The sequence below is a fragment of the Microcaecilia unicolor genome, chromosome 12 (assembly GCF_901765095.1).
Source record: "Microcaecilia unicolor chromosome 12, aMicUni1.1, whole genome shotgun sequence".
Classification (NCBI taxonomy): Eukaryota; Metazoa; Chordata; class Amphibia; order Gymnophiona; family Siphonopidae; genus Microcaecilia; species Microcaecilia unicolor.
In genome coordinates this window covers 114290-254742 of record NC_044042.1, presented here as the reverse complement: position 1 = coordinate 254742, position 140453 = coordinate 114290, and the positions used below count along the sequence as shown (strand labels likewise).

Here is a 140453-nt window from a genome sequence, read left to right as displayed (position 1 = left end):
GTCAACGTAGAGAAAGAACTCCCACAAAGAGGGAGGTAAGCATCACAGATCTGGAATCCTAAGACCATAGGGAGCAAAATGCAGCCATAAGGCAGTGAGGAAGAAACAACTCTAGCCAGGCCAGGAACAAAGAGGAAGCTGGCCACTAACACCAAACTGAGGAAAAACCAGCTAAGGGAGAGTCAAACTCCAGACCTAGAACAGAACCACTTCCCTGCAGAAAAGTAGAGAAAAGCGCAGAGCTAAGAGGCTGTAATCCAGCAATAGATCTGCTCAGCAGGAAAGAACTGCGCCCCTTACAGAAAAAGGAGTGTGCCAAGTGTGCCAGGAGAGAGACGCCTGAAACTAGAAAAGGCAAAATCCGCCTGTGCCAGGCTAAAACTCCCGCCCGAAAGCAAGGAAGAGCTGTGGCAAACTAGTCCTAAAAAGGCACATTCTCGTAAAGAGACACTGAACTGAGTCCAAGAAAAAAAACTGGCAAGAATGGCGCTCCCGAGGGTATTCAGAAAAGGGATATGAGCTAGCAGTTGCACATCAAGGGCAACTTGGACCCCCGCCAAAAGGAAAGTACCCTGCAGACAAACCAGAGCAGACAGGAGGGATCAATGGGGACGAGAGAACCAGAACCTTCCTAAGGAAGGGAGGAAAAACTACTGCCAAAACAAGAATCAAATAGCAGGGGCGTCTCAAGCAAGATGCCTGAAGCAGAAGAGACCGGACGTTCTGTAGTTTCATGATCTAGACACGAGCTGTGCCCCCAAAGCAACTGGTACCAGCTCGGAAGGGTCCAAGATCAGAATCAGACGCCAGCGAAATTCAAAGAAACTTCGCAAGCGGCCCCCTAGAATAAATTGCTAAAGGTGGGAAAATAAATCAGGTAACAGGCAAGAGAAAGAAGGAAAAACAAAGTTTCTTCTTTTCTTTTTAAACAACCTTCTTCACTAGTGACAGGTTTACCTCAGAGGCAGAAAAAGAAGGAAAAACAAAGTTATTTCTTCTTTTTTTTTTTTTTTTTAAATCCACCTTCTTCACTAGTGACAGGAATTAATAAAGGTTTACCTCAGAGGCAGAAATTCAGATATACCTACCACCAGACGCACGCAGATTCATTTTTCACTGCACCTGCAAAAAAAGACCTTTTTTACTTTTTTGGGGCCGGAAATGGACATGTGGCAAAATGAAAATTGGTGGGCGTCCATTTTGGGCCAGAAACCTTAACACCACCCATTGACTTAGCGGTAAGGTCTCACGCGTTAACTGGGCGGTAGTCATCAGCACGTATTCAATGCCACATGCTGGAAATTTTCCAGCACGTGTAGTAGGCGCACATACAAAATGAAATTACCGCCTGGGCCACATGGTAGCCGGACGGTAGTTCCAAATTGGCGCATGTTGGGTGTGCGTAGGAGCCTACATGGCTTAGTAAAAGGGTCCCTTTGTGAGGATGTTGTCCAAAACCATTGTCCAACCCCATGCTCGCTGATGGGTTTTAACTATGGCCACTCCATTCAGGTTACCTCGGTGTTTCTCAATCATCCTGGGTAGATAAGCATTGAAGATCCCATACTTAATCCCACTCAGCCCCCACCCTCCCAAACTTGGTAACAATCTAAACAGCTATTAAAGCTAAGTAAGAGTGAACTGTTGCTCAAGTAAGTTTTATGTTAAGTTATACCTGCTGTATACAGCCTTGGGTGAATCTACTACTACTACTACTTAACATTTCTAGAGCGCTACTAGGGTTACGCAGCACTGTACAAATTAACAATTAAGGACGGTCCCTGCTCGGAAGAGCTTACAATCTAAAGGACGAAATGTCAAGTTGGGGTAGATAAGTTTTCTGAGAAGAGGTGTAGTGATTAGGAGCCGAAGGCGACATTGAAGAGGTGGGCTTTGAGCATTGATTTGAAGATGGGTAGGGAGGGGGCACGGCGTTTGGGGGCTCAGGGAGTTTGTTCCAGGCATGGGGTGAGGCGAGATAGAAGGGACGGAGCCTGGAGTTGGAGGTGGTGGAGAAGGGTACTGAAAGGAGGGATTTGTCTTGAGAGCGGAGGTTACGGGTAGGGACGTAAGGGGAGATGAGGGTAGAGAGGTACGGAGGGGCCGCAGATCGAGTGCATTTGTAGGTGAGTAAGAGAAGCTTGAACTGTATGCGGTATCTGATTGGGAGCCAGTGAAGTGACTTGAGGAGAGGGGTGATATGAGTATATCGGTTAAGGCGGAAGATAAGACGTGCGGCAGAGTTCTGGATGGACTGAAGGGGGAGTAGATGGCTACGTGGGAGGCTGGTCAGGAGTAGGTTGCAGTAGTCAAGGCGAGAGGTAATGTGAGAGTGGATGATAGTTCGGGTGGTGTGCTCGGAGAGGAAGGGGCGAATTTTGCTGATGTTATAGAGGAAGAAGCGACAGGTCTTGGCTATCTGCTGGATGTGCGCAGAAAAGGAGAGGGAGGAGTCGAAGATGACACCGAGGTTGCGGGCAGATGAGACGGGGACGATGAGGGTGTTCTCAACTGAGATAGAGAGTGAAGGGAGAGGGGAAGTGGGTTTGGGTGGGAAGACAATAAGTTCAGTCTTAGACATATTCAGTTTCAGGTGGCGGTTGGACATCCAGGCAGCAATGTCGGATAAGCAGGCCGAGACTTTGGCCTGGGTATCCGCAGTGATTTCTGGTGTGGAGAGATAAAGCTGGGTGTCGTCGGCATAAAGATGATAGTGGAAACCATGAGAAGAAATCAGGGAGCCTAAGGAAGAGGTGTAGATTGAAAAAAGAAGGGGCCCAAGGACAGATCCCTGAGGAACTCCAACAGAGAGCGGGATAGGGGAGGAGGACGAACCATGAGAGTGTACTCTGAAGGTACGATGGGAGAGATAAGAGGAGAACCAGGAGAGGACAGAGCCCTGGAACCCAAGGGAGGACAGTGTGTCAAGAAGTAGGTTGTGATTGACAGTGTCAAAAGCGGCGGAGAGGTCGAGGAGGATGAGGATGGAGTACTGACCTTTGGATTTGGCGAGGAATAGGTCATTGCAGACTTTAGATAGTGCCGTTTCTGTTGAGTGTAGGGGGCAAAAGCCAGATTGGAGCGGATCGAGGATGGCATGAGAGGAGAGAAAATCAATACAGCGGCTGTGAACGGCGCGTTCAAGTATCTTGGAGAGGAAGGGTAGGAGGGAAATGGGGCGGTAGTTGGAGGGACAGGTAGGGTCAAGTGATGGTTTTTTGAGGAGTGGAGTGACCACAGCATGCTTGAAGGTGTTCGGGACAGATGCAGTGGAGAGAGAGAGGTTAAGTATATGACAGATGGTGGGGGTGATGGTAGGAGTGATGGTGTTGAGTAGGTTAGTGGGGATGGGGTCAGAGGAACAAGTGGTGGCTTTCGAGGAGGAGAGGAGATGGGTGATTTCCTCTTCGGTGATAGCAGGAAAGGAGGAGAAGGAGGCCTGGGTAGGTTGGATGAGAGAGTGAGATATAGGCTGAAGAGGAGGAGAGGGAGTAGTGGTGAATTCGAGGTTGATCTTCTGGACCTTGTCACGGAAGTAGTGGGCCAGAGATTGAGGAGAGAGTGAAGGGGGGGGTGGGAGCAGAGGACACTTTGAGGAGGGAGTTGAGGGTGGCGAACAGACGACGAGGGTTAGAGCTAAGGGAATTGGTCAATTGGATATAATAGTCCTGCTTAGCGAGGAATAGGGAGGATTGGAAGGAGGATAGCATGAATTTGAAGTGAATGAAGTCAGTAAGGGTGCGAGATTTCCTCCAGAGGCGTTCAGCCGAACGGGCGCAGGAGCGAAGGTATCGGGTGCAAGGGGTCAGCCAGGGCTGGGGATTGGTACGTCTTGTGGGCCGGGAGGTGGACGGTGCAAGGGTGTCTAGAGCAGAGGAAAGAGTGGCATTGTAAGTGGAGACAGCTTTGTCAACGGATGTGGAGGACAAGATGGAAGGGAGGAGATCAGAGATAGTAGAGGATAAGGTGGAGGGGTCAACAGCCTGGAGATTTCTGGACGTAGTAGTTAGTGTTGGGCGAGAATGAAGGGGAGGGTGCTGAAGTGTGAATGTGATAAGGTGGTGCTCGGAGAGAGGAAGAGGTGAAACGCAGAAAGTGGAGGGTGAGCAAGTAGAAGAGAGGACGAGATCAAGACAGTGGCCAGATTTGTGAGTAGGAGTGGTGGGGCTCAGTTGGAGGTTGAAGGAGGAGGTAAGAGTGAGGAACTGAGCAACATATGAATCGGAAGGGTTATCAGTGTGGATGTTGAAGTCACCGAGAATGAGGGATGGGGATGAGGGCTCAAGAAAGACGGAGAGCCAGGCATCAAAGTCGGTAAGGAAGGATGGGAGGGATTTATCAGGGGGGCGGTAAATGACTGCAACTCTGAGTGGCAGTGGGTGGAATAGACGGATGGAGTGAACTTCAAAGGATGAGAAGCTGTGAGACTGAGGTAGGTGGAGAGGTTGGAAGCTGCAGGCGGGCGAAAGTAGTAGTCCGACGACGCCACCGCGGCCGACTGGGCGGGGCGAATGGGAGAAAAGATAACCTCCGTGGCATAGGGCTGCGATTGAGGCAGAGTTGCCGGGGTGAGCCAGGTTTCAGTTAGGGCGAGCAGATGAAGGGAATGGGAGATGAAGAGATCGTGGGTGAAGGGAAGTTTGTTGCAGATTGAGTGGGCGTTCCACAGGGCACACGAGAAGGGGAGGGAGGAGGGGGGGAGGAGGGGAATAGGGATGAGATTGGAGATATCGCGGGATCGTTTGCATAGATGAGATGAGGACGAGGACAGGTGTGGGGGACCTGGGTTGCGGTTGATGTCACCCGCGGATAGCAGGAGGAGGAGCAAGAGAGTGCGGAGAAGGGTGGGTGAGGAGGGGCGACGAAGGCAACGAAGACGGGATGCGCTTAGGAGGAAAGGGGAAGGGTTCATGGCAGGAAGGAGGTGTTGAAGGTTGAGAGCTAGGAAGGAGGAGGAAGACAGTAGGGATGGAGAGGTGGTGGGGGACAGGGGTAGGTAGGGGAGGGCGGAAGAGGACAGGGATGGGTAGTGAGATCGTGTGGAAGACAGCGGTGAGAGGGGGAAAAGATTAGGGAGGGACAGGGCAAGGAATAGGATGTGAATGGGGGCCATGGGTAGTGACTGAGGTGTTCAAAGGGAAGGTAGGTGGGCTGGGAGACAGGCAGGTGATGGTAAGCAGTCGGGCAGGAGAGTGAAGAGCTGGTAGGAGGATGGGCTGGGAGGCAGGCGGGTTTCAGGGTGGGTGGTAGACAGTCAGGTGATTGGTGGTAAGTCAATGATTGGCTAGTAGTCAGGTTGAGTGGCAGGCTGGAGTGGTTTGAAGCAGGAGCTGGCGGACTAGGACAAGCTGATGCAGACAGACTGGAACAGGCTGGGACAAGCTGAGGCAGACGGACTGGAACAGGCTGTATCAGGCAGACTGGAGTAAGCTGGCTGGAGGAGAGGGCCTGGAGTAAGGGAGTAGCTGGAGCAGGCAGGCTGTAACACGCTGGATCAAGTGGACTGGAACAGGTTGAGGCAGATGGACTGGAGCAAGCAGGGAGAGCAGGATCGGGCGGAATCTCTTCAGTTAGTAAATCCAAATAAATAAATAAATGTCAGGCCTCTTATCTCCCTGTAGACTTACAGTACCCAGCCATCACCATCCTGGCAGTACTCACTTGGTTGGCTTCTGGGGATCTGTAGCCTGTGGTACTAACCCAGATACTCCATGGTCTGCAGTATTTCTAGGTTGTTATGTACTGTTACACTTCGCTTCTATTCTGTAACTACCTATAAAGTTCTGTTCGGATTACAAAATATCAAGACGTTGAACACAGATCCAAGAATTACAATTTAGATAATCAATATCCTACACGACTAAGACAGATACTTATTAAACAACCAAGTTTTTAGGCAATTATGAAACATCAGATAATCATTAATAATCTGAATTCATACTGGCAGCGAATTCTATATCATAGCAGTTTGGTAATAAAGTGAGGAATTAAACATCGTTCGAAATTTAAATCCCTTTAGAATCAGAAAAAGTAAAAGCATCTGACTTCGAGTTTTACCTGTAGAACTATTACAAAGAAGAATGGCCCAGTTACATATCTAAGAAGGGGCCAATTGTGCATTATTAAAATAATAATACACAATTTGAACTGAACTCAATTCAGCAGCCAGTGCAGCTCAATCAAACAGTGGGGTTATCAGCTTAAAAAATCTAGCCGCTACATGCTGAATCCTAAGACTTTAACATTTTTCAGCCAAAATGAAACAAAACAAAACCATCCAGGACAAAAACTAAGACATTTTGAGCTTGACCTGTTTTTAGAACAAATAAGGCAGAAGAAGGTGCCCTAAATGGACCAGATGGGAATCAGGGATGACCTCCCCTTACTCCCCCAATAGTCACTGACACCCTCCTACTCCCCAAAAATGGGATTAAAAACATTACATACCAGTCTCTAATGTTATACTTGGGGCCATTAGAGCAGCAAGCAGGTGGGTGAAGTGCACTGTAGACAGGTGGACCAAGGCTCATACATCCCCCTACCTGTTACACTTGTGGTGGAAACTGTGAGCCCTCCAGAACTCACCGGAAACCCACTGTACCCACATATAGGTGCCCCTTTCACCCATAAGGGCTATTAAAGTGGTGTACAGTTTGCAGGTAGTGGGTTTTGGGGCACTCACCAGACAAGGGATCAATGGTGAGATGTGTACCTGGGAGCATTTATTTGAAGTCCACTGTAGTGCCTCCTGGGATGTCTGGGGGACCAGTCTCCTAAAAATGCAGGCCCTTCCTACATCCCAGTGGCTTGATTTTCTACATTTTTCACTTGGACCATTTTTTTTAACATGGTCAAAAAGAAAAACTTGCAAAGCACAAAACCTTGTTTGAAATGGCATTTTTGAAAAACAAGGTAGACATTTTCCTTTTTTCGAAAGTGACCTTCTTTCCTATTAGGATTTTGGGCTGATCATGTGATGATGATGTTTTTACTATTTTGTTTTTTTAGTACATAGTACATAAGTATTGCTATACTGGGACAGACCAAAGGTCCATCAAGCCCTGCATCCTGTTTCCAACAGTGGACAATCCAGGTCACAAATACCTGGCAAGATCCCCAAAAAAGTACAATACATTTTAATGCTGCTTATCCCAGAAATAAGCAGTGGATTTCCCCATCCATTTTAATAATGGTCTATGGACTTTTTCTTTAAGAAGCCGTCCAAACCTTTTTAAAACCCCGCTAAGCTAACCGCCTTTACCACAGTATCTGGCAACGAATTCCAGAGTTTAATTACACATTGAGTGAAGAAACATTTTCTCCGATTTGTTTTAAATTTCCTACTTTGGAGCTTCATCGCATGCCCCCTAGTCCTAGTATTTTTGAAAAGAGTAAACAGATGATTCACGTCTACCCATTTCACTCCACTTATTATTTTATAGACCTCTATCATATCTCCCCTCAACCGTCTTTTCTCCAAGCTGAAGAGCCTAGATGCTTCAGCCTTTCCTCACAGGGAAGTCGTCCCATCCCCTTTATCATTTTCATCGCCCTTCTTTGCCCCTTTTCTAATTCCACTATTGGGCTCATTTTCAAAAGAGAAAAACATCCAAAAAGTGGCATAAATCTGCATTTGGACGTTTTTCTCAAAAAAATGTCCAAATAGGCATTTTCAAAACCTATTTTTAGACGTTTTTCTATGAAGTCCTTCAGAAGTGCATTCAAATCACAGTGGGGGGCGTGTCAGGGGTGTGTTAAGGTTGGGATTTGGGTGTTCCTAATATTTAGACGTTTTTCAGCCATAATGGAACAGAACAAAACCATTCAAGACTAACTTTTGAGCTAGACTTGTTTTTATAACGAATAAGGCACAAAAAGGTGCCCTAAATGACCAGATGACCACTGGAGGGAATCAAAGGTGACTTCCCCTTACTCCCCCAGTGATCACTAACTCCCCTCCACCCCTCAAAAAATGTGATTAAAAACATTACTTGCCAGCCTCTATGCCAACCTGATTTTATTCTCAAGTCGATTAGAACAGCATGCAGGTCCTTGGAATAGTCTAATGGTAGGTGCAGAGCATTGCAGACAGGTGGACCCAGGCCCATACCTCTCCTTACCTGTTACACTTGTGAAGGAAACTGTGAGCCCTCCAAAACTCACCAGAAACCCACTGTACCCACATATAGGTGTCCCCTTTACCCATAAGGGCTGTGGTAGTGGTATACAGTTGAGGGTAGTGAGTTTTGGGGGCCTCAGCAGACAAGATAAGGGAGCAATGGTGAGATGTGTACCTGGGTGCATTTTATGAAGTCCACTGCAGTGCCCCTAGGGTGCCCTATTGCTTTCCTGGGATGTCTGGGGGAGCAGTCTACTAAAAATGCTGGCTCCTCCTACATCCCAATGGCTTGATTTTGTGCATTTTGCACTTGGATGTTTTTTGTTTGAAAATGGACCAAAAAACAAAAGTCCAAATCACAAAACCTTGCATTTCTGAAAACAAAAGATAGATGTTTTTCTTTTTTGAAAATGACCTTCTTTCCTATTCAGATTTTAGACATTTTTTGTAAAACGTCCAAAGTCGGACTTAGACGTCATATTGAAAATGCCCCTTCACATCTTTTTTTGAGATGTGGTGACCAGAATTGAACACAATATTCAAGGTGCGGTCGCACCATGGAGTGATTAAAAGACATTATAACATCCTCATTTTCGTTTTTCATTCCTTTCTTAATAATATCTAACATTCTATTTGCTTTCTTAGCCGCCGCAGCACACTGAGCAGAAGGTTTCAATGTATCATCAACGACAACGCCTAGATCCTTTTCTTGGTTGGTGACTCCTAATGTGGAACCTTGCATTATGTAGCTATAATTCAGGTTCCTCTTTTCCACATGCATCACTTTGCTGCCAAATTTATAAACGTAGGCTGTATAATTCAATATATGGCCAAAATTTATCTGTATTTTTTAGAAGGCACCACAGGTGTTCTAGAAAGGAGCCTATATTTATCTGTATTCCTCCGGATTCTATACAGGTCACCCAAAGTTGGGCATACAAATTTGGGCACAGATCACAAATCCACATGTAAACTAATTAGTTAATGAGGTGTTAATCAATGGTTGGTGTTGATTGGCAATCTTTTGGTGTTATGCACAGATCTACCCTACACCCCATTCTATAAGATGCATGCCTAAATTTGACAGTGTGCAACACAAGGGGGTGTGGCCACAGGAGGGGAACGGGAGGTCAGGGATGTTCCCAGAAATTAGGCACAATGTTTGCATGCCTTTCTGCCATCAGTTGGGTGTGAACATTTGGGTCAGCTTTTGGCAGGCATAAATGGTCACGCCCAATGTAAGGCATAGGAAGTACCGCAGACTACTATTCTGTAAAGGGCACTTGGCTCAGAGAGCCCCACAGAATACTATCTTAGTGTGGATCATAACGGTGCTTAACTATGGGCATCATTTATTGAATTTGGCTTATAGTGGCAACATTCAACTGGTATCAAAGAAAAACACCAGGATCCTTCAAAATTGCGACACAATTTATTCGTACACCTTGTATTTAGGGCACTCCCTTCTTGCCTCTAAAAGGGAGCTGAACAGAAGAGACTACAAAAAAAAGCAAACCCTTCTAGCAAAGGAAAAACACTTTAGAGTTCAGTTTTTCCTTTTTATAATAATGCTAAAATTTATTAGAATAAATAAATGGTTACAATAAAAATTATTTTATCTCAGTTTTACAGAAAATTGAATTACTATTTATATCAGTCCAAATCCTATAATATAATTCTCACCTCCAACGTTCTGTGCCTGGGACCGTGGATCCATGGTCTGCGAGGCACCATCAGTGACGTCCCACCTCATGCCCCTCCCTCACTCTGCGACGTTCCCCCTCACGCCCCTCCCACACTCCGCCCCCCTCCGCGTAACCTAACCGCCCTCACGCCCCTCTCACCCAGTTCAACACTTGACTCCACCCTCAAAAAAACACTGCCGCCCTCCCTCCCCAAGATTCGGCTGTCGGAGACGGAGAGGACGAAGAGGGAGGGCGGCGAGACGTCGACCAAACGGATGCGGTGACAGGCGAATCGGAATATAGGGGGGAGGGAAAGAGCAGTGGGTCTGACCATCGGAAACGACGAAGAGGGAGGGCGGCAAGATGGCGAGGTAAGCAAGGAAGCACATTGGTTGATCTCTGTTTCCACTCCCCTATGCAGCTGTCTTTCCTATACACTAAAAAACAACCAAAACTAGGAGCTGCTGCTTCACACTGTCGTTTTTACATTGAGGGAGGGAGGGAGGGGGGACAGATGGGGGGAGGGGGGAAGGGGGGACCCTGCAACTGGGAAAAAGGGAGGGAGGGGAGGTAAGCAAGGAAGCACATTGGTTAATCTCTGTTTCCACTCCCCTACGTAGCCGTCATTTGTATACAGTAAAAAAACAAGCAAAACTAGGAGCTGCTGTTTCACACTGTCATTTTTAAATTGAGGGAGGGAGGGAGGGGGGGATGGATGCAGGGAGGGGAGGAGGGGGGACCCTGCAACTGGGAAAAAGGGAGGGAAGGGGACCCCCCTGCAACTGGGACAGAGGGGGGGGGCCCTGTAACTGGGAGACAGACTGGGGGGGTGGCCACCCTGGAACTGGAAGGGAGGGGGGACCCTGGCACATACTCTCATTCTCACACACACACTCGCACCCAGTCTCACTCTCTCTCTGTCACACACACACACTCGCACATTCACTCTCTCTCACACAGTCACTCTCACACACACTCTCTCAAACATACACACTCCGAGGAAAACCTTGCTAGCACCCGTTTCCTTTAAAACAGAAAAGGCCTTTTTTACTAGTTTCAGTATAAAGAAAATAAAAGCTCTCTCTGTGTTTTTCCTTCGGAAGCTTAACAAAACCTGACTGCCACAAGTTGTGTTTGTCAGATTACTGAAGCCTAATTTTGTCCAATCACTTAATGCCTTATATTTTCTCTCTTACTTATCTTGTATTCTTCAACTCTGACCTCTAAGATCACCTTAACATAATTCTGTTTCTTTGGTATTTTTCTCAAATATTCATCATTTTCCCTTTGTAACCTCTGTCCCTTGAATACCTATCACTCATTCTGGTCCTTCACTGAAAATGGCTCTGTGTTAATTCAGAGTCTGTTTGAAACAAACAAACAGACACTTGTTAAAGTTTATGGCCCATTACTAGGGCAAAGCAAGCCTGCCTATGGTCTGTGAGAAAACCAAGACACAAGCTAGCTAATTGCCCTACTAGATTAAAAAAAAAAGGAATCTCTATATATAAAAGGCACCACCAACGTTCTAAATGAAGCCTCCAGCCGGAAGTGTGAAGGGGGAGAGATATCCGGTTTCCCCATGAGTGTCTGCCCTGCCCTCGCTCTCTCTGTAACACAAACAATGAAGGAAAACACAGCAAAGTACGAAATCAAATCGCTCTCTCTGTACATAAGTACATAAGTAATGCCATACTGGGAAAAGACCAAGGGTCCATCGAGCCCAGCATCCTGTCCACGACAGCGGCCAATCCAGGCCAAGGGCACCTGGCAAGCTTCCCAAACGTACAAACATTCTATACATGTTATTCCTGGAATTTTGGATTTTTCCAAGTCCGTTTAGTAGTGGTTTATGGACTTGTCCTTTAGGAAACCGTCCAACCCCTTTTTAAACTCTGCTAAGCTAACCGCCTTCACCACTTTCTCCGGCAACGAATTCCAGAGTTTAATTACACGTTGGGTGAAGAAAAATTTTCTCCGATTTGTTTTAAATTTACTACAGTGAAGGACTCAGAGGGGGGAGTGGAGAGAGGGCAGAAGCCCTCACTATCTCTGTAACACAAACACAGCACAGCAAGAAACTTAACACTGAAGGACTCAACTCCGAGGGGGGAGGGGACAGACAGCACAGGGGAAGGGAGAGAGGGCAGAGGGCAGGGACACACACACTCCCACATGCACACAGAAGAAAACCTTGCTAGCCCCCGTTTCATTTGCATCAGAAATGGGGCTTTTTTTACTAGTGTTATATAAAGCTGACTGATCTGAAAAACCAAACAGCTCTATACAACCTTAATCATCAGTTTCTTCCTAAATTACTCATTCAACTGGTATTCACATGTTTATCCATAAAAATGGATAACACAAATAGCAGCCTTGACTTTATAAGGATAACTTACTCAACTTATAAAGATAAGTTGGTTGAGTACAGATTAGAGATCTGTCAATCTTGATGTGGAGTACCCTTTGCTGAATATTCTCCCCATAGTAAATGACAGTGATGGATAATTGGCCTATCCAGTTAGCCCAGAGATTCATCTTCTCTGGTTTTCTACCAGTTTGGGTAGATAAGCATATTTAAATTGTCATATACAAACCAACACCAACTCTCCCCATCCTGATTGTTTTAAGTTGTAGGCCTTCTCGTACCAACCCAGTTTTCCCATGGCATATGGAATCACAAGGTTACCTGTCCAAAGGAGATGGTGTAGACGGTGGGATAATTGTTCATAAAACAGATTTTTAAAAAAAGTTAAAATTTCTAGTAAGAAAGATGCAAAGTCAATGCAAAACATCAAAACTCATCCATATAATTGTTTGGCAGGAATGAGTGATATAGAATATTTACGTGACAACAAGCTATTAAGTTTAAAGCACTCAAGTTATGTAGCAACTAATGATTTACCTCAAAAAAAAGAGTCACTTTTGTTGATCTTTATTAGTCCAAGGAAAAAAACATATTTATTTGAATTTATTATTAAATTGATAAGCAAGAGGGTATGTGACCCTTACCTGTACTGTGCACTTTAAAGTTTTATTGGCAGAGACATTAATGAAATTGTTAACCACTTGGAGCTGACCTCTGCCTTACAGTGTCACCCTGGGGTGTGCCTTTAAGTCAAATGCAAGGCTGAGACATCATGCTAAAGGGGCTGGTCCTTTTGCAGTATATGCCTCTTCATATGGTCTTTACTTGATAAGTCAATGCTATTGTATCAGATATTATTTATCAGCATTGAGAATATTGCAACAATTAAGTTTTCTGAAATTTTAAGTCCACTGTCCCTATTCTGGTCAATTTTCAGCCGGCGGCAGTGAACATTTTATAAATGCTGTGGCCGGCTAAGTTAGACCTGGATATTCAATGCTGAGTCATGTCCGGGCACCGGCATTGAATAAGCATATTCAGGCATGCGCTGGCCACCAGCACTTATCTGGGTCCAGGCTGAATATCATCTAGGACCTGGATAAGGGGTGTTACCTAAGGTACCTTAAGCAGCTCGTCTGACCACTCCAAATCTAATTCCCCTCCTCTGAAACTCCTTCCAATCCCCCCTCCCAATTTGACCCCCTGAATCCAAAGTTTACCCTACCTCTCTAGAACCCAACCCTCTCCTCAGCCCTCCAGACCCTCTGGGACTTACCCAAAGGTGATCCTGGGTGGTCTAATTGACTGATGTGGGAGTGGTCCCCTTTGTTCCCACTCCATGTGGCTCTGAGTTCAAAAATAGCAGTGCTGACCTCTAGTGGTAGTCTACCTTATATGGAAGGTTGACTCCTAGTGATAATACCACACATATGAAATTGATGTAGATGCCAGAGTAATTATTAGGCTGTAATTTGACACATTATGTATTATATATTCATGGCTGTATTTACCCTGTTTAAGAACCCTAACAAAGGCATGTTTTGCATAAGGGGGCTATGTGGAAGTCATTGTGATTGACTACACCTTTGGATATCTTAATAAAGCATTCATAATTACCTTGTGACTTTTTTGAGTCTTTGTTCTCCTACACAGGGTTGTCCTGGTTTTTGCTATGGCTTTTCCTATCTGCAGAGACTAGTTTTTCTACCTTCTCATTTGTAGAACATAATTGTCATACTGGGTCAGACCAAAGGTTCATCCACCCCAGTAGCCTGTTTCCTGCAATGGCCAATCCAGGCTACAAATACTTGACAGGATCCTCAAATATAGCAAGATTCTATGCTACTTACCCCCAAAGGTATGTAGTGTCTTTCCTCAGGTCTACCTTAATAACAATTCATAAATTTTTCTTCCAGGAATTTGTCCAAGCCTTTTTTGAACCCAGCTATGGTAACTGCTTTTACCACATCATCCAGCAACATTAACATTGATTGCCAGTAAGATTTTGTGTACAATATAAAACTTTGACTTTGGTCCATCAATGTATATATGGTAAGATTCCGCAATATTTTGTGGATTCTTTGCTCATGTATGAACCACAATAAGATTTATGTTATTTGCACCCCCAGGTGATGAAGATCAAGGAGGTTAGAAGGAGGATGCGCTTTGGAGGAGGGGGAGGTTCTCCCACTGCTCAACCTGAACGCTGATTTCTAAGTCACGTGAACACAACATAAGACGGCTTCCTGAGACCCAGAAGTCTCACTATTTAAACAAGCTGCTAGTGGCGGATCGCGCTGAATTTATTATCTCTGCTATTATCTAAAAAAACAATACAATATCTGGCTAACTTCCCAACTTAGCATCCACTCAACACTTCCTCAATCAGGAACCATCTGAGGAAGCTAGACATCTTCTAGGGTCACCACCCAGGTTAAACTTCCAAGAAAGTAAGCGGGAACCATACTATCCCACCAGACAAACCACAGACTGAAGAATGGAGGAAAGTGATTTCTGACCTTATCACCTCTCACGACCTCAGACACCTGCATTCATAACCCGGGCCTCACCAACAAGCTACACGAACTGAACCTGCTTATAGGAAGAAAAGGGTCAGTCTAAAACCGAATAGCTAAGCACAAAAAATAAATACAACAGATGATCCCTTCACACATAAGAAACTAATAACCAGACTACTCATAATCATAATATCAATACTTAACCTGTCTACACCCACCTATGTGAATGACCACAAGATACCTGTAATCACACACGATTACCACATACCTCACAAAGCGTTAACCCCACATACCGATCAACTTAGCTATGGTCTGTCAAGTATGGTACCAACTTCTGTCCAACCCACAAACCAAAACCAAACACCACAACACCAAGAAGCGAATCCATTGTCAACTGAAAAGAATTATACCTACAACCACAAATGATAACAATTACCAACCCATCCCCACTGAATATAGAGATCTGTAATTAACAAAACAGAGACACTAAAAAACTGGATCAAAGAAGAAAACCTAGGACTAGTATTTATCAGTGAAACCTGGTTTCACTCAAAAGATGACCCAATCATTAACACGCTATGCCCACCAGGCTACAAGATTATGAATTGGACCAGAGAAAAGAAGAAAGGAGGCAGAATAGCATTAATATACAGGTCCTTCCAGGTAGTAGCCACATCAGAATCAATAACTCCCCATCTGGAAATAACTGCACTCAGACTCCATGATGACAAACCACTTCATTGCATCCTCTTTTACCGACCACTGGGCAAATGGACGGATACCCAGGCTGAATTTATGGACTTCATCTCACCCCATTGCATCACCCATAACAATGTTCTACTGATTGGAGACATCAAACTTCACTTGGAAAAAAGAGAAGACAACCACATCAAGGACTTAGAGGAATTCCTCAAGCTCTGGGACCTCCAATCATTACCACCTACCATAACCCATACAAAAGGCCACACCCTAGACCTAGAAGCATCCAGATTCTCCCCAAACCAAGATTTCAATTTAGGAGATCAGAATTGGGTAGAATCCATCTGGTCTGACCACTACAAATTACATTTAACCCTCTATTGGAAAGATGGTAAAGAATTTAAAAAATACCTTTCGAGAAACATGAGGACAGATAAACCAAGAAATATTCGGGGGTGGGGGGGTGGGGAATGTACAACCAATGGAATGGAATACCGGATTCCACCACTTTTTTTCTAGAATGGGATGATAGATGTAGAACGATACTAGATGAAATAGCCCCACTGAAGATGAGGAGAAGTCCCAAACAAAAATCATCTCCCTGGTTCAACAGTGATCTAAGCAAATTAAAAAGCAAATGTAGAAGGAAAGAAAGACAATGGAACAAAAACAAAACAGACACAATAAGGAGGAATGGAAAAAAATCAATAAAACTTTACAAACAAAAAATAAGACAAAATAAATAGAAATACTATAAAGAACAACTAAGCCCTGGCCAACCCAATATCAAAAAATTATACAACCTGGTCAATAGTATGGTTAAGCACATGCTCTGTCGCAAAAACAAATGACTCTGACCCTACGGCAACAGAACTGGCCAAACACTTTTAAAACAAAATAGTTCAATACTGGCTCCACACTAGAGATTTTCATGGATGATCTCAAACACAAAAGAACACATCACAGCAGACAGAGTATGGACAACATTTCAATCTCCAACACTCGACACAGTAAACAAAGCTGTCAAAAACTCCACCACTACACACTGTACGCTAGACACTTGCCCAAGCTACCTACTGAAAGCCGCTCCAGCGTTATTCATTGAACAAATCACACACCACCTAAATTTATGCTAGCACATGGTTTATTTCTCCTGGGCAAAGGCAACATAATGCTTACACCCATACCCACAATTTAAAAACTAAATGCAAGCACAATCACAAACTGCAGTCCCATAGCCTCCATACCCCTCATAACCAAAATCATGGAGAGCATTGTTGCCAAAAAACTAATGGACTACCTAGATGAGTTCTTAATCCTCCATGAATCCCAATCAGGATTCAGACCAAGTTACAGTACAGAAACAGTACTCATTACACTAATGGCTCACTTCAGACAAGAAATCAGCAAAGGCAAAAAAATCCTCCTACTTCAATTTGACATATTGAGTTCTTTTGACATGGTTGACCACACAATACTATTTCAACTACTAGACAAATTCAGTCTTGGAGGTATTGTGCTAAACTGGATAAAAGGCTTCCTGACAACTCGATCCTACCAGGTAAAAATGGGCCCCAAAACATCCCCTCCATGGAAAGCTAAATGAAGAGTCCTTCAAGGATCCCCCCATCCCCATTGCTTTTCAACCTCATAATGATTCCCTTAGCCAACACACACAGAATGGATACAACCATTTATATATGCAGATGATGTTGCCATCTATATCCCATTTGACAAGGACTTATCAGAAATTAAATTCAATCAGGAATTTGAAGGCGATAGCCTTCAAAGCTCAACAAAGATAAAATCCAGTGTATGGTATTAAAATTGCAACACTATAAAGACATCATATCGTCTGTACACCTAGACGGAACAAAGCTACCCATTGCAATCACCTGAAAATCCTTGGAGTCATCTTAGACCACAAAATGAGTCTTGAAAAGCAGGCCACGAAAGTAATGACAAGCATGTTTGGCACAATGTGGAAACGGAAATGAATATTGTTGTAGAGTCACATCCAGGATAGTTGGGTTAAGGCAGTTTCAGTCTGAAATACAAGTCCCAGAAGGCATTGCAGACAAGGAGCCAGGGGGTGAGATGAAGAACCCAGACTGGACTCCTAGCTGCAATAGGGGAAGACATGGGTGTAAGCTGGCAGGACGTGTAGATTGGCTGCCACTAGGGGGAAAGAGAGATAGGAAACCCTGTGTGCAGGAGCTCATCATTAGTCTAATGCTTAACTCAGCTGGTATGGGTGTGGGGGAAGCTAATGAAAGGAGAATGATTGGTTGTGAGAGCAGAAGCCAGGGATTGATTAGGCAGGTGGGAAGGAGTCCCAGAGGAGAGAGAAGCAGAAGGAGAGAAGAGGGTAGAGTGAAGCAGATGCAGGGTGAAATCCCTTGGGTGTGAGAAAGTCCCAAAAGTATTTGCAGGCTGAAAATCCTTGGGTAATAGAGGTCCCTAAAGTATTGAATCTAGCAGTGAAGCCGTTGTAAAGGGGAATCCCTTGGGGTATGAGAAATCCCTAAAATATGGAACCCCTCCTGAAGGTAAAGAGAGTAGAAGGTAGAAATGCTGCTTTGTGATTTAACTGTGATGATGAACTGAATGAACTGCTTTTATTTGGAAATGAACTACTGTTTATTGGGCACTGGATAAAGAGCCCAGACTGGAGCTGACTGTGAGCCTGTATTGAATCCTGGTATGTGCTGATAGCCTACTGCTTAAAGGGGACTATTTGCCACACACTTTTAGGTGGCTTATATGTGCTTAAGGTTGAAGGTGAATGCTGCTGTTGAAACTGTGTATCAGGTCTACTAGAAACCTGCATGGAATAAAGTCCTTAAGATTGAAGTTGTTGGTGGACATTTATTTCTTGACTGTACCGGGAGCCTGTGGCTGGAGGAGATTGTTCTATCCTTGGCTGCAACTAGAGGTACCTGGTTACAATATGAAACCTTTTCCACACAAACATCTTCTGATGCTAGTCCAGACCATGGTGTTGGCCTTCATGGATTATTGCAATGGACTCAACCCTCACAAAACTACAAACAGCCCAGAACACCGCCGGAAGACTCATAAACGGAAATATCCAAATTTCACAGCTTCCCCACTGCTAAAAGACCTTCACTGGCTCCTAAAGAACAAATATCCTTTAAACTATGCACCTTAGTTTATAAAATAATCTGTGGACTAGCACCAGGATAAATGACAACCTTGGTCAACCTACCATCACTACACTCAACACCAGACACCCGTAATTATCTGACACTCCACTTCCCACAATGCAAAGGCATCAAATATAAAACCACGCATGCAGCAAACTTTACCTACTTGGGCACACAACTCTGGAACTCAATACCAAAAGATATAAGTAGCATAACAAACTATGTGAAATTCAGGAAACAGCTAAAAGCCTTCTTCAAAGAACAATTCCTCAAAGAAACCACATAAACGATCCAACGTATCATACAACTCTTAAGCAAATAACCAATGCCATGCCCAATGGGCACTCACTCCCCACCTATAAACTGAAAAAATTACCTCTACTAGTGTTCCCAAAGGAACAGTCTCTCAAATGCCAATCCACTCAACCTTCCTCTACTACAAATTATCACATACAATTCACTCGTAGAATAAATCACTCAATCTGGAATTCTGACATAACTGCTCGCAACATCACACCCCAATTGTACACCACATTGAAACAATCCATTATTGTATAATGTAGTTGTGAGGAACCCCTGAGGGTCAGGGAAGAAGGAATCTGGGAGAGGAGCAAGATGGGTAGGTTTCATACCCAGGATTCCAACTACAAGTTCCAGGATCCTAGAGGCTGGGAAGCCACGCCCCCATAGAGGCATAAGTTTCCCAAGAGCCGGAGAAGGGAGGAGGACTTCAGTTCCCAAGAACTCCTACAAAGCCCTGGGGGCAAGCAAAGGGAGCAGCAAGGGAACTACAAGTCCCAGGATCCCAAGGGAGAGGAGGGGGATTGACTGAGGAGGAATAATCAGGAGAGAGAGGACCAGCTGGGGACCATAAAGGGAGAGGAGCCCATGGAATGGGAGGTGGAGAAAGAGGTCGGAAAGGAGATCCAAGCCCAAGATGACTGGGGAAGTGAGCCCATGGAGATTGCTGCTCTAGCTCAGGTACAAGGGAAGAAGTTGAAACGCTTCATAACAAACCTTTTTCAAGGCTGGGGAAAGCTTGGAGGAAACGTTAAGCAGCTGTTTCACTCAAGGGGGAGAGAGGTGCTGTGCTGTAAAGCAGTGAATGATTTCAGCTCTGGCCAGAAGTCAGACCCGGCTGGAAAACAGGTAGTGACTTGAACTGTGTCCAGAAGTCATGCCATGCGAGGAAGCAGTGAGTAATTCAAACTGTGTCCCGAAGTGGTGCCATGCTGGGGAAACAGTGAGTGGCTTGAACTGTGTTCAGAACACTGCCATGCTGCTGAAACAGTGAGTGATTTAAAACTGTGTCCAGGAATCAGGCCATGCTGGGGAAGCAGTGAATGCTTTAAACTGTATCCAGAAACTGTGGCCAGTGGGAGGAAGGAACAAGGGGTGATATGTTCTATAACCAAGGACTGTGTCTGAAAGAGGAAATGTCTTGGCCTTGCTGATGGAATAAAGCGATTTTAAGCATATTTTTGGAGTCTGTTTCTGGGAGTGCTATGTCCAGGGAAGGGCCCTTCCAGGGTCAGCCAAGTTCATACCTGCAGGAAGGCCTGAAGGTGGTGGCTTGCTGACAGTAGTATATAAGTGTCTCAATAAATAAATACATTGAAGACTTTGTACAGATTATCAACAATTTAAGAAATTGTTGAAAACTTTATTTTGTAAAAGCGTTTATTGATGGATGAAGATTTGTCTGTCTTGGCAACTCTTTCTAGTATGTTTACAGCGCTTAAGATTTATGAGTTTATATGTCTGTTAATGTCTGATGAATATTTTTATTGTAACCCACTTTGATTTTAAAGTGGGATATAAATCCATGAAATAAATAAATAACAAACAAACTTCCAGAGCTTAACTATGCACTGAATGGACAAATATTTTTTCCAATTTGTTTAAACGTACTACTCAGTAACTTCATGGCACGTCCCTAAGTCTTTGAAAAAGTAAGAAATCTTTTCATGTTTAACTGTTCCACTCCACTCAGGATTTTATAGACTTCTACCATATCTCCCCTCATCCATCTCTAGAACTCCAGTCTTCTCAGACTTTCCTTATATAAGAGTTGTTCCATTCCCTTAATCATTTTCCTTTATCTTTTTTGAGATGTGGTGACCTGAACTGCACACAATACTCAAGGTGCGCTCGCACCATGTAGTGATACAAAGGCATAATAATTCCTAACATTCAGTTTTCTTTTTTTGGTGGCCACTGTGTACTGCACAGAAGATTTCAATGTGTTGTTCATGGTGACACAGATTTTTGTTCCTGGGTGGTAACCAGTGATGTGCTGGTAAACTTTTAACAACAAATTTATTTACATTAAATCTGACAGATGATTTACTGTCAGACTATTTCTCACCCCTATATACTAATGTACCCACTATTGGGAAACTGGAACAAGCTGGATGGTTACACATTCCTACATGGACACTACATGCTGTCACGACTGTGGCCATGCCCCTGTGTCCAGTCTCACCTTTTTTCCAGTGATCTGGCTCTGTAGCTTCTCCAGACTGCTTTGTCCCTGCATTGATGCATCTGCTGTCTGGTGTTCCTGCCTTCCAAGCCTCGCTCTGGTGTTCCTGCTTTCCATGCCTCATTTCAGTCATTCAAGCCTCATTCCAAGTTGTGACATCATCAGCAAAGTCCTTTATAAAGCTCCTTGGAACTTTCATACTTTGCCTTTGCAAGAGGTCTCTTAACCTTGTCTTTGTGTTCCCTGTTTGGATCCTATTCCTGCTTGGCTTTGTTCCTGTGAGTCTTGTACCTAAATGTCCTGTTTCTGAACCATGTTCCTGAAGCTTTACTCCTGTGTAGTCTTGTCCCTGCCTACCTGTGTTTTGATGAGTCTTGTACCCGAAAGCCTGGCTTCTGTAAACCTTGTTCTGAAGCTTTACTCTTGTTCCTGCTTTCTGCTAAAGCCAAATCTCTGTTCCTGCTTTTTGCTAAAGCCAAAGCTCTGTTCCTGCTTTCTACTAGTCTGTTCCTGAATCCTGTTCCTGTTGCCAAGCCAAGTCCGTTTCTGAATCCTGTTCCTGCTAAGCCAAATGTGTGCCAAGTCGTCTGTTCCTGAAACCTGTTCTAGTTGCCAAGTCGTCTGTTCCTGAACCCTGTTCCAGTTGCCAAGCCAGGTCTGTTCCTGAATCCTGTTCCTGCTGCTAAGCCAAGTCTGTTCCTGGTTCCTGATCCTGCCAAGTCAAATTTCCTCGTCTATAGTCTTGCTTCTGTTTGTTCCTGTTGCCTATCTCCTGTCCTGTTTTGTCTGCCGAGTCTGTGTCTGGATCCAGTTCTTTAGTCTGCCTTGCCATGTCTGAACCCAGTTCTAGCCTTGTTCCTATGTCTTGCCATGTTCCTGTGTGGGTTCAGTTCTAGCCCATTGCCTTGCTATCTTGCCTTGTCTGGATCCACCTTCTGTTTTGCCTGTCTGCCTTGTCTCGTCCAGTCCTGACTGGATCCAGTCCTTGCCTTGTCTTGCCCTTTTCTGGACCCAGTTTTAATCTAGTTCTGTGTCTTGCCTTGTTCTGCCATTCCTTGTATTGCCTGGGTCCCAGTCTCAGTTTTAATTCAGTTCTGAGTCTGCTTGTCCTGTCTGGGTTCCAGTTCTGCCCCTTTGCCTTGCTTACCTTGCCTGGATCTGGTCCTTGTCTTGTCTGTTGTGCCTTGTTACTTCTGTCCTGCCTTGTCGAGTCTTCTGGTTTATTCTAGTCCAGTTTGTTCTGATTCCTGCCTATGCCAGCCCAGGTGACTTGTCTGCCAAAGCTCTGGCTTTGGTCCAAGGGCTCACCATACCTGAATCCGTGACACATGCCAGCAAAATCCTTCACCTCAGTCACACATGCAGAACATAGACCCTCAACTAATAAAATAGATGGCCACAAGAAACATGCATACAAAAACTGGAGACCCCCCAAGAAAGCCAGATTCTATATGCAGTGAAAATATTGGTAAAAGTAACAGAAATGCATTTTCTTCCATACTCCGCTAAATACAAAATTAGAAAAGATCTATTTCCAAAAAAATAAATATCCATGAGCAGCATATCCCCCTTTCCTTTCCCTCCCATCCACGACCAGCCTGCATGTCCCTCTCTCCATCCCTTTCTATATACTGCATATCTCCCTCTCTTCTCCCTTAAGTTCTCTCCCTCTCATCCATGTGCAAATAGTCCTCTTCTTTTCCTCTCATTCACACAGTTTGTCTCCTTTCCTCCCTCTCATCCATGCAGCTTGTCCCCTTCCCTCCCTCTCATCCATGCAGCTTGTCCCCTTCCCTCCCTCTCATCCCACAGCTTGTCCCCTTTCATCGTGCAGCATGTTCTCAAACCTGCTCCCACCTTACACAGCCCTCCGCTCCTACCTTACACAGCCCTGGTAGTCCAGTGGTCAGCTGGGGCAGGAATGATCTTCTGTCCATGTAGTCTCCACTCTCCTCTGTAGTCTGTACTACTGAAAATGGCTGCCATGAGTTCCTGCAGCAATTTCACGAGACTGCCACTGAAACTTATAGCAGTAACGTTCAGTAGGAGGAGAGTGGAAACTGCATGGGCAGGAGAGTATGAGGATTGCTCCTGCCCCAGCTGATTAGAGCAACAAATGGCTCCCAAAATTGGACAAAAATCAACAACCGGCACAAGCACACTACTGGTGGTGACTTCTAATGCGGAACTTAGCATCATGTAGCTATAATCTGTGTTCTTCTTCCCAGTGTGCATCACTTTGCACTTGTCCACATCAGGGGCATAGCCAGCATTGGAGTTCGGGGGGGGGGGGGCAAGGGGGCAACATATTTCTTCTTCTCCCTCCTCTGTAGCTACAACTGCATTTCTTAACCTTTGCTGGTGGAGATGGCCAATCCCTGCTAGCCGATGAGATCTGTGGGGAAGAAGTTGGCAGCCTCCCTTCCTGCTGTCATTGGCACTCATTGTGCATGCTCAGTCCATGCGTGAACTGGTCAGGTGCAAGGCATGCCGATGTTGGCGGCAGGAAGGGAGATGATCAACTTCTTCCATGAAGAGACAACGCTGGGGCAGTTATTGCTACAAATCTTATTGGCTGGTAGGGATCACATCTATCTCACATCCTTCATCCAGTTCTTTGGTCATCCAGTCGAAGAAGTCAATCAGATTTGTTTGGCAGGATTTTCCTTTGGTAAAGCCATGTTGCTTCAGATCCTGTAACCCATTGGCTTCTAGAAAGTCAACTATCCTTTCCTTCAGCAGCGGTTCCATTATTTTTCCTACTACCGATGTGAGGCTTACTGGCCTGTAGTTTTCCACTTATCTCCTGTCTTCTTTTGTGAACAGGGACCATATCAGCTCGTCTCAAATCCTGCGGAACCTCTCTCATCTCTAAAGATCTATTAAATAAATCCTTAAGAGGTCCTGCCAGGACTTCTCAGTGCTCCCTCAGTATCCTGGGATGTATCCCATCTGGCCCCATAGCTTTATCCACGTTCAGGTTTTCAAGCCATTTATAAATGTTTTCTTCCATGAACGGCGCTATATCCACCACATTCACATATAAATCCTCGGCAGCCGACCAGGGTCCTTCTCCAGGATTTTCTTCTGTGAACACCAAAGTGAAGTATTTGTTTTGTATCCTCATTGCTCTCCACATAGCTATTCTCAGTATCTTTTAGTCTTGCAATTCCATTCCTATTATTCTCCTTCCCCCAATATATCTAAAAAAGGTTTGCCACCTCTCTTTACATCTTTAGCCATTTTTTCTTCCGCCTGTGCTTTCGCTAGCCGTATTTCCCTTTTTGTGTCTTTGAGTATAATCTGGTAATCTTTTCGTGACTTTTTTCAGCCACTTGTTTGGAGAACCATATAGGCTTCCTGTTTCTCTTGTTTTTGTTTACTTTCCTTGCGTAAAGATCAGTTACCATATTTTGAGCTTAGACTACTGCGCTTCCTCTTCTCCAATTCCTACCCCTGCCGTCAGCTTCTTTTTCAAGTATTCCCCCATTTTATCAAAATCAGTACATTTGTAATCCAGTACTTTGAGTTTTGTGCATCCACACTCTGCTTTTGTTCTTACATCAAACCATATTGTGTGATGATCACTATTACCCAGGTGGGCACCCACACAAACACTGGAAACACTTCCTCCATTTATGAGCACTAGATCCAACTCTGACCCTTGGATGAATGGAATATGAAAAGCCACTGGTAACCAATAAGAATTATAAAGTAATGGAGTAATCCTATCAAATAATTTAGCACCAACCAACAGTTCAGATAGGCATCCCCCTCCACTCCAAATAACAAGCTGGGAAAACAGAGAGCATTTTACATAGAATAGTTAAGCTCTGGAACTCTTTGCTGGAGGACGTGGTAACAGCATTAACATATCTGGGTTTAAAAAAAGGTTTGGACAAGTTCTTGGAGGAAAAGCCCATAGTTTGCTATTGAGACAGACATGGGGAAGCAACTGCTTGCCTCAGGACTGGTAGCATGGAATGTTGCTACTAACTGGGTTTCTGCCAGGTACTTGTGACCTGGCTTGGCCACTGTTTGGAAACAGGAGACTTGGTTAGATGGACTACTGGTATGACCCAGTTTGGTTACTCTTATGTTCTAATTCTTTCCACCCATTCTGCATGTGAATGCTTGTATATGCACATGCATGTGTGTGTGTGTATGTGCGTGCAACTCTGTGTCTGACCTGGAGCAAAAAAGGGAGAGGTGGTTTGACTGGAGCAGTTCCCAAACATTGCATTAGAATGCAGATTAGAATAAAAACTCTTGTTTGTGCCTGGGGCAAGTAGGGATCACTCTTTGATTTGTAGACTAATTAAGAGAATAGGAGGAATTTCTTTTTCATAAGGGTTAACTAAGAATTTTTGGAGTCCTTTTACTAAGCTGCAGTAAGCACTAACACATGTTTTCCAGAGCTTAAAGTGGCTCATTGCAGGGCATCCTGTAGTAAGTTTTGAATCGGTGCACGCTGACTATAACACTTGGGTCCCAGGTTCAGCGCTCTCAGCTTATTCATGAGTCTTTCTGTGAGGGACCGTATCATAGGCTTTGCTGAAATCCAACTACATTACATCTAGCGCATGTCTTTCATCCAATTCTTTGGTCACCCAAAGAAGTCAATCAGATTTGTTTAGCAGGATTTTCCTTTGGTAAAGCCATGGTGCCTCAGATCCTGTAACCAGTTGGCTTCCAGAAAGTTAACTATCCTATCCTTCAGCAGTAACTCCATTATTTTTCCTAGCACTGATGTGAGGCTTACTGTCCTGTAGCTTCACAGTTCTTCCCTGTCCCCACTTTTGTGAAGAGGGACCAGATCAGCTCATCTCCTGAGGAACTTCTTGTCTCTAAAGATCTATTAAATACATCCTTGAGACGACCTGCCAGAATTTCTCTGAGCTTCCTCAGTATCCTGGGATGTATCCTTTCCCGCTCCATAGCTTTGTTCTCTAACAGATTTGCAAATTGCTTATAAATGCTTTCTTCCATGAACGGCGTAATATCCACTTCATTCCCAGATATACCCTCAGCAGCCAACCGCGGTCCTTCTCCAGGATATTCTTCCATGAACATAGAAGAGAAGTATTTGTTTAGCACATTCGCTCTACCTTCACCACTTTTCAGCATCTTTCAGTATTACAATTCCATTCCTATCTTTTCTCCTTTCCCCAATATATCTGAAAAAGGTCTCATTATCTCTCATTACATCTTTAGCTTTTTTTTTTTCTGCCCGTGCTTTCACTTGCTGTATTTCCCTCTTGGCTTCTTTGAGCTTAACCTGGTAATCTCTTCCATGATCCTCCTGTTGCATTCTTCTGTATTTCTTGAATGAAGTCTCTATTGCCCTTTTTTTTCTGCCACCTGCTTGGAGAACCATGTGGAGGGGCATAATCAAACAGGGCGCCCTAGGTTTTCAACATTTAGGTCGACCTTAGAGATGGTCGTTCCCAGTTTTCGGCGATAATGGAAACCGAGGACGCCCATCTCAAAAACGACCAAATCCAAGCCATTTGGTCGTGGGAGGAGTCAGCATTCGTAGTGTACTGGTCCCCCTCACATGCCAGGACACCAACCAGGCACCCTAGGGGGCATTGCAGTGGACTTCAGAAATTGCTCCCAGGTGCATAGCTCCCTTACCTTGTGTGTTGAGCACCCCCAAAAACCCACTCACCACAACTGTACAACACTACCATAGCCCTAAGAGGTGAAGGGGGCACCTAGATGTGGATACAATGGGTTTGTGGTGGGTTTTGAAGGGCTCACATTTACCATGACAAGTGTAACAGGTGGGGGGGGGGGGGGGGGGGATGGGCCTGGGTCCGCCTGCCTGAAGTGCACTGCAGTACCCACTAAAACTGCTCCAGGGACCTGCATACTGCTGTCAAGGAGCTGGGTATGACATTTGAGGCTGGCAAAAAATATTTTTAAAGTTTTTTATTTTAGGGTGGGAGGGGGTTAGTGACCACTGGGGGAGTAAGGGGAGGTCATCCCCGATTCCCTCCGGTGGTCATCTGGTCACCTTTCTGAGGCTTGGTCGCAAGAAAAAATGGACCAAGTAAAGTCGGCCAAGTGTTCATCAGGGACGCCCTTCTTTTTTCCATTATCGGCCGAGGACGCCCATGTGTTAAGCACGCCCCAGTCCCACTTTCGCTACGCTTCCGACACGCCCCCGGGAACTTTGGTAGTCCCCGCGATGGAAAGCAGTTGGGGACACCCAAAATCGGCTTTCGATTATGCCGATTTGGGTGATCCTGGAAGGACACCCATCTTCCAATTTGTGTCGAAAGATGGGTGCCCTTCTCTTTCGAAAATAAGCCTGATAGGCTCCCTGTTTCTCTTTTGTTTACTTGTTTGTGCAAAGATCAGTTGCTATACTTATAGCAGCTTTTAGCTTGGACCACTGCGCCTCCTCTTCACCTGTGCCTACCCATGCCATCAGTTCCATCTTCAGGTATTCCCCCATTTTACCAAAATCAGCACATCTGAAATCCCGTACTTTGAGTTTTGTGCAGCTGCACTCTGCTTTCACTCTGATATCAAACCATATTGTGTTATGATCACTTTTGCCTAGGAGAGCACCCACCCAAACATTGGAAACACTGCCATTTGTGAGCACTGGATCCAGCGTTGACCTTCCCTCGTGGGTTCCATCACCATTTGTCTGAGCAAGGCACTTTGACAGGCATCAACAATCTCTCTACTTCTTTCCAATTCTGCTGACAGGACATTCCAATCCACATTAGGCAAGTTGAAATCTCCCAGCAACAATGCCTCCCCTTCCTTACCAAGCTTATGGATACCTTTAATCAGATGCTTGTCTAGCTTCTCCATTTGTACTGGAGGTTTGTAGATAACACCCGTGGGGATATAGGTTCCATCTTCTCTTTCCAGAGCAATCCATATAGCTTCTTCCTTTCCCTAGGTCCCCTGCATTTCTTCAGAATGGTCCTTTAGATCAGCTGGACTTAAAATCTCTTTTAAATTTCATCCTCTTTATTACAAGAAAAAGGGCAAGTGCTGATACAACTGAGGAAGAAGACAAGAAGACTGTTTAAACTTTATGCTTAAAACTGGATTCTTCCCAAAAAATTATGGAAACATACTCCTTACCCCCATTCCCAAAGATAATAAGAAAAAATTAAGTGACATTACTAACTACCGTCCAATAGCCTCCATACCATTGATAATAAAATTAATGGAGAGCATGGTAACTAAACAACTTGTAGAGTACTTGGACAAATTTTCCATCTTACATGATTCACAATCCGGTTTTCGATCCTCATATAGTACTGAAACGGTATTGGTTACCCTTTTATCCAAGTTTAAACAACTAACTGCTGCTGGCAAGAGCATACTCCTTATGCAATTTGATATGTCCAGCGCATTCGACATGATTGACCACAACATCCTGTTACACCTCTTGGATCATTTCAGAATTGGTGGAACTGTACTAGAATGGATTAAGGGTTTTCTTTCATATAGATCCTATCGAGTGAAAATGAACTCAACCTTATCTTTTTCATGGAACGCAGTTTGTGGAGTCCCTCAGGGATCACCACTATCCCCCATATTGTTTAACATAATGATGGCCCCGTTAGCTAATGCTCTATTCAGGTTAGATTTAAATTCTTTTATTTACGCAGACGATGTAACAATATATATATATATACCATTTAATAAGAACCTGGATGAAATTACCAATCAAGTCACTCTTGGACTGTCCACAATGGACAATTGGGCTAACTCTTTCCACCTGAAATTAAATGCTGAAAAGACCCATTGTTTAATTCTGTCATCACAGTATAACAAATATAATCCCACCACTTTAAATACTCCCAACCTTTCTTTACCAATCTCAGATAGTTTGAAACTTCTAGGGATCACAATTGATCGACATTTAACATTGGAGACTCAAGTAACCAACTCCATAAAGAAAATGTTTTATTCAATGTGGAGACTCAAACGAATAAAACCATTCTTTCCTCGTGATGTCTTCTGCAATCTGATACAATCTATGGTCTTAAGTCAGATGGACTACTGCAACGCTATATATGCAGGATGCAAGGAACAACTACTAAATAAACTACAAACAGCTCAGAATACGGCGGCTAGACTGATCTTTGGAAAACCCAAATTTGAATCTGCAAAACCACTTCGAGAAATTCTGCACTGGCTCCCCATTAGAGAACGAGTAGCCTTTAAAATATGCACACTAATTCACAGGATAATCTTTGGTAAAGTCCCAGAATATATGCTCGAATTGACTTACCACCCAGAAACAGATTCAGTACCTCAAGATCATATCTGAACTTACACTACCCAGACTGTAATGGCCTTAAGTACAAATCAATTTACGCCACCAACTTTACATATATAGACACTCAATTATGGAATGCTCTACCCAAACAAGTAAAATCTACCCAGAACTACCAAACTTCCGAAAATTATTGAAATCAGTATTATTTAAGACGGCTTATTCCCCAGGTTTAACCTAACTTGAATTAACTATTACTATAAACTCAGATCCAAGGACAATAATTACCTGTCATTATCACTTGCCTTTTGATGTTTAATTGTCATTTTATCTTATTCTCAATTTGTATAATTGTTTTTCTTGGACTGTAGCTTGCACTACAGACTTTGTAAGCCACTTTGAGCCTGCGATCAGTTGGGAAAATGTGGGATATAAATGTAATAATAAATAAATGGAAACGTTTGTGTTAAAATATACTAAGGGAGGGGAAATGGTGGGCAATATCATCAAGAGGAATTGGGACATTGTAAAAACCCATCCATTATTTCATCACAGTAACTTACTTATAGCATTCTCGAGAGGACGAAATTTAAAAGAGATGTTAAGTCCAGCTAATCTAAAGGACTATTCTGAAGAAATTGTCCAAGGGCATTCAAAACGTGGCAGATGTAGCACTTGCACAATAACATTTGAATGTAAGGAATTCATAAATCCCATTTACCAACAGAAGTATCACATTAAATCTAACACAGATTGTACTTCAAGTTTTGTCATGTATATTTTGCAGTGCCCCTGCAACAAGATTTATGTTAGAAAAACCACTAGAAAGTTACGAGGTTATTGGAACATAAATCATGTATAAAAACATCTGAAATAGGGTCTCCATTAGTAGCGCATTGCAATCTAATTCATACACTTCTGATGTTTTGTTATCAACCAAGTACATCAACACATAAAAGGAGGGGACCGAGCAAGATGTCTTCTCCAACTGGAGCAGCATTGGATCTTCAAGTTACAATCTTTGGAGCCAAAAGGTGATTCAGTGGGCAGCATTCCTTTAAATTTCAAAAAGGGCAAATGACGTCACTGAATTAATGAGCACCTACTTTAAAAGACAGGCGCCATTTTGGTTTGTTGTAACAGTGGACTGAGAAAGAAGAATATCACGCAAGTAAGCACATCTAATGGGTTAAGCTCTGCAGCACAATAATAGATTGAATTTAAATTGAATTGACGTTAATTACTGTGTACAGATTGATGTTGTGGAATTGATGAGAATTCTTGATTTTATAGATAACAATGGAAGTATAGCTTGAACAATATAAAATTGGATGACTGAGAGCTACAACAGAAAGATTTCCCTGATGAAGCCCGAGTAAACAGAAGGGCGAAACCATTGACAGATAAAGATGTAAGATAAGTTGATAGCTTATGTTTGGTTGAAACCGTTGAGAAATTCTGAAATAAGTGCACTGCTTAGGTTGTATGCAGAAGCTCATAGAATTTATCATCTCAGTTATACCCAGCTATACTCACTGTTAAAAATATGTAAAGAGAAAGAGATATAAGAAAATAGAGGGTTTTTTTGCCAATGAAGAGTGTCTGTTCAGCGAATCTGTTAAGACAAAAAGTTCAGACTGCTGACTAACAGAGGCATTTTCCCTCTTTCAAATCTCATCTCTCAGCATAAATATATATAAAAATTTGGTTTTGAATAATATAAAAATAGCCTTAAACAGCTAAAAAAATAAAAAATAAATAAATAAGTATTTAATAGGTAGAGTCACACAGTATTATTAAGTAACCACTATCGATTGGGATTATTCATTAATAAAACAGGTCTACACCAAAATGTCAAACTTACAGCCCTGGATGTTTTGTTTTGTTCCATTATGGCAGAAAAACATCCAAGTGTTAGGAACACCCAGATCCCACCCTTAACACACCCCCTTATGGTTTGAATGCACTTCTGATGGACTTCATAGAAACATGTCTAAAAATGCTGATGAACGGAGGTTATACAAGAGACCTTCAGGGATACAGTAGAGCACTCCTACCTCTACTCTGGCAATCTTTGTGCAGTCATGGAAAAGACAGGTTATTTGGAAGGAGAGCATCACCTTGGTTTGGCAGAAAGGGATCCTATAAGGCAGGACTTTCCCTTCAGGTGCTGCTGTATCCTCTCATACCAAGGATGCCTCTAGGGGCATATGCCCAGGAGTGCAGAGTTAGGAGGGCCTTCTAATTAGCAATTTGATAATTAGGAATGTAGACAGCTGGGTGGCTGGTAGGCATGAGGATTACTTGGTAACTTGCCTGCATGGTGCAAAGCTGGCAGATCTTGCATGTCACCAAGATGGGATTTTAGACTGAGGAAAAGCTAGTTGTCTTGGTCTGTGTGAGTACAAAGAAATTGGAAAGTGTGGGAAGGAGATATGTAGGATTTTAGGTAGGAATTGTCCACACTGTATTCAGAAATACTCTCTATTCCACAAGAAGGACCCGTGAGGCAGGCAGAGCACCAGAAGATCAATGTATGGATGAGATAATGGTGCAGTGAAGAGGGATCTACATTTAACCGGAGCTGAGTAACATTCTGAGGAAAAGTGAGCCCATTCCAAAAGGATAGGCACCACCATAATCAAGGTGGAACCAGGCAGCTGATGTAGCCTTTAAAAAGAAGAAAGAGCTATTGTTTTTAAACTAGACCTTGGAAGAAAATTGACAATTGCTTAGGCGACCTTCAGGGGGAGGAATGCTGGCTTCGGCCTAACCCCTGGTAAGCCTTTCCTCAGCTGAGAGGTGCCCAGCTCTATCACCGGCTGCCTTTCAGGTGCTGTGGAGGACTTGCAGCTCATCTGCATATCCTGCCTTCACCAGGGTGACTCCCAGGTCCACTCCGATCCACTCAGGGCCTCCGCTCTAGGTGCCCAGCGCTCCCACCAGGTGCTGTGGAGGACTTGCAGCCCTTCTGCATTTCCTCACAGCTGTATCCGGGGTGACTCCCAGGTCCACCCCGATCTTCCCAGGGCCCTCGCTCCAAGTGCCCAGGGTTTCCAGGTGCTTTTTGGCTAGGATCAGGCGGCCCTCAGGGGGAGGAATGCTGGCTTCGGCCTAACCCCTGGTAAGCCTTTCCTCTGCTGAGAGGTGCCCAGCTCTACCACCGTCTGCCTTTCAGGTGCTGTGGAGGCCTTGCAGCTCATCTGCATATCCTGCCTTCTCCGGGGTGACTCCCAGGTCCACTCCGATCCACTCAGGGCCTCCGCTCTAGGTGCCCAGCGCTCCCACCAGGTGCTGTGGAGGACTTGCCGCCCTTCTGCTGATTCCCAGGTCCACCCTGATCTTCCCCAGGCCCACGCTCCAGGTGCCCAGGGTTTCCAGGTGCTTTTTGGCTAAGGTCAGGTGACCCTCTAGGGGAAGGAATGCTGGTTTCGGCCTAACCCCTGGTAAGCCTTTCCTTGGCTGAGAGATGTCCAGCTCTCTCACTGGCTGCCTTTCAAGTGCTGTGGAGGACTTGCAGCTCATCTGCATATTCTCATAGCCTTCTCCAGGGTGACTCCCAGGTTCACTCCAATCCACTCAGGGCATTTTCTCTTTACATTTATATTTTCTCCCAGTCACTACTTATGGCTCCATTACACTTTTTCTTCTTGGTACTGTCCCTTCCTAATTTGTTTCTCCATCTTAAACCACTGTACACTGCAGGAACACATTGTCCACCCTCTGTATTCATCATCTCACCATCTCTTTTTTCCTCTTCCTTTTTCTCAGCTCTCAAACTTGAACATTTCCTTCCTTCCATTCATCCATCTCCTTTCTATCTGAGTACATCTTGCCTTCGTCGCTGTTGTCGTACCTCTCCTACTCTTCTCCGTACTCTCTTACTCCTTCTCCTGCTCTCCGCTGGGGACATTAATCCCAATCCTGGTCCTCCACATCAGCTCTCATCCTATTTGTGCATGTCACACCGTGATATCTCCAATCTAATTTCTGTTCTTCTCCTCCCCCATCCTTCCCTGCCTTTCTCTTGTGCTCTGTGGAATGCCCACTCTGTCTGTAACAAACTTTCCTACATCAATGACCTCTTTATCTCTCGTACTCTCCATTTGCTTGCCCTAACTGAAACTTGGCTTTGCCATGAAGACTCTGCTTCAGTTGTGGCCCTATGCCATGGAGCTTATCTTTTCTCCCATACTCCTCGTCCAGTTGGCCGCGGAGGTGGTGTCGGGCTACTACTTTCACCCTCTTGTAGATTTCAACCTCCTCTTCTACCTCAGTCTCACTGTTTTTCTTCCTTCGAAGTCCACTCCATCCGTCTATTTGCTCCTCTGCCTCTCCGAGTAGCAGTCATTTATTGACCCCCTGATAAGTCCCTTTCTTCCTTTCTCACTGACTTTGATGCTTGGCTTTCCTTCTTTCTTGAACCTTCATCTCCTTCCCTCATTCTTGGGGATTTTAACATTCATGCTAATGATCCCTCTGACTCGTATGCTTCTCAGTTTCTTGCCTTAACATCCTCTTTCAATCTTCAACTTTGCTCCACTGCCCCCACTCACCAGAATGGCCACTGTCTTAATCTTATCCTCTCCTCAAACTGCTCACTCTCCAGTTTGTGTGCCTCAACTCTTCCCCTCTCTGACCATCATCTGGTAACTTTCACACTTAAACACGCTCCTCCCCAGTCCCGTCCAATCTTAACCAATACATTTAGGAATCTTCAGGCTGTTGAGCCTTCTACTCCAATGTTTCTAATCTCTTCTCTACCACTATGTTATCCAAGTCTGTCAATGAGGCTGTCTCTTCCTATAATACTATTCTCTCCTCTGCTCTGGATACTCTCGCTCCTCACATTCCCCGTTCTGTAAAACGTACCAAACCCCACAGAAAAGTAAAGACTGCAAAAGTTTGAAAAAGGAGAGAACCGCAAAAGCGGGAGACTGTTGTCCACTACGTATATACGTATACAGACTTGTACGGTCTGTGCTAGAGCCGGTGGTTGGGAGGCAGGGGTGGTGGTTGGGAGGCGAGGATAGTGCTGGGCAGACTTATACGATCTGTGCCCTGAAGAGCACAGGTACAAATCAAGGTAGGGTATACACAAAAAGTAGCAAATATGAGTTATCTTGTTGGGCAGACTGGATGGACCGTGCAGGTCTTTTTCTGCCGTCATCTACTATGTATAAAAAGTGCATGTAAAAGAGTAGTGAGACCAGCAAGGCACCTCTAATAACAACAGGAAAACGGAGATACATAGAAAAATATTTATTTATAACACCTGACACGGCAGCTTAGGGGTCTACAAAAAATAATAAAAAAGGGCAGATTACCTCCCCCCAAGTGTGACCTCCCTGGAAGTTGATCCCTGGAAGGAGTGCAAAACAGAAGGCTGTACTAGGTGTTATCACCTGCCTAGCTCCCTTAACAAAGGAGGCTGCCTTATTATTATTCCCTTGTTCATTCAATAACATTCTATGGCTTTTTCCTCCAGGAAGCCGTCTAACCCTTTTTTGAAGTCCGCTAAGTTAACTGCCTTAACCACCTGTTCCGGCAAAGAATTCCAGAGTTTAACTACGCGTTGAGTGAAGAAAACTTTCCTCCGATTCGTTTTAAATAGCACTGTGCGTATTTGAATTAGTTTTTTTGTACAAGTTTTGCTTGATTTGTCTTTATTTGAAATAAAAAAAAATGTTTAAAATGCATCATGTCAACAAGGGGTGGGGCCTCTGCACAGGGTCCTGCAATTGCTAAAACCGGCCCTGCCTGAGGCAATGCAGGATGAGGTAACTTGGCCAAGGGCAGAAAGAGGTGCAGTGAGGATTTGAACTGGGCTTCTCGGCGCTGCTCTAGCCACTAAGCTACTCCTCCAGTCCACTGAGGACACTGGGAAACCAAGAATGCTGCTGGTAATACAGTTCTTAGACTGGATGTATGCAAGCAGAAAATTAGCATAGCTAAGGTTAAAATGGGTTTAGACAGCTTCATGGAGAACCCGTTTTTATTTTTGGCAGGCAGACTTGGGGAAAAGGCCATTCACGCATCTCTTGCATTAAAAACAAAAGACTACCAAAGGTGCTCCAACTCCTACAACAGCCAAGGAGAACTGAGTAGTGCAGTCAGTCAGTGCATTATGTCTACTCCATTCACTGTACAAAGCAGGGAGGGGGAGGGGAGGGAGGGCGTGGAAAAAGCCAACCCTGAGTCTTGGCAAGTTCTGAGGCGCCATTAACCAACTGTAACACTTTAACATCATTGGCTAAAAACGAATCCAAAATGTCCTGAACAAAGCCCTTTAAATGTTTTCATTGGTCCCCAAAATCTAAGTCCCTCCTCCTCCATGCTTCTAGCTCGCATCACAGAAGACTGACAGCTGCTTCTTTCATTCACATACATCACCGATCTGCCGGGTCACAAGTACTTTCGGGGTCTCTGAGTATCTTTTCCCGGCTACTTTCGGCTCAGCCAACCCCTCGCACTCCTCAATCTAACCTGAGTCCTTGGGGGGGAGGGGATTAGACGCAGCAGAACGTCTGTGCCCCCCCCCTCAGCGTGACGTAATTACGGCCAAACATAACGTTCGGTTGACAGACAAGCAGCAGCTTCAGCCAATCGGAGATCCAGATCGTCGCTATCCCGCTAATCAGTGTGGTGATGGGCGGGGCCAATTGGCGGGTTAAGGAGAAAATGGCGTCCGGTCAGTGTGTGTGACTGGAGCTGTTACACTCTGATATTGACTGTTATACTGGAGTAGCTGCCATGAAGGGAAAAGAGCGATCTCCAGCCAAGGCGAAGCGTTCCCGGACAGCGGAGGACTCGGTGCGGGAGCGCACCAATAAGAAGCTGAGCTCATCTGGCGGCAGCAATGGCAGCAGCTCGGCCGGAAAGCAGCTTGAGAGCGGCGGCCGACGCAGCCTGCATTCGGACAAGGGCCGTGCCGGTAGCAGGGAGTACGAGGCACCGGCATCTGGCAGAACCAGCGGGCCGCACAGCTACATTTCACCAGGCAGCACCAAGAACACCGAGTCCCGGGGAGCAGCAGCCGGCCGTGGCGGGGAGGCCCGAAGCACGGCTGCGGCCTCAAGTGCAGGGCTGACGGCCGAGAGTGAGTACAAAACGTTGAAGATCAGTGAACTGGGCTCCCAGCTGAGCGATGAAGCCGTAGAGGACGGCCTGTTCCATGAGTTTAAGAAGTTCGGTGACGTAAGTGTGAAAATCAACCGTACCGGCGAGGAGCGCGTGGCCTTTGTCAACTTCCGGAGGCCTGAGGATGCACGTGCGGCCAAACACGCCAGGGGGCGTCTGGTCTTGTATGACAGGCCTTTAAAAATTGAAGCTGTCTATGTCAATCGCCGCCGCAGCCGGTCCCCGTTGGATAAAGACACATACCCTGTAGCAGGGGCAGCAGCTGCATCTGTAGCAACTGTGCCTGGGCATCGCCACCCACATGGACAAAGAGCACTGTCCCCTGCTGGTCTTGGCTACAGAGATTACCGCCTGCAGCAGCTTGCTTTGGGACGCTTACCTCCCCCGCCTCCCCCGCCTCTTCCTCGAGAGTTGGAAAGGGAGAGAGATTATACTTTCTACGGCAACCGGGTGCGACCAGCATATGCTTTGGAGCAGCGAGTCGGCTTTCGAGAGGAAGAGATCTCCCCAGAGGATGACCAAAGGGCCAATCGGACGCTGTTCCTGGGTAATCTTGATATCACAGTGAGTGAGAGCGACCTCCGCAGGGCGTTTGACCGTTTTGGAGTGATCACAGAAGTGGACATCAAGCGCCCAGGCAGAGGGCAACCTAGTACCTATGGTTTCCTCAAGTTTGAGAACCTGGACATGGCACACCGTGCAAAGATGGCTATGTCTGGTAAAGTTGTTGTTCGCAATGCTATCAAGATTGGCTATGGCAAAGCAACACCTACCACTCGCCTCTGGGTTGGAGGTCTGGGCCCCTGGGTCCCCCTGGCAGCCCTGGCTCGTGAATTTGACCGATTTGGTACTATCAGGACTATAGATTATCGTAAAGGAGATAGTTGGGCCTACATACAGTATGAAAGCCTGGATGCAGCTCAAGCTGCTTGCTCCCACATGCGTGGCTTCCCCTTGGGTGGTCAAGATCGTCGACTTCGGGTGGACTTTGCAGATACAGAACATCTTTATCAGCAACAATACCTGCAGCCGTTGCCACTACCTCATTACGATCTGGTAGGGGAATCTTTTGGCCATCGGGCTGCTGATCCACTGAGGACCAGAGACCGCACTCCTCCACTGTTGTATAGAGACCGAGAACGTGATTTATATTCAGAGACTGAGTGGATACCACCACCCATGAGAGACAGAAACCGGGGTGTATATGAGCCTCTAGATACTCTTGAACGCAGGCGAGATGGCTGGTCCTTAGAGCGTGAAAGGGATCTACCTAATCGAGACCAGCCCAGGAAACGGAGACTTCCTGATGAAGGACGCCATTTGGACCGTTCCCCTGAAAGTGACCGATCCAGAAAGCGTCACTGTGCTTCTTCTGAACGTAGCCCTGAGGGCAGCAGTGGGCGCGACGGCCGCTATAGTGACACTGAACGTGCAGTCTCACGCATTGATCGACCCTCTCCTTCTAGAGATCGCAGAAACAGTTTAGAGCGGGGCCAAGGCGATAAACGTGACAGGAAAAGCTCCAACTCTGTAGAAAGGGAAAAGAAGCATCGGGCAGCTGAGAGTAAAAGTCCTTTGAAAAAAGACGAGAGGCCTGAAAATATTAGTGCCCGAGTGAAATCTCCTCAGAAACCAGATGGTACTCATAAACTATGTCTAGCCTGGCAGGGCATGCTGCTTCTCAAAAACAGCAACTTCCCATCCAGTATGCATCTTCTGCAAGGTGACCTCAATGTGGCAAGTAGCCTGTTGGCTGAGGGATCTACTGGAGGAAAAGTAGCCCAGCTCAAGATCACTCAACGTTTACGACTTGATCAACCCAAATTGGATGAAGTGACTCGACGCATCAAAGTTGCAGGGCCCAATGGATATGCTGTTCTACTTGCTGTGCCTGGAGCCTCAGCTTCTGCTGGGGAGCAAGTCACTTCTACCCAGAGGCCTTTGCGGAACTTGGTGTCCTACTTAAAACAAAAGCAGGCAGCTGGGGTCATCAGTCTCCCTGTGGGGGGGAATAAGGACAAGGAGAATACCGGTGTTCTTCATGCTTTTCCACCTTGTGATTTCTCACAGCAGTTTTTGGATTCAACTGCAAAGGCTTTAGCAAAATCAGAAGATGACTACCTTGTTATGATCATTGTACGTGGGGCATCGTAATTCATTGTGTAATTGTATCTTGCTACTTGCTTTATAATTGTATTATGGGATACAGTATAATCTGTTCTATTTAAGTGTTCGAGTTTGTGTGGTACAATTTTTATAATTTCTAATACAGCACATAGCAAGATAAGTTTCACAGTTAAGGTAACATTTAGCAATTACTTTTTAAGTGGAGCAGGAAGGCAAACCTATCATTATTAGTCTAGGGGCTTTCTTTGTAACTTGCATTTTCTTGTCTTGTTTACTATCTTCTCTTTTAAAAAGGTTCCAGAGTAACTTGCATGATATTCTGAGCTGCCTGGATATCTGTATGATGTGTATACACATCAGTGACTTGACATTACATTGTTTAAATGTGATCTGGAATCTTCTAAATATATTCCCTTTCATGCTGGAAATTGATTTTCCTGACAGAAGAACCCACCTTAGTGTTTCAGTTTGACATACATTGGCATAGATCTAATTTCTTTTATGTCAAGAGGCAGTTCTTGATTGGGTATTCTTTAGAGGATTTCACTTGTCCTACATCTTGTGTGTTTGTTTTAGGTTCGTACGCCTGAAAATAAGCCATCTGAACCATGTATTCCTGTATCTCACTATTTGAATCAACAGCACTGTATCCCATAATACATCTTGAGTTTGTAGCAATAAGACCTGGTTTAAATACGAGTCAGCATTGTTACCAGCCATGAATGTTTCGTACTTACACTAGTATGCAAGTAATGAAGAGGTGCTTTAAGAAGTATTTGGTGATCTAGATTTTTTTTTCTCCCTTTTTCAATAAGGCAGTTGGATTCCACAGTCCTTTTTAAAGCTAGCACAGTCCTTCAGGGCAGGAAATTTGATTGAATTCAGTCACACTTCATAAATGATCTAAGCATTTCAGTCCAGTCTTACCAAGAAGAGAAACTTCGATATAGTATGTTAAGTGCAGGTTTTAATGCATTTTCATTTTAATGGATATTTGGGGGTGGGCTGTAGGATCCTCAAATGGAATCTACTAAATAGCAAATGCTTTAACAGGAAAGATATTTTTAAAGGCAGTAATGTGTCTGCTTGACTAGAGAAACATATTTTCATGGAATAGAAAGTGTACAAAACAATGTTTCTATTTCCAGCAGCTAAAACGGTATAAAATAGATTTTATATAGTCACATTTTGCTTTGCAGAGTTCTTGGACCCCATTCATATTTTTCCCTATTGAAATTATTGTACTTTTTTGTGGGAGGGAGGTTGGGGTGGGTGGCTGGTTAAAGACAATTTTGCGCTGTGCACTTAAATAAGGGTCATTTCTTTAACTAGACTGTTCTGCTATGGGTTAGTGACTTCTGGTATGTGATACCACATAGTGTCATACCAGCCCTTCCTGAATGCTGCGCCATGCATGGTTTCAGACTGGAAGACCTGCTGGACTGGGTTTGAAATAAACCCTATTAGCACAGTTGACCCACATGTTTAGAAACTGCTCATAGAGCTAGCTTGCCAGAGGAAGAGGGGGTGACTGGTCCTCCCTGAGGAACTCCTTCCCCACTAGTTCTTAGTAGAGGGGGGGGGGGGGGTTCCCATGTTTAGCTATGCTGCATTTTTTACTACAAAAGTTGCCTATCCACAATATGTTCACTGAATTTTTACCAAGAATACGTGGTCCCAACTGCACAGGAGCTCTAACTTTGTTTCCAGTAGTAGTAGTAGATATAGAACATGTAAATACCTTTTTTTAAATATTTTTTCATGTTTAAACTTTATTCATTTCAAATTTTACATATATTCTGGCTGCCCCCTGTCATTGTTCCTTTTCTTCAGCTTTTACCACTTACAAAACAGAATTCCATTTAATCTAATTTTTCCTTTTCTGCAGAATTTACAGGTTTTAGCCTGTATGTGTTCAGGGGTTGCATCAGGATGTAAAATGTGACAATACTGTTAATATTGTCTGCATGCTAGTTCATTCTGCCAAGCTGTAAGAATAATGATATCGTAAAATGTTCTCGGTAATTGTGGTAAATGCCTACGTGAGAAGCAGAGTCAGGTGATCATCCTTTTAGTCACTAAATCCATCTCACCTAATGGTGGTTGCCATTGTCCTTTTGCATATATAACTTCATATCTGTTTGTGTATATACATCTATATAGTTTATTTTCTAATTGATAAAATTGAAAGGCACATGTTTAGGGGCAAATCTGTGACTTAAGATAAGCCTGATTTATTTTTCATCACTTATGAGGTAGATAAATCACATGCTGAATCTTAATTCTGAAGGAACATCCAGAATATTTCTAAAGTACTTTATCTAGCAGCTTATATTTGGGCATAAAATTGTGGTGCCCTTATTGTCTCACTTATACCTTCAGAGGTAAATGATTTGCTATGTAGTTTAAATTTCAGAATATATTTAATTCTGTTTGAGCTAAGACTTCAAAATCTTTGACCTATCCAGTGGGCTGATTCATTAAGATACCTGTCCTATTCTGTCTACATGGGGCATAAAAAGCTTGGTAAACTAGGCTTTAAAATTTCATCTTAAGCCCGAATACTTAGAAATTGTCAATTTGTTTTTTAAGTGTAACTTAAGAGGTTTTGTTAAGATAACTATTCACTTGTACAGCATGTTGGATTTCTCTTGGGTAGTAAGAGTATCTACATTCTAAGACATTTTCCTTATCTGCATTTAATGTTCCTAAATGTTAATTAAGATACAAAACCTCTGCAGAATGGGATCCTTGAATACCGAGATGATTTGAGGCTTTAATGAATGTTATATGTGACTTTTTCAGTGTTTGTAATTAAAACTTTGGTTTCTCATGAATTGGCACAAATAATATCCTAAATAACAAAGTAAGCTTTATCACTGGGCTTTCCCATCCTGCACACCATAGACCTTTCTGCGGAACATTTCAGCATCTGTAGATATGTGTAATGCTTATGTGGATGTTTGTGAGTGGTATTGTACTTTTGCTGCCTTACTACAACACTCTCATGTGCATTGAAATGGAAAGCCTTTCAATCTGATGGTAGATTCACGATGGGGTACTTACAAGTGGAAGCTAAATTTTGTAGAAGAAAATAGAGCAATTTAAGTACTGTAATTTTCTTTAAAATGCAGCTAGATGAGCAGATTCTTTCTTACAGCACTAAAAGTAACTTTTGTTTGTTTTTAATAAACTCTTGGGTATGCAGCAGACACCTGAGTTCCATTCACAGCCATAAATTATATAAGGACAGTGAATTGGTGGTAGGGGTGGGAGTTTGGCTTAGAAGACTATCAGAAATAGTAAACTTGTCTTGGTTTAACAGACCTAGCAGTTTCTGTTTTCAAGGCCAGTGTTTTGAACTGCATATTTGCTGGTATTTACATGGAAACTTTGGTGTAGTTTTGTTAAATCTAATATTTTGTTGTGATTGTTGCTGAAGGTGTTTTGAAGAGGAGTTTTTAAAAAATCTGATGGTGTAATACAATGACAGCACTACATTTTCATTTTCACAGCACTTAAACTACAGCAAAACAATTGTAGGCTGTTCACCAAACACCCAGTTTAATAGCTTTCCTTTACAGAAAGAACAATCTTTATAAATGATAGTGTGTACTTTGTCTTTACATGTGGGTACTGTCCATTTATCTCATCAGAATTGAAATTGAGTGAATCATTCCAGTGCAGTTCATCTTTGCAGATATTTTACAGCTAATGTGAGCTTTACCTATTGCACATGCTGTACACTTTCTATTAATCACAAATTTTGTTCAGTTGTTAAAATATTTAGAAATTATATATATCCCCTACTCAGAGCAGCACCCCCCCCCCCCCTACGGTTCAGAAATAAATTAACATGGGAGCAAAGTGTTCTTGCATTACTCTCCCTTTGAATCCAGAAGAGGAGTGCAGCACTGATTTATAGAACCAAGTTCAAGGTGTAAGAGGTTTAACAAATTAACTAGTAAAATATATATTATCATATAGTGTTCTTATATCTGGAAAGATGGTGATTAGAAACTGGACTTACAAAGTTCCATAGGTTACTGTGAGGCATATTTTCAAAGCACTTAGACTTACAAAGTTCCAGAGTAACCTACGGAACTTTGTAAGTCTAAGTGCTTTGAAAATATACCTGTACATGTGGTATTGAATGCACCTTGGGGAGTATAGAAGAGAAATTTTCTACTATTGCTAGCTGAAAATAATTTGCTGTTTAGACACAAACTTACATAATTTTTTATATTACAGACTTAAGGATCTTTCTGGAAAATAATCTGCTTAGGGATATTTGTATGACTTGGTTTGTGCTGATTCAGATGGTGTTCTCGCACTGTTAAACTGGTCTACTTTTATTGGTTAAACAGACTTAATGGTCCCAACTGGATAGGATGTAGATTTTAACACAACTTGTATAGAAGGTCAGATATTGAAAGTTTACAATTTTCAATGTATTAGAACAATTTTAAGAGTTCATGCTTGGAATAGGAGTTTGTTAGTCAGTCTTGGGCTTTGATATGAATAGCCATTCAACAGCATTCACTCATCTAAACATATCTGATCGTTATGCTTTATTTTGTCCACAGAAAGGTTGAAAGTTTGGCGTCTGGGTATTATTGGTGCCAATTTAAGTGTTGGATGTGATAGCTGTAAAAAAAAAATATATATTTCCGGCACTCCATTTTGTTCATATGAATAATGCAGAAAATGTTCTTGTGTACCTGTACTTATACTTTTTATTTTCTCCTACAAGATAATCTGCTGGACTTGTGACAAAGAAAACAGGATTCTAAAATCTAAGGGACAGTTCAGAAGTGGAGAAGTGGCTTGTGTGGAATTGACATGGGCCTGGATTGGAAGAAAATGTCTGTTTTAGTATTAGTGCATATTACTAAAATGACAGCTTTAAAAGTTGTGTATCTGGTATTGTGATGCCAATTCCCGTGTTTAAGTGGAAAAGTGACTTCTTTGCTTTGTGCTGTGTACACAAGAGTTCTGGAAAGTAAGGAATACCTTTTTTATGGCTCACACAGCTGAAAAGTAGCTGTCACAAACCGTACACAGAGTTGAGCTGATTTTGTTTCATTCTAAATAAATTGTTTCTTTTGAGGAAAATGTTTTTCTGCCTGGAAGTGAATTGACAACAAAACTTTGAGCCCTTGGTTTGCAGTTAAGAGTACTTGCTGCTGCTGAAGGCTTGACCTGTAGCAGAAAAACTGCTGTGAGTCATAAGCAAGAAGGAGGGAGAACATCCCTTATTTCCTGACCGGCCTCCCTTTGCCAAACCTGGAGAATCTAGTGCATTTGTTGCTGTGCTCCCATTGTATGCAGTGAAGGGGATTATTTGCTGTTATCTCCTATGTTTTAGATGCATCGATACTGTCACTGGCATACAACTGGGAAACCTGCTAAAGTCTCCAAACAGTGACCAAGGCAGAGGCATCGCTGGCTTCAAGAGCCTAAGTTTCTGAATTAAGTTTCCAATTTATTATGTTCACACAGCACACGGGCTTTAGTTTGAAATTTATTTTGAAGAAAAATGAGATTTCCTTGTTCTGCACTCTTGCAGCAAATTGCCAAAAGAGAGAGAGAGAGAGGCTACGAATTTCAGTACAAAATGTAAATTGTAATAATAAAACCTTTGACCAGTTTTGCTGCAATGGGGTTTTAGTTCTGAATGGAAGAAACATTCCTGAGGGCTCAGATTTGTAATTTATCCTTTCCACTGGTCTTAGTGCGTTCCTGTGTCTGGCCACTTATGAAGGGGACCCTCTTTTCTACGGATATGCATGTACCCTGAGCTTGTAACTAGGTGCAAAAAAAACACAATCCTTAGGTACCTCGGTTTATAATACAGATTGTGAAAAAAATGGAGGCACCTTTTTAATATAATGTTTCTCTGCTGCAATTTCAGCATTATTTTGTGCTGCTATATTCTCCTGCGATTTGAAAGGCTGTTCACAGTACAGGAGTACAGTGCAGTGTTTTCAGCAGGGGATCGCTTGGCACAATGACAGCATTTGAGCTCAAGATGTTAGGATCACTGCACCATTTATCTTCAGAAACCTTTTCTTGATCTGAATTAAATAGTGGCCTGACTGACAGTCCAAATGAAGACATTTTCAAGATGAACATTTTTATTCCTTTTGCCTGATAACTTTTCAGTGGATGAAGAGTCCCTACGACCTCCATCTTGAGACAGGATTGCAGCTAGTAGGCAGCAGGTGATTCTCGGCTAAGGATGCCACGACTGATTGCTGCAAGTTTTGTGTTCCCTTGGTGTAAATTCCTTAGACACAGGTAAGAGGGTTTTAACAGGGTGAATTACATTGCTTAAAGGGCATATCCAATACTGCTTAAATTTTGCAACTTTATTTTTTTTTTACAAGGAGTATTTGGATTTAAGAAGCAATTCATAATCCATGCATGAGTTATCATTAGGGGTATCCAGATTTCATTTGGAGACTGTTTTCCGGATGAAAATAGAGTAATGTAATTACAATATTGTGCACGCAAAGGAATGTTTTTTTTTTTTTTCTTTTTTTTTTTTTTTAATTTAGCAGACAAGGGAGGTTAGATTACCAAGGTATCCTTTGGTACCCTGTTGTGATTTGCCACTATTTTTAAAATGAGTATAGTACTAAATTGAGCTCCTTATCAATCACTCTCCTGTTGACCTGGAAGCTATTGTTTATTCCCATAGGGATGACAGGAGCATAATAAACAAATGGATAGCGCTGCAGTGATGCAATAGTTTATTGACCTGGATGTGCTTTTGATCTATGCCAGTAAGCACCTGCAAATGACCAGAATTAGGAAACATGAAAATTTTGGTGAAAGTCTTCAGATATTTAAAACCATAATTGATTTGTGTGTGTCTTTTGGCACTACCCTTCCCTAAGTCCAGAACACACTTGAGAAAGCAAGACCTCTGCCTTGTCCATCTGCTTATTTTCTCTTAGTGAAATCCTCGCACTCTGCTGCTTTAAAAGTTCTGGTGAAACTACAGTTTCAGAGGAGGAGAAATAGCAAGAGTGATTACATTCTAAGAGAGGAATATTTGGTATAGAACAAATTAGAAAATTATAACCGGAAAAACTATTTGTATGGAAAGTCAGTTCTGGAGTTTGTGTGCCCTGAAAAAAAATGTATGTTCTTGCTAAATGTCAGTTGCTTGAAAAAAAAAAAAAAAAAAAAAAAAAAATATATATATATATATATATATATATATATATATAAAATTTCTATTTAAGGATTAGATTGTTGTGTGTTGCTTTGTGGGGATGTCTTTTTAAAATTGATTACTACTTTTTCCACCTAGTTACAGAGAAAGTATTAAAACAGTCAGTTGTGCACCAAAGACTCAGAATAAGGTATCAGATTTCATTTCAAGTAATTTTTGGTAAAAAAGCAAACTTCGGTGAAAGGCACTATATTAAGTCAATAATGTAGAGGCAGCACAAATCTTATATAAAATATTTCTGGGAAATAAACTTTATAACAAAGATATACAGTTTTTGACTTAATAGAAACACATGCAGATCCAATATCTGTTTTCTACTGAGAATCTTAATAGCCTTTCAGGTCAACAACAGAACTTGCATCTAATCATGTCTTTTAATTTACATTTTTATAGAACTCTTTTCCCATGGATTTCAAGTTACTTTCTACATAATTAAATATTTTATAATCTTGCATTGACTGTTCTCTCTGATCCCAGAGAAACATGTCCTCAAAATAATGACTGATCGGTAATGGTAAGTTATCTCTCCACAGGACTCGTCAATGTATCTGGGCTGGCTACAGACGGACATCGTATCTGTCTGGTAAATATAAAAGTTAAATGCACTGAAAAGCTTATTTAGGGAAGCTGCATTTACTCAGAGCAATGGTTGTGGTGGCTCTTTCATTATGGAAATGACGGGTGGGTTGGAAGGGTTCAAGGTATACTAGCTTTAATTGCCATTTAAAAGGTAAGGGTAAAATACAAAACATTGATAAAGCACAGTGTTCTTTCTCTGGAACATAACTAGGACAGTAAAGGAAAGAACTGTGAGATTTAATTGGGAGATGACTATGTTGGCGGTTTCAACCAAGGACTGCAACAGATTCAGTCTTAACAAGCTAGGTAATCTGGGGAAAAATAAAATAGAAACTTAGAATATGATGACAGATAAAGGCCATAATGCCTAACTAGTCCGCCTATCTTGCCTTTTTAATTTTCAAGGGGATTCACCACAATAGACCAAGTTTCGTTGATGTTATATGTTGGAGGATGGATAGAAGTTGAGGAAGTTATTATAAGGATCAGTTTTTAACTGTACTATTGAGTCTAGAATAATTTGCCAAATGAAGTTGTAGAAACAGACTTATGCAATCTGATTCATTATCCCGTTGCACTCCATAGTCCTTATGGACCATTATAGCCAGTGGTGGGACCATTCTTCTTGCTCAAGGTCGTTTCTTGAGCCATGTGTATTACATTTTGGGTGTCCAGTCTGGTACATAAGTACATAAGTACATAAGTACATAAGTAGTGCCATACTGGGAAAGACCAAAGGTCCATCTAGCCCAGCATCCTGTCACCGACAGTGGCCAATCCAGGTCAAGGGCACCTGGCACGCTCCCCAAACGTAAAAACATTCCAGACAAGTTATACCTAAAAATGCGGAATTTTTCCAAGTCCATTTAATAGCGGTCTATGGACTTGTCCTTTAGGAATCTATCTAACCCCTTTTTAAACTCCGTCAAGCTAACCGCCCGTACCACGTTCTCCGGCAATGAATTCCAGAGTCTAATTACACGTTGGGTGAAGAAAAATTTTCTCCGATTCGTTTTAAATTTACCACACTGTAGCTTCAACTCATGCCCTCTAGTCCTAGTATTTTTGGATAGCGTGAACAGTCGCTTCACATCCACCCGATCCATTCCACTCATTATTTTATACACTTCTATCATATCTCCCCTCAGCCGTCTCTTCTCCAAGCTGAAAAGCCCTAGCCTTCTCAGCCTCTCTTCATAGGAAAGTCGTCCCATCCCCACTATCATTTTCGTCGCCCTTCGCTGTACCTTTTCCAATTCTACTATATCTTTTTTGAGATACGGAGACCAGTACTGAACACAACACTCCAGGTGCGGTCGCACCATGGAGCGATACAACGGCATTATAACATCCGCACACCTGGACTCCATACCCTTCCTAATAACACCCAACATTCTATTCGCTTTCCTAGCCGCAGCAGCACACTGAGCAGAAGGTTTCAGCGTATCATCGACGACGACACCCAGATCCCTTTCTTGATCCGTAACTCCTAACGCGGAACCTTGCAAGACGTAGCTATAATTCGGGTTCCTCTTACCCACATGCATCACTTTGCACTTGTCAACATTGAACTTCATCTGCCACTTGCACGCCCATTCTCCCAGTCTCGCAAGGTCCTCCTGTAATCGTTCACATTCCTCCTGCGACTTGACGACCCTGAATAATTTTGTGTCATCGGCGAATTTAATTACCTCACTAGTTATTCCCATCTCTAGGTCATTTATAAATACATTAAAAAGCAACGGACCCAGCACAGACCCCTGCGGGACCCCACTAACTACCCTCCTCCACTGAGAATACTGGCCACGCAATCCTACTCTCTGCTTCCTATCTTTCAACCAGTTCTTAATCCATAATAATACCCTACCTCCGATTCCATGACTCTGCAATTTCTTCAGGAGTCTTTCGTGCGGCACTTTGTCAAACGCCTTCTGAAAATCCAGATATACAATATCAACCGGCTCCCCATTGTCCACATGTTTGCTTACCCCCTCAAAAAAATGCATTAGATTGGTGAGGCAAGACTTCCCTTCACTAAATCCGTGCTGACTTTGTCTCATCAGTCCATGTTTTTGTATATGCTCTGCAATTTTATTCTTAATAATAGCCTCCACCATCTTGCCCGGCACCGACGTCAGACTCACCGGTCTATAATTTCCCGGATATCATCCAACCATGTCTTTTTTTTTTTTTTTCCAGTCTTCTCTTCTTCCAAGTGTCACTGTTCTTATCAATCTCATCATTCACCCTACAAATGTGTCTAAACATTGCCAATTTACGTGTCTACAATCATTACTTTCCTGTTCAAATCCTCTTGGATCTCTCTGGTTCTCACCATATCCCTCCAGCTTATTCTTGTTTTTCAATAACACTTGATTTGAAACACATTCAACTTTAGTGTCTTCATTTTGAGTACGTGGCTCGCATGCATATAGCAGTGCAGACATCGTACATGTATCCAGTATTCATAGTTTGGTTATTGTGTTCTTGCTGTTCCATGTTGTGGTTAGGCTTGCAAAAGCCCTACTCGCTTTTCAGATCGCATTTCCTTTTCTACAGTCATTATTTTTGGTTATCACACTTACTACTACTACTACTACTTAACATTTCTAGAGTGCTACTAGGGTTACACAGCGCTGTACAAATTAACAAAGAAGGATGGTCCCTGCTCAAAGGAGCTTACAAACTACACTTCTCGGGTAAACAAATTGGTCTACACGTTCCAGCATCTCATCTTCATCTGTGAAGAACTGTGCCCTAAACCTATCGTGTTTGTTTTCTCTGTGAAGTCCAAAGTTTTTGCCAGCCTGATATATTTTTGTCAATTCCGTTTGCAATTGGTCTTTACCTTCCACCAACAGATCTGGGTTGTCTGCAAGTTACAAATCTTTAGTATGCCTTTCCTGTATCACCATTTTTTGCTTGCTTTTGCATGCCCATTTTTTTCCATGACCGTCTCTAGATTGGATCAGAGAGGTAGTGTTTGATGGCAGGAAGACCACATTGACGTTAGACAGCCTGACATCATCGCTGTGTGCAGCACAATTATCACAAATCAACAAAATCTGACACTTTTGTGCCCGCATTCTAGTGTCTAACTTCTTTAGCCACTGCTTCCAAATTTCCCCAGTCATCCATGAATTTGTGTTAGCCTTGTATGACACAGGAAGTTGCTTAACATTGTTGAAGCAACGGGGCAGTTTGTTCTTTCCAATGACGAGTGGTTCCAACTTCTCACTCCCATCCATATTGCAGCAAAGGAGGATCGTCAGTCGGTCCTTCGATGTTTTACTTCCTGTAGTTTCGGCTTGTTTGAATGCAAGTGTTCCATCAAGAATTGCTCGCCAATAGAGACTGTTTTCGTCAGCATTGAAAATGTCACGAGGTGCAAAGTCGTTCAAGATGGTAGGAAGAACTGAACCCAATTTTCAGCACCAAAGTCATCAGCGTCTTGTTTTTCACCATGCTGTTTCTTGAATTTTATGTTGTTCCTCTCCTTCCATCTTTCCAACCATCCAACAGTGGCTTTGAATTCAGTTAGTCCAAGACTTTCAGCTAGCTGATTAGCTTTCTCCATAAGCAGTGGACCACTGACAGGAAACTGTCTGCTCCTGACTTGAAAAAACCACCGAAGAAGAGCATCTTCTACATCCTCAGCTTTTCCCGCCCATTTATGTTTCCTATGTGGATTTGTATTGTTTAGCCAGTCTTCCAGAAGATGATCTTTCTGCTTCAAGATACGTGAAATTTGACTGGGTTTGACACCATATTCTTTAGCAATAGATGCTTGACTTTGTTTTCTAATTTAAGAACTTCTATTCGTTCAGCCAGTGTTGAAAAGTCTTACAGTTGCGCAATGACGACTCCAGTGTACACTCTAACAACTTTCTTTCGCTTATTCTGCCTGTGGCAGTTAACCAATGAAATGTCAAATTTATTGCCCCTTTGTCACGTGCCAATCGGCTTCCATATTCCGTGCATGTGCTTATGCGGAGTCTTTCCTGCAGAGGAGCGGTCTTAAACCATGCGTATAAGCGAATCTTGCACTTAGTGGTGCGGTGAACCGAAGTTTGTCCCCATAGAAATTGATGGTGCCAAAAACGGGACCGAAGTACTGCATGCAGTTAAACAGAACATGCACTTATCCGATGTGTACTTAAATGGAGTGCACTGTACTTACCAGGGATCCTCAGTCTTTCTTGCCATACCAAATTGAACACCTTTTTGAAGTCCGTAGTAGAGATTCTTTGACTTGATTCATACCCATTTGAAATCCATTTCCATGATTTAGACTGTTTGAATTAATCTTTGGTAGACAGAGATGCTCTCTCAAAGTTCTAAGATACATTTTCTCAAAATGCCTCAGAAAAATTTGAATCGCTGCCATACGTGATTTTCTTTTCATTCTATAGACCAGAGGTATAAAACCGAATCCTCAGGGCACACCCAGCCAGTTGGTTTTCAGGGGATATGCTGCTGTTTTGGGAACTGCAGAATTTTTTTGTGAGATGTTGCCAGTGCCTGAATTGAACTGTCTTGCCAAGGTGGTGAAGTGTTATTTGAACACAACTTAGCCCCTGACACAGCTGCTTGGTTTTTATTTTAGTAATAAAGATTTTGCAGTCCCATATTTCTTATCTGATCCGTCTTTGTTCAGGTCATGCCAGATTTTCTTTTCATTCTTTAGACCTGAGGTTTTCAACCCAATCCTCGGTGCATACCCAGCCAGTCAGGGTTTCCAGGGGATATCCTGAAAACCCCAAACTGGGTTGAAAATCCCTGCTTTGGACTCTGTTTTTATAGGATTGCCTAAATTGGGATTTCCTGAGCTCCCTTGCTTGGTATATTGATTCTTAAATGGGTTCTGCATATTGAGTGAATTCTATTTCTAAGTCATAAAAAAAGAATCTGACCTATATGGGTGGGATGAGTTGGATTTTTATCTGATCACTTTTTCATTTGATTTGCGAGCTTAAACAGATCACCATGTATAATCAAATATTTAAGTATAACCCTTCAAGATATGGCTTCAGACTGGGTTTGAACGCCAAAGCTGGCTACTATACATTTAGTAGTAAAGAAAGTGACTCCCACCATCCTATCTACAAAAGCATGTGGCATGTGCAGTTTGTCCTTAATTGTGCATTGTGACAGTAGGTGATGTGTAGTAGATCAGAAGTTTATTCTACTGTTACTATCTTTATTGTAAAAAAATAAAAATCCCCATCATTGAGAAATGATGTACTCAAACTTCCCTGCCACCTACATTAACACAAATTCTATAGCTTTCAGTGATATCACTTATATTGATGCTTAATACCCTCCCCCTTTTTGGCCTTGCTATCTCTCTGGTTTGGCTTCCAACACCGTTGGTACAAGTCTCTACTGAGCTACGGCATCTTGAACCTTCATTTGCAGCTATTTGAGGTTTTTCACCTCATTTAATGACTGCCTCTCAAGTCAGGTTAGCCATTTCAGTGTCGGAAAGTCAGGACCACAGCTGACTTAACATAGATCTACTAGAAGTGTAGTTACTCAGGGCTTCTTTTACAAAACCAATCTAGCAATTCCTGCGTGGCAAATGAGAGGAAGCCCATTCAATTCTTATGGGCTTCCTCTCATTTGCTGTGTGGCTGTGAGAGTCTCGTATCATTGAATTAGGTAGAGTAGCAGAATTTGGAAATTGAACACATCCCAGAAGTGTGATGTTATGCCTTGCATTTTGGGAGTCCTCATTTGATTATAGTTTATGCCTCCTTATGTCAAATTGCTTAAACATGGCTCAATATTTCAAAGCACTTAAGCAGTTACTGGTAAGATTTTGAAATCCGCTATCTGCAAAGGAGGCAGCATTTGGGGCTTTCAGGGGTAGTGCCACTTAGACATCTAAGTAGTTACATTCAGCTGCTGATGTATAAAAGGTCTGCCACGTGGGCTTCACAAATAGGTATAACTTTGAAATATCTGATTTACATTACATATACATGTGTAGTTAGTGAGACAGCCTAAATTGATACTACTGCTGAGTATAGCCATAGTTTGAAAACTTCCAACTTAGCTGAATAGTGATCATTATCTATTTGACATATCAAGAGGTGAAGTATTTGGGGGAGGGGGTGTAAGCTAAGATGGCTGCCTGAAGGAAAAATGCTTTTCACAGAGCTCCTAGGCTGTGGTTTCTTTTTGTTTTCTTGCTGTGTAGTTTCAGTATTGCAGGCCTTTGTTTTATTTCTTTTACCAGGTGGTGTACCCATTGTGGGATGAGTAAGGCAGAGGGGAATAGGATGGCCAGGCCAATGACTCATGGTTGAGTGCATGAGTGCAGTAAGATGGCTCAGGGCCTGTATTGGTGTAGCCCTCCTCCCGAATTATCTGGTGGTGGGTGGGAGGCTAGCCCAAAGCTGACAAGCTCACAGTACAACCTTGGACATGATTCTAAAAGAAGTCCAGGCAGGGAATGCTACAATTAACGTGAAGCTGTTTAAAATGCAGAGCGAGATGGGCACCATGCATATCGAATTGCAAGAGGCGAGTGGGGGGGGGGGGGGGGGGGGGGAATGGAATAGACAGAGCAATGCCTCTCCCGAAACTGAAAATGACATTGAGCTACAGAAGGTAGCCAGTAGCATCCGGGAAGCTCTGAGAAGGGCCCAGGATAAGATGAAGGACATGGAGTGTTGGTCCTGTAGAAATAATATCTGCAATTCAGGTGTACTGGAGGGAACGGAGGCAGGCCCCATGGAAGACCATGAGTACAAGCTACTTAGGGAAGTATTTACTGACCCACACCACTGTGGGTGCACTGGTTACTTGTGCAGCGATTTGGGAAGTCAAATTAGCCACAAACAATTTTGTGTAAATTGCTTATCAGCATAGAGAACTGATCTTGATGAGAGTCTAGCGATTGTGAGATGTCAAATTTCACAACAAAGTAATGCTGTTTGCAAACTTCAGCCTGGAGATCAACAGACTGCAGATATACAATATTGGGGTGTAAAAAAAAATCCCCAAAACGGCTGTATACGTACAGCATTCCTAATCGACAATATTTAGCAGGGGATAGCCAGCTATCCCCCACTGAATATCACTACGTATTCAGTTAAATAGCATTTAACCAGCCAGGTTAAATGGTTTTGAGTATTGGGTGGAGTGTACCTTGCCAAATTGGGTATAATATGGGAAGGGAAGAAAGTAATCTCCTTGCCACTTGAGGTGAGCGATTTCTTGAGCACAATTTTCTGGCTGAGATAAGCCAGTGCGGCTCTACTCCAAGAGAGGGTGCATATAGCAAGGGTGTGGCTGGTGGCCAAAGCTACATGGTGGCAGTGTTGTGTGCTGTGCTGGCAGTGGCAAAGATTGGCCTGAGTGGGGGACGGACACCGCCGGAACCTCACAAGCATGTGGTTAGAGGCTGTCGCATATGGAGGACCAGGTGTTGCAGTTTGATTTATACTGCTCAGTACAGTTTGTTCCAAAGTGGTATATAATATTAAAATGTTCAAAATTAAAATTACATACATTTAAAAAAACATCACAGACAAGGTGATGAGTGATTACAAAATATACATACATAAGTATTGCCACACTGGGACAGACCAAAGGTTCATCAAGCATCCTGTTTGCAACAGTGGCCAATCCAGGTCACAAATACCTGGCAAGATCCCAAAAAAATCTCAATACATTTTATTCTGCTTATCCCAGAAATAAGCAGTGGATTTTTCCCCAAGTCAGTTTAATAATTTTATATGGACTTTTCCTTTAGGAATCCATCCAGACCATTTTTAAACCCAGCTAAGCTAACCGCCTTTACCACATTCTCCTGGCAACGAATTTCAGAGTTTAATTACATGTTCAGTGAAACATTTTCTCCAATTTGTATTAAATTTAACTACTTTGTAGCTTCATTGCATGCCCCCTAGTGCTAGTATTTTTGGAAAGAGTAAATAAACGATTAACGTCTACCCGTTCCTCTCCACTTATTATTTTATAGACCTCTCTCATATCTCCCCTCAGCCGTCTCTTCTGAAGAGCCCTAGACGCTTCAGCCTTTCCTTATAGGGAAGTCGTTATCCCCTTTATCATTTTCATCACCCTTCTCTGTACCTTTTCTAATTCCACTATATCTTTTTTTTTAGATGCGGTGACCAGAATTGAACACAATATTCGAAGTGCGGTTGCACTATGGACCAATACAAAGGCAATATAAAGTCCTCATTTTTGTTTTCCATTCCTTTTATAATAATATCTAAAATTTTATGTGCTTTCTTAGCCGCCACAGCACACTGAACAGAGGGTTTCAACATATCATCAATGACGACGCCTAGACCCCCCCCCCTTTCTTGGTCAGTGACTCCTAACGTGGAACCTTGCATGACGTAGCTATAATTCGGGTTTAATTACATCACTAGTTACTTCCATCTCTAGATCATTTACAAATATGTTAATAAGCAGCGGTCCCAGCACAGACCCCTGAGGAATCCCACTATCTACCCATCTCCATTGAGACATTAACCTTCACCTTGAAGACCCAAACTCTACCAACACACGAGAATACAAGGACTTCATCTATGTGATCTTACATGGCCACACATGCAAACAACCCATGCGAAGGGTCATACACTCAACCTCATCTCATTCAAACTGTCTACTGATCAGAACCTAACCATAACATAAGTACATAAGTACATAAGTTAGATGGACAGAAACACCATGGACCGACCATTACAAACTAAACCTATCCCTAAAATGGCGGAAAAGGGGCTCTTTCCACACACGAGAACACACAACCCACACCATGAGAGGCCAAATAGACCCGGGTACTTTCTGGCAACAGATTTACAACAACGATTGGACACCACAAATGGACTCCATTTACTACCTCTCAGAATGGGACAAAAGATGCAGACATGTATTAGACGAAATAGCACCCTTACAAACAAGAACTTCACGTGGACACAACTCGATACCGTGGTTCAACGAAGAATTGAAAAAACTAAAAACACAATCAAGGAAACTGGAACGCGAATGGAAAAAAATAAAATATGAACACAAACTGAACGCATGGAAACAACTACAAAGGAAATACAAATACGCAATAAGACAGACCAAAAGATCATACTACAAAACTAAAATTGGGCCGGACTACAAAAACACGAAGAAACTATACCATCTCGTGGACAAACTACTAGACACAACACCAGTCATCACAACCAACACTGACAATCCCATCTGCAGACAACCTTGCTAAATATTTCAATGAAAAAATCGCAAACCTGCGCAAAACCTTACCTGAGAACAACATGGACATAGAAAACTTAAGACCGTAATGGACATATCCTAACTCTTCTTCTCCCTCTGTAAGTTCCCCCAATTGTACCTACCATATATGCACCTCATTCTACCACAATATCACCTTGTATTCTTTCATACCTTGTATTTGTTCAGACCGGAATCGACTAACGCCGTTTATGGTACCATGTAAGCCACATTGAGCCTGCAAAAAGGTGGGAAAATATGGGATACAAATGTAACACATAAATAAATAAAACTTCATTAATGGTCTAGATCCAACCCCTGGTGAATACCCTGCGGACCGAATATGGTCAAATTTCGCTCTTTTTGGCGCCGACACAGTTACCCAGGCGATTAGAAAATACTCTTAACAGCCACTGTCAACTGGACACCTGCCCCAGCTACCTAATACAATCTGCCCCTCACTGCTTCATAACAGATCTCACATCCCACTTAAACTTCATGCTTCAGCAGGGTATCTTCCCTAAAGAAAAAGGCAACATCCTGTTCACCCCAATACCAAAAGGCACCAAGAAAAAAACAAACGACATTACCAACCACCGCCCAGTAGCATCTATCCCATTAGTAGTCAAACTAATGGAAGGACTGGTGACCAAACAACTTAATGGCTACATAAACAAATTCACTTTATTACATGAGTCACAATCAGGATTTTGACCCCTACACAGCACCGAAACAGTACTACTTACTCTCCTAACCAAATTCAAGCAGGAAATAGCAATAGGCAAGAGCATTCTCCTCCTCCAATTTGACATTTCAAGTGCGTTCGACATGGTTAACCATAACATATTGCTAAGACTCCTAGAATACTTCGGAATCGGTGGTGGCACTTTCATTTGGATAAAGTATTTTCTAACCACCAGAACATATCAAGTGAAATCAAACACATACATATCGTCACCGTGGAAAACAGACTGCAGAGTACCGCAAGGATCACCACTATCACCAATCCTTTTCAACCTCATGATGACTCCGCTAGCCAAGGCCTTATCCACCCAAGGCCTTAACCCATTTATCTACGCTGATGATGTCACATTATACATCCCCTACAAACACAATCTGGCAGAAATCACCAACGAAATCAAGCTCAGCCTAAACATCATGAACTCATGGGCAAATGCATTCCAACTAAAACTCAATACAGAAAAAACACACTGTCTCATCTCTTCCCAATACAATACATACAAACCCACACACATTAACACCCCAGGATACACCTTCCCTATCTCGGACAGCCTGAAAATTCTCGATCGACCGTAACCTCTCACTAGAGACCCAAGTGAAATTCACTATAAAGAAAATGTTTTTCTCAATGTGGAAACTCAAAACGCATGAAACCATTCTTCCCGAGGGAAATATTTCGTAACCTGATACAGTCAGTGGTACTAAGCCATGCAGACTACTGCAATGGAATCTATGCGGGATGCAAGGATCAAATCATAAAGAAACTTCAGACCGCCCAAAACACAGCAGCTAGGCTTATATTTGGAAAAACGCATTTTGACAGCGCCAAACCACTCCGAGAAAAACTGCATTGGCTACTAATCGAGGAATGTATCACTTTCAAAATATGCACAACTGTTCATAAAATTATTTATGGCGAGGCACTGGGATACATGACAGATCTCATCAACCTGCCAACCAGAAACACCACAAAATCTGCATGATCATACCTAAACCTCCATTACCCAAGCAACAAAGGACTCAAATACAAATTCACCTAATCATCCAGCTTTTCCTACCTAAGTGCACAACTATGGAACGCACTGCCAAAAGCAGTTAAAACTACGCTCGACCACCTAAATTTCCGGAAAGCACTAAAAACAGTCCTGTTCAAAAAAGCAAACCCCACCGACCCAACATAAAAATACCTGGGTACCTGCGACACAACGTAACCAAACACCGTAATGGACATATCCTAACTCTTCTTCTCCCTCTGTAAGTTCCCCCCAATTGTACTTACCATATATGCACCTCATTCTACCACAATATCACCTTGTATTCTTTCATACCTTGTATTTGTTCAGACCGGAATCGGCTAACGCCATTTATGGTACCTTGTAAGCCATATTGAGCCTGCAAAAAGGTGGGAAAATGTGGGATACAAATGTAACACATAAATACAGACCATTTAACCCTACTCTCTGTTTTCTGTCTTTTAACCAGTTTTTAATCCACAATAGGACACTATCCCATGACTCTCCAATTTCTTCTGGAGTCTTTCATGAGGTACTTTGTCAAACGCCTTTTGAAAATTCAGATATATAATATCAACTGGCTCGCTTTTATCTACATGTTTGTTCACCCGTTCAAAAAAAGTGTAAAAGATCGGTGAGGCAAGATTTCCCTTCACTAAATCCATGTTGACTTTGTCTCATTAATCCATGCTTTTGAATATGCTCTGTAATTTTGTTCTTTATAATAGTCTCTACCATTTTGCCCGGCACAGACATCAGGCTCACTGGTCTATAATTTCCCGGATTCCCTCTGGAACCTTTTTAAAATATTGGCATTCTCCGAGGACAAGCAGGCTGCTTGTTCTCACTGATGGGGTGACGTCCACGGCAGCCCCTCCAATCGGAATCTTCACTAGCAAAGTCCTTTGCTAGCCCTCGCGCGCCCGCGCGCACCGCGCATGCGCGGCCGTCTTCCCGCCCGAAACCGGCTCGAGCCGGCCAGTCTTCTTTTGTCCGCACTCGGTACGGTCGTGTTTTCGCCGTGTCGAGCCCCGGAAAGTCGACCTCGCGCGTCCAAATTCTGTTTGAGCGTGTTTTTTTCCTTCGGGAAAGCTTTGTTAGTCGGGAAGTGCTCCGGAAACCCTCCGACCGGGTTTCGTGTCAATCCTCCCCGTACTTCCAGCTTTTTGCCCCGGTAAGTTTTCTTTCGTCGTCGGGGTAGGCCTCTTTTCGGCCTCGGTCGAGATTTTTTCTCCCTCTAAATTTTTGGTGCTTCAATTTTCGCCATTTCGGCTTTTGATTTCGCCGGCGTGATTTTTCCGCCCATGACATCGAAGCCTTCCAGCGGCTTCAAGAAGTGCACCTAGTGCGCCCGGGTTATCTCGCTCACTGATCGACACTCGTCGTGTCTTCAGTGTCTGGGGGCCGAGCACCGCCCTCAGAACTGTAGTCTGTGTTCCCTTCTTCAAAGGCGGACTCAGGTAGCGAGACTAGCCCAGTGGAACGTGTTGTTCTCGGGCTCTTCGTCGGCATCGGCACCGGGATCTTCGAGTGCATCGACGTCGTCAGCGTCCAGACCATCTTCCTCGGCCACCCCTGCATCGAGTGCATCGAGGCATCGGGCCTCTGCATCGGCGCCGAGACATCGGATAGCTGCATCGACGTCGGTGGTACCAGGACCTCGTCTGCTGATGTCGTCGGACGGTGGTGCATCGGGTGGAGTGCAGGTGAGGGCTGTCCATTCCCCTGCTGGTGGCGGTGAGCCCTCGGGTGGGTCTCCTCCTACCCTGAGGGCTCCTGCGGTACAGCCCCCCCGAGATCGACCTTCTTCAGTCTCGGCCCCGAGGAAGCGACGGATGGATTCGACGTCCTCCTCGTCGGTGCCGGGGAGCTCCGGTGACATGCTTCGGAAGAAATCGAAGAAGCATCGACACCGGTCTCCTCCCCATGTCGGCACCGAGAGCTCTGGGTCGCCGAGGGATTCGGCACCCAGCAGGCATCGGCACCGAGAGGACCGCTCACCCTCTGTTCAGGAGGTGTCGATGCGCTCCGCTCTGGACAGCCCGGTACAGCCTCCACGCCCGGAACAGGTACTGACGTCGACGCCTGCATCGACCTCACAGCCTTTCTCTACAGCCGCTCTAAACGAGAGCCTCCGGGCCGTTCTCCCAGAGATTCTGGGAGAGCTGTTGCGCCCTACCCCTCCGGTACCGGCGGTGCTTGCGCCTCCGGTACCGTCGAGCGTGGCGCCGGCTGGCCCATCGCCCAGGTTGAGGTCCCCGACGTCGCGGTACCGACCGCGGCCACCTCCCAGGAAGGCTCCCCGACTACGTCGGCGGAGGGAGCTTCGCCGATGCGGGCGAGGGAGTCTACCTCTCGACGCCCCCATCGTGGACGTGGCTCCACTGAGTCGAGCAGGGCGAGGTTGCAGACACAGGTTCGTGAACTTGTGTCTGACACCGAGGGTGAGGCCTCGTGGGAGGAAGAGGAAGATCCTCGATATTTCTCTGACGAGGAGTCTGAGGGTCTTCCTTCTGATCCCACTCCCTCTCCTGAAAGACAGCTTTCTCCTCCCGAGAGTCTGTCTTTTGCTTCCTTTGTCCGGGAGATGTCTACGGCCATCCCCTTCCCGGTGGTTGTGGAGGACGAGCCCAGGGCTGAAATGTTTGAGCTCCTGGACTATCCTTCTCCACCTAAGGAAGCGTCCACTGTTCCCTTGCACCATGTCCTGAAAAAGACATTGCTTGCGAACTGGACCAAGCCATTAAGTAATCCCCACATTCCCAAGAAGATCGAGTCCCAGTACCGGATCCATGGGGACCCAGAGCTGATGCGCACTCAGTTGCCTCACGACTCTGGAGTTGTGGATTTGGCCCTAAAGAAGGCTAAGAGTTCTAGGGAACATGCTTCGGCGCCCCCGGGCAAGGACGCTAGAACCTTAGACTCCTTTGGGAGGAAGGCCTACCATTCCTCTATGCTCGTGTCCAAGATCCAGTCTTACCAGCTCTACACGAGCATACACATGCGGAACAATGTGCGGCAGTTGGCGGGCTTGGTTGATGCTCTTCCCCCTGAGCAAGCCAAGCCTTTTCAGGAGGTGGTCAGGCAGCTGAAGGCGTGCAGAAAATTCCTGGCCAGAGGAGTTTATGACACTTTTGATGTTGCGTCCAGGGCCGCTGCTCAAGGTGTGGTGATGCGCAGGCTCTCATGGCTGCGCGCCGCCGACCTGGAGAATAGAATCCAGCAGCGGATTGCGGACTCGCCTTGCCGTGCGGACAACATTTTTGGCGAAAAAGTCGAACAGGTGGTAGAGTCTCTCCACCAGCGGGACACCGCATTCGACAAATTCGCCCGCCGGCAGCCTTCAGCTTCTACCTCTACAGGTAGACGATTTTTCGTGGGAAGGAAGACTGTTCCCTACTCTTCTGGCAAGCGTAGGTACAATCCTCCTTCCCGACAGCCTGCGGCCCAGGCTAAGCCCCAGCGCGCTCGCTCTCGTCAGCAGCGTGCGACTCAGCAAGGCCCCGCGGCTCCCCAGCAAAAGCAAGGGGCGAGCTTTTGACTGGCTCCAGCAGAGCATAGCTGACATCCAAGTGTCCGTGCCGGGCGACCTGCCAGTCGGAGGGAGGTTGAAAGCTTTTCACCAAAGGTGGCCTCTCATAACCTCCGATCAGTGGGTTCTGCAAATAGTCCGGCAAGGATACACCCTCAATTTGGCATCAAACCCTCCAAATTGTCCACCGGGAGCTCAGTCTTACAGCTTCCAGCACAAGAGGGTACTTGCAGAGGAACTCTCCGCCCTTCTCAGCGCCAATGCGGTCGAGCCCGTGCCATCCGGGCAAGAAGGGCTGGGATTCTATTCCAGGTACTTCCTTGTGGAAAAGAAAACAGGGGGGATGCGTCCCATCCTAGACCTAAGGGCCCTGAACAAATATCTCGTAAAAGAAAAGTTCAGGATGCTTTCCCTGGGCACCCTTCTCCCCATGATTCAGCAAAACGATTGGCTATGCTCTCTGGACTTGAAGGATGCCTATACACACATCCCGATACTGCCAGCTCACAGACAGTATCTGCGATTTCAGTTGGGCACCCGCCACTTCCAGTACTGTGTGCTACCCTTTGGGCTCGCCTCTGCGCCCAGGGTGTTCACAAAGTGCCTAGCTGTGGTAGCAGCGGCACTTCGCAGGCTGGGAGTGCACGTGTTCCCATATCTCGACGATTGGCTGGTGAAGAACACATCTGAGGCAGGAGCCCTGCAGTCCATGCAGATGACTATTCGCCTTCTGGAGCTACTGGGGTTTGTGATAAATTACCCAAAGTCCCATCTTCTTCCAGTGCAGAACCTCGAATTCATAGGAGCCCTGCTGGATTCTCGGACGGCTCGCGCCTATCTCCCAGAGACGAGAGCCAACAACTTGTTGTCCCTCGTCTCCCGGGTGCGGGCGTCCCAGCAGATCACAGCTCGGCAGATGTTGAGATTGCTGGGCCACATGGCCTCCACAGTTCATGTGACTCCCATGGCCCGCCTTCACATGAGATCTGCTCAATGGACCCTAGCCTCCCAGTGGTATCAGGCCGCTGGGGGACTAGAGGACGTGATCCACCTGTCCACGAGTTTTCTCGAATCCCTGTATTGGTGGACGATTTGGACCAATTTGACTCTGGGACGTCCCTTCCAAATTCCTCAGCCACAAAAAGTGCTGACCACGGATGCGTCTCTCCTGGGATGGGGAGCTCATGTCGATGGGCTTCACACCCAAGGAAGCTGGTCCCTCCAAGAACGCGATCTACAGATCAATCTTCTGGAGTTACGAGCGATCTGGAACGCTCTGAAGGCTTTCAGAGATCGGCTGTCCCACCAAATTATCCAAATTCAGACAGACAACCAGGTTGCCATGTATTATGTAAACAAGCAGGGGGGCACCGGATCTCGCCCCCTGTGTCAGGAAGCCGTCAGCATGTGGACCTGGGCTCGCCGGAACGGCATGGTGCTCCAAGCCACATATCTGGCAGGCGTAAACAACAGTCTGGCCGACAGACTGAGCAGGATTATGCAACCTCACGAGTGGTCGCTCAATTCCAAAGTGGTGCGCCAGATCTTCCAAGCGTGGGGCACCCCCTTGGTGGATCTCTTCGCATCTCGAGTGAACCACAAAGTCCCTCAGTTCTGTTCCAGGCTTCAGACCCACGGCAGACTGGCATCGGATGCCTTCCTCCTGGACTGGGGGGAGGGTCTGCTGTATGCTTATCCTCCCATTCCTCTGGTGGGGAAGACTTTGTTGAAACTCAAGCAAGACCGAGGCACCATGATCCTGATTGCTCCTTTTTGGCCGCGTCAGATCTGGTTCCCTCTTCTTCTGGAGTTATCCTCCGAAGAACCGTGGAGATTGGAGTGTTTTCCGACCCTCATCACGCAGGACGAAGGGGCTCTTCTGCATCCCAACCTCCAGTCTCTGGCTCTCACGGCCTGGATGTTGAGGGCGTAGATTTTGCCTCTTTGGGTCTGCCAGAGGGTGTCTCCCGCATCTTGCTTGCTTCCAGGAAAGACTCCACTAAGAGAAGTTACTTCTTTCATTGGCGGAGGTTTGCCGTCTGGTGTGACAGCAAGGCCCTAGATCCTCGCTCTTGTCCTCCACAGACCCTGCTTGAATACCTTCTGCACTTGTCTGAGTCTGGTCTCAAGACCAACTCTGTAAGAGTTCATCTTAGTGCAATCAGTGCATACCATTACCATGTGGAAGGTAAGCCGATCTCAGGACAGCCTTTAGTTGTTCGCTTCATGAGAGGTTTGCTTTTGTCAAAGCCCCCTGTCAAGCCTCCTACAGTGTCATGGGATCTCAATGTCGTTCTCACCCAGCTGATGAAACCTCCGTTTGAGCCACTGAATTCCTGCCATCCGAAGTACTTGACCTGGAAGGTCATTTTCTTGGTGGCAGTTACTTCAGCTCGTAGAGTCAGTGAGCTTCAGGCCCTGGTAGCCCAGGCCCCTTACACCAAATTTCATCATAACAGAGTAGTCCTCCGCACTCACCCTAAGTTCTTGCCAAAGGTCGTGTCGGAGTTCCATCTGAACCAGTCAATTGTCTTGCCAACATTCTTTCCCCGTCCTCATTCCTGCCCTGCTGAACGTCAGCTGCACACATTGGACTGCAAGAGAGCATTGGCCTTCTACTTGGAGCGGACACAGCCCCACAGACAGTCCGCCCAATTGTTTGTTTCTTTTGATCCCAATAGGAGGGGAGTGGCTGTAGGGAAACGCACCATATCCAATTGGCTAGCAGATTGCATTTCCTTCACTTACGCCCAGGCGGGGCTGGCTCTTGAGGGTCATGTCACGGCTCATAATGTTAGAGCCATGGCTGCGTCGGTAGCCCACTTGAAGTCAGCCTCCATTGAAGAAATTTGCAAAGCTGCGACGTGGGCTTCTGTCCACACATTCACATCCCATTACTGCCTGCAGCAGGATACCCGACGCGACAGTCGGTTCGGGCAGTCAGTTCTTCAGAACCTGTTTGGGCTTTAGGATCCAACTCCACCCCCCGAGGGCCCTGTTTGTTCTGTTCCAGGCTACACTCTCAGTTAGTTGGTAAATTTTTTTAGGTCAATCTCTGTTATGTCCTCGCCGTTGCGAGGCCCAATTGACCATGGTTGTTGTTTTGAGTGAGCCTGGGGGCTAGGGATACCCCATCAGTGAGAACAAGCAGCCTGCTTGTCCTCGGAGAAAGCGAATGCTACATACCTGTAGAAGGTATTCTCCGAGGACAGCAGGCTGATTGTTCTCACAAACCCGCCCGCCTCCCCTTTGGAGTTGTGTCTTCCCTTAAGAGTATTGTCTTGCTACATACTGGACTGGCCGGCTCGAGCCGGTTTCGGGCGGGAAGACGGCCGCGCATGCGCGCGAGGGCTAGCAAAGGACTTTGCTAGTGAAGATTCCGATTGGAGGGGCTGCCGTGGACGTCACCCCATCAGTGAGAACAATCAGCCTGCTGTCCTCGGAGAATACCTTCTACAGGTATGTAGCATTCGCTTTAATGGGCTACCCTCCAATCTTCCGGTACCATGCTCGATTTTAAAGCTAAATTACATATTACTAACAATAGTTCCACAAGTTCATTTTTCAATTCTTTCAGTACTCTGGGATGAATACCATCCGGTCCACGCAATTTGCTAGTCTTCAGTCTGTCAAATTGCGCCAGTTTCCCTTAGAGGAGCAATATTCTAAGAGAAGGAGAGTTGACAGTTTTAGAGATCTAGATGAGCTATCTGTGGAGGAGTGGCCTAGTGGTTAGAGTGGTGGACTTTGGTCCTGGGGAACTGGGTTCGATTCCCACTGCAGGCACAGGCAGCTCCTTGTGACTCTGGGCAAGTCACTTCACCCTCCATTGCCCCAGGTACAAATAAGTACCTATATATAATATGTAAGCCGCATTGAACCTGCTATGAGTGGAAAAGCGCGGGGTACAAATGTAAGAAAAATAAAATCTGTGGTTTCTGGGCATGATTCAGAAGCAGCCCTTTCAGTGGCTTCTGGTCATTCTCTAACACTGTTACTGATGGAGATGTTTCTAATGCTGAAAGGGATGATCCCACAGCAGCCAGTTTTTCCATAGAGATGAACTCCCTGTTCTTATTACTAAAGCGCTAGAAATTCTAACTATTTCCTCTCTTGTCTTGTCAAGTTCCTGCATCTGCAGATTCTGTTGGGCACAATAAAGCCTTCTAAGACTTTCCATATTCATGAGGCTATGCAGGAACTGATCCTGTCTGAATTGGGACACCCTGATCTCAGGTAGCATGAGCTATCGTATTCTCACTGAGGAGATGGTTACCACAGTGATTAAAAGCGACCCCCTTAGGCAACTTGAAACTAAGAAAACGGTGAATCCAGTGGAAGGGGGCACTGCTTTTAAAGAAGTACATGACTGCAGATTAGAAGCTGGTTTGATGCTGTCCTTTTCAAGTGGATGCCTTTTGCTTTAAGTACACAAGTATTGCCACACTGGGAGAGACCAAAGGTCCAACAAGCCCAGCTTAGTGTGCGCTAAACGCTAAAGACACCCATAGGAATATATTTAATTCTTGTATATCCTCTTTCCAGGGTTCAGTGTGGTTTACATTCTAGGTGAGACAAAAGCAGATAGCGTTACTGTGAGGTATGAGAAACATTAAGAGACCATAGGTGTAATATAGGTGTCTCTAGCATTTAGCGCACGCTTAAAAACACTAGCGTGCCTAAAACAGGGCTCCTGATCTTTAAGGTATATACCATGGTGTTGAAAAGTTTATATGGACAAGCTCCACAACATATGACTACAGTTGTGTCCCTTCCACTTTCTAAAGGTATGCTACGACTAAGGAATTGAATGTCATTACATTTTCCAAAAGGGAAAAAGGGAAAATGGATTATTATGTCCACTTTCTTTACCAGGCCATGAAGATGTGGAATGATCTTCCTATGGATAATAGAATATCCACTGGTTATTTTTAGAAAACATCTTTAAAACTTGACTATTTCAAAACTTTGCCTTTATAATGAGATTGTTTTTAGATTGATTATTAAATTTTGTATATTCCCTAGGTATACATAGGTTTTCTTTTTTTGTTGTTGTTGTTATCTTCATTGATCTGATTAAGGGTATATGCATGCTTATAAGCTTTGTATTGTTACTGGTTCAACAGGGCTTCCTTTCATCAGGAAAGCCTTCAGGTTTCTTCTCGGGAGGGGAGGGGTCCCTTCACTCACTGGGCTGTATGGTCGATGCCTAGAATATTTTTTTGTAGCATGGTATCTGTACTAATTAAACTCTGGAATTTATTGCCAGAGAATGTAGTAAAAGCAGTTTGCGGGGTTTAAAAAAGTTTGGATGGCTTCCTAAAGGAAATGTCCATAGACCATTATTAAAATGGACTTGGGAAAATCCACTGCTTATTTATAGGATACACTGTCAAAATTGTGGTGGCATTTAATCTACTGAACAAATAACCGATATACAACCAATCAATAGTAGAATTCAAATAGTTATTTTAGTAGTTACGGATGGTTGGAGGTTGTCTGATTATAATTGTCACAGCGATGAGGCGTACCAGATGAATGGTAAAAGAATTATTTAGTGACTTGTATGAGACTTCCCTAAAAACAAATCAATGTGACCATCTGGCACTATTTGAACTCTACTATTGATTGGTTGTGTATCAGTTATTTATAGGATAAGCAGCATGAAATGTATTGTACCTTTTTGGGGATCTTGCCAGGTACTTGTGACCTGGATTGGCCACTGTTGGAAACAGGATGCTGGGCTTGATGGACCTTTCTGTCCCAGTATGGCAATGCTTATGTACTTATTTCTCCTTTAGCACGCCAGCTCAAAACTCATACATAGATCAAGAGCTTCTTTCAGCTTCAGCTCCCAAGGACTTGGGATGATGTTTAAGCTTTAAGGACTGTGGCTTCCACGTTGGAAGTTCTTCCTTGGCAGAAACGCACCTGAGACTGCTTCAATTGTCTCTACTCTCTCGGTCTCCTGTGTTGATGGACTACAACATTCATCTTCCCTGGACCTGATAGGCCAGAAGCTCTGGCTGCCCTTTCTTGGCTTATGTCCTGAGTGCTTATTCTCCTTCGCGTGCTCTTCATTCCTCTTAGCAGCATCTTCTGGTTATACCCTCATTTTGACAAATCAGATACATTACCATGCATCATTCTATTTTCTCGTCTGGTCCCATTTTATGGAATGTCCTACCTCTTCATCTCAGATTGCAGACCTCATTAGCAAAATGTAAATCTGATCTTAAAACATTTCTCTTTGAATACACTTTTATACTCTTCTAGGGCAGTCCCTGGGCGGGGCCTGCCAGCTATTCCAGGTCTGCTTTTTTATCCCCTTTCTGTCTTCTACTACTGCCCCATCTTTTCTGTTACTTATTGTAGTTTCATCTTACCCTCTGTCCTCTTAATCTTTCTCCCTACCTCTACAGTCACTAGAATTGTAAGCTGCTCAGATATTTGTTTGATGTGCTTAATAAACTTGGAAACATGGTAGTTTGCACTGGTGGATAGCTCTGACCAGTCTTCGGAAAGTTTTAAGAAGGGTCAGGCTTTCAGTTCCCTTAAGGTGTAGGTTACTGCACTTGCGTGCTTTAGAGAGTGCCTCAAGAATTCTTCCTTGGCATTTCATCCAGATGTTGTCTAGTTTCTTCAGGGGGTCAATCAGTTGAAGCCTCCTTGTTGGTGTATTTTCCCTGAGTGGAGTCTTAATCTAGATCTGAGATGTGTACAAAAATCTCTCTTTTGAATGATTTATTTTCTTCAGTATTTCTTCAGCTTCTTCTGATGTGTCAGATCTGTGCTTAGTTTTCTCTAGATGACATGCCAAAAATTGCTCATGGGTTTTTGTTTTTGTTTTTTTCCCCTGTAGAATTGATTACTGCAATTCATTCTATTTGGGTCTATTTAAGAACTTGATTTTCAGGATCCAGTTATTACAAAATAATGCAGCAAGAGTTCTACTTTACAAATCCAAATTTGATAGTGTAACTCCTTTATTAAAGAGTTTGCATTGGCTTCCTATTGCTGCCGTGATATGAATTTACGTCTTTGTTTAGTTTTAAAATAATGCATGGAGGATGTCCTGAGTGTTTAGTCTCACTTATTTCTTTAAGGACAGGCCTAGCTCTTGTAGATGTGATTTATAGAAATAAACTTGCTGTTTCTTTACTGTGTTCTTTGAGGTTAGTCATCTTGTAAGAAGCTATTCTCTTTTACAGCTGTTCTATTATGGAATTCTCTGTCCATACAACTTGGATTAAAACATAATTACATAGTAACATAGTAGATGACGACAGAGAAAGACCTGTTTCCATAGCGTCCCCAGATCAATCCAGAGAATTGTGGGTTATGCCCCTCCTCTAGCAGGTTAGATAGAGAGAACTCAGAAGTTTGCTACAATAGAGCATGTGCAGCCAGCCTCACTTCAGTATTCTCTCTATCTAGCAGGTAGAAGGGAGCATAAAGTGCAGCTCTGTGGCCTGAGGCTCCTATCCCGTTCCCTCGGGTGTGTTGAGCTTTCTCTGGGGTTGAGGTGCTGGAGCACATTCTGGGATACACCTGGTGGTGCCAGGTCCCTACCCGTCTCCCCCTTTCAGCCTACTTAAATTCTGTTGAGGATTTTGGCTGTATTCCTCTCCTGTCTCTTAAAAAAAAAAAAAAGAACCAGACGGAACGATTCTCCAGTCCAGCCTCATTTTGGCTTTCTTGGCGCTTGGAACAATTCTCCGTTCAGCTTAATTGGAACGTGAGCAGGGCTGGGACTGTGGAGAAGGTAAGGCTTTTGGGGCTATGTCCGTTCCGTTGGAGTCCGTTAAGCGCGGCTCGCGCTGCGGGGCACGGTGGCACGTCGCTTCCCTGCGAGTTTTGTTCCGCGACGGTAGTGAGTAATAGTGTGGATCAGGGGATCGCGTGTTGTACACCACGGCGCCAAAAGGGATCGTTTCTCGCTTGGTGGGAAAGTCTGTGACTGGAACAGTTGATCCGCCGGCGCCATTTTCTCGCTAGTGCCGTGGTCTCAGGATGCGGCGGCGGGATCTGCTGGGGCTCCTTCCGACAGAGAAGTCTCGATTTCTCTCCCGGAAAAGGCTATTATGTGGGCATTTCCCCTGGAGTTTGTACTCTTTTTTTTTGCTCAAAGCGTTTTTATTGTGCTCTGAGGGAGAGGGGCAGGAGGCAGCCATTTTCGAGGCTCTGCTGCCTCGGGCTCTGAGTTCGTACAGAAGCCACTTAAGACGGCCCGGTTGGGTTTAAGGGGCCGGTAGAGTGGAGGAGTAGCATAATGGTTAGTGCAGCAGGCTTTGAACCTGGCTGTCTGGGTTCGTTTCCCTCTGCTGCTCCTTCTGTCCGTGAGCAAGTCACTTAGCCCTCCATAATAACCCTGGGACGACATATGGATTCGGAGGTTGTCCCAGGGTCAGGGGAATCCTTTTCAGGGCACCTTGAACAGAGGGAGTTGCCCGCGGGTGGGGGAGTTGACCTCACCGCGACCAGGCTCTTTAAAGGGAAGAACTGATTCCGTTCTTTTATACAAGCATTGTAAGTGCTAATTTTATATCCTCTGCGGTTAGCTCTTCCATTTGGTCGGGCACTAGGAGCCGGCGGAAGCCTGTTAGGTTCATGAGGCTATTCTGTTCTTGGGTGTATGTGCGCGCTTGATTATTAGCATTTGTATGCGCTACCAAACACTTGCAGCGCTGAACACCTGACATTTATTTTATTTATTTATTTATTGCATTTGTATCCCACATTTTCCCACCTATTTTCAGGCTCAATGTGTCATAAAGAGACAGTCCCTGCTCAAGAGCTTACAATCTAGTAGCTCCATCTTTATTGCCACTCCACATGGCACTGCTGAGGCCCCAGTGCTCCCCTGGGTTCTGATGTGCTTGCAATTCAGGCAGTTTTATATGTAGATCTTTCAGGAATGTGATTGGGAACCTAGTGTGGAGCACTCCAGTTTCTGCATATTGGTTTTCCACAGCTTTGAGTCTTCCTCAGCTTTCCAGGGGCGAGGTAGGTGACCCTTTAGTCCCCTGCAGCTGTGCCGTGACAGTGAGAGCCTTATGCTGCTGCTTGGAAAGTACTGCCTCTGAAAGTCTCCTGGTAGAGATGCCTGTGCTTCTCGAGGTGAGTTACAGTAAGACTATTTCTGGACCCTCCTTGAGGAGGTTCAGGGGGTGTGTACATCTTTAATGGAAGGGAGGAAGGGATCAGAATTAGGGATCCTACCCTATCTTCCACTCTTCTCCTTTCTCAGACATGGCAGTACAGTGTTTTAGTAGTCAGGCTTAAGGCTGTTGACTAGATGTTTCTGTGAGAAATGTTACATTTTGAGGCTAGTGCGGGCCTCTCAGGTTTCTCTCGGTTTTCTTGGTAACCCTGCACCCTCTGGGCTCCCCTGGTGGCATTTGCTCTGTGGGTATTGTTTACATCAATCTAGTTTTATTGATGAGGGCTGCTGGCCTTTCAGCCTGAAGGTTATAGGTTCAAGGCTGGTTTTTCCAACCTATTAGATACTGTGGGCTCAGCTAGATTTCCAGTGGGGCATATTTTATTTCATTATCTCTTATGACTTTCTTGGCCAAGTAGTTCTTATATGACTGGAACAGTTTTCAGAACTCTTCAGTTTTTTACATTTTGCTCTTCTCTCTCTCTCTCTTACCACACTGATACTGGCCACACTTTTACATATTAGCCTCAGCTGCCTGGTACTGCAGCGTTCCCGGTACCTCTAATTGCTTTTTATGGGGTACCTAAATTTCATGAGGAGTGGCCCAGGAGCTACTTCAGTGTAGAGATAGCTTAATAGTGGTTGCAATCAGCTGAGAGTAAGCACTGAGCTCTAGGGGTGCAGCTTCACGACCCACTGTAGCTTGCTTTTTGTAGCATGCAATGGTACTACAGACATATGCTGCTACACCATCTGTCTCTGGTGTACCTGGTAGTACAACTGATACCCGTCAGGGCGGAGTTTTTCTTCCGGAACAGCGACGGGCGAAGCTGTGCCAGGTTTCTTCCCTCATTCGGCTGAAGGCTCCAACAGCATTGGACTATGTTCAGGGGTCGTTCCTTGGGCCCGAAGCCGCATGCAGCCTTTGCAATGGTATCTACTCAACCGTTGGTCTTTCCTTTCCAAGGTTCTTCGATTCGTTTTCCCTGGACACCGCGAGCTTCTTTTGCTCTGCGGTGTTGGCTCAGGTCGGATACTGACTCGAGGCATGCCTCTCGCCGCGTCGGAGTGGCATGTGGTTCTCGGCCACTCAGCTCAGGGGAGTTGGTCCCCCTCGGAGTCCAGGTTGCAGTTCAATCTCATGGAACTTCGGGCGTTTCAGTTGGCGCTCCTAGATTTTGAGATGTTGTTGAGAGTTCAACCAGTCCGAGTTTTCTGCGACAATACGGGAAATTATAGACCGGTGAGTCTGACGTCGGTGCCGGGCAAGATGGTGGAGGCTATTATTAAGAATAAAATTGCAGAGCATATACAAAAACATGGACTGATGAGACAAAGTCAGCACGGATTTAGTGAAGGGAAGTCTTGCCTCACCAATCTAATGCATTTTTTTGAGGGGGTAAGCAAACATGTGGACAATGGGGAGCCGGTTGATATTGTATATCTGGATTTTCAGAAGGCGTTTGACAAAGTGCCGCACGAAAGACTCCTGAAGAAATTGCAGAGTCATGGAATCGGAGGTAGGGTATTATTATGGATTAAGAACTGGTTGAAAGATAGGAAGCAGAGAGTAGGATTGCGTGGCCAGTATTCTCAGTGGAGGAGGGTAGTTAGTGGGGTCCCGCAGGGGTCTGTGCTGGGTCCGTTGCTTTTTAATGTATTTATAAATGACCTAGAGATGGGAATAACTAGTGAGGTAATTAAATTCGCCGATGACACAAAATTATTCAGGGTCGTCAAGTCGCAGGAGGAATGTGAACGATTACAGGAGGACCTTGCGAGACTGGGAGAATGGGCGTGCAAGTGGCAGATGAAGTTCAATGTTGACAAGTGCAAAGTGATGCATGTGGGTAAGAGGAACCCGAATTATAGCTACGTCTTGCAAGGTTCCGCGTTAGGAGTTACGGATCAAGAAAGGGATCTGGGTGTCGTCGTCGATGATACGCTGAAACCTTCTGCTCAGTGTGCTGCTGCGGCTAGGAAAGCGAATAGAATGTTGGGTGTTATTAGGAAGGGTATGGAGTCCAGGTGTGCGGATGTTATAATGCCGTTGTATCGCTCCATGGTGCGACCGCACCTGGAGTATTGTGTTCAGTACTGGTCTCCGTATCTCAAAAAAGATATAGTAGAATTGGGAAAGGTACAGCGAAGGGCGACGAAAATGATAGTGGGGATGGGACGACTTTCCTATGAAGAGAGGCTGAGAAGGCTAGGGCTTTTCAGCTTGGAGAAGAGACGGCTGAGGGGAGATATGATAGAAGTGTATAAAATAATGAGTGGAATGGATCGGGTGGATGTGAAGCGACTGTTCACGCTATCCAAAAATACTAGGACTAGAGGGCATGAGTTGAAGCTACAGTGTGGTAAATTTAAAACGAATCGGAGAAAATTTTTCTTCACCCAACGTGTAATTAGACTCTGGAATTCGTTGCCGGAGAACGTGGTACGGGCGGTTAGCTTGACGGAGTTTAAAAAGGGGTTAGATAGATTCCTAAAGGACAAGTCCATAGACCGCTATTAAATGGACTTGGAAAAATTCCGCATTTTTAGGTATAACTTGTCTGGAATGTTTTTACGTTTGGGGAGCGTGCCAGGTGCCCTTGACCTGGATTGGCCACTGTCGGTGACAGGATGCTGGGCTAGATGGACCTTTGGTCTTTCCCAGTATGGCACTACTTATGTACTTATGAAGTGCTCCGCTGGCAGAAGAGGCGTCCGTGCTGTCTCTTGGGGCAGAGAAGCGTCGAGTTTGGTTGTCTGCAGCTCACGTAGCGGGAGTGCTAAGTGTACAGGCCAACTTTTTCAGTTGCAATCGCTTGGATGCTGGGTAGTGGGAGCTCTCTCCGCTGGCTGTCAGATTTCGGATCGCTGGCGGACTCCGGTGAAGGATTTCATGGCTTGATTCTACAATCCCAAGGTGACCCGGTTCTTCAGTAAAGTGCAGCTGTGACCAAGTGGTAACAGCACTGATCTTGTAATGCAGAGGTAGACGGTTCAAATCCCACTGTTACTACTAATAAAGCTGTGAGCAACAACAGTTAAGAGGCAGAGAGTTTCAGTCCAAAGGAATAGACGCTATTCTTCAGCCGTGGCCGTTGGAGCTTCTATATGTCTTTCCTCCGTAGCCGATGGTCGGTCAAGTAGTGGGGAAATCTCTCGTCTTCCGGGTCCGGTAATACTTATTGCGCCGGACTGGCCCAGATGTCCTTGGTATACGGGCTTGATTCGCCTCCTGATCGACGAGCCATTCCACCTGTCTCACTGGCCGGGTCTTATCCATCAGGGGCTGGTAGTCATGAAAGATCACGCTCCATTTGGGCTTATGGCCTCGCCTTTGTACGGTTTGCGTCTGAGGTGTCCAGGATAGCCGGAGGCGGGTTTTGGGACCATGTTAAAGGCGCACAAATGTTCCACTTCTATTGCGTATGATGGAGTGTGGAGGTCGTTTGTGGCTTGGGCTTCCTTGGCAGGCATTTCCCCTCAGTCAGACCCTCTTGGGTCCGTTCTGGCTTTTTTGCAGGAAGTGATGGTTAAAGAACTGTCGCTAAGTACTTTAAAGGGTCAGTTAGCGGCATTGGCTTCCTGGAGGGGTCATTCGGGGAGCCACTCCTTAGTGTCTCTTCCGGAGTTCGTTCGTTTTCTTCGCGGTGTAGGGCATCTCAGACCTCCTTGGGTTCCGATGGTGCTGGATTAGAATTTGAACCTGGTCCTTAGGGCGTTTTGGCAGTCTCCTTTTGAGCCCCTGAGTAAAGATCTTGAATGTTTTCAAGTTGAAGACTGTGTTTCTGGTGGCAATGGCTTCAGCCAGGCGGGTGTCTGAGCTTCAGGCCCTTTCGTGCAGAGCCCCTTTCTCCGTTTTTTCGGAGGCGGGAGTGACAATTCGAAGGGTGCCGTCCTTGGTTTCTAAGGTAGTCACGCGTTTTCACGTTAACCAGGGAGTGGTGTTGCCATCCATCCTTCAAGCAAGAGGATTTCTCTCACAATTTTCGAGCTCTGCTGGGTTTAGGGGACCTCTGATGTGTTATTTGGAGGTGACTAATTCGTTTCGAAAGCAGATCTTTTTGTGCTGTTCGCAGGTCATAAGAAAGCGAACATGACCTCTAAGGCCACGGTTGTTCGGTGGCTTAGGGAGGCTATTGCGTCAGCTTACCTGTTGTTGGGGGATTTTTCCCTATTCGCATTCGGGCACTCTCCAAGAGGGTTCAAGCCTCTTCTTTTGCGGAGTGTCGTCTGGTGTTGTTGGAGGACATTTGTTAAGCAGCGTCTTGGTCGTCTTGGCATTCCTTTGTTATGCATTGCCGTCTTGATGTTGCTGCGCGTCGAGAGGCGCTTGTTGGGACTTCTGTGTTGGCGGCCGGAGTAGGCTGGTCCCACCCTTGATGAGGATCGCTTTGGTACATCCCACAAGTCTGTGGATTGATCTGGGGACGCTATGGAAGGTAAAATTATGTCTTACCTGATAATTTTCTTTCCATTAGTCCCTCAGATCAAACCAGAGCCCCTCCCTGGAATTCGCTTTCGTAATCTCTGATCGGATTCAGTATACTTCAGTCGGTTCTGTTCACGTTCCTTTGTCTCTGGACGGGTAAGGCTGTTAGGGTGTGTTTATATTTACATTTCTAAGTTATAGCAGCTCGGAGAGTTTCTTCCTAGTTTATGCTGCTTTTGCAGAGACAGGAGAGTGTTCTATGGTTCTTACTGCTTTGGTATCGTTATACTGAAGTGAGGCTGGCTGCACATGCTCTATTGTAGCAAACTTCTGAGTTCTCTCTATCTAACCTGCTAGAGGAGGGGCATAACCCACAAGTCTCTGGATTGATCTGAGGGACTAATGGAAAGAAAATTATCAGGTAAGACATAATTTTACCATGGTCCATCCAGTCTTCCCAACAAGATAAACTCATGTGTGTATACCTGATTTCGATTTGTGTCTGCCATTTTCAGGGCACAGACCGTAGAAGTCTGCCCAGCACTAGCCCTGCCTCCCACCACCAGCTCTGCCACCCAATCTCCGCTAAGCTTATGAGGATCCATTCCTTCTGAACAGGATTCCTTTATGTTTATCCCACGCATTTTTGAATTCCGTTACCGTTTTCATCACCACCTCCCGCGGGAGGGCATTCCAAGTATCTACCACTCTCTCCGTGAAAAAATACTTCCTGACATTTTTCTTGAGTCTGCCCCCGTTCAATCTCATTTCATGTCCTCTAGTTCTACCGCCTTCCCATCTCCTGAAAGGTTTGTTTGCAAATTAATACCTTTCAAATATTTGAACATCTGTATCATATCACCCCTGTTTCTCCTTTCCTCCCGGGTATACATGTTCAGGTCAGCAAGTCTCTCCTCATACGTCTTGTAATGCAAATCCCATACCATTTTTGTAGCTTTTCTTTGCACCGCTTCAATTCTTTTTACATCCTTAGCAAGATACGGCCTCCAAAAGTGAACACCATACTCGGGCCTCACCAATGACTTATACAGGGGCATCAACTCCTCCTTTCTTCTGCTGGTCACACCTCTCTCTATACAGCCTAGCAACCTTCTAGCTATGGCCACCGCCTTCTCACACTTTTTTGTCGCCTTCAGATCCTCAGATAAGCACATAAGCACTGCCACGCTGGGAAAAGACCAAAGGTCCATCAAGCTCGGCACTCTCTCTGACAGCGGCCAATCCAGGCAAAAAACCCAAAATTTAATAACTATCAATGGACTTTTCCTTCAGAAATCTGTCCAGACCCCCTTTAAACTCAGCAAGGCCAGCTGCCGTCACTACCTTCTCCGGCAATGAGTTCCAGAGTCTCTGAAAATTGTAGATTTACTATACACTCAGCTACAGGATCCAAAAATTTCCTCTTTGACTATATCTTTGAATCTCAGGTTGGTGCTCTGCAGCAAATTGAGTCTAACTATGCGCTGAGTAAAGAAAAAGTTTCTCCGATTTGTTTTAAACCTACCACATTCTAATTTCATCTTGTGTCCCCTGGTTCTATTATTGTTAGAAAGCGTAAACAAACGCTTCACATCTGTCCGCTCTATCCCGCTCATTATTTTGTAAACCTCTATCATATCACGTCTCAGCTGCCTTCTCTCCAGGCTAAAGAGTTCTAGCCCTCTTAACCTCTCCTCATAGGATAGTCGTCCCATCCCTTTTATCATTTTTGTCACCTTTCTCTGCACCTTCTCCAGTTCCTTTATATCTTTTTTGAGATGAGGCGACTAGAACTGAACACAATACTCCAGATGTGGTCGCACCATGGAGCGATATAACGGCATTATAACATCCTCATGCTTGGTTTCCATCCCTTTTCTAATAATACTCAACATTCTGTTTGCCTTCTTAGCTGCCACAGCACATTGAGCTGAAGATTTCAACGTCCTATCCACGATGACTCCCAGATCCCTTTCTTGGTCCGTAACTCCTAACGCGGAACCTTGCTTAACATAGCTGTAATTCGGGTTCCTCCTTCCCACATGCATCACTTTGCACTTGTCAACGTTGAACTTCATCTGCCATTTGGACACCCAATCCCCCAGTCTCATGAGGTCTTGTAATTTTTCACACTCCTCCCGCGACGAGACAACCCTGGATAATTTTGTGTTATCTGCGAATTTAATTACCTCACTAGTTACTCCCATCTCTAGGTCATTTATAAATATGTTAAAAAGCAGCGGTTCCAGCACGGACCCCTGAGGGACCCCACTAACCACCCTTCTCCATCGAGAATAATGGCCATTTAACCCTACTCTCTGCTTCCTATCCTTTAACCAGGTCTTAATCCATAATAATACACTGCCTCCGATACTATCACCCCAAGATACCTCTCCCCGTCTGTACATATCAGACTCTTACCGCCTAACACATACGTCTCCCGTGGATTTCTACTCCCTAAGTGCATCACTTTGCATTTCTTCGCATTGAATTTTAATTGCCAAACCTTAGACCATTCTTCTTATCTGAACTTATGAAAACAGCTGCCAATTCTACCTCTTTCAGAACTACTATAATCATAGATACATAGATTATTTTTGTTAGATTATTCTTATATTCTAATTGTAATTATTGCTATAATTTTGTTTTATTTCATAAACCATCCTGAACGTTCAGTTGTGATGGTATGTAAAACTTTTATTCGCAAGGCCTGTATTTAGGGACCTTATTTTGAAGACAGCTTTTCTTCTGTCTGCTGTCAGCTAGGAAGGTTTGAGCTCCAAGCCTTGTCTTGTTGAGATCCCTTTCTTTGGAGTCTGAATAAGAATGGTTCCTTCATTTCTAGTCAAGATTGTATTTCTACTCAGGTTTGTTTTTTGCTTTCTATTTCAATCAACCAGATTATTCCAGTGTTTTAAACAGCAGCATGTGCAGATAGCACTGCTGTAGGAGATGCACCTGATTAGAAAAAATATATACAATGACTAAGGGACACTCAATTAAGTTACATTGAAATACTTTAAAAACAAATAGGAGAAAATATTTTTTTCACTCAACAAAGCTCTGGCACTCATTGCCATAGGATGTGGTTACCACGGTTAGTGTATCTGGGCTTTAAAAAAAGGTTTGAGCAAGTTCCTAGAGGAAAAGTCCATAGTTTGCTATTGAGAGAGACATCGGGGAAACCACTGCTCGCTCTGGGATTAGTAGCATGGAGCTTTGCTACTATTTGGGATTCTGCCAGGTACTGGTGATCTGCAGTGGCCACTGTTGGAAGCAGGATGCTGGGCTAGATGGACCATTGTTCTGACCCAGTATGGCTATTCTTATGTTCTGATGTATATGATGGTGTATGGTCCAAGGATTTATTTTATTTTATTTTATTAGGTTTATTTACCGCCTTTTTGAAGGAATTCATTCAAGATGGTATACAGTCAGAATAGATCAAACGTGAGCAATAGGCAATTACAGCAGTAAAAATATTCAAGTAACAATACAAAGTATGGCATGGTACACTACTTGCAATGACTACACAATACATAATAGAACATTATAATTGGTAGTGAAGGGTAAGGCAAAGTTGTAATATATAGATGAGTAAGAAAGTAGGAAGAATTAGTAAGTAAGGTGATTGATTTGAAGAAAGTTGCACATGAGGTCAGAGAGATGGTTAAATATCATCTCAGCTAGGGTAGGAGTGGATAAACATGTCCCGCTGCAGTATGTGCAGCCCGAGTCAATCCTTGTGTGTGTGAGAGTGAGACTAACAAGTTAGTTACTTCTTCCGTTAAAGGCTTGGTTGAAGAGCCAAGCTTTCACCTGCTGTACTTTAGGAGCTGAGAGCGAGATGCTCATTGAGGCAAAATGGTAGAGACTATTTTAAACAACAAAATTACTGAGCATATATGTAGGCATGAATTAATGGGACAGAGTCAACATGGATTTAGCCAAGGGAAATCTTGCCTCACCAGTCTGCTACATTTCTTTGAAGGAGTAAATAAACATGTAGATAAAGGTGAGCCAGTTGAAACTGTGTGTCTGGATTTTCAGAAGTCATTTGACAATGTACCTCATAAACAACTCCTGAGGAAATTAAAAGTCATGGGATACAAAGCAGTGTCCTATTATGGATTAAGAACTGGTTAAAAGAGGGAAAACAGAATAGGGTTTAAATGGTCAGTATTCTCAATGGAGAAGGGTAAATAGTGGAGCTCCCCAGTAGTCTGTTCTGGAACTGCTGATTTTTAATTATAAATGATCTGGAAACGAGAATAACTACTACTAATCATTTCTATAGGGCTACCAGACATATCCAGCGCTGTACACATATGCAGGTACGAGAGATGTGATAATGTATTGACAGCACAAAGTTATTCAAAGTTATTACATCGGAAGAAAATTGTGAAAACTTGCAAGAGCACCTTATGAGACTTGAGAGACTGGGCATCCAAATGGCAGATGGCATTAAATGTGAACAAGTACAAAGTGATGTATGTGGGGAAGAGAAAACCAAACCATAGTTACATGATGCAAGATTCTGCATTAGGAGTCACTGCCCAGAAAAAACATTTAAGTGTCATTGTTGATGATACTTTGAAACCCTCTGCTTAGTGTGCAGCAGCAGCACCAGCTATGAGAGCAAATCAAATGTTAAGAATTATTAGGAAAGGAATAGACAACAAAACTGAGACTATTATAATGCCTTTGTATTGCTCCATGGTGTGACCTCACCTTGAATATTGTGTGCAGTTTTGGTCACTGCATCTCAAAAAGGATATAGAGGAACTAGAAAAGGTATAGGGAGAGGTGACAAAAATTGATAAAGTGGATGGGATGTCTTCCCTATGAGGAAAGGCTAAAGAGGCTAAGACTCTTCAGGTTGGAGAAGAGACAGCTGAGATAAGATATGATAGAGGTCTATGGAATAGAACGGGTAGACGTAAAATGCTTGTTTACTTTTTCCAGAAATACAAGGACTAGGGGACACACAGTGAAGCTACTAAGTAGTCAATTTTAACACAAATGGGAGAAAATATTTCTTCACTCAACATTAATTAAACTCTGGAATTCATTGCTAAAGAATGTGGTTAAAACTTTTATCTTAGCAGGGTTTAAAAAAGGTTTGGACAAGTTTCTTGAAGAAAAGTCTATAAACCATTATTAAGGTAGATCTGGGGAAAGCCGTTGCTTATCCCTTGGGATAGGGAGCATGGTCTATTACTACTTTTGAAGATTCTGCCAGGTACTTGTGACCTGGATTGGCCACTGTTACATACAGGATGCTGGGTTAGATGGACCTTTTTTGTGACCTTCTATGGCAGTTCTTATGACCATTTGCACAACACCCTATATCGGTTTCTTTGCTGATTTATCTGGCCTCATATGCCTATTCATGTTGCAAATGGATGTATTTAGTATGGCTTTGGGAGCAGTCCTATTAAAATGGTGTTTTCCTTGCCAGGATCTTCACCACTTTTCAAAGCTATCACCTGCAGAGCATAACTCTGTTACCTTACATTGGAACCACCTGATCACGAAAGCGGCTTTTGAAGAAACATTACCTCAAATGATTCACTCTGTTCAAGTAATTACAGGCCATCATAATGTGAAGAACCTCTGGATAGCTGGGACATTGTTTTTGAAATCGTACTACGTCATCCTATTTTGGGTTCTGCCTAGAAAAATGGAATACTGTCACTGACTTGGAGCCACCCTTATTCTGGCAGTGCTGGCCCATGTTTAAGCAGCAGAAACAAGATCATGCATTTGTAACATAACATAGTAAGTGACGGCAGAAAAAGACCTGTACTGGTCTAAGTTAAATCTGATGAGTCATGTGGCACCTGTGCTTGAACAAATATCTCCCAGGCAAAGCTAGTATGCTTGTGCTAACTGGCAGAAAAATTTTGCTAGACCACGGATAGAAATCGTGATTTTTTTTTTAATATCACTGATTTTTCCATCCGCAGAGGGTAACATAGGTATCAGTTTACCAAAATAATCTATTTTATTACATGATTTGATTTATTTTATTGTATTTAAAATTTCATATTCTACCAGTTTACAGGATATTCTCTCATGCTTAGTGTTATGGAATTTGTCATGTAACTATACTTCTACCTCATTACGATTTGTAATTTAGTGGATTACAATTAAATCATAAACGTTTAAAGAAAGCATAAAGCAAAACATACAGTAAGAACAGTACAATCGCATTATAAAACAGTTTAAATCTAGCGGCGTGATCCGTAAGCTTAGGTGAATAGTCTTTAACTTCTGAAATGTTACAAGGTTACTTTCATCTCTAGGCTCTTAAAGTGAGTTCCACCTTGAGCCACTGAAAGAAAATGCAATGGTCCTGGTACCAAGCCTAGCCTGAATGCAGCTGAAAGTATCCAAATCTGATTATACTGAGCAGTAATATCCTTCAAATAAGTGGGCTCTTAGCCAAGAAACACTTTAAACATTAGCAGTAAAAAGTCTTATACTAGTATTTGGCAAGCAGTGCAGCTTCTTTAGATAAGAAATTACATGCTGATGATGGGAACACACCCAGTTATTAGTTGAGCTGCAGAGTTTTGAATTATCTGTAGCACCCAGTTAGATGGCTTAAGTCTATTCACTGCCAAACCCTTCTAGAGCAACCATGAAGACCTCAAGATGATAGTTTCTGATGATCTCAAGATAGCAAAACCGTACAATAAAGTCAGGAGGATATTGAGATGAATATGAAGAGGCACAATCAACAAAAAAGTGATCGTCTCTGTACAGATCATTGGTGAAACTTCACTTAGAATACTAGAGACCACAATGATGTGGGGTCTGCATCAGAAGTCATATGAAATGGGGCTCAAAGGTATAAATATGTATATTTAGAGGAGGAGAGATATAATGGAGACATTTAAATAAAAACATAAGACTAGCCATACTGGGTCAGACCGATGGTCCATCTAGCCCAATACCTGATTCCAGCAATGGCCAATCCAGGTCACAAGTACCCGGCAGTATCCCAAATAGTAGCAAGATTCCATACCACTGATTCCAGGGACAAGCAGTGGCTTTCCCCATGTCCATCTCAATGGCAGACTATACATTTTTCCTCCAGGAACTTATCCAAAACTTTTAAACCTAGATAAGCTTACCACATCCTCCGACAGTGAGTTCCAGAGCTTAACTATTTGTTGAGTGAAAAAATATTTCCTCCTATTCAATTTAAAATTATTTCCATGTAACTTCGTTGAGTGTCCCCAGGTCTTAGTATTTTTTTTGAAAGAATGAAAAATCGATTCACTTTTACTCGTTCTATATCACTCAGGATTTTGTAGACTTCAATCATATCCCCCCTCAGCCATCTTTTTCAAGCTGAAGAGCCCTAACCTCTTCAGCCTTTCCTCATATGAGAGGAGTTCTATCCCTTTAATCATTTTGGTTGCCCTTCTTTGAACCTTTTCTAATTCCACTATTATATCTCATGAGATATGCCCACCAGAATTGCACACAATATTCAAGGTGAGGTCACACAATGGAGCGATACAGACGCATTATAATAATTGTCTGGTTTTCTGTCCCTGTCCCAATAATTCCATGTTATTTGCTTTTTTGGATACTGCCGCACACTGGGCAGAAGATTTCAGCATATTGTCCATGATGACACCTAGATCATTTTCTTGGGTGCTGATTCCTAAGGTGGAACCTAGCATCAAGTAACTATGATTTGGATTATTCTTCCCAATGTGCATCAATTTACATTTGTTAAAATTCTTGGCGTCATCTTTGACTTTCATCTCATCTTTAAACCCCAGAATAACTCTGTTCTTCGCTCATCATTCTTTGTGTGCTCTGTCCCTTCCTTCCTGCTGCAAACCTCCATCCTCTTATTCTGGTGCTTGTCATCTCTCACCTGGATTACTGCAACTCCATCTACCCTGGCCTGCCCCTTTCTTCCCTCAAATGTCTTCAGTTCAATCTACAGCTGTCAAGTTACTTGACAATGTTAACCATTTCAACCATGTCACCCCCCCCCCCCCCCCCTTTCCATTCTGAACATTGGTTACCTGTCTCTGCTCGTATCACATTCAAGATTCTTATGGTCTGTAAATCCAGATTTCCTATGGCCTCATTTATCTCAATAAATGAGTGGAGGAGTGGCCTAGTGGTTAGGGTGGTGGACTTTGGTCCTGGGGAACTGAGGAACTGAGTGCAATTCCCACCTCAGGCACAGGCAGCTCCTTGCGACTGGGCAAGTCACTTAACCCTCCATTGCCCCATGTAAGCCGCATTGAGCCTGCCATGAGTGGGAAAGTGCGGGGTACAAATGTAACAACAAAAAAAATAACCACCTTATCTCCTACATTATCCTTCACTGAAAGATGCTGCGAACCGCTATGTAGATAATGATGATGAAAAAGCAAATTTCCTAAATAGATACTTTGGTTCTGTTTTCGCAGAAGAAAATCCTGGAGAAGGACCATGATTGGCAAAAGTACACAAGAGAATGGAGTGGATATAGCACCGTTCACGGAAGAGAGTGTGTATGAACAACTTGAAAATCTAAAGGTAGACAAAGCCGTGGGACCGGACGGGATCCACCCCAGGATATTGAGGGAGCTCAGAGAGGTTCTGGCGGGTCCTCTTAAAGATTTGTTTAATACATTCTTGGAGACTGGAGAGGTTCTGTGGGATTGGAGAACAGCGGACATGATCCCTCTTCACAAAAGTGGTGATAGGGAAGAAGCTGGAAACTACAGGCCAGTAAGACTCACTTCGGTTATTGGAAAAGTAATGGAAGCGAAGCTGAAGGAAAGGATAGTGAATTTCCTGGAAGCCAATAAGTTGCAAGATCCGAGACAACATGGTTTTAACAAAAGGTAAATTGTGCCAAACGAATCTCATTGAATTCTTTGACTGGGTGACCCGAAAATTGAATCGGGGACATGCTATAGACGTAATCTACTTAGATTTCAGCAAAGCTTTTGACACAGTTCCCCACAGGAGGCTCTTGAATAAACTTGACAAGCTGAAGATAGGACCCGACGTGGTGAACTGGATTAGAAACTGGTTGACGGACAGATGCCAGAGGGTGGTGGTTAATGGAATTCGCTCGGATGAAGGAAAGGTGAGTAGTGGAGTGCCTCAGGATCAGTGCTGGGGCCGATAATGTTCAATATATTTGTGAGTGACATTGCCGAAGGGTTAGAAGGTAAAGTTTGCCTTTTTGCGGATGATACTAAGATCTGTAACAGAGTGGACACCTGGGAGGGAGTGGAAAACATGAAAAAGGATCTGCAGAAGCTAGAAGAATGGTCTAAGGTTTGGCAACTAAAATTCAATGTGATGAAATGCAAAGTGACGCACTTAGGGAGTAGAAATCCACGGGAGACGTATGTGTTAGGCGGTGAGAGTCTGATATGTACAGACGGGGAGAGGGATCTTGCGGTGATAGTATCTGAGGATCTGAAGGCGACGAAAAAGTTTGACAAGGCTGTGGCTGTAGCTAGAAGGTTGCTAGGCTGTATAGAGAGAGTGTGACCAGCAGAAGAAAAGAGGTTTTAATGCCCCTGTATAAGTCGTTGGTGAGGCCCCACCTGGAGTATTGTGTTCAGTTTTTGAGGCCGTATCTTGCTAAGGATGTAATAAGAATTGAAGTGGTGCAAAGAAAAGCTACAAAAATGGTATGGGATTTGCGTTACGTATGAGGAGAGACTTGCTGACCTGAGCATGGAAAGGAGAAATGGGGGTGATATGATATAGACGTTCAAATATTTGAAAGTTATTAATCCGCAAACGAACCTTTTCCGTAGATGGGAAGGCGGTAGAACTAGAGGACATGAAATGAGATTGAACGGGGGGGGGGGGGGGGGCAGACTCAAGAAAAATGTCAGGAAATATTTTTTCACAGAGAGAGTGATGGATACTTGGAATGCCCTCCCGCGGGAGGTGGTGGAGATGAAAACGGTAACGGAATTCAAAAATGCGTTGGATAAACATAAAGGAATCCTGTTCAGAAGGAATGGAACTTCAGAAGCTTAGCGGACATTGGGTGGCGGGGCTAGTGGTTGGGAGGTGGGGCTAGTGCTGGGCAGACTTCTACAGTCTGTGCCCTGAAATGGCAGATACAAATCAAGGTCAGGTATACACGTAAAGTGGCACATATGAGTTTATCTTGTTGGGCAGACTGGATGGACCATACAGGTCTTTCTTTGCCGTCATCTACTACATTACTATCATGCTTATTTTCGGAAGAGATTGCTGACCATCTTCTGACACAAATCGGGAGATGGCCGGCCATCTCCTGAACCCGGCCAAATTGGTATAATGGAAAGCCGATTTTGGCCTGCTCCAACTGCTTTCCGTCGCAGAGCCGGCCAAAGTTAAAGGGGGTGTTTCAGAAGGGTCATCAAAATGGTCACTGTCTTGATCTCATCTTCTCCTCCACCCTCTAGTTTCCTTGCCTCTGATCTTCCCTCCTCTGATCACCATCTTATAACTTTCACACTTAAATCTCCTCCCTCCCAGTCCCGTTCTATCTTATCTAATTTATCTAGGAATCTTCACAATATTGACCCTTCATCTCTATCCTCCCATGTTTCAAACCTCCTCTCTACTGTGGCACCATCCACGTCTGTCAACGAGGCTGTTTCTTCTTTGAGCAGGGACTGTCTTTCTTCTATGTTTGTGCAGCGCTGCGTACGCCTTGTAGCGCTATAGAAATGCTAAATAGTAGTAGTAGTATCCTCTGCCTTAGACACTCTTGCACCTTTGATGACCCGCCCTGTAAGGTGTACAAAACCCCAACCTTGGCTGACTTCTAATATCCGCTACCTACGTTCCTGTACCCGCTGCGCCGAACGCCTCTGGCGGAAATCTCGGGCCCTTGCTGATTTCTTATACTTTAAGTTCATGCTGACCTCCTTCCAATCTGCTCTTTTACGTGCCAAACAGGATTATTATATCCAACTGACCAACTCTCTTGGCTCTAATCCTCGACTTCTCTTCACCACATTGAACTCTCTCCTCAAGGTCCCCCCTCCCCCAACTCCCACTTCATTATCTCCTCAGACCCTTGCTGAATTCTTTCACAACAAGGTTCAAAAGATAAACCTTGCTTTCTCTACCTCACCACCTCTCCCTCCACTAGTCCGTTCCCCTCTCTCTCCTTCCCCTCATTCCCTTTCCTCCTTTCCTGAAGTTACTATTGAGGAAACTACACTTCTCCTTTCTTCCTCAAAATGTACCACCTGTTCCTCTGATCCCATTCCCACCCACCTTCTTAATGCCATCTCTCCTGCTCTTATTCCTTTTATCTGTCACATTCTCAACCTCTCACTTTCCACTGCGACTGTCCCTGCTGCCTTTAAACATGCTGTGGTCACACCTCTCCTTAAGAAGCCTTCACTCGATCCTACTTGTCCCTCTAATTACCGACCCATCTCCCTCCTTCCTTTTCTCTCCAAATTACACCGCCGCTGCCTTGATTTTCTCTCCTCACATGCTATTCTTGACCCACTACAATCTGGTTTTCGCCCTCTCCACTCAACCGAAACTGCGCTTACTAAAGTCTCCAATGACCTATTACTGGCTAAATCCAGAGGTCAATATTCCATCCTCATTCTTCTTGATCTTTCCGCTGCTTTTGACACTGTCGATCACAGCATACTTCTCGATACCCTGTCCTCACTTGGATTCCAGGACTCTGTCCTTTCCTGGTTCTCTTCCTACCTCTCCCTCCGCACCTTTAGTGTTCACTCTGGTGGACCCTCTTCTACTTCTATCCCTCTGCCTGTCGGCGTACCTCAGGGTTCTGTTCTTGGTCCCCTCCTCTTTTCTATCTACACTTCTGCCCTTGGTTCATTAATCTCATCCCATGGCTTTTCCTACCATCTCTATGCTGATGACTCCCAAATCTACCTTTCTACCCCTGATATCTCACTTTGCATCCAAACCAAAGTTTCAGCGTGCTTGTCTGACATTGCTGTCTGGATGTCTCAACGCCACCTGAAATTAAATATGACCAAAACCGAGCTTCTCATTTTCCCCCCCAAACCCATCTCCCCGCTCCCCCCCGTTTTCTATTTCTGTTGATGGCTCTCTCATTCTCCCTGTCTCCTCAGCTCGAAACCTTGGGGTCATCTTTGACTCTTCTCTCTCCTTCTCTGCTCATATCAGCAGATTGCCAAGACCTGTCGTTTCTTCCTTTACAACATCCTTAAAATCCGCCCCTTTCTTTCCGAGCACTCTACCAAAACCCTCATCCACACCCTTGTCACCTCTCGTTTAGACTACTGCAATCTGCTTCTTGCTGGCCTCCCACTTAGTCACCTCTCCCCTCTCCAGTCGGTTCAAAACTCTGCTGCCCTTCTTGTCTTCCACCAGGGTCGCTTTATTCATACTACCCCTCTCCTCAAGACCCTTCACTGGCTCCCTATCCGTTTTCGCATCCTGTTCAAACTTCTTCTACTAACCTATAAATGTACTCACTCTGCTGCTCCCCAGTATCTCTCCACACTCGTCCTTCCCTACACCCCTTCCCGTGCACTCCGCTCCATGGATAAATCCTTCTTATCTGTTCCCTTCTCCACTACTGCCAACTCCAGACTTCGCACCTTCTGTCTCGCTGCACCCTACGCCTGGAATAAACTTCCTGAGCCCCTACGTCTTGCCCCATCCTTGGCCACCTTTAAATCTAGACTGAAAGCCCACCTCTTTAACATTGCTTTTGACTCGTAACCACTCGCCTCCACCTACCCTCCTCTCTTCCTTCCCGTTCACATTAATTGATTTGATTTGCTTATTTTATTTATTTTTTGTCTATTAGATTGTAAGCTCTTTGAGCAAGGACTGTCTTTCTTCTATGTTTGTGCAGCGCTGCGTACGCCTTGTAGCGCTATAGAAATGCTAAATAGTAGTAGTAGTAAAGTAAAGACTTCCCTTGGTTAAATCTATGTTAACTCTGTCTCATTAAACCATGTTTGTCTGTGTTCAGTAATTTTATTCTTTATAATAGTTTCTACTATTTTATTAAGCACTGATGTCAGGCTTACAAGTCTGTAACTTCCCAGATCATCTCTGGAACCTTCTTTAAAAAATCAATGTTACATTGGCCACCCTATGATCTTTAGGTTCTAGGGACAATTTTAATGATAAGTTACAGGTCACTAACAGTAGATCAGCAATTTCATGTTTGAGTTCTTTCCGTACCCTTTGGTGTATACCATCTGGTCCAGGTGGTTTACTATTCTTTAACTTGTGGATTTGGCACAGTATGTCTTCAAGGTTTACCGAGATCTCTTTCAGTTTCTCCACATCATCACCCTTGAAAACCATTTCTGGCACAGGTAGATATTTTACTAGTACTTCAAATTTGATCATGTTATGATCACTGTTTCCCAGTGAATGCAACAGCATTACTTTTTGTACTAAGTCTTGCATTCCACCAAGGCAGTGGTTCCCAAATCTAGTCCTGGAGCCAACCCAGCCAGTCAGGGTTTCAGGATAGCTGAAATGAATATTCATGAGAGATTTGCATGCACTGGAGGCACTTCTGGGCATGCTCGGAGTGTGGGAGGAGCATAGCCGAATCTCTTGCTTACCTATCGGGTGTCCATGCTGGCTTATGCCACAATGAGATCAAGCCTCTGAGGACGCCGTCTGGCGAAACGCGTTGGGCATAAGATCTAGAGAGCTACTGCATAAGCAGGTGGAGATAAGTATGTTCCTTTCCCGAGAGGGCAAGTATGCAGTGCTCACGGAGTAAGCTGAGACGCAATTGAAGAGTTTGTTTGTTAGTGCTTTTTGGCATTGTTTGATGATGTCTGCAGTTACCCAGACATCAACGAGGGAAGACGCTGTGGAGGATAAGTTTGAATCTACAGGACATCTAAACCTTTTTCTGGTGGAGAGACATTTACAACAGACTGTTTTTTCAGTGATTGGAGAGACGTTTATTACAGACTGTGTTTTCAGTGACCTTTCAGGTCTGCATGAACTCTTAAAAAGGTGTTAAAGTGGACTGCCTTGAGGCAGAGCTTAGATATGTAAGCTTCTAAGCATTAATTAGTAAATGCAGAGTTTGGCAGAGGCTAGTTTGTATTTGTATTAGTTTAGGTCATTAGGCATGTAAATGTGATATTCAGCTAACACGGTTGTATACTGGCACAGAGTGAAGTATGATAGGAGTGAGTGAATGATTGCACGGTAACTAGGGCTATGTACTTTGATTTAGAGATAAGTAAATATGAATAAATTATTTTTGATTTTAATTTGAAAGTATTTGGTGAATTTTAGAACTGTTATCATTAGTTAGAGGATTATTAATTGATTGATTATAACAGGACATCAAGTGACACTCCAGATTGTGGATGAATATTCATTGTGGATATTCTTAAAACCTGAGTGGCTGGGGTGCTTCCAGGACCAGGTTTGGGAACCACTGCACTAAGGACTAGAAATTTCTCCCCCTCTTGTCGGTCCCTGGACCAGCTGCTATTGAGATAGACATGGGGAAGCCACTGCTTGTCCTGGGATTGTTAGCGTGGAATGCTGCTACTACTTGTGACCTGGATTGGCCACTGTTGGAAGCAGGATACTGGGCTAGATGGGCCATTGGTATGGCTATTCCTACATTCTTAAGAAGCAGTCAATTACATGTAGAAATTTTACTCTCCCTAGCACTATAACATTTATCCAATTAATATTGGGGTAATTGAAATTGTGCATTTTTATACTGTTGCCAAATTTCTTAGCTTTTCTAATTTGTTAACATTTCTTCATCTGTCTGTTTGTTCGGGCCTGGCAGATAGTAGTATAGCCCCACCAATATACTCTTTCCCATCACACATGGAATTTCTACCCTTAAGGATTCTACATAGCTGTCTGTTTCATGCAGAATTTTTATTTTGTTTGACACAATTCCCTCTTTAACATACAGTGCAAACTCCCAATTTGATCCACCCTTGCGATATAATTTATATCCTGGTAACAGTGTCTCATTGATTGTCCTCCTTCCACCGGGTCTCTGAGATGCTTATTATATCTATCTTTTCATTTAATGCTGTATACTCTAACTCTCCCAGCTTACATTTTAGGCTTCTAGCATTTTGCATACAGACACTTCAAATTGTGTTCTTTCCTTGCATGTACAAGCTGCTTAGAAGTTGACAGGGATAATTTGCAACCTTTACTCTGCTCTTGCTTTGAACACTCCTGGTTTTCTTTCACCTTGGTTGAAACCTCTTGTTAAGACTCCCTAAATGTCCTGTTTTAATAGTATCTTTCAAGGATATCTCACTCTGAATCATGCGCTCTTCTTCCCCCCCCCCCCCCCCCAACAAAAAAAGTCTATTTTAAAAGATGCTTGCTCTGTCTCCTTTTTAAATGTTAGTGCCTGCAGCCTGGTTCCATCCTGGTTAAGGTAGTTCATCCTTTTGGAATAAGCTTCCACTTTCCCAGAATGTTGCCCAGTTCCTAACAAGTCCTAAATCCCATATTCCTGCACCACTGTTTCAACTACGCATTCCTGCCTGCTTTATGGGTCCTGTGCGTGGAATGGGGGCATTTCTGAAAATATCTTGGAGGTTCTAGATTTCAGCTTTCTACTTAAGAGCCTAAATTTGACTTTGAGACCTCCCACATTTTGTACCCACATGTATCAAGATAAGCCAGCTGTTCCCCAGCACTGATTAAAATCTTATCTTGGTGATGCGTGAGGTCCACCTTCTTCGTACCAAGCAGGCAAGTGGCCAAGTGATTCTCATTTCCACCAGCCACCCAGCTTTTATATGCCTAATGATCAAATCACCAGCCACAATATCTGTCCTAACCTTTCCCTCCTAGGCAGAAGCCCTTGGAGATACTTCTTTGGTGTGAGAGGATATTGCAGATCCTGGCTACAGCATTACTTTCTCCATCACCAAGGTGATTATGCTCTCCTTTTAGATGACCTCTCTTCCAGCATAGCACAGGGGCTGCCAAACTGGAGGAGGGACTTTCCTACTATGGCCCTGCAGGTCTTCTCTATTTACTTCTGTCTGCCTTAGCTCCTCCAAATCTGCTACTTTGGTCTAGGAGCTCTTTGCCCTGAGTGCACACATATAACCTGTGACACTCAATGTAAAAGACCAGATAGCACCCCTCTTGCTGCTGGATTTCTGTGAGCATCTTAGTATTGGTGAGTTTAATTTATTAAATCTTGATAAGGTACTAGGGATTTTAGATTAATATAAAGAGCCTTAAGATTATATTTTTATTATTTTATTTATTTGTAACATTTATATCCCGCACTTTCCCACTCGTTGGCAGGTTCAATGCGGCTTACATAATATATCAGGTAACAAAGTGATACAGAAAGGGTACAGTTATAACATTGTAAGAGATGAGTTGGTCATTTATGAGTGGATATGTAAGATAGGCAAGGAAAGGAGGGTGGAAGATGTAGGGTAATAGGAGGAGGATGAGAATTGGGAGTTAATGTGTAGTTAAGGGAACAAATGTAAGGGAGGGGTAGGAAGAAGGAAGTAATAGATTGTGTGGGAGGTGTAAGAAGAAGGGTATGTTGAAGGATTACGATAGGGGAGGATAGACCAGTTCTGTAGTCTTATGTTGGACTTGTGGTTTTATTCAGTTTATTTGGGTAGGCTTGCTTGAAGAGGTAAGTTTTCAATAGCTTCCGGAAAGGTAAAAGGTCAGTGATTATTCAAATGTATCTTGGTAAAGTATTCCAGAGTTGACTGCCTATTACAGAGAAGTTGGATGCATAATATGTCTTGTATTTAAGTCCTTTGCAATTAGGAAGATGCAAGTTGAGATATGTTCGAGAAGATCTTAAACCGTTTCTAGCTGGAAAGTCAATCAGATTATACATGTAATCAGGGGCATCACCGTAGATAATCTTGTGAATTAGCGTATGGACTTTGAAGTATATTCGTTCAGTAATAGGAAGCCAATGGAGCTTTTCACGGAGAGGAGTAGCGCTCTCAAATCGTGATTTACCAAAAATAAGTCTGGCAGCTGTGTTTTGGGCGGTCTGAAATTTTTTCAGGATATGGGCCTTGGATCCAATGAAAATGCTGTTACAGTAGTCAACATGGGTAAGTACAGTGGTTTGAACCAAGTTACGGAAAGGGAAGGTAAGATTTCACTCGTTTCAACATCCACATCATGTTGAACATTTCTTGTTGTGGCATTTGCATGATTTTCCAGAGTTAGATGGTTATTTATTTATTAGGATTTATTTACTGCCTTCTTGAAGGAATTCACTCGAGGCGGTGTACAGTAAGAATAGGCCAAACATGAGCAACAGGCAATTACAGCAGTAAAAATATTCAAGTAACAATACAAAGTATGGTATACTGCTTACAATGTCAACACAATACGTAATAGAGCATTATAATTGATAGTGAAGGGTAAAGCAAAGATGTAACTTATAGATAGTAGGAAGAGTTAGAAAGTAAGGTGACTGATTTAAAGAAAGTTGCACATGAGAATGGAGATATGGTTAAATATTATTATATGCTATATTATAGTTTATCGTAACTTGCTAGACCACTCTAGCTGGCAGCAGTGTATAGGCTATATTGTATGATTTATTTAGTGTTTGCTTCTTAGCAAGAATAAAATTGTTAAAGTCAATCACAGATGAAAATACTCTGACCAAACCCCCATTTTGTTCTCTTGATTGGAATAATTGACTATAAATTAAGACTATAAATCAAGAGGTGTGTCAGGGTTTGGTAGGTGTTGGTGAGGGTAGGTGGGAAAGAAAACTAAACTGGGCCCTGCATGCCTTCTAGAGGCTTTCTGTTAATGCTATAAGCTGTATACAACAAAATATCACTCTGTTCGTGTATCTCTTATCTCAGACAATATTTAGTACACTCAGATTAGTCCAAGTCTGTAATCATTAATGGAGGAGAAAGACCTCAAATGTCTCAGCTTGGCAGCAAGTTAGATATTTATTTATTTATTTGTAGCATTTGTATCCCACGTTTTCCCAACAATTTGCAGGCTCAATGTGGCTTACATTTTGCCGTAATGGCGGTTGCCATTTCCGGGTTACAGAATTACAAATGGTAATGTGTTAAGTTGCATACATACATGGTAACATACATGTAACATAACATACGTGAACAGATCATGGTATAGATATATATCATGTGCATATATATGTTAAGGAAGAATAAATTATGGTAATACATGAAAGTTCCTGAGTACGAAATTGGGTTGTATCATTCTTAGGTCATCGACTGTGGAGAGACCATATGGAGATATCTTCGTGCCAGCTCATGTTGGACTCCAATCTTCTCATCAGTCTAAAAAACTTCCAAATAATTTATTTTATACATAAATATTGTTCACGCTAGCTTGTCCAAGTGTCTGCTCAAATTGTGATTCAATTGTTCATAAAATTGTTACATAGTAGATGACGGCAGAAAAAGACCTGCACGTTCCATCCAGTCTGCCCAAGAAATGTGCCACTTTTTTGTGTATACCTTACCTTGATTTGTACCTGTCATTTTCAGGGTACAGAGTGTACAAGTCTGCCCAGCACTATCCCCGCCTCCCACCATCTGCTCTGGCACAGACCGTATAAATCTGCCCAGCACTATCCCCGCCTCCCAACCACCAGCCCCACCTCCCACTACCGGCTCTGTTATCCAATCTCGGCTAAGCTCCTGAGGATCCATTTCTTCTGAACAGGATTCCTTTATGTTTATCCCACGCATGTTTGAATTCCGTTACCGTTTTCATCTCCACCACCTCCCGCGGGAGGGAATTCCAAGCATCCACCACTCTCTCCATGAAAAAATACTTCATGACATTTTTCTTGAGTCTGCCCCCCTTCAATCTCATTTCATGCCCTCTCGTTCTACCGCCTTCGTATCTCCGGAAAAGGTTCGTTTGTGGATTAATACCTTTCAAATATTTGAATGTCTGTATCATATCACCCCTGTTTCTCCTTTCCTCCATGGTATACATGTTCAGGTCATCAAGTCTCTCCTCATACGTCTTGTAACGCAAATCCCATACCATTCTTGTAGCTTTTCTTTGCACCGTTTCGATTCTTTTTCATCCTTAGCAAGATATGGCCTCCAAAACTGAGCACAGTACTCCAGATGGGGCCTCACCAACGACTTATACAGGGGCATCAACACTCCCTTTCTTCTGCTGGTCACATCTCTCTGTATACAGCCCAACAACCTTCTAGATACAGCCACCGCCTTGTCACACTGTTTCGTCGCCTTCAAATCCTCAGATACTATCACCGCAAGATCCCTCTCCCCGTCCGTACCTATCAGATTCTCGCCGCCTAACACATACATCTCCCGTGGATTTCTATTCCCTAAGTGCATCACTTTGCATTTCTTGGCATGGAATTTTAATTTATTACACTCTGTTCTGGGTAGTTAAATTTCGTCCAGTTTCCACCACTTTATTTCTAAGGACTGTATTGGGAAACCTTATGTGTTATTATGTAAACCCCTATTAGTCCCTCCTGTGCTCTTGTGTACAACTACTTATTTTTAATTTTTATATGCTGTGCTCAGTGGAGAGGTATTGTCCACAGGACTCTATGCAGTATTAACTGCTTAAATCCCTTTAAATCAACATCATTGCACACCTCCTTCCTTCCTATCTTTGTTCATTATTGTTAGTATTCAATTCAATGTTTCTACTTAGCTTTAATTTCCGGAGGCTGTGCTGTCCAACTAAGTTGTTGTTATCGACCTGTGGGAATCCCCATCCGAAGTGAAATTAAAATCCAGTCACTATTCCATTGTTCCCTTGATATGGGGAAGCGTTGTCGCTAGAGTTAGTATTCTTTCTTCCCTGGTTCCCATTAAATTTTAATTGCCAAAACTTAGACCATTCTTCTAGCTTCTTCAGATCCTTTTTCATGTTTTCCACTCCCTCCAGGGTGTCCACTCTGTTACAGATCTTAGTATCATCCGCAAATAGGCAAACTTTACCTTCTAACCCTTCGGCAAGGTCACTCACAAATATATTGAACAGAATCGGCCCCAGCACCGATCCTTGAGGCACTCCACTACTCACCTTTCCCTCCTCTGAGCGAACTCCATTCTCTACCACCCTCTGGCGTCTGTCCGTCAACCAGTTCCTAATCCAGTTCACCACTTCGGGTCCTATCTTCAGCCCATCTAGTTTATTTAAAAGCCTTCTGTGGGGAACCGTGTCAAAAGCTTTGCTGAAATCTAAGTAGATTACGTCCATAGCTCGTCCCTGATTCAATTATCCTGTCACCCAATCAAAGAACTGAATGAGATTCGTTTGGCACGATTTCCCTTTGGTAAAACCATGTTGTCTCGGATCTTGCAACTTATTGGCTTCCAGGAAATTCACTATCCTTTCCTTCAGCATCGCTTCCATTAGTTTTCCAATAACCGAAGTGAGGCTTACCGGCCTGTAGTTTCCAGCTTCTTCCCTATCACCACTTTTATAAAGAGGGACCACCTTCGCCATTCTCCAGTCCCTCGGAACCTCTCCCGTCTCCAAGGATTTATTAAACAAATCTTTAAGAGAACCCGCCAGAACCTCTCTGAGCTCCCTCAATATCCTGGGGTGGATCCCGTCCGGTCCCATGGCTTTGTCCACCTTTAGCTTTACAAGTTGTTCATACACACTCTCTTCTGTAAATGATGCTGTATCCGCTCCATTTTCATTTGTTCTTTTGCCAGTCCATCGTGGTCCTGCTTTTTAGCAAATTTGCTTTTTTTTCATCACTATCTACATAGCGGTTTGCAGTATCTTTTAGTCTCACAATTCTCTTTTTAGTCATTCTCCATTCACTAATATACCTGAAGAAATTTTTGTCACCCTTCCTTACATTTCTAGCCATTTGTTCTTCCGCTTGCACTTTCGCCAGACGTATCTCTCTCTTGGCTTCTTTCAGTTTCATCCGGTATTCCTCCCCGTGTTCCTGTTCTTGAGTTTTTGTGTATTTCTGGAATGCCAACTCTTTTGCCTTTATTTTCTCAGCCACTTGTTTCTCAGCCAATTGTTCATAAATTATTACTTTTCCTGTTGTTCATATCCTATATAATAAAAGCACCTCCAACATTCTGAAGCTGACTCTGTAAAAGTGAAGCCTTGAAGCATTCATGCTCTCTGTATCCATCTCCTGAACTGACGTCACGTACTTCCAGGTACGTCACACGCAGCACTGACCCAACCGCATGGTAGCAGCGCAAGGCTCCGCCCTCGCTGCCCCCCTCCCGAGGTCGCCGCAGCTACTGCTCCTCCTCCATCCCCCCCCCCCCCCCGAGGTCATTGCCGCTCCCCCTCAATCTGCCACCTGGCTGGGCCCCCCTGCATTGAAATCGTAGTCTCACCTCCGTGAAAGCAGCGCTGCAGGCAGCAGAACGGCTCTCTTCGGCCCTCCTTGCGTCCCGCCCTTATGGAAGTTGCGTCAGACGAGGTCGGGACACAGGAAGGGAAGGAGGCCCGAAGGGAGGCGTTATGCTGCCTGCACCGCTGCTTTCACGGAGGTGAGACTGCGATTTCAATGCAGAGGGCAGACGGTTAACAACGGAGGGCCGGGAGGGGGAGGGGGTCCACACTCTGAGGAAAACCTTGCTAGCGCCCGTTTCATTTGTGTCAGAAACGGGCCTTTTTTACTAGTAGTAATAATAATGAAATCAAGCCAGGATATTTGAGGTCTTTTTCCTCCATTAATGATTACGGACTGAGAGTAATTTGAGTATACTGAATATTGTCTGGGATAAGAGCTATGCGAACAGAGTAATATTTTCAGCTCACAAGTTTGTTGTATACTGATTTTATTTGCTGAAATTGTATCTAGAGATTGGTTTGAACAAATGCTATTCAACCTCTGGCAGAAAGTTCAAGGTTTAAACTGTGGGAAAAAGGTGTTTACACTATTTAACCTAGTTAATAACTGTTTAATTCCCACTGTGGCTCCTTGTAACCTTGGTACAAAAACTTAGATTGTGAGCCTACTAGGGACTGAGAAAGTACCTATATATAATAAATGTAAATTGCTTTGGTTGTACCATAGGCAAGGCAGTAAAGCAAGCCCATGACCCTTTACCTCAGGGGTTCCCAAACATCTCTTAGGGGAACCTTAGCCAGTAAGGTTTTCAGAATATCCACAGTAATATGCTTGGGATTGATTTGTATACACTGCCTTCTTGGTGTGTAAATCAATCTCCTGAATAGTCATTGTGAAAACCTGACTGGCTGGGGTTCCTCCAACAGATATTTGGGAATATGATTGAGGTCTATAAAATCCTGAGTGGGGAATAGGCTTAGGAGTAACCTAAGGAAGTATTATTTCACAGAAAGGGTGGTGGAGGCGTGGAATGGCCTCCCGGTGGAGGTGGTGGAGTCGATGACTGTTCCAAAATTTAAAAAGGCATGGGATAAGCATGTGGGATCGCTTAGGAACAGGTAGAATTGGGGGTTACAGAGGATGGGCAGACTGGATGGGCCATATGGCCTTTAACTGCTGTCATGTTTCTATGTGTAGAATGGGTAAAAGCGAATCGATTTTTCACTTTTTCAAAAAGTACAAAGACCAGGGGACACTCAATAAAATTACATGGAAATACTTTTAAAACAGGAAGAATATTTTTTTCATTCAAAGAATAGTTAAGCTCTGGAACTTGCTGCCGGAGGATGTGGTAACAGTGGTTAGCATATCTGGGTTTAAAAAGGGTCTGGACAAGTTCCTGGAGGAAAAGTCCATAGTCTGTTATTGAGATGGATATGGGGGAAGTCACTGCTTGCCCCGGGAATGGTTGCATGGAATGTTGCTACTAATTGGGTTTCTGTCAGGAACTTGTGACCTGGATTGGCCACTATTGGAAACGGGATACTGGGCTAGATGGACCATTTGTCTGACCCAGTATGGCTATTCTTATGTTCTTGTGTAATCACTGTTTTACTCCTTTACTACCTGTAAGGATCACAGTATGAAGTTCAGTGTGGGTAAATTCAGAAAAAATGTCAATTTTTTTTTTCTTTTCAGAAAAGGTGGTGGATTCTTGCAGTTCCTTTCTGGAGGAAGTGGTAGAGACAAAACTGTAATCGAATTCAAAGAAGCAAGAGGATGGGAATGAAGCACAGGATAGCAGTTACATGCTGAAATAGCTGGGTAACAGTGGGGATAACCTGAATGGAGCAGTAGCTACAATTTTCAAAGGCAGTACTTTTCAAAGATTTGTTGAGAGACATTGGGAAGGACCAGGGGAGGGGGGAGTGAGTATTGGGCTCCATAGTGGAACTTGTTGGCATCTACCCAAAGAGGACAAATTACTGCTGGGCAGGCTCTGCCTACAGGTATTTGATAAGCAAACCTTTAGTTATGCCCCCCTCCTCTGAGTTGCAGTTGAAGGCCCTAATCCCCCCACCCCCCAGTAGTCTGGCATCGCCTTTTCCCTTGCCTACCCCCTCCTATACTCACAGTATCATGTTTCCTTCGCCGCCTTATTAGGCTGCAGCCCATATTCAGTTTAAGATCTGTGCTTAACTTTTAAGGCACTCCATTTGGGAACCCCATCCTGTCTTTCCAAACTGATTTCTCTCTGTACCCCCACTAGACAACTCCATTCCCTGGACGCTCACCATCTGATGCTCCCCTTGCCCAGAAATACCCACTATGAATCAGACATTCAGCTTTCTTTTTTTTGGCCTCTTGTCTTTTGGAATTCCATACTTCATCTGGTACGTAGTTTACTTATTTTCAAATCCTTTAAGAAGGCTTTGAAGTTATTCTATATTGAGCAGGCTTTTTCTCTTAATGCTTATCCCTCCCTGGTAGGTGTGTTTTGTTTTTTTATATTTTATTTATCTATTTATTTAGATTTTGCTCACACCCAGTAGTAGCTCAAGGTGAGTTACATTTCTCTGGCCCAGGAGGGCTCACAATCTAAGTTTGTACCTGAGGCAATGGAGGGTTAAGTGACTTGCGCAAGATTACAAGGAGAAGCAGTGGGATTTGAACCGGCCACCTCTGGATTGCAAGACCTGTGCTCACTAGATCACTCCTCCCCCCTAGTCTGTTTTTTACATTGATTCTTTGTCTTTCTCTTCTTTCCTGTCATTTAATGATGTTCCTTTCTTACATGTTTTTAGACCGTACACGGCCTTGACCTTGTTGGGAAAGTGGTATAGAAAGCTCCTGATGAACTATAACTATAAATTGTAGTGTCATAGGGCCTTCCAGTATAGGCCAGTGCTGAAACACTGCTCTTCCCGCCTCCTCTGGTGCAAACTGCCTGTTGAAGCGGGCAAGATGGAATAGGGCTGTGCTGATAGCAGTTTTAATGTGCTGCTTTCCTGGTGTGACAGAGCTGTGCTACCGCCTCACCAGATTCTGCCATCCTGTGTCCTCTGGCTCCATGGACTTCCTGATCGTATTATTTCAGACTATGAAATCCTATTTGTCTTGTGTTTCTGGAAGACCATAGGTATATTGTTAAATATCAAATTGTGTTTTCATACCACATCACTTATGGACTGATGAGATTAATCAGATATTAGTGGAATACTTTTTTGTAGCTTCCTGATCTATCACCAGAATGACTGGATGAAGCTATTGTGTATAACAAGGCTGAGCTTTGCACACACTTCCATCCTTTGCTGCCTTCGGACCTATAGCTGCCGAGTGGGGGGGGGGGGGGGCAAACTTTCCCAGGCCCGGAGTCTCTCTTGCTCCTGACGGGACCCGGGTGATCGTGTCCCGATAGGAGCAGGAGAGAGAGAACTCCGGTGCCGGGCTCACCCTTGCATTGCCTGCCTATGAGCTGCTGGGCCCTCAGGCCACATATGCTCAGTTTTGAGACTGAGCATGTGCAACCTGAGGAAAGCAGCCAAAGGGGCAGGCAATGCTGGGCAGAGCCAGCTAAGGTACTTCAGGCAGGCGAGGGAGGGGGGCGGTGGCTCAGACAATTTTGCCCCAGGCCCAGCTCAGTCTCTCAGCGGCCCGGTTTCATTAGTCACAGAGGTCAACCAGACACTGCATCAGATCCAGAAGGAATTGAAGACACAGCTGCAAACTGCCAAGATCTAGAAAGTCCAAGCAGAGCATAAAAGGCAAGAAGTTTTGATTGGTGGGCCAGAAAGTGTGTTTAAGGAGCAAACACTTCAGACTTCAACGCCAGTACCTGAGGGCCAATTCTTTTTCATGACAAATAATTATTTTTCAGCTGGAGTTCCTCTGTCCCTCCAAATACTAGGACTCTATTCAGCTGCTGTCAATGGGCATTTTGCCGACCGCCACTGGTGTTATACCCAGAAGTTTAGTGCTGGGCCATGTCTGGGCCCTTATATTGAATTTCCGGGTTTATGGAGCCAGAGAAAACACAGCCAGTTAAATTATATTTGGCACTGAAGAACCATATAAAGATAGGAATGTGTCTTTATGTGGACCTGTTTATGTGGTTATCTTAGCCAGTTAAGTGCCAACAACATCCCCAACCTAGCTGGCTTTGGCTTGGATTCTAACCAGGTATCTTTAGTAGCACTATCTGGTTAAGTGTTGCTGAAAAAGCTTGGTTAGCTCTGGACAAGCAATTTAAATGACCAGGAGTCTCTCCTGGTTGTTTAAATCATTTGAATCAGGCCTGTAGTGTTTGTGTGTCTCTCTGGAACCATTCTCAGATATCCTTTGCAAGGTTCAGGGACACCAGAAAAACTGGGAACAAATTGATGGGTCAAAGAATGCTGCAGAGGACATTGATGTCCCTACAAACGCGAGCATCCCAGAGATTTCAAGGCAAGACTCCTCTACGAGTTTGAATTGGGATCAACATTGGAATTCTTCCTAGCAATTATTTTTTTTTGTTACATTTGTACCCTGCACTTTTCCCACTCATGGCAGGCTCAATGCGGCAGGCAATGGAGGGTTAAGTGACTTGCCCAGAGTCACAAGGAGCTGCCTGTGCCGGGAATTGAACTCAGTTCCCCAGGACCAAAGTCCACCACCCTAACCACTAGGCCACAGTCCCCCTCAGGTAATAACCTAAAGCAAGCCTGTGGCTATAGTTATAAGGATTATACCACACAGCCGTCAAAACCTCAGACAGGTTCATTGTGGCTCAGCTTAAAAAAAAAAGAAAAGGGGTTGCTGGGAAATAGCTGTTTGGAGCATTATGGAGATTAGCTGCCCCCTTGCTGTCAAGCTTCAAACACTCCAGTTATCTAGTGCTTGTTCACTACAAGTTTCAGTGCTAGTTTTGTGACCTGCTTTGTAACTCCAGTTCCAGGCCTGTTGTTTGGTTCATTTCCAGCTGTTTGTTCCAGCATTCTAACATGCATGTCCTGAAGAGGTGTTAAGACAGTTCATGCTGAGGAGAAGAAATCTTCACTGGTGAGTATTGACCTGCTGGGAAATTACATTGTGTTGGAAAAGGTAAACTTGGGGTTAAATAAGTAATATTAGAGTCTGTTTTTAAGTTAATCTGCTTATTTAACAAAGGCAGTTAGAGTACAGTTTAGTATTTCAAGACTTAGAATTTCATATAAAAGCCCATTTAGCATTTAAAGTTGCTGTTTTAGAGTTTAACCTCAGTCTACAGCACAGCTAGTAACATAGAAAATGACGACAGATAAAGACCTGAATGGTCCATCCAGTCTGCCCAATAGTCACACTCATTATCAAGTTGTGATCATGCCAACAATAAATGTGATATAAAATACTTGATCATTGTCTCTCTTTGCATTTCTGGACATAGACCGTAGTAGTTCACCTGCCCTGTCCTTTAGGTTCCAACTAATGAAGTTGCTGTTGAAACCCACTCCAACCTATCTAAATCCATCTTGTCATTTGTGAGACACAGACCATAAAAGTCTGCCTGGCACTGTCCTCGTGTTCCAAATTACTGGAGTTTCTGTTGAAGCCCCCTCCAGCCCATCCTAAACTGGTTTGCCATATACAGGACACAGAGCGTATAAGCTTGCCCAGCACCAGCCTTAGTTCTTCACAGCCAGAGTCGCCATTGAAGTGCCACTCAACATGCAAACGCACAACCATTTAAGTTTGTTGTTTATACCATTCATTTTCTAATTAGAGATCTGTGTTCATCCCACGCCTTTTTGAGTTCTGTCACCGTTTTTTCCTCCATCACTTCCCTTGGGAGGGCATTCCAGGCATCAACTACCCTTTCCATGAAAAAGAATTTCCTGACATTACTCCTACCACCCTGCAACCTCAAGTCATGTCCTTTAGTTTTACCATTTTCCCTTCTCTAGAAAATATTTGTTTCTATATTAATGCCTTTCAAGTATTTAAACATCTGTAGCATATCTCCACTGTCCCTTCTCTTCTCTAGGGTATACATATTCAGGACTTCCAGTCTCTTCTCATATGTCTTTTGGGGCAAGCCCCATACCATTTTTGTTGCCTTCCTCTGGACTGCTTCAATTTTTACATCCTTAGCAAGATACGGCCTCCAAGTCTGTGCACGGTACTCCAAGTGGGGCCTCACTAACGATTTGTACAGGAGCATCAACACCTCCTTTCTTTTCTGGTTACACCTCTGTCTATCCAGCCTAACATCCTTCTGGCTATAGCCACCGCCTTGTCACACTGTTTCGTCGCCTTCAGATCCTCAGAATCAATCGCCCCAAGGTCCCTGTCCGTGTCTGTGCATTTCAGCCTCTCACATCCTAGCACATATGGCTCCCTTGGATTTCTGCTTCCTGAGTGTATCACTCTGCACCTCTTTGCATTGAATTTTAATTGCCAAACATTAGACCATTCTTCTAAGTTTTGCAGATCCTTTTTCATGTTTTCCACTCCCTTTAGGGTGTCCATTGTGTTACACATTTTAGTGGTTTCTGCAAAAAGGCAAACCTTACCTTCTAACCCTTCGGCAATGTCGCTCACAAATTGAATAGAATTGGCCTCAGCACAGATAGTTGAGGCACTCCACTACTTACCTTTCCTTCCGTTGAATGAATTCCATAACCAGTATCCTCTGGCATATGTGTATCAACTAGTTCCTAATCCAGTTCACAACTATGGGTCCTAACTTCAGCCTGTCAAGTTTATTCAAGAGCCTTCTACGAGGAACCGTGACAAAGGCTTTGCTGAAATCATACTATATAAATGAAGAGTCACGTCACAGGTCTCCCGACGTGCCGTGTATGCGCAGAACAGCGCAGCTGCACAGGTCTCTCCCGACGTGCCATGCATGCGCAGAACAGTGCAGCTGTTCTTCACATGCGTCAACTACACAGGCCATTTTCAATGGGAACATGGTGTGGGCGGACCGGGCACCGAGCCAAATACACTGTTGCTTTGTTGTGGTTAAACTCCGCCAATCGGAACGTGGTGTGGGCGGCCCAGGCGGCGAGCCGAATAAAATGTTGTGTTGTTGCTGTTAGGCTTCACCAGTGTGAAAGTGCTGTGGATGGGTAAACGCGTGGTTACATCCTTGCACAGCAGAACGTACTCCACATTCCCTCCTCACAGTCCCAGCCCCCCTCCTTGGTTGCGTAACACCGCACGGCGCGACGATTGGTACGGTGGCTACACACGGTGCACGGTTAGAAGCGGAAGGTGCGCTGTTGCACTACAGGTGGACTGGGTTGGGGTGAGGGAGTATTAATGCATGCCGAGGCCACCCCCGGGGACACGCCCCCCCCTGTTGCCCCCGTACGCACCACCTCCACGTTGCTGCTGCTGCTCCCCCCCCCCCCCAAGGCCACCGCTGATTCCCCCCCCCCCCCCCCCCCCCCACACACACACACTCTCTCTCTCTCTCTCACACCAATTGCTTAGGGTTACCCAACATGACAGGCGGAGTATGGGAAGCATAATATCTACAAAACAAAAGAATAAAAGCACACACAGATACTGAACTCACTGTCACACACTCTCTCTCACACACACACACATACACTCACACACAGTCTGTCTCTCTCACACAAACACACACTCTGTCTCTGTCCAGCACACCAGTTGCTTTCGGTTACACAACATGAGAGCTGGAGTCTGGGAAGCATAATATGTATAAAAAAAAAAAGCACACACAGAGACTGAACTCACTGTCTCTCTCTCTCTCTCTCTCTCTCTCTCTCTCTCTCTCTCTCTCCAGCACACCAATTGCTTTCGGTTACACAACATGAGAGCTGGAGTCTGGGAAGCATAATATGTAAAAAAAAAAATAATAATAATAAAAAAAGCACACACAGAGACTGAACTCATTGTCGCACACTTTCTCTCACACACACACACTCGCACACAGTCTGTATCTCTCTCTCACACACACACAGACACACAATGTCTCTCTCCAGCACACCAATTGCTTTTGGTTACACAACATGACAGGTGGAGACTGGGAAGCATAATATGTAAAAAAAAAAAAAAAACCCAGACACTGAACTCACTATCTGTCTCTCTCTATCTCTATCTCTCCAGCACACCAATTACTTTCGGTATCACAGCACATTTCTCCTTAATGGCTCTGTCTCACACACACAATTTCTTTCTCTACCAAACCCAACACATCAACTCTCATGTCTTGACCGTTTTAATGGGCTTAGTGACGTTCCCGCGGCTTTTGCGGATGGTTTCAGCGAGACAAGAGGAGCAAGCACACTGTTGTGGTGGGTTATAAAATGAGCAATCGGCTGCCAGGAAGTGTTGAAGCCCCCCCCCCCCCCCCCGAGAGAGAGCACCATTCCCAGGCAGTCCGGTACCGGATGACTGCTGTCAATGAACAGCTAAGGAGTCCAAGGTTTTCCAAGGAAAAAAGGCTACTGCAAGTTTTGTATTAAACCTCATTTCAGTTTCATGGGTGCTCTCCTACAACTGCCCGATCCTTTTCCCCAAAATGGAAAATCCCCACCACCTTGCTTCATTACAACCAATCCGCCGCCACTATCTTCCCTCCAAGCCCACGAGGTCAACGCCTTGTGTCGTTTACAGGAGCTACCCCGACGCCGCACGGGTATTTCCCACAGACATTATATTTTATTTTTTTATTTTATTTTTGTTACATTTGTACCCCGCGCTTTCCCACTCATGGCAGGCTCAATGCGGCTTACATGGGGCAATGGAGGGTTAAGTGACTTGCCCAGAGTCACAAGGAGCTGCCTGTGCCTGAAGTGGGAATCGAATTCAGTTCCTCAGTTCCCCAGGACCAAAGTCCACCACCCTAACCTCTAGGCCACTCCTCCACTCATAGCTGAAGTGACTGAGATAACGGTTCTTAACCCGTTTCCTGTTTCCCCTCCCCTCCCCTCATCCAGAGGCGGGGGCTGCCGAGGGGAAAACCATGTTGAAGCGGCAGCGGAGTAACAAGGTGTGCGCAGACTGCAGCGTGCCCGGTAAGAAGCGGCGGCTGTCACCAAGCTACACCCCCCTCCCCCTACCTTTCCCGAAACAGCGTGGTCACATCTGGTCGCATTTATCATTAATGAAAGGTAGGGATGTTGAAGCTCCATGGGCGTGCAGGGGGACCAGCTGCGGCTTTGCACAGCTCTCTTCTCCCAGGTTGCAGTTGGCAAATGTGTGCAGCCTGCTGCTTTCCTCTCACCGATGTACGGGGGTGGCAGTTGCTTGGTTTTTTTTCCTGCTGCTTACAGTGGAACAGCTCCCCCTTCTCACTGGAGCTGAAGTTCTTCGCCTTTTTTTCATTGTCTTTCTCTCTCTCTTTCTCTTTCTCTCTCTCTCTCTCTCACACACAAAATATTAGATCAATAAACAACTGCCTATAAGGAGCGACTGACCCTCCACTGTCACAGGGACTCCTACCAGCTCTCTCTTTCTCTTTCTCTCTCTCTCTCTCTTTCACACAGACGCACACACAGACAATATTAGAACAATAAGGGACATGGGAAATCACATAAGTCTAACAATAAGTACCTGTATATAATATGTAAGCCGCATTGAACCTGCTATGAGTGGGAAAGCGCGGGGTACAAATGTAAGAAAAAAAAAATAACAAGGTTCGAATTCTGAAGGATCTAATGCTGTTTACACAAACAACATAGTATATAAAAGTGTACTATACATAGCAACTGACATTACGTTCATCAACTTTTAAATTACATTTCAGAAATAAAAAATCTAGCCCGTTTTAATGGGCTTAACGGCTTGTCTAAGTAGATTACATCTAGCGCAAGCCCTTGATTCAGTTCTCTGGTCAATTCTATCTGTACTTTGGGATGAGTAGCGATTTGCTACTCTTCAGTTTGTCAAATTGTGCCATTACATCTTCCAGGTTTATAGAGGCTTCATTCAGTTTCTCAGACTTATCAACTTTGAATCTCTTTTCTGGCACCGGTATCTGCCAAATCTTTCTCTGTGAATACTGAAGCAAAGAATTCATTTAATCTCTGTGCTGTGCCTTTGTCTTCCCTGAGTTCCCCTTTTACCTCTGTCATCTAGCAATGCAATTGATTCTTTTGCCGGCTTCTTGTTTTTAATATACCTTAAAATATTTTTACTGTGTGTTTTTTGCCTCCAACACAATCTTTTTTTTTTTTTTTTTTTCAAAGTCTCTCATTGCCTTCCTTATCACTTTGCATTTGACTTGCCATTCCTTATGCTGTTTCTTACTGTTTTCAGTCGGATCCTTCTTCCATTTTCTGAAGGATTTTCTTTTAGCTCCTCCCACAGAAAACTTTCCGCAACCTAGTACAATCCACAGTACTTCCCCATGCCGACTACTGCAACAGCATCTTCATCGGTTGCAAAGCATTTGCCCAAATCATGAAAAAACTCCAAACTGTCCAAAACACAGCAGCAAGACTCATTTTTGGCAAATCACAATTCGAAAGCGCAACACCACTTCGAGAAAAGCTACATTGGCTCCCTATCGAAGAACGAATAAACTTCAAAGCCCACTCTATGATTCACAGGATTCTCAATGGTGAGGCCCCAAGCTACATGTCCAACCTGATCGATCTTCCAGCCAGGAACCGGTCCAACTCTTCTCGAACATATCTCAATCTCCATCTTCCCAACTGTAAAGGCCTCAAATACAAAACCTACTACGCATCCAACTTCTCTGTTATAGGCAGCCAACTCTGGAACGCCTTACCTCGACATATCCGAAAAACCAGCGAACACCTACCCTTCCGAAAGCTGCTGAAGACTCACCTATTCAAACAAGCCTACCCAGATAACCCTACAAAGTCTCGGACCTAACCCACACCACAGACAATACCCACACTCCAATCGTTCCCCACATCGCACACTACTGTCCCACTCTTTATAAATGTGTTATCTCCATGATACTTTGTACCATACTTTGTATTATCTCCTTGTAACTTTGTACCATATTTTGTATTATCTCTATGATACTATGTACCACACTCTGTAAGCCGCACTGAACGTGCTATTGAGCGGGGTATAAATGCCACAAATAAATAATAAATAGTAGCTTCCTTCACCTCATTTTTTTAACCGTGCTGGCTGTCGTTTGGTCTTTCTTCCTCCTTTTTTAATACACGGAATATATTTGGCCTGGGCTTCCAGGATTGTATTTTTGAACCTCGATGCATGGTTCCGGGGGGGGGGGGGGTGTTGAAGGATTTAGCACCTGAGAAGCGTTGGTGCCAGGAGGACTGCTCTCCCTCCATACAGGAGGTGCCGATGCGCTCTTCTACCAGCAGGCACTAGCCAGCTCCAGTATCGATCCCAACACTTCTGCAACCTGCCTCTCAACCAGAACCCCAGCTTTTTCCGATGTTGGTCCTCGAGCACATCTGGGCCTTGCTTCCTGAGCTGCTTGATGGCCTTATGCAACGGTGTGCATCAGCAGCAGGGGGTGCTTGTGACTACCCTGCCTCCCATAGAGAGGTTTTGTCTGACACCGATGAGGATCGCTCATTGGAGTCGGAGGAAGATCCCAGGTACTTTTCCTCAGATGAGTTCTATGGGATACTCTGAAAGGTGAAAGTCTCTGCCAGAGAGCCTTTCATTTCCATCTTTTGTAAAGGAAATGGCTGATGCCATTCCATGTCCTTTAGAAGTGGAGGATGAGCCCAGGGCCAAGATGCTTGAGGTCCTGAACTACACGTCTCCTCCTAGGGAGCCTGTGACTGTCCACAAATTCTTTGTTAGGAATTGGGAGTCCCCTCTGTCGGTCCAGGTACTGCTCGAGAAGATTGATTCCATGTACTGGATCCACAGCACAGCTGGATTTGATAAACCTTGGTTGCCTCACAATTCCATGGTGGTGAAATCTGCTCTTAAAAGAGCCAGGATTTCCAGAGACTATGCCTCAGCGCCCCCAGGTAGAGAAACTAGAACCCTGGATTCTTTTGGGAAAATATGTTCCAGGCCTCAATGCTCATCTCCTAATACAATCCTACTAGCTTTTCACGAGTGTCAACTTGCAAAACTCTGTGTACAAATTGATGGACCTTGCTGAGATGATCCCTCCGGAGCAGACAGAGTCACTTCGTAAGTTGGCTAAGCAACAGAAGGCATATCGAAAGTACTTGGCCAGGGGCACTTATGACACTTTTGATGGGGGATCCAGGATCTCTGCCCAGAGTATAGCAATGCACAGACTCTCATGGCTGCGTGTTTCTGACTTGGAATATTCTGTTCGGCAGCGGTTGGCAGATGCCTATGTCGGGGGATAATCTTTTTTGAGAGAAGGTTGAGGAGATAATAGACCAAATCCAGAAACATACGGATACCATCTCTTCTGTCTCCCGCCGGGCGCCTTCTGCATCTAACTCCACAGGTAGGAGGACTTTTGGCAAGCCAAGAAGGAGTTCCTATTACTATCAAAGGCATAGGTACAAACCCTGAGCTTACCAGCCTGCTCAGGCTCAGCCCCAGTGCGCTTGTTCACATCAATAGCGTGCGCCTAAGGCCCCTGCTGCTCCCCAGGCAAAGCAAGGGATCAGCTTTTAACTGGCTCCAGCAGAGCATATCTGCAATAAAAGTTCCCCACAGGAGGCTCTTAAATAAACTGGATGGGCTGAAGATAGGACCCGAAGTGGTGAACTAGATTAGGAACTGGTTGCAAGATCCGAGACAACATGGTTTTAACAAAAGGTAAATTGTGCCAAATGAATCTCATTGAATTCTTTGACTGGGTGACCGGAAAATTGAATCGGGGACATGCTATAGACGTAATCTACTTAGATTTCAGCAAAGCTTTTGACACAGTTCCCCACAGGAGGCTCTTGAATAAACTTGACAAGCTGAAGATAGGACCCGACGTGGTGAACTGGATTAGGAACTGGTTGACGGACAGATGCCAGAGGGTGGTGGTTAATGGAATTCGCTCGGATGAAGGAAAGGTGAGTAGTGGAGTGCCTCAGGATCGATGCTGGGGCCGATAATGTTCAATATATTTGTGAGTGACATTGCCGAAGGGTTAGAAGGTAAAGTTTGCCTTTTTGCGGATGATACTAAGATCTGTAACAGAGTGGACACCTGGGAGGGAGTGGAAAACATGAAAAAGGATCTGCAGAAGCTAGAAGAATGGTCTAAGGTTTGGCAATTAAAATTCAATGTGAAGAAATGCAAAGTGACGCACTTAGGGAGTAGAAATCCACGGGAGACGTATGTGTAGGCGGTGAGAGTCTGATATGTACAGACGGGGAGAGGGATCTTGCGGTGATAGTATCTGAGGATCTGAAGGCGACGAAAAAGTTTGACAAGGCTGTGGCTGTAGCTAGAAGGTTGCTAGGCTGTATAGAGAGAGGTGTGACCAGCAGAAGAAAAGAGGTTTTAATGCCCCTGTATAAGTAGTTGGTGAGGCCCCACCTGGAGTATTGTGTTCAGTTTTTGAGGCCGTATCTTGCTAAGGATGTAATAAGAATTGAAGGGTGCAAAGAAAAGCTACAAAAATGGTATGAGATTTGCGTTACGTATGAGGAGAGACTTGCTGACCTGAGCATGGAAAGGAGAAATGGGGGTGATATGATATAGACTTTCAAATATTTGAAAGTTATTAATCCGCAAACGAACCTTTTCCGTAGATGGGAAGGCGGTAGAACTAGAGGACATGAAATGAGATTTAACCGGGGGGGGGGGGGCAGACTCAAGAAAAATGTCAGGAAATATTTTTTCACAGAGAGAGTGATGGATACTTGGAATGCCCTCCCGCGGGAGGTGGTGGAGATGAAAACGGTAACGGAATTCAAAAATGCGTTGGATAAACCTAAAGGAATCCTGTTCAGAAGGAATGGAACTTCAGAAGCTTAGCGGACATTGGGTGGCGGGGCTAGTGGTTGGGAGGTGGGGCTAGTGCTGGGCAGACTTCTACAGTCTGTGCCCTGAAATTGCAGATACAAATCAAGGTCAGGTATACACGTAAAGTGGCACATATGAGTTTATCTTGTTGGGCAGACTGGATGGACCATACAGGTCTTTCTTTGCCGTCATCTACTACGTTACTATCATGCTTATTTTCGGAAGAGATTGCTCACCATCTTCTGACACAAATCGGGAGATGGCTGGCCATCTCCTGAACCCGGCCAAATTGGTATAATGGAAAGCCGATTTTGGCCTGCTCCAACTGCTTTCCGTCGCAGAGCCGGCCAAAGTTAAAGGGGGTGTTTCAGAAGGGTCATCAAAATGGTCACTGTCTTGATCTCATCTTCTCCTCCACCCTCTAGTTTCCTTGCCTCTGATCTTCCCTCCTCTGATCACCATCTTATAACTTTCACACTTAAATCTACTCCCTCCCAGTCCCGTTCTATCTTATCTAATTTATCTAGGAATCTTCACAATATTGACCCTTCATCTCTATCCTCCCATGTTTCAAACCTCCTCTCTACTGTGGCACCATCCATGTCTGTCAACGAGGCTGTTTCTTCTTTGAGCAGGGACTGTCTTTCTTCTATGTTTGTGCAGCGCTGCGTACGCCTTGTAGCGCTATAGAAATGCTAAATAGTAGTAGTAGTAGTATCCTCTGCCTTAGACACTCTTGCACCTTTGATGACCCGCCCTGTAAGGTGTACAAAACCCCAACCTTGGCTGACTTCTAATATCCGCTACCTACGTTCCTGTACCCGCTGCGCCGAACGCCTCTGGCGGAAATCTCGGGCCCTTGCTGATTTCTTATACTTTAAGTTCATGCTGACCTCCTTCCAATCTGCTCTTTTACGTGCCAAACAGGATTATTATATCCAACTGACCAACTCTCTTGGCTCTAATCCTCGACTTCTCTTCACCACATTGAACTCTCTCCTCAAGGTCCCCCCTCCCCCAACTCCCCCTTCATTATCTCCTCAGACCCTTGCTGAATTCTTTCACAACAAGGTTCAAAAGATAAACCTTGCTTTCTCTACCTCACCACTTCTCCCTCCACTAGTCCGTTCCCCTCTCTCTCCTTCCCCTCATTCCCTTTCCTCCTTTCCTGAAGTTACTATTGAGGAAACTACACTTCTCCTTTCTTCCTCAAAATGTACCACCTGTTCCTCTGATCCCATTCCCACCCACCTTCTTAACGCCATCTCTCCTGCTCTTATTCCTTTTATCTGTCACATTCTCAACCTCTCACTTTCCACTGCGATTGTCCCTGCTGCCTTTAAACATGCTGTGGTCACACCTCTCCTTAAGAAGCCTTCACTCGATCCTACTTGTCCCTCTAATTACCGACCCATCTCCCTCCTTCCTTTTCTCTCCAAATTACTTGAGCGTGCTGTTCACCGCCGCTGCCTTGATTTTCTCTCCTCACATGCTATTCTTGACCCACTACAATCTGGTTTTCGCCCTCTCCACTCAACCGAAACTGCGCTTACTAAAGTCTCCAATGACCTATTACTGGCTAAATCCAGAGGTCAATATTCCATCCTCATTCTTCTTGATCTTTCCGCTGCTTTTGACACTGTCGATCACAGCATACTTCTCGATACCCTGTCCTCACTTGGATTCCAGGACTCTGTCCTTTCCTGGTTCTCTTCCTACCTCTCCCTCCGCACCTTTAGTGTTCACTCTGGTGGATCCTCTTCTACTTCTATCTGAGGAAGCTAGAAGAATGGTCTAAGGTTTGGCAATTAAAATTCAATGCGAAGAAATGCAAAGTGATGATCTTAGGGAATAGAAATCCTCGGGAGGCGTATGTGTTAGGCGGGGAGAATCTGATAGGTACGGACGGGGAGAGGGATTTTGGGGTGATAGTATCTGAAGGCGACGAAACAGTGTGACAAGGCGGTGGCCGTAGCTAGAAGGTTGTTAGGCTGTATAGAGAGAGGTGTGACCAGCAGAAGAAAGGAGGTGTTGATGCCCCTGTATAAGTCGTTGGTGAGGCCCCACCTAGAGTATTGTGTTCAGTTTTGGAGGCCGTACCTTGCAAAGGATGTAAAAAGAATTGAAGCGGTGCAAAAGCTACGAGAATGGTAAGGGATTTGCGTTACAAGACGTACGAGGAGAGACTTGTTGACCTGAACATGTATACCCTGGAGGAAAGGAGAAACGGGTGATATGATACAGATGTTCAAATATTTGAAAGGTATTAATCCGCAAACGAACCTTTTCCGGAGAGGGGAAGGCTGTAGAGTGAGAGGACATGAAATGAGATTGAAGGGGGCAGACTCAAGAAAAATGTCAGGAAGTATTTTTTCACGGAGAGAGTAGTGGATGCTTGGAATGCCCTCCCGCGGGAGGTGGTGGAAATGAAAACGGTAACGGAATTCAAACATGCATGGGATAAACATAAAGGAATCCTGTTCAGAAGGAATGGATCCTAAGGAGCTTAGCCGAGAATGGGTGCCAGAGCCGGTGGTGGGAGGCGGGGCTGGTGGTTTGGAGGCGGGGATAGTGCTGGGCAGACTTACACGGTCTGTGCCCTGAAAAGGACAGGTACAAATCAAGGTAAAGTATACACAAAAAGTAGCACATATGAGTTTATCTTGTTGGGCAGACTGGATGGGCCATGCAGATCTTTTTCTGCCATCATTTACTATGTTACTATGTAAGTGTCCATCCTGGATGACTTGCAGGTCGGGGGAGGCTGAAATTTTTTTCAAGAAATGTTTCCCCTTATCACCTCTGACCGATGGGGTCTTCAAATAGTCCATCTCGGATACGCCCTTAGTTGGTATCAGAATCCTTCAAATTGCCCATCGAGAGCTCATTCAGCTCTCAGCACAGGCAGGTACTTACAGAGGACCTCTCAACCCTTCTGAAGGCCCTCAGGGTTGAGTCTGTTCCACCAGGGGAAAAAGGGTGGAGATTCTATTCCAGGTACTTCTGTGTATAAAAGAAAACAGGGGTGGTGCCTGCCATCCTACACCTAAGGGCCCTGAACAAATTCCTAGTCCGAGAGAAGTTCAGGATGGTTTTTCTGGGCACTTTCTCCCAGTGATTCAGGAAAACAATTGGCTGTGCTCTCTGGAGTTAAAGGATGCATATACTCACTTCCACTGAGCTGGAAGTATCGGGATGCATCTTCGATTTTGGCTGGGAACACATCACTTTCAGTACCGCGTGTTGCCTTTTGGTCTCGCTTCAGCTCCCAGGGTCTTCACCAATTGGTTAACGCTGTATATGCGGGATGTAAAGAACAGATCTTAAGGAAACTCCAGACTGCGCAGAACACGGCAGCTAGACTCATTTTCGGAAAGACAAGATTCGAAAGTGCTAAGCCCTTATGCGAAATACTGCACTGGCTACCAATCAAAGAACGAATAGCCTTCAAAATTTGCACTCTGGTCCACAAAATAAGCCATGGTCTGGCCCCAACCTACATGACCTGACCAAACTTATCGACTTACCAACTAGAAACATCTTCAAATCATCAAGAACATTTCTAAACCTGCATTACCCAAACTGTAAAGGACTAAAATACAAATCAACATATGCATCCAGCTTTTCCTACATTTGCACCCAGCTCTGGAACACTTTACCTAGAAACATTAGAACTGCGAACACCCATCTAAAATTTCGAAAAGACCTCAAGACTTACCTCTTCTGGAAAGCCTACCCAGCAGACCCGAACTAATTCATGAACAATACATCACATCTTTCGATCTAAGAAATGAACAGTACCCCTTCCATATAATCCTATTACTTCAAACTGTACGAATTTTACCTCTCCAGTTATAATTAAGTGTACTTCTACCCTTATCCTACTCTGTATTGCTCACTAGAAGCTGTAATCCTATCCCCGGAGGCTTAGCCTCATTGGGATTACTTTTCTCTGTATGCTACTATATATTTGACCCAGAGTTGTATTCTCTTTTCCAGAACCTTATCAGCTTCCTTGCACCTACTGTTACTCTATTTTCCACTCTGTATATATTCCCGGAGTTGGTACTCTCCTCTCCGGAACCTGTAAGCCACATTGAGCCTACTGCTATGTGGGAAAATGTGGGATACAAATGAAATAAATAAGCCATTATTAAGATGGACTTGGGAAAATCCACTGCTTATTTCTAGGATAAGCAGCATAAAATGTATTGTACTGTTGTGGGATCTTTCCAGGTACTTGTAACTTGGCTTGGCCACTGTTGGAAACAGGATGCTGGGCTTGATTGCCCTTTGGTCTGTCCCAATGTGGCAACACTTATGTTCTTATGTGCACTACACTAGCACCCTCCTCCCACTGACTGGGTCATGCTTGCCTCTGGGTGAGTCTTCCACTCTCAATTTATTCCCCAGTGATTTCTAAGGACGCTAGGGCTACTCTCCCAGGGATCTCACAGTTCCTGGAAATAAAGCACTCACAGACCCAAAACACAAACCACCAGGATTCTTAGTCCTGAACAACAGAGCTAATAAACTAGGGTTTATTATTAGAAAAGATGAACAGTGAATGATGCAAAACGGCTGGAAAAACAGCAAGCAATAACAGGTAACTGAATAAGAATCAATATTAAAGCTATCTAAACACTTTGTTACTACCACCTGGGGAGTTTCAAGAAAATAACTGCTGGTATTGAACAGGGTCTCAGGGCAGAGATGTTTACCCTCTGCACTCCCTAGCTGAGGTTGTGGAAAATCCAGTACCTCCTGGCTGGATTTTGAACTGCAGGGCCAATCAGAGCCCAGAGCGCCAACTTTGAATGTATCTGGCCAACGGTGTTGCAAGTTATCTTCCCACAGGGCTAAAACTGAAAAAGAAAACGGTCTTCTGTGTAACAGCTTTAAAACAGAAATTAAACACCACCTGCTGGCCAAACAAGAGAAATAAACTGCATGAAAACAACACAGTTCACAGGCTTGACACTCCCCTGTTTTGCCATACATTGCATAAGGATTCTTGGTTATTATAATATGTATATACTTATCATTGCTTATTATGATGCTACAAAGCCAAGTTAACCAATGTTTTTGTTAAGTTGAAGAAATGTCCACACTGCTATCACTTTACACTTGATTTTTGGAAAGTATATTCAGTTTTACACTCTATTATCTTACAATTATTGTATGACTATGGTAAATTACTTTTATGTTACACATTCTATTATGTTGCATTTGTGTTGTATACTATTGCAATATAATCTATGTGTGCTATCTATATCCATTTTATTATAGATTTAGTGTATATCCTAATATTTAATACACTTACCCTGTCCACCTTGCAAAATATATAAACATTATAATGGACATGGGAATACTATCCATGCACATGGGATCACTTGTTCACAATACAACTATACCAGACCTGAAACAAGATACAGCCTGTGAACTACTGATTTGACAACTAGGTGGAGCCATACTCGAGGAAGCCGATTTTAATGAAGGACCCGACATGGCCTGCATCCAGGGGTCTATAAACACACAGAAATGTACATAGAATAATGCCAATTACAAATGAGAATTAAAACAAGTGTGCCATAAAAATAATTTAATTTTTTTAACATATGGATATTTAAAACATAAATAATAAAACATGACATCAAATAAATATATAACAAAAACATAAATACCAAAATTATCAATCATGGCAGTACAGCACTTCCTATATCATAGTATGAGAATGACTAGTGGACTAAAAAAGAATATTAAATGCATTGGTGAATAATAGTCAAATTAAAACATAAAATGACACATCATAAAGTAGTAAAACATCATCATCATCAAAGACTTAGGGTCCTTTTTATTAAGCAGCTAAACAGGAAGTACCGCCGGGCTACCACAGCAGCCCGGCTTTACTTCCCACCCGTAGCGCGCCATTGTATCCGGAGTGTACGCAGTGGTAATCAGACAGTGCCGCATGCTGCCCGATTAGCACAGGAGCCCTTACCAGCACCTCAATGGGTGGCAGTAAGGACTCCACACACACACACACACACACACACACACACACACACACACACACACACACACATATACAAGGCCATTCAGCAAGTGCAGGAGAAATATTAGGACTAACTGTATAAACCAAACATTTTGTTCTCACAAGAGAGATAAAGGTGGCGCAAAGCTATTATGGCTGAAAAATCCAGAGATTACAAATAGATTCTTTTAAGCCAGGAGAAAAAAAATAGAACAACTATTATCCAAAATGGCCAATATTACTCACATTGCAGCATTCTGTACTCATTGCAACTTGGACTTCAACATTAGGAGGTGAGAGTCTCTTTCAATTGAAAAGAAGCTCTGGAATGAGGGGGTATGGGATGAAGGTAACCTGAGGAAATACTTATTCACCGAAAGGGTGGTGAATTCATGGAACAGCCTCCCGGTGGAGGTGATGAAGACGAAAACAATATCTGAATTCAAGAGAGCTTGAGACAAGTAGATATAATCTCTAAGGGAGTGAACAGGCATGGATGGGGAGACTGGATAGACCATATGGTCTTTATCTGCCTACATTTTTCTCTGTTTCTGTGTTTTACTGAAAAAAATGTGAGCTAAATTCAGAATCCACTTTCCTTCTCACCCTGTCCCTACTGATAGTTTTATAGTTTATTTATTTAGACTTACTAGACCTCTCTAGCTTCCAAGGCAAAGCAGAGCAGTTTACAAAACTGTGTCATAAAAAAATCAATATTTTAACACCCAACAGAAAGGACTTAACAAGGATCTGGGGTTCCTAGCCCATTATAAACCATAAAGCTGTATGTCTCTGTTGATCACCCCACCCCTCACCTATCCACACCCATCCTGTTAGAATATCAATGATATGCTTTGATGTCCCCATGCATACTTCCTACCCACCCCCATCCTCCCACCCTGTCAGACTGTCATAGTAATGCTTGAATGTTTTCACTTATATACACTGTCAGCTAGCACATTTGCTTATTTCCGATCTGATGAAGAAGGGCAACCTTTGAAAGCTAATCAAGAAATGTATTAAGTTATGTCCAATAAAAAAGGTATCATCTTATTTTCTTTTCCATGTTTTATTTTGTTTGATTTCTATTGATGACCTTAAGAAATCAAGAAAGGAATGCCAATTTCAATAGTAAAGGGAACCGTTCATACAAAGAGCAGCGGAAAGGGACAGGCAGAGAGATGGATACAGTAAGATTAAAATTAAATCTCATGCTGGAAATCCAGTCAAACCGGTTCCTCGAAAGCCTGCTTAAAGAGAGAGGCTTTCAGATTTGCTTTAAAGGATTTCTGAGATAAATCACTGTGCAATAAAAATGGGAGAGAATTCCAAATAAAAGGGGAAAGGAAGAAAAAAGCACTATGGTAGATTTGTAATGAGAAGATTTAGGACTAGGAAGGATGAGGCGGTGGTCATTAATGGAGCGAAGGACCCTTGCTGGAACATAGGGGATGGTGAGACGTGCAAGGTAATCTGGAAGACCTACTTGGAATGCTTTAAATTTTAGAAGAGCTATCTTGTAAGTAATGCATTTTTCAACAGGTAACCAGTGATAGAGTTTTAGTAATGGTGGCATGGTCTAAAGGCGGGCATGGCAGAGCAGTTTTATGTCAATGGTCTGAAGTGATTGCAAATTTTTTAAAGAGGAATGAGGTAGACCTACATAGACAACCTTACAATAGTCGAGACGAGAAGTAAAAAGGGAAAGAATAAGAGCATGAAAATGGTCATGATGGAACAGGTGGTGTACAGTATGCAGTTTCTGGAACAGAAAGAAGGAAATCTTGGAGAGATGTGAGATTTAAGGAAGAAAACGTAGAGAGGAGTCCCAGATGATCCCAAGGTAACGGAAACTGGAGTGATTGATGATCCAGAGAGTAAGATGGTCGTCTTGCCTCCCTAACCCCTTCCTCCTGGCACATGCTATTTCCCCACTTCTCACCTTGTCCTTCCTAGGCTCCTCTCTGTCTTTTTTTTTTTTCTTTCTTTCCAAGATCTCCAGGCCATCTGTCACTTCTCTCACTTCTTCTCCTACATCCCATCTCTGAATTTGATCTTTTCCTTTCAACTTTTCTTCATTTATTTTTCTGCCTCTATCTGCTCAGACTTTATTCATTCTTACTTTACAGTCTTCAGTCTTCCTATTTCTTTTTCTTACTGCATATACTTGCAGCTTTTCATCTTCCTCAATGCTGTTATTCCAATTTTGTTTTTGCAAACTCTCCCCTCTCTTCTCCCATTCCAGCACCTTTCTCGCTTCCGTACAGCATCTCCTCTGACCAGTATTTCTTTTCTCTTTTTCTCTCCCATCTAGCATATCTCCCCATCACCCTACTCTGCCTTTGTATCCAGCATCCCTCTGTGTCCTCTCCCTTCCATGTCAACATCTCCCCTATCTTTGTACTCCTCTCTGTCCTCATCCCTGTCCAATGTCCAGCACCCCTCTTTGTCTTCTTACTCCACTTCATATACAGCATCTCCTCTGTCTTCCTACTCACCCCATGTCCATTATCTTCCTTCACCTTACAACTCCCATGTCCTGCATCCTTCCATATCACTTTTTTCTCCCTACTTGATCTAGTATCTCCTCTCCCCCCTTACTCAGACAGCATCTTCCCCTTCCCTTTGTAGTACTTCCCCCATCGTAATCCAGCATCTCCTTTTCTATTACCCTACTTCTCCCATGTCTACTACGTCCCTCTCTCCTGAGCAAGAATATTCCCTGATTCACCATCTCCTCTCTTTCGCATCTCCTTGTCTCCCTACTCTCGCCTAAGCCCAGCATATCCCTTCTGTCTTCCTCTCCCGCTCTCTATGCCTAGCATCTCCCCTTTGGCGTTCTACGTTTCACCCCAGGTCCTGCATCTTCCTTTTCTCTTTCTGCTCCCCCTCCACTGTCTAGCATTTTCCCTGCCTCCCTACTTCCTGCAAGGTCCAGCATCCCCCTTTATTTCCCCGTCTCTATTCTCCCCTTCTTCACCCCACTGTGTCCAAAATTTCTTCCCTCACCCTGACCCATCACCTCCCTTCTGTCACATTATTCTCATTCCCATCCCCAAACAACCGTGGCCCCTTTCTATCCCCATTCCCCCAATCTGGCATCTCTCCTTTCCTTCCCTGGCTGACTGGCCCCAATCAAGCATCACACCTGTCTTTTACCAGATACCTCCTCTGGCACTCCCCAGTGACAGTCACATTTGGTTGTGCCCCAGTCCCACATCACCCATCGCTGCTGGCTCGGACGGCAGTGGGGCGGAGAGGGGCTGCAGGGCCTTCCATCTTATGTGCGCTGCTGAAGGCTCTGCTGGCCCTGGTTCTGCCCCTCAAAGATAAGAAGTGACTTCAGAGAGGGTGCTTTGCTGCCGTCCGGCTTGGTGACGGCAGTGGCAGGTCATCTGGGGGCTAGGGCTGATTTCAGCCTTATGAGGCTGCTACTGCAGAGCATGGTGGGACACTTCTTGCATGTTCACTCCTGTAGTGGGCAGCCTGGAGCCAGGATTTAAATCTGCTGCAGTGGCTCTGGGTCAAATTCCATAGGAGTATGTGAACCAGAATTGGGGTGGCAAGTCATTTTAAGCATCACCTATGCCAGTCATTGACCCATCATACATGGATGTGCCAAAGCGGTTATACACAAGTCCTATATAATAAAATGCACCTCCAACGTTCTGAAGCTGACTGCATGGACATAAGCCTTGAGGCATTCATACTTCTGTATCCATCTCCTGAAATGATGACGTCTCCCACTTCCGGGTGCGTCAGCGCCCAATCACAACATAGCAGCGCTAGCCAACGCCGTCGCGTACCTGTGCTGACGGGGGACCTAACCCCCGACAGCTGAAGTCCTCGGCTGCCATGGCGTTGCTTGCTGAATGATCTGATCAAGTTTCTGTGCATGCATCTGACATCAGACGCATGCACAGAAACTTGATCAGATCATTTAGCAAGCAATGCTGGCACAGCCTGTCGGGGATTGGGGTCCCCCATCAGCACAGGTACGCGGCAGGGGAGGGCGAGGGCTTTCAGCGGAAAGGAGGGTCGAGGGGGTCATGGCAGGGGGGTCCAGGGCTCAGTAACACGGAGGGGAGGGTGTTGAAATTGGAGGGAGGGGGAGTCTGTAACTCGGTGGGAGGGGCGTTAAAGGGTCCTGAACTGGAAGGAAGGGGGGGTCTGGAACCCGCAAGGAAGGGAGGCAGGGGGGCATGGGTCTTGGAGGGGACAGAGCGAGACAGCAAGGGAGGGTGGGGGATTACCTTGCTAGCGCCCCTTTCATTGCCTACCGAAACGGGCCTTTTTTAACTAATATTCTATAATGGCTTAGGTGTTCCAAAATGCTATTACGAAACCAAGAAGACAGTTGGTCCACAATTTATCACCTCCCCTCTCTTCCTTTCCTCCTCAGCTATTTCTTTCTCCCTCGTGTGACCTTGTATTTTGTACTATTGTTTGCATATTAACTATTGTACGCCACATTGAGCCTGCCCTTGGGTGGGAATACTTTGGGATATAAATGTCATAAATAAATATCCACCGTGGTACAAAAGACAAGAAACAGACCTTGATGAAGAAAATGCAGTATCGTATTATTAATCATATCGATGCTCTCAGGGTTCACACTCAAATGCCTGACATGGTCATGTTTCACCAAGAATACAGGCTGTGTCAGGGGCATAAAGTGAATGGGTAGACGTGAAGCGTCTGTTTAGGCTTTCCAAAAATACTAGGACTAGGGGTATGCGATGAAGCTACAAAGTAGTAAATTTAAAACGAATCAGAGGAATCTTTCTTCACTTAACGTGTAATTAAACTCTGGAATTCGTTGTCAGAGAATGTGGTAAAGGCGGTTAGCTTAGCAGAGTTTAAAAAAGGTTTGGATGGCTTCCTAAAGGAAAAGTCCATAGACCATTATTAAATTGGACTTGGGGAAAATCCACTATTTCTGAGATAAGCAGTATAAAATGTTTTGTACTTTTTGGGGATCTTGCCAGGTATTTGTGACCTGGATTGGCCACTGTTGCAAACAGGATGCTGGGCTTGATGGACCTTTGGTCTGTCCCAGTATGGCAATACTTATGTACTTATGCTGCACAGCCATTTCCTGCAGGAGAGACTTCCTTTTTACCTGCTGTGGTAAAAGGGGGCCTTGACGCGTGTGAAAAACACACGCCGATGGCATTGCAGGCCCCCTTTTGCACAGCTTGGTAAAAGGGGCCTTTAATGAAACAAATGTGGTCCAAAATCCTGTATAATAAAACGCGCCTCCAATATTCTGAAGCTGACTGCATGGCTGAGGCATTCCTGCTCTCTGTATCCATCTCCTGAATTGACAGCACGTACTTCCGGGTTCGTCACAAGCAGAAGTGACCAACCACACGAGGTTTCTCGGCTTCAGAATGTTGGAGGTGCATTCTATTAAATAGGATTGGTCAGTTCCTTGAAGCACAGCCAGAGCTCAGCGTCCTGCACAGTAACGCTCAGACACCAGAGAGAGAGAGAGAGGGGGGGAGGTATCTCTGTCACACACACACACACACACACACTCTCACAGTCACTTTCTCACACACACTCTGTATCACATTCACTCTCTGTGTCACACAGTCACTCACATACTCTCTTGGTCTCATACACTCAGTCTCACAGAGAGTCTGTGTCTCACACACTCTCGCACACACTGTATCTGTGAAACACACTCTCACACTGTGTCTCACATACGCACTTGCACACACACTCATACACACAGACACACTCGCACCCAGACTCACTCTCTCACACACACACACAGTCACTCTCTCACACACAGTCACTCTCACATACACTCAAACATACACACTCCGAGGAAAACCTTGTTAGCGCCCATTTCATTTGTGTCGGAAACGGGCCTTTTTTACTAGTCAACATATAATTAACAGAAAAACAGAATAACTATACTCCTACAACGTTGATACTTAGGTTCAAGGTTCAACGTTATTTAATATAATGCAAGTCACAATCTAAGCGGTTTACTGTAAATAATACAAAAAAGGAGTATAATGGAGAAACTAGGTTACAATAATTATTCCAATAAGGAAGGAGGGCAAGGGTAGGAAATGATTAAGCCTAATTAACCCTTTAGTGTACAATGTTCCCATAATAAGCCAGATGGGAACATTGGACACTAAAGGGTTAAAACAAAAGGAGAGAAGAGAATGAGGAGAAAATAAAATGACCAAGACAATTCCAAGGGCCCACAGTATCAAGATTCAGTGACTGGATAGAAATGCAAAGTCCTTAAATCTGAATTATGTAACACTGAAAGCTTTTTTAAAAAGGTACATTTTCAAGGCTGCCCTAAAGTTCATAAAAGAAAGCTCACTACAAAGATCTAAGGGTATGAGATTTCATTGGGTAGGGGCAACAACGGAAAAGCAAGTTGATCTGGCATGGTGTGAGTGAATCTGCAAATGAGAAGGAACAGCAAGGAGGCATTGGTTAGAAGAGCGCAAGGAACGAGATGGGACGTAAGGAAAATATGGTCCATCAGATCAAAAGCCACCGAGAGATTGAATGACAGAAGGAGAAACAAACCTGTTTCGGTGTTACGGTACCTGTGGAAAGCCTGCCTGGTTAGCATGTAGAAAATTTGTGCCTTCTGTTGAGGCTGTAATATTTTTGGACACCATGGACTAGATTCTGTATATGGCACCTGAAAATTCTGTGTGGAAAAAAAAATACACCTAGGCATATTGCCTACGCCTAAACTATATAGAATTTCCACACAGTATATAGTATTATGCCAAGCGTTTCTCCATGCAAAAAAAATTTAGTCAAGAGTATTTATGCCATGTTTTACTTGACATAAATCCTGACACCTAAATTAGGCGCAGAGTGGGTGTATTCTATAACAACTATAGATTTTAGAAATACCCATGACCTGCCCATAATCCTACCCACTTTTCAACTATGAGACTTATATTTACGCACACCACGTTACAGAATACACTTAGCAAGTTGTGCGCATAAATCTTAATGCCAATTTGTGCTGATAATTGCTTGTTAACATCCAATTAACAGTGCTGATTAGCTAGTTAAACAATTAAGTGATGCGCATTGTTACAGAATACACTTACATAGTAAACATAGTAGATGACGGCAGAAAAAGACCTGCACGGTCCATCCAGTCTGCCCAAGAAGATAAATTCATATGTGCTACTTTTTTATTTGTACTGTCCTCTTCAGTGCACAGACCGTATAAGTCTGGCCAGCCCTATCCCCGCCTCCCAACCACCAGCTCTGGCACAGACCCTATAAGTCTGCCCAGCACTATCCCTGCCTCCCACCACCGGCTCTGGCACAGACCGTATAAGTCTGCCCAGCACTAGCCCCGCCTCCCAACCACCAGCTCCGCATGGAAATTAAGGCACAATATATAGAATCTCAGAACATATGCTTAATCTTTTAGATGAATGGTATGTTGGCAATAAGTTGTGACAATATTCTTGTCTAGGTGTAGATTTTTTTTGGCATGGTTTAACAATGGCTGATTTCCAGACTGAGGGAACAATGCCTAGATCAAGTACACTCCTCCCCAGGAACTCCGTTCACTGGGTAAATCTCTCTTATCGGCACCCTTCTCCTCCACCACTAACTTCCTTTTATCTTGCTGCACCATACGCCTGGAATAGACTTCCTGAGCCGGTACATCAAGCTCCATCTCTGGCCGTCTTCAAATCTAAGCTAAAAGCCCACCTTTTTGACGCTGCTTTTAACTCCTAACCCTTATTCACTTGTTCAGAATCCTTATTTTATCATCCTTACTTTTAATATTCCCTTATCTCTTATTTGTCCTGTTTGTCCTAATTAGATTGTAAGCTCTGTTGAGCGGGGACTGTCTTTTCCTGTTCAAGCGTACAGCACTGCGTACGTCTAGTAGCCAGGGCCGGTCTTAGGCAGAGGTGACCAAGGCGGCCGCATAGGGCCCCGCGCGGGCACCTCAACTCTGCCTCACTCCGACCGACCCCCGCTTGGACGACCGCATCATGATCCCGCTCAGCCGCCACGTTACGGCATGGTGCCCACCCCCTGCTGAGCCCGCTGTCAGCAGCCTCCCCGGACCCCGAGAGTTGCACCGACGACCCTGACAGACAGTTGCAGCGCCAGCACGATGGCCCCAGCTCCCGACAGAGAGTTGCAGCGACGGCTCACCCCAGCGTTTCACTTCCCGCTCAATGTCCCGCCTTCTGATGAGGTATTTCCTGTTTGGCGGGTGGGAGTCACTGAGCGGGAAAGCTGCCTGGAGCCTGGTCGGAGGTGAGCCGGTGTGTGAGTGAGTGCAACTTAAAAATAAAGACAGTCAAGTAGAGCTCGAGCAAGTTTGTGCCACTGCAATTCAAAGGCAAGCCAGGTATGATGATAGCTTTTCTTATAAGGAAGAAGGAAGTTTCAAACCCCTTTTGTGCCATTTAAATACTATTTCAGTAGTCTATTATTCTCCCATCAGTGATTAAGTCAAAATTCAGTGTTTTATGAAGGGCAGTGACAGGAAAAGATCAAGAGGTTAGCTAAAGTGGTGCGTGTATGTGAGGGGTGGGGACAGGGGCAAGTGGAGAGGGCTAGTAGTGTCAGACTTTACTGTTACTTTGCCCAAAGTTATTGAAAACTCAAGTGGGCAGACTAAAAATTGTCCATCTAAAGGTACTTATCTTGCTAAGCTGGCATGAAGACGATGACACGTGTATTTAGGAGAATTTGAGTTTCCAAAGCAAATAGCATTGTAGCCTCAAGAAAGAGGGGCATTTCTCTAAGCATGTTCAGCTTAGGAGAGGAAAAGAGCACATATAAAATCCATTTCCAAGGAACCTTTTTAAATTAAAAAAATAGGGGAATGTGAAAGTACTGGATCTTTTCTTAGTATTTTTCCTTTATTCTCCTTTGTTATGAGAATTGGAACTACTAATTGTAGTGGACTTGAACTGAATTTCTGGGGAGGGGGGTTCATGATAGCATTGGGCTTATTATTTCAATCAGTTTTTTGTACAAGTTGTACAAGTTTAACTTCATTTGTCTTTATTTGAAATTTCATAAATAAAAATTTTTCTAAAAATGGAATAATCTTATCAATGGGGTGGAGCTAGGGTGGGGGCAGAGCTAGGTGGGGAGGGGCTAGGATGGGGCCCCACCAAATTGGTCTGCACAGGGCCCCGCACTTACTAAGACCGGCCTTCTAGTAGTGCTATAGAAATGATAAGTAGTAGTAGTAAGTATATTCTGTGACTTTTTCTGAAAAGCAATCAAAACGTTTAGTGTTTCGTTTCTATCCCACAAAAGTGTTAGTTATTTGAAAGTATCTGTGAGGAATGGGCATTAGGAGATAAATTGAAGGTTTTATAGCAATCATATTGAATGGGAGGAAATTGAGACAAATAAGGTAAAAATAGAATATGGACAACAGTTTGCCTGCATTTAGTATAAAATGAACTCAGTAAAAAGTGAAATAGAAAGGTATTGAACTATGTTGGAGTCTGCAGTCACTTTGTTTAAGGGGATACATGGGAAAGGCCAGATGTCAAGCCCCTTCCCAGAATAGTTGATTATGGTTTGGTTGGTGATGCATTAGATGGTTAGTTATCTGCCGGTAGAGATTGTTTACTAATGGATTAAATAGGTAACAGTTGGAATGTGAGGAGCTTGGGTAAAAATAAATCTCACTTGAAGAGTTGAGGTTTGCTAAATTTAATAAACCAGTTGGTGTAACTTGACAGAGAGGAATAAATGGTGGTGAGAAGTCGCAGAATATACTTGAAGATTATACATTTTTCATTGAATGTTTTATAGTATTCATACAGTGTTTAGACAAACATTTTTGTAATTTGTAAAATGTGATAAACTTTAAAACTTTTTAGGCAACGCATGATTTTTGAAAACTAGTGTGTAAGTTTAGTAATGAAATCATTTTGCAAAGAATTGTGAGGTAGTCCCACATTTTTACAAGTTTGCCCAAGTATATTCTTGTTTTTTTGTGCTGCAATCAGAGCATTTTTCTTTGCTAGTCTAAATCTTTTCTGTGATATTTTATTGTAGTTTCATTAAATTTTACATATGTCCCAAAATTTTGTATTTGTAAATTGTGAGTACACTAAGAGGGGCATTTTCTATATGACATCTTAAGTCCAACAGGACGTTTTGCTCAAAATGTCCAGAATCTGAGTGGTGAATATAGTGATTTTTGAAACCACAAAACATCTCTGGGGGGGGGGGGGGGGTTCTGAAAATGGCCACATGCTAGATGTTCTTGTGCTCTGTGTGTTTATCTTTTTGTTCCATTTTTTTTTAATCCAAGTGAAAAATGTACAAAATCAAGCCATTGGGATGTAGGAGGAGCCAGAAGTTTTAGTAGACTGGTCACATAGATATATCCCAGCAGAGCAGTGAGGCAACCTAGGAGGCACTGCAGTGGACTTCACATAAAAGGTGCCAGGTACATATTTCACTGTTACCCCTTTATATTGTATGGAGAGCCATCCAAAACTGACCAAAAACCTACTGTACTCAACTATGCACCACTATATTAGCCCTTATGGCTGCAGGTGTCACCGATATGTGGGTACAATACGTTTTTTGTGGGTTTTGGGGGGGGGGGCTGACACTTTCAAGCCACAAGAATAACAGTTAAGAGTGGATTATGGGCCTGGGTCACCTTCTCCACTACTCCATGGACCTGCTTGCTGTTCTAATAGGACTGGCCATAACATCTGAAGCTGTCATAGAGGCTGGTATGTATTGTTTCTTTTACACCTTTGGGGGGGCAGTGAACACTGTGGAATAAGGGTGTTATTTCTTTGTTCTTTCAGTAGTCATCTGGTCATTTAGGGCAGAGCAGAGGAGAGGCCTTTTGATTATATATAGTGTTTCCGAAGTCGGTCCTGGGGTACCCTTTTGCCAGTTTTCAGGCTATCCACAATGAATATGCATGAAAGAGATTTACATACATTGGAGGCAGTGTATACAAATAAGTCTCATGCATATTCATTGTGGATAGCCTGAAAACCTGACTGGCAAGGGGGGCACTCCAGGACTGACTTTGGAAACACTTGATTTAGGGCACTTTTTTGTGGCTTAGTTGTCATTAACCGCACGTACTTGGCACTACTAACTCTCTCTTTAAGAGCCCTTCAACTGTAACTACTCCCCTAACAAGGCTCATATATGATTTTAACCTCCACCGTAACCATATATCACATAGAGATCATTCATATGTTTTTTATCGCCTCAGCAGTGCACATGACCAACTTCACTCTTTTATTGGACATTCAACAGCACCCAAATCCTCACTGGCGATAATATTTTATTAAACTGTTTCTTCATTTACTTATTTAACTGTTCATTTTACTTTTTAATTTTTAATCTCTAAGTTACTTATAAGCAATACTTAACTTGCACTGAACGGTCAGACCAGGGGTTCAACAATGCCCGACATGCATGTTTCGCCCTAAAAGGCTGTGTCAAGGGCTCCCCCTTAGCCGTTCTTAGTACCAGCCTCGCAATGTTTTCTTTCTGGATCTTAGCAGGAGGAAATCCAGAAAGAAAACATTGCGAGGCTGGTACTAAGAACGGCTAAGGGGGAGCCCTTGACACAGCCTTTTAGGGCGAAACATGCATGTCGGGCATTGTTGAACCCCTGGTCTGACCGTTCAGTGCAAGTTAAGTATTGCTTATAAGTAACTTAGAGATTAAAAATTAAAAGTAAAATGAACAGTTAAATAAGTAAATGAAGAAACAGTTTATAAAATATTATCGCCAGTGAGGATTTGGGTGCTGTTGAATGTCCAATAAAAGAGTGAAGTTGGTCATGTGCACTGCTGAAGCGATAAAAAACATAAAAAACATATGAATGATCTCTATGTGATATATGGTTAAGGTGGAGGTTAAAATCATATATGAGCCTTGTTAGGGGAGTAGTTTAGTTGTCATTAAAACAGGTCTAGCTCAAAACCTTTTAGTTTTAGTCCTGGACATTTTTGTTTTGTTCCATTATGGCAGAAAAATGTTCAAGTGTTAGGAATGTCCCCAACACACCCCTGACATACCTCCCCTGTGATCTGGACACACTGCAGATGAAATGCATAGATAAACATCTGCAAAATAGGTTTTAAAAATAGAAACTTCAATGTTTTGGCAAGCAAAACATCCAAATTCTGCTTTATGCCACTTTTTAAAAATTTTTCTCTTTCAAAGATGAGCCCTAAAATGATTTTTAAATCTTATTGTGTGTGTTGCCAAAATAGATGAAAGGTTTGTATTAAAATGGTGTTTGGATATGAGAATGGTTTAATTATAATACAAAGAAACTGAAAAATAGCCAAACACAATCTCAAAGGGTCATATGAAAAGAGATTGCACAGCAATAGCTAACTAGTGGGAAATACCCTCAGAAACCAAGGTCTTTGCCAAGGTCTGAACACCAGGACACTGATATCTACATGAGATTTTTTGTGCCTGTGATCTTGTCTCATTCATAGGGTATAATATCCCACCTGTTTTCAAACAAAACTATTCAGAACAAAACTAATGATTTGAAAAACATAATCAAAAATGAAAAATTAAACATTCCAAGCTTAGCTTTTTCAAGGCTGGCTTGGTAACCCCACAATCCAACTGTTAACTTTCATTTGTTCAACGGGGCCCAAATCGTTTCACCCACATGGCTTCATCAGGAACCACAGTTTTTACATGGTTACAGGGGTATAAATTTTCAGCCAACCGAACTTCTCAGGAGACCAGCACTTTGGGCCCCGTTGAACAAATGAAAGTTAACAGTTGGATTGTGGGGTTACCAGGCATTTGTTATTTAGGTTTTATTATTAGAATTTATTTACCGTCTTTTTGAAGGAATTCACTCAAGGTGGTATACAGTAAAAATAAATCAAACATGAGCAATAGACAATTATAGCAGTAAAAATATTAAAATAACAATACAAAGTATGGCATACAATGTCAACACAATATGTAATAGAACGTTTTAATTGACAGTGTAGGGTATAAGCAAAGATGAAATATATAGATAGAAAGTAAGGTGACTAATTTTAAAGAAAGTTGCACATGAGGTCAGAGAGATGGTAAACATATAGATAGTTAAGAGAGTAAGAGGAGTTAGAAAATAAGGTGACTAAAGAAAGGTGCAAATGAGGTCAGAGAGAGAGTTAAATATTATCTCAGCTAGGGTAGGAGTGGATAAACATGTCCTGCTGCAGTATGTGCAGTCCATGTCACTCCTTATGTGTGTGAGTGAGACTAACAAGTTAGTTACTTCTTCCATTAAAGGCCTGGTTGAACAGCCAAGCTTTCACCTGCTTCCTGAAGTAAAGATAGTCTTGTGTTAATGAGAGCCTTTCAGGGAGTGCATTCCAGAGTATGGGGGCTACTCCGGAGAAGGCACGTTTGCAGATACCACATCGTGTAATGTCTTTTTGAGAGGGTGTGGTTAGTGATAGTCCTTGAGAGGACCTTAGTGTCCTTGGAGGTGTGTAGAGGATCATAAGTACATAAGTATTACCATACCGGAACAGACAAAGGTCCATCAAGCTCAGCCTCTTGTTTCCAACAGTGGCCAATCCAGGTCACAAATACCCGGCAAGATCCCCAAAAAGTACAAAACATTTTATGCTGCTTATGCCAGAAATCGTGGATTTTCCCCAAGTCCAATTTAATACTGGTCTGTGGACTTTTCCTTTAGGAAGTCGTCCAAACCTTTTTTTAAATTTTGCTAAGTTAACCACCTTTACCACATTCTCTGGCAACAAATTCCAGAGTTTAATTACACGTTGAGTGAAGAAATATTTTCTCCAATTAGTTTTAAGTTTACTACTTTGTAGCTTCATCACATGCCCCCTAGTCCTAGTAGTTTTGGAAAGCGTAAACAGACGCTTCACATCTACCCGTTCCACTCCACTCATTATTTTATAGACCTCTATCATAGCTCCCCTCAGCCATCTTTTCTCCAAGCTGAAGAGCCCTAGCCACTTTAGCCTTTCCTCATAGGGAAGTCATCCCATCCCCTTTATCATTTTCGTCGCCCTTCTCTGCACCTTTTCGAATTCCACTAAATCTTTTTTGAGATGCAGCGACCAGAATTGAACACAATATTCGAGGTGCGGTCGCACCATGGAGTGATACAAAGGCATTATAACGTTCTGATTTTTGTTTTCCATTCCTTTCCTAATAATAACGTTCTATTTTCTTTCTTAGCCGCAGCAGCACACTGAGCAGAAGTTTCAGCATATCATCGGTTCCTTGTTCCATTTTCTGAAGGATTTTCTTTTAGCTCCAATAACTTCCTTCACCTCACTTTTTAGCCATGCCGGCTGTCATTTGGTCTTCCGCCTCCTTTTTTAATAACATGGAATACATTTGGCCTGGGCTTCCAGGATGGTGTTTTTGAACAACATCCACGCCTGATGTAAATTTTTGACCCTCGCAGCCGCTTCTCTAAGTTTTTTTTTCACTGTTCTTCTCATTTTATCATAGTCTCCTTTTTTAAAGTTAAATGCTAATGTATTGGATTTCCTGTGTATACTTACTCCAAAGCTAATATCAAATCTGATCATATTATGATCACTGTTATCAAGAGGCCCCAGCATCATTACCTCCCGCACCAGATCATGCGCTCCACTAAGGACTAGGTTTAGAAGTTTTCCTTCGCTTGTTGGCTCCTGTACCAGCTGCTCCATAAAGCAGTCCTTGATTTCATCAAGGACAGTGTGCTTAACTCCCATAGCGCATACCTCAAAAGGGGGCAGGGTCATGGTTCTCAAAATTTGCATCTGTAGTTATAGGACACTGGGCAGTACAGCTAACTTGGGTACCAGAATTTACACCAGGTTTCAGCAGCATAGGATCCAGATCTGCACTTAAGTGCTGTTCTATTAAGGGTGGGTGAGGCCCTTTACAGAATAATGCCAATTTTTTCCGGTACCTACTTTGATGCGTCATTTATAGAATCTGCCCCTGGATTCTATATATTGTACCAAGATTCCCACATGGAAATTGAACCATATTCCATAACAATGTGCACAATCTAATTGGTTAACAAGCCAATCAGCACTGATAAATTGCCAATTAGCAAGCAATTGACACTAATTGGCATTGATTAGAATTGACACACAGTATTGTATAAGTGTATTCTATAACATGCTGCATGTAAGTCACATAGTTGAAAAGTGGGTGTGGCCATGGGTGTTTCTAGAATCTATCCGCATTGTTATAGAATACACCCGGCCCATGCCTAATTTTTGCCATTTGTTGTTTTTAATGTGAACATCTGGTGCAAGTTATAAAATATATACAAAGAAGAGTATTGTGGAAGATACGATGTTCATAGCACTTTGGTGATTTGCTGCAATTTATATAAAAAATAACCAAAAAAAACCCTTAAAGAGTAACCTGATGAAAGAAGTGCTATACCACCGATTAGCAACACCATTGTTTGCTTAAAGCAGTGGGTTTTACCTGAGGGTACTCTAAAAAACCTTATGAAATTTATTTAGGGTTAGCTGTGACACTGAAATATTATATGTTTAGGTAGCTATAGTCCTGGTTTCTACAGTATTTTGTATTTTATGTTACCAGAGACGAGGATATTTTTGACTTCTGATAATTTAGGTATCGGCATTTGCACCAGGTTGTACTTGGCATTACTGCCCGCGACTAAACTTAAGTCACACGGACCAGTGCTCGGCATATTCCATAAAGTACAGCTAAATTAAGGCATACTGTATAGAATGCGGTTAAGTGAATTACGTGATTAACGCGTTAATTATCAATTGCAGTTATAAAACATTTTATCATTGTTTAATAATTATTCATGTGCTGCCCGACTTCTGCCTCCCTCCTGTTTCTTCCCCCACTGTGCATGGTCTGGTATCACTCCCTCCACTCCCCACCCGAATCCCCACCTGGTGTAAACAGTAAGTCTTTGGCCCTGCAGTCCAGCGGCAGCCGCACACAAAAAACTGCCTGTGGCCTGCACTGGGCCTTTCCCTCTGAGCCAGCCTGCTCTTTCTGATGCAACATTCTGGGTGCAAGAGGGAGAGGAGACCTGATAGAGAGCCATGGTCAGGTCTGGGAGGGGAGGGAGAGATGCAGGACCATGCAGGGGAGTGGGACAGGAAATTGAGAGAGAACCGTGGGTACCATATGGGAGGGAATTGAGAGAGCACCTCTGGCACGGAATATTGCCGGCACCTACATAACTCTCATCTCCTCACCAGTGCTACCCCTGACCTGCCCACTTTTAACATGGGCAATCGGAGATGATATTCAGCAGCACTGCCTGGTTTAGTGTTATAGCCCTTATCCTAAGAATATCGGCTCACTGTGATTTAAGCGGGCTGGAGCTTCTGTTTCCCTGATAAAGAACTCTGAATTTCAGCCAATATAACTTTAGATCCAGGACAAAAAGTATACAAGTGTAAAATGATAAATTTACTATATATTATAATGTTGTAAGTTTTTATTTTGAAGCTGGAGTCGGACTTGGCCTATTTTTACTGAATTCCAACTCTGATTCCACAGCCCTAATTTCCCTTTGACATTGCTTAAGGAAAATTCTGACAGAGATTTGCACCTGCTTTTTGTGCGGTTGCTTTTTCTAATAAAGTAATGTGTATAGATTTGAAAATACAACACAAATGGCATTATTTTCCTCTTTGAAGCAAAATGTGCTCCTCAGTCCACCTACTTTGTACTGACTAAAAGCATAAGGATAAGGGTTGGGCAATTTTAAATCACTCATATCATACTCATATCACCCCTCTCCTCAGGTCATCCTCAGGCTTCCGATCAGATACCACATACAGTTCAAGCTTCTCCTTCTTACCTACAAATGCACTCAGTCTGCTGCCCCTCATTACCTCTCTACCCTCATCTCCCCTTACGTTCCCGCCCGAAACCTCCACTCACAGGACAAATCCCTCCTCTCAGTACCCTTCTCCACCACCGCCAACTCCAGGCTCCGCCCATTCTGCCTCGCCTCACCCTATGCTTGGAATAAACTTCCCGAGCCCTTACGCCAAGCCCCCTCCCTACCCATCTTCAAATCCTTACTCAAAGCCCACCTCTTCAATGTTGCTTTCGGCACCTAACCTTTATACCTTTCAGGAAATCTAGACTGCCCCAATCTGACGACCCCTACTTGACTGTTTATACATTTGTCCTTTAGATTATAAGCTCTGAGCAGGGACTGTCCTTCTATGTTAAATTGTACAGCGCTGCGTAAACCTAGTAGTGCTTTAGAAATGTCAAATAGTAGTAGTGGGGCGTAGCTACGGGTGGGCCTGGCTGGGCCCAGGCCCACCCAATTTCAGCCCAGGCCCGCCCAGCGCCAGCCCCAGCACCCATTGCCGGCCACTGCTGCTTTTCCTGTTGAGCAGCAGTGGCCGGCGCTACAAAAAGAAGAAGCGCTAACGGCGCTAAGGACGAGAAATGTTTAAAAAAAAAAAAAGCGCGGCACCGGCAGGCACTGTCTCGGCAGCCTTGAGGCATTGGCTCCTGAGGCATTGGCTGCTGGCTCGCAGACTCCTCCCGTCTGCGGGAGGAGCCTGCGAGCCAGCAGCCAATGCCTCAGCAGCCAATGCCTCAAGGCTGCCGAGACAGTGCCTGCTGGTGCCGCGCTTTTTTTTTTTTTTAAACATTTCTCGTCCTACGGTCCTTAGCGCCGTTAGCGCTTCTTCTTTTTGTAGCGCCGGCCCTGCTGCTCAACAGGAAAAGCAGCAGTGGCCGGCAATGGGAGCTGGGGCTGGTGCTGGCATGCAGGGCTGGCCTCGTCGAAGAAAAGAGGGAAACATGGAAGGATGGGGCGAAAAAGAGGGAAAACAGATGGAAGGATGGGGAGAAAGAGGGAAAACATGGAAGGATGGGGAGAAAAGAGGGAAAACAGATGGAAGGATGGCAGAGAATGAGGGAAAACATGGAAGGATGGGGAGAGAGGGAAACATGGAAGGATGGGGAGAATGAGGGAAAACATGGAAGGATGGGGAGAAAGAGGGAAAACAGATGGAAGGATGGCAGAGAATGAGGGAAAACATGGAAGGATGGGGAGAAAGAGGGAAAACATGGAAGGATGGGGAGAAAAGATAGAAAACAGATGGAAGGATGGGGAGAGAAAGAGGGAAAACATGGAAGGATGGGGAGAAAAGAGGGAAAACAGATGGAAGGATGGGGAGAAAGAGGGAAACATGGAAGGATGGGGAGAATGAGGGAAAACATGGAAGGATGGGGAGAAAGAGGGAAAACAGATGGAAGGATGGCAGAGAATGAGGGAAATATGGAAGGATGGGGAGAAAGAGGGAAAACATGGAAGGATGGGGAGAAAGAGGGAAAACATGGAAGGATGGGGAGAAAAGAGGGAAAACGGAAGGCTGGCAGAGAATGAGGGAAAACATGGAAGGATGGGGAGAAAGAGGGAAAACATGGAAGGATGGGGAGAAAAGATAGAAAACAGATGGAAGGATGGGGAGAGAAAGAGGGAAAACGGATGGATGGGGAGAGAGACTCTGGATGGAAGGATGGGGAGAGAAAGGGGAGAGACTGGAAGGATGCAGAGAAAGGTGAGAGACTGGAAGGATGTGGATAGAGAAGGGACACTGAACAGAAAAGGGTAGAGTGATACAGAGACACTGGTTAGAAAGAGGGAGAGAGAGACATTAGATGGAAGGATCAGGAGAGAGGGTAGATGGATGGAAGGATGGGGAGAGAAAGAGGGAAGACGCTGGATGGAAGGGTAGGGAGAAAGAGGTGACACTGGACGGAAGGATGCAGAAAGAAAGAGAGGAGACTACTGGAAGGATGGGGAGAGAGAGGGGAGACTGGAAGGATGGGGAGAGAAAGAAGAGAGCTGCTGGATGGAAAAGGAGAGTAGTGAAAGACTGGAGAATAAGAGGAAGGGGCATGGGGAGAACAAGGGTGAGAAAAAGATGAAAAGCCATAAGTAGATGAAGGAAATTAAAGAATGGATAGTAAGAATGAATTAAATCAGGACAGAGAGAGAGAGGCAGAAAAATATTGAAGAACAAAGAAAAAGGAGAGAAAAATGAGAAATGGCCAGGAAACCATGGCAGAAGAGTTAAGCGAAAATGAAGGAAAGCAGAATCTAGAGACTGGGAGCGACACAATGAGAAAAAGTAAATGGCCATACAAGAAAGGTAAAGAAAATAATTTTATTTTTAATTTAGGATAAAGTAATATGGTACCTGTGTTAATAAAGTTTCAGAGACCAATACTTCCTTCCTTAGGTCAGGCGAGGATACCGTAACAGCATTATACTGACCTGAGGCAGGAGGTTTTGGCCTCTGAAAACTCATTGAAAAGGATGTTAGGCTATTAAATAAATTGTCTGAAATCTGATGCACTGAAAAGCAGCACTTTACCCTGTGTGACAAATGTATCTGAGTGTGACTACATTTTGCTGGGGGAGGGGGGTAGAGAGAAAATTTTGTGCCCACCCACTTTGGGTTCAGGCCCATCAAAAATTGGCAGTCTGGCTACGCCACTGAGTAGTAGTAGTAATGTTCCTGTCTAAACTGGTATTTGCCAATGTAACTTTCCCTTTAAAAACTGATGTGATTTATGCACATACCTGCAACACAAGTTTGGCAGCCTGTTAAAAAACTATTCTCTTTATATTTCATTTCGCAGTCCTCTATTGAATTAGTAGGCACATCCATGAAGACTTTAAAAAATCATTTATTTATTAGGATGTATTTACTGCCTTTTTGAAGGAATTCACTCAAGGTGGTGTACAGTAAGAATAAGTCAAACATGAGCAGGAGGCAATTACAGCAGTAAAAATATTCAAAAACAATACAAAGTATGGCGTGTTATACTACTTAAAATGCCAACACAATACATAATAGAACATTATAATTGATAGTGAAGGGTAAAGCAAAGATGTAACATATAGATAGGTAAGTACGAGTAAGGTGACTAATTTAAGGAAAGTTGCACATGAAATCAGAGAGATGGTTAAATATTATCTCAGCTAGGATAGGAGTGGATAAACATGTCCTGTTGCAGTATGTGCTGTCTGAGTCACTCCTTGTGAATCAAGCATCCATTTGAAGCACTGGCCCAGAAGTATGAATAAGGGGCCTGTCATTTCTAAATACTCAGGTTTCCAATCTGGTTTTAATATATCCTGCTGTGTCAGTTCTGAAAATTAAAATATTATTGATAGGCAAAGAAATGAACACTTCAGAAGAACATCATACATCACTTGGACTGCTGCACATCTCTGCCATTTGTTTCAATTAACTAGAAGGATTGGTTAGGTTTGTGCAGATTGTACAAGAGATTAAGCCAGATATTACATTCAGTCTACCATTTCCTTGCCTACTGCAGTACTTCAGTTCAGGCCCTATTTTATCTCTGACTTAAGCCAGTGCTGAGGAAGCAAGGCTGGTCTCATATTTTCTTTCTGACACAAATTCCTACAAGCTCCTTAGGGCATCCAGCTAAATCAAAAGAAATTTCTTCTGAGTAGAGGCTGCACACAAACAGAATGTGCTTGTTCTGTTTTCAGAAAACTGGACTTTTCCCTCTGATTTTCAAAGATTTTTGTATGTTTGTTTCACACTCATTTTAATAACAAATTTAGGGCTCCTTTTACTAAGCTGCGCTAAAAAGTGGCCAGCGCTGCTGTCAGCACGTGGGTTTACCACACGCTATGGCCACCCTTTGCATGGCAATAAAATGGCCGCATTTGCTATATTCCCCATTAATGGCCTGCTCTTTATTTCAGAATCATCAGCCGTGTGAATGAAGAGTCTGGTGCCACCTGGCTGCAACTTGTTTTGCCGCTTCTGTTGCTTATCTAGAGAAGCAGCAGCAGTAGCAGCAGGGATGTGTGTGTGTATGTGGGGGGGGGGGGGGGGGGGGGGGGGAGTGGGGACAGAGAGGAAGCATATGCTGGATTTGGGGGAGCAGTAGCAGTTCATGTGACATGGGATGGAGGTCGGGATTTGCAGCAGCACCCCTGAGAGTTTGCTGCGGCACACAGTTTGGGAACCGTTGGACTATCCCATTCACTGGTGGATTCCTCAATTACCCCCATTTGTAACATCTCTGCCACCTCCTATTCCATTTTTTTTTTTTTTTTTGCCTGGGGTAGTTGATACAGTTTTTAACTTATTATCTGGCCTGGTACTATTATTATCTGGTGAGTCCCTACATGGGTTTGTCCAGGTAGTGGGGAGAATACATCTTGGAATTGGTGGAGTAAGACCTGTAGTTGTAGCTTCTTTTGCGACTGCAGAAAATCCCCAATCCGTCATCCTCCCCTTTCTCCCACCCAGCCCCTCTCTCTCTCTACTGAAGGCTTCAAAAGGTTAACGTGATTCTTCCTTTGACCCTGGTTAACTTCATATGTTAGTGGGCCTACTCGTCAGGTTATTACAAAAGGTCCTTTCCATTTTGCCAATAATTTATTTGATGAGGTAGGGATTAGTACTAGCACTTTATCCTGTGGCTTAACTCCCTCTCCTTGGCCTTCTGATCATAATAGGTCTTCTGTTGTCCCTGAGCTTGTTCTAAATTCTCTTTGGCCACCTTTCCTAGCCTTAATAGTTTCTTTCTCATTTCCTGAACAGATTCAGGCACCAAAGTGGTCCCTCTGTCCTCTCCCACCCAGGCATCTTTAACCAAATCTAATAGATTCCTGGGTCATTTTGTCAAGACTTCCCGTGGAAATGCTACCTGGCAAAAGATCCCTACTACCTCCCTGGTTATGCCTTGGGCTGTGGTTTTCCTCATGAGAACTTCCCCCAGATATCTAGTGGCATAGTCCATTGCAACTAAGATGTACTGAAACCCATTGGTACTGTGGTCCAAAGGTCCTACAGTATCTATTGCAACCCTATCTAGGATTTGTTCCATGATAGGTAGTGGAAGAGAGCTTTTCAGGTAGTCTCTGTGGTACCTTCTGACACTCGGGGCAAATATTCCTTACATCTTGGTAGATTCTGGGCCAGAAAAACGGGCCAATCAACCCATCTGGCCAATCACCCATCTAGAGTTTCTACTTCTGCTAAGTGCCCTGTGAGGGGATGGGAGTGTGCTAACACCAACAAAGAAATTTAATGTGGACAAATGCAAGGTGATTGATGCACGTTAGAAAGAATAATCCAAATCATAGTTGCCTGATGCAAGGATCCACCTTGGGAGTCAGCACTCAAGAAAAAGATCGTTGTACATAATACGCTGAAATCTTCTGCTCAGCCAAAAAAGCAAACAGGATGCTAGGAATTATTAGGAAAGGGATGGTGAATGTGGACACTATATAACCTCTCCTCTCTTCAATCCCCATTGTGCCTGAACCTTAATCGACCACATCACCATGTATTTGTTTCTGTACCGGACTTGGCGAACGCCTTTATGGTACTATGTAAGCCATATTGAGCCTCCAAATAGGTGGGAAAATGTGGGATACGTGAAGGGGCATAATCGAATGGAAACGTCTATCTCCATGGGCGTTTATCTCCGAGAACGGGTCCGTGAAGGGGCGGACCGAACTGTATTTTCGCAAAAAATGGACGTCCATGTTTTATTCGACAATTTGTGAGCTGGGCGTTTTTGTTTTTCAGCGATAATGGAAAATGAAAGCGCCCAGCTCAAAAACGAATAACTCTAAGACATTTATTCGTGGTAGGGGCCAGGATTCGTAGTGCACTGGTCCCCCTCACATGCCAGGACACCAACCGGGCACCCTAGGGAGCACTTCTACAAAAACAAAAAAAAAGGTAAAAGAGCTCCCAGGTGCATAGCACCCTTCCCTTGTGTGTTGAGCCCCCCCCAAATCCCCCTCAAAACCCACTGCCCACAAGTCTACACCATTACTATAGCCCTAAGGGGTGAAGGGGGGCACCTACATGTGGGTACAGTGGGTTTGGGGGGGGCGGTTTGGAGGGCTCCCATTTACCAGCACAAGTGTAACAGGTGGGGGGGGGATGGGCCTGGGTCCACCTGCCTGAAGTCCACTGCACACCCTAATAACTGCTCCAGTGACCTGCATACTGCTGCCAGGGAGGTGGGTATGACATTTGAGAGTGAAAATAAAAAGTTGTGAAACGGCATATTTTGTGGTGGGAGGGGGTTTGTGACCACTGGGGGAGTCGGAGGAGGTCATCCCCGATTCCCTCCAGTGGTCATCTGGTCATTTAGGGCACTTATTAGGGCCTTATTCGTGGAAAAACAGGGTCCAGGAAAAGTGCCCTAAATTCTCGCTACAAACGCATATTTTTTTTCCATTATCGGCAAAAGGCGCCCATCTCTGATCGGCCGATAACCACGCCCCAGTTCCACCTTCACCACGCCTTCGACACGCCCCCATCAACTTTGTCCGCATCCACGACGGAGTGCAGTTGAAAACGTCCAAATTCGGCTTTCGAATATACCGCTTTATTCGTTTTTGTGAGATAAACGTCTATCTCCCGATTTGGGTCACAATATAGGCGTTTTTCTATTTCGATTATAAGCAGGATAGTAACATAGTAGATGACGGCAGAAAAAGGCCTGCACGGTCCACCCAGTCTGCCCAAGATAAACTCACGTGCCATTTTTTGTGTATACCTTACCTTGATTTGTACCTGTCTTTTTCAGGGCACAGACCCTATAAGTCTGTCCAGCACTATCCCCGCCTCCCACCACTGGCTCTGGCACAGACCGTATAAGTCTGCCCAGCACTATCCCCACCTTCCAACCACTAGCCATGCCTCCCACCACTGGCTAAGCTTCTGGGGATCCCTTCCTTCTGAGCAGGATTCCTTTATGTTTATCCCATGCATGTTTGAATTCCGTTACCGTTTTCCTCTCCACCACCTCCTGCGGGAGGGCATTCCAAACATCCACCACTCTCTCCGTGAAAAAATACTTCCTGACATTTTTCTTGAGTCTTCCCCCTTCAATCTCATTTCATGTCCTCTCGTTCTACCGCCTTCCCCTCTCCGGAAAAGTTTCATTTGCGGATTAATACCTTTCAAATATTTGAACATCTGTATCATATCACCCCTTTTCTCCTTTCCTCCAGGGTATACATGTTCAGGTCAACAAGTCTCTCCTCATACGTCTTGTAACGCAAATCCCATACCATTCTCGTAGCTTTTCTTTGCACCCCTTCCATTTTTTTCACATCCTTCACAAGATACGGCCTCCAAAACTGAACACAATACTCCAGGTGGGGCCTCACCAACGTCTTATACAGGGGTATTAAAACCTCTTTTCTTCTGCTGGTCACACCTCTCTCTATACAGCCTAGCAATCTTCTAGCTACGGCCACCGCCTTGTCACACTGTTTCGTCGCCTTCAGGTCCTCAGATACTATCACCCCAAGATCCCTCTCCCCGTCCGTACCTATCACACTCTCCTCGCCTAACACATACGTCTCCCGTGGATTTCTACTCCCTAAGTGCATCACTTTGCATTTCTTCGCATTGAATTTTAATTGCCAAACGTTAGACCATTCTTCTAGCTTCCTCAGATCTTTTTTCATGCTTTCCACTCCCTTCTGAGTGTCCACTCTGTTGCAAATCTTGGTGTCATCTGCAAAAAGGCAAACTTTATCTTCTAACCCTTCGGCAATATCACTCACAAATATATTGAATAGAATCGGCCCCAGCACCGATCCCTGAGGCACTCCACTACTGACCTTTCTCTCCTCCGAGCGAACTCCATTCACCACCACCCTCTGTCGTCTGCCCGTCAACCAGTACCTAATCCAGTTCACCACTTCAGGT

At 44.1% G+C, this 140453-nt stretch overlaps 1 protein-coding gene across 3 annotated transcripts; it reads left to right on the top strand.

Annotated features, from left to right (window-relative positions):
• Positions 1 to 35977: 35977 nt before the first annotated feature.
• RBM15 (RNA binding motif protein 15) lies at positions 35978 to 97809 on the top strand. Of its 3 annotated transcripts, XR_003943963.1 has the most exons (4): positions 35978 to 38572; positions 43317 to 44863; positions 46340 to 46389; positions 97521 to 97809. XR_003943963.1 is itself a non-coding variant. In XM_030220550.1 (2 exons), the coding sequence occupies exons 1-2, from the start codon at positions 36050 to 36052 to the stop codon at positions 43437 to 43439; spliced, it is 2646 nt and encodes an 881-aa protein (XP_030076410.1). In that variant the 5' UTR covers positions 35978 to 36049; the 3' UTR covers positions 43440 to 45048. The 3 variants fall into 3 exon arrangements, 1 of the variants encoding a protein (XP_030076410.1); XR_003943964.1 differs by lacking the exons at positions 46340 to 46389; positions 97521 to 97809 and having other exon boundaries at positions 35978 to 39512; positions 43317 to 43381; XM_030220550.1 differs by lacking the exons at positions 46340 to 46389; positions 97521 to 97809 and having other exon boundaries at positions 43317 to 45048.
• The last annotated feature ends 42644 nt before the right edge of the window (positions 97810 to 140453 follow it).

Coding starts and splice junctions, on each gene's coding strand:
- RBM15 (XM_030220550.1), top strand. CDS start 36,050: ATGAAGGGAAAAGAGCGATCTCCAGCCAAGGCGAAGCGTTCCCGGACA. Junction 38,573..43,316: donor ACTACCTTGTTATGATCATT/GTACGTGGGGCA, acceptor TTCTCCTACAAG/ATAATCTGCTGGACTTGTGA.